Raw genomic sequence first — 137,039 nt, 5'->3', positions numbered from 1 at the left:
TACACTCCACCCCCTTGCCTATACTTACACGGGTTCTGTGCACAGCAACAATTTTCCAAAGTCTCCCTGCACTGCCCCTTTGGGGACCATGCCAACACTGAGGAGGCTATGGCTTTCCACGTGCCTTTTCCACCTGCTGCATAGCACACTACTGCCGAGGATAAATCCAGGGGGTTTATGCTGGAGTGAATATATTGAAAAAGTAACTGTAACATTGCAATGCTTTGCTATTAAGGTGAGAGGTGCCTTATAAATAACTATACTTGGTTGTGTCATGGGGAAAGTCAGAAGGCTAAAACCGCAGTGCTCTATGGACCAAATTCTCCTGTTCAAGTAAAGCCAGTGTGGAAGGCCCTGAATGTAAGCTGTAAGCAGGGGTCAGAGGGAAGGATGAAGAGAGCCTGTGAATGGGGTCTGACTCCACAGGGCCCCATTAATCCTGACACAGATGGAGGGTTTGTGAATGTACCAAGCGGATACACAATTAAGAAGATTCACCAAGCAAACTCTTCTGCATGGGGGGGGAAGAGGGACTCACCTCCATGGACTTTCCCACCAGCCCCCACAGATCCTCACTGAGTCAGGATTTGTCCCTGAGGCAGTCAGAGGAAGACAAGGCAGAGCTTGAAACACACAGATGAGTGACATCTTTTGGAATTTATGAAGAACCTCATTTCAGACTCCAGCACTTTCAGCAAAAAGATCAAACGTTTTGCTCCAATTCCTATTCACAATTGCAGTCATTTAGGGTGGGCACCTATCATTTACTCGCTTCCATTCTCTCTAGTGCTCTGCAGCATCAGCAGTGTCACTCTGACACTTGAATGCTGCATTCTGTTTGCCACAAGCCAAGACCTCAGAAAACCTTCTGGAAGATTTTGCAAAAGCTTTGACTATTCTTAGGCATTCTGCTTGTTTCTGTGTCAGTTTATTATTGTTCATCTCTTTTAAATAAACTTAGTTAAAAAACATTACGTGTGGAATTAATGTTTCTGTGCCCCAGAAAGCCCACTCTCACCCTGGTGTGTACTGGGCTGATTTTTAACACTAGTAAATGATGCACTGAAAAGATTGTGTCTGCACTCAGGTTTCCCGTGCATTTGGTCCCCGTTTAGGGTCCTTCCGATTAAGCAGCACATGGGTTTCTTTATTAATCATTTATTTTTGGTTTGGGGAAATAGTATTTGAGTGGCATGGCTATAAGATGTCCCACGGATCTGGTGAAGAATTAAGACTCTTCGGTATGCGTCTGGTATCCTGATCCTCCAGATGGACATCCACACTAGCTTGGATGGCTTTGGATCCTGGATGTTCTGTGCAATGCAAAGGCACATAGTATTCCTGCTGGACCTATATTCTAGAGTACACATGCCATTAAATGACACAACCAATCTATAATCATTAGGGGGTTAGCAAGGGTTTCTTTTGCAAATATGACTGCTGAAGGGCCTTGACCCAACATTGGTCCTTTCATGCATATGAACACAGTGAAGTAGGTTTCAGGGATAGACAGGATATTGAATAAAGAGGCTTTTCATGATGATACAGAAATTAGTATATTTAATGTAATATCCCTGAGTATTGTGGGATTTAAAAGGATGGGTCTTAGAAGGAATGTGACTTGTAATTGTTTAAAATTCAGGTGGCAGTCTTACAAGAAACATTTCACTAATTGAGAGCAAGAAAAATTATTAGGGAAGTAGGTGAGGCAAATAATCTTGGTTTCCTTTATATCTTCTAAAGGTAGAGATGTCACCATATTAATTCACAGAGGTGTTTCCTTTGTGTTATGTAGTCTACCTCAGGCCCACAGGATCAATATTTAATTGTTTAAAGGGATATTGCATTCCTTTCCTGTCACTTTTGTTAATGTCCATGCTCCCTGTAATCCCACAGGGTCTTTCTTTGTGGGTCTGATCACAGAGATTACCCCATCACTCAATAGCTGTGGGAGGAGACTCTACTTCAGTAACTGATTCAGTAATGGATAGAACCCATTCCTCTCTATCTCCTAATGAAGTGATGAAGTGTGTGCCACAAAATTTAACAGGCTTTTGTGGCAAACTGGGTTGCACTGCTGAGAGGAGGATTAAACCTTCTTCTCATTGCCCCATAAATCATGGAATCAGATACATTTATTCTGATGGATAGCCAAGACTCCACTGACAATATTTTAGCTATGGGACTGTCTGAGCACAGTGCCCTTGTGAACAATTTCTTCTTACAGCTAAGCCAAGTGAACTGTGTCTATTATGAGGATTCCCTTTCGGCTATGAAATCCTTTGCTCTGCAGATCATCTCAGAAACTATGGCACCATTGGTAATCCAGGCCCAGGGAAAATGTTGATTCTAAATGGAGATAGGAAGCACTGAGGCCTAGTCTATTGGCAAAAGTAGAAGCCTCTCTTATAATTACAAAAGGGAGCCTAGGGTACTTGACTTCAGTAGAATTGCATCAACATAAAATTAGAGTAATTTAGTGGGGTATTTCTCATACACAAAAATGTGCTGGAGGTACCTCTTAGAGCTATCCCATATCAGAACACACAGCTCCTCCCAACACTCCCTTCTGTGTTTAAATCATGATTACCTCTCACTTAATGAGGAAGATAAAAGCCTCCACCTTCCCATATTCCAACAAAATGTTACTTCTCTGAAGAAAAGTCTAGTGACTCCTTCTGAATCCATCAGGACTCTTAGTATCACCTGACAGCTGTAGGTATCTCAGCAAATCACACCTTCGCAGAAGCAAGAAGCACTAATGAAATTAAGGATATCTTGTATACCTGAAGACTTCATGGGTGGATGGGACAATAACATCAGAAGTACCACCTCTTTCTGTACGTTCCTTATTATGCCTCCCTTTTCTTGATGTCCTATGAGAATCTTATTGTTGAGGAGTGAGAGCGAGACATCGGAGACAGCTCCTCCTCCATCTCTTTTTTACTCTCCTTAATCCATCTTCACTCTCCCCTTTTCTGCCTCTTTTGTTTCTTCTTTTCTTCCCTAGGGTAGGAAGGGGCTTGATGGGATTATGACACCAGGAGTTAGTGACCCGCCTCACTTCACTTGCTTATTGAAATCTTATGACTGAAATGAATCAGCAGGTATGTAGAAAATACATGCACAAACAGATATGCTGGCAGTGACTATGTACAATAGTAAATGTACCAATGAACATAGCCCTGTAACTATTCTAGCATTTGCCAATAGGGATTCAGAAGGCTTACAGGTTTATAAGAGACTAATTTTATTTTTTCATTACATTAATTTGGTAGTATCATCATACAAGATTGTTACTCCCAGTATCCTCCCCCCACTAACTATTTTCTGAGTAATGCTGAGCTGGGGTATCTAATATTCAGCTTTACTGAACTGCTATATTACTTCACATATTAAAGGATTATGGGTAACAAAACTAGTTGGAGTATTTTTTCCTGCTGATTTCTAAAACTACATTTTTTTCTTATTTTTTTAATAGCACATGAAGTTACACTTCCTTATCGTTCTCAAAAATCTATCCTGACATTGGACTTTTGGATATTAACACTATTGCATTATATGGCTATAGAAATTCTTCATAATTCTTCCTTGGCCTAATTCACTGTGGAGCTGTAAAAAGTTTTGGACTGAGTTACTGTACTTTTACCAAGGGAACCTCAACTATTCAGTCTATCTGGACAATATTTTTTAATTCTAGTGGTTATAAAGAGAATTTTAAAGAGTTGGTGAAGCAGCCTTGTGGGGGGGGTTAATAGTAGAATATAGAAACATGAATTTCTGATTCTGTCACTTCCTATTTTTATATAAATTCACACGAGCTGTGAAGGCTCAAGGAAGGAGTCATACTGCCCCACCTTGAATCTGGAAACTCATTTACACACCGCTGAGCACTGAAAAACAAATCTCCAATCTGCATATAGCATTAAGCCCATCTTTGAAAAGATGACTTTCCTGACCTGCTGTCATGCACAATCCCCACACTATCTAGTGTCTACATTCACTCCTCTGCTTTTATTTTGACTTTTATGAACATAGAAATTAATAATAATATTATGCTGGAGGCGCGTTGGTGTCTTGATCTATAGAAAATCCCAGACTTCACTGAAGTGGATGGGTATGCCAGCCACCCTTCACTCTGGCTAAACAGGAGCAGCAATTAAACTCATTTATGGAGTAAGATAGGTTGAAATGATAGATGCCTCCGCCCAAAGCAGTGGCCACATGTAAGGCCTGTGCAAGAACTGACTCAGGGAAAATAAGAGAAAAGTTTCCCTGAGAATTGATGGCAAGGGCAAGGGCTGGGGATCAATGGATTGCATCTCTGTGTGTCTGAACCATAAAGCGAGCAGAAAGCCAAGAAAAGGAGCCACAAAGTCTGGGAAAGCCATAGAAGTGTGGCTGTTGGAGAAGGCCAAGAGAGAGAGCTTTTGGGGGCAAAGTGCCGGCTGGAAAAGCAGACTTAGAAACTGTGAGGATGGAAATTGCCTGCCATTCTTTGTCTCTACTGTGTCCAGGGAAAGAGGGCTATGTCTACATTCTTAATTAATCAACAAGACTGCACCAAAGAAATATCTGACTCCATCGTCAATTTCTCCTCCTAATGGGAACCACCCAGCAAAAGGCCCTAAATATTGGCTAACTGCTCTGGCCTAAGGGGCAACAATAAGATAACAAAGTTCAGCTCAAGCCTTCTCCCCAGGCTTGACTGCTTCCAAGGCGCCTCACTCAGGACAGCCCCACCTAAAGCCTAGACCCTCTTTTTAGAGAGCTAACCTCACCTCCCTTGTGTGTAGTTGGAGATAACAAGCCACCTGTCTCAGTGATTTAGCAGAGCCCTCTTACCATGCTAAAGAATATCCACTCTGCTAATAAGGTGGAGGTGTTTTGCCCCTTTATTGCATTCAGAATTTTGTCTGTGATGATGTGGGGGAATCTGAGTGCCACTACATTTGACTCCATAAAGTAGATGGGCTTGAACCACAGTCAGCAAAGAGAATTATTACTCTATATCCAACAGAAGACAGAAGTTGCAAATACAGTTCCTATATATATATACACAAGGACTAGTTGTAATTTTCCACTGAAACTTTTTTTGACAGAAAATTGGGTGAGTTCCACCTCTTGAGTTCTACTTCCTAGACTGAGCTATCCCATATAGACTCATAGACTGTAAGGCCAGAAGGGACCATCATGACCATCTAGGCTGACCTCCTGCACAGCGCAGGCCACAGAACCTCACCCACTCACTCCTGTAATAGTCCCGTAACATCTGGCTGAGTTACTGAAGTCCTTAAATCATGATGTAAAGACTTCAAGTTACCGAGAATCCACCACTACTCTAGTACAAACCAGTAAGTGAGAAAGGCAACCCCCCCACCCAAGTCTCTGCCAATCTGACCTGGGGGAAAATTCCTTCCTGACCCCAACTATGGCAGTCAGGTAGACCTTGAGCATGTGGACAAGAGCTACCACCCAGACACCTGGGAAAGAATTCTCTATAGTAACTCAGCCACCTCCCCATCTAGTGACCAATCTCTGGCCATTGGAGACATTTGCTACTAGCAGCCGCAGATGGGCCACATGCCATTGTTTGCAATCTCATCATGCCATCCCATCCATAAATTTATCCAGCTCAATCTTAAAACAAGTTAGAACTTTTGCCCCCATTGCTCCCTTGTGAAGGCTGCTCCAGAACGTCACTCCTCTGACCATTAGAAACCTTTGTCTAATTTCAAGCCTAAACTTCTTGATGGCCAGTTTATATCCATTTGTACTTGTGCCGGTATTGCTACTTACTGTACATAACTATGCTTCTGCCCTGGTGTTGATCCCTCTGATGTATTTATAGAGAGTAATCCTATTGCCCCTCAGCATTCATTTGGTTAGGCTAAACAAGCCAAGCTCCTCAATTCTCCTTTCATAAGGTAGGTTCTCCATTCCTCTGATCATCCTAGCAGCCCTTCTCTGCACCTCTTCCAGTTTGAATTCATCTTTCTTAAACATGAAAGACCAGGACTGCACACAGTACTCCAGATGAGATCTCACCAGTGCCTTGTTCAACTCAAACTAGATCTACTGGAAATATCTCAACTGATGCATCCTAGGACTGCATTCACCTTTTTTCACAGCCACATCACACTGGTGACTCATAATCACCATGTGACCGACCAATACGCCAGCCCTTTCTCTTTCACTTCCAGCTGAAGCCCTGAGGGAGAGAGGGCTAAGGTGGTCTAAAATCACCTTTGCACCCACCTGATTCTGGGCAACTCTGGGAGCCAAAATGGCCCCTGCTACAACTTAAGCCATTACATACTATGTGACAGGTCTGCCTCCAGCCACACACCCCAGCTCATCCCCTACTCCAAGGCTTGAGGGGACTATAGTTGTGCCTCCCCCAGAGGAATTTTCCCCTGGCCCACTATGGGCTTTTGCAGCCCCTCTGGAGTGACATAGATGCATACAGGGGCCGTAGTAGGGGTGAAAATCTCACCCCATATAAATAGCCTCAATTTGCTGATATAGTTTGAGTTGAACTCCTTTTTCTGCTGGAGAGTGTCTGACATCTCAACATCTTGTGCTGCTCTCACAATTAGAGTTAGCAATTGCATGTAGTTATCCCTTTAAATCTAATCATCTTTATTTCAGGACACTTACTAGATTCAAATTTACTTCAACATGTGAAACAGCTCATCAAGCAACTAATCCTTTCTGCAAGACATGTAGGGGTGCAGTGCTGACACTCAACTCCAGTCCTGTCATCTTGATGGCAACAGATCAGGGACATCCCGTTCTGTCACCAGCATGAATGTGTGACTGCCAGCCGGAGGTCAAAATAGGCCTTGACATGCCTTTCATGTTACTGACTGCAGTGAAGCTAATATTAATGAAACAGCTTTGAGCCTTTATAATGTCAGGTTTATAATCAGGTTTTTATCCACTCCTGATTTTTCTGCCACGTACCTTTACTGGATTAATGCTGTTAGTTTTTGTTTTAACACACACTGAACATTGTCTATGAGAACTTATGTGATCAATCCAACATCTAGAATGCATACTTGAATGCAATAAAAAAGGAAAGTCTTCGCTAACATTCTGTAGACACAGCCAACAGCTTTGATTTATACCAGTGGTTCTCATGCTGGGGAATCCTCTTCCATGCCATGAAGACAAAACTCTCTCTAAAGTCAACAGGATTTTTATTGCTTCTGCACTCTGGGATTGGCCCCATAATTTGTAAACTGTAAAATATGTTTTAAAATTATGCTGTTTCTTACTGTTTCATATTAGTACCAACAATGCTTACAGTTCTTCCTATAGGAAACCTTATTTGTCCAAATTAGTGGCATCTTTGATGTTCTGGTTGCTGTGAATTTATTTTTTTACAGTGTAGTAATTATTCTCTTCTTTTTTGTCTTCCTTATAGACATAACAATGTGCAATGAGGCTGAGGGAGATCGTTACTCCCAGTATCCTCTCCCCACGAGCTCCACACCGAGAGGGTGTCTAAGTTAATTGCTTCTCCAAATGTGGACACTCCTTTGAGGGGATTTCTTGAGTAGTGACCAGAGCCTAGCTCCACAAAGGTATTTACCTGTCTTTCAATGGGAGTTAGACCTCTAAATACCTCTGAGCCCAGATAGGGAACTCCTGATGACAGTGTGGCTAATCATCATGGATCAAACAGCAAACTCCCCCAGCTGGGAAGGTGGCTGGTGTGAGCCATTCAGAGATACTCTCAATATTCAGAGAGTGGTATGTCCAATGTAGTTTGAGTTCACCCCCTCCACAAGACCAGTGTTTACTAGACCAGAGAGCTACTTCAGGTTACTGTTAACACTAGTATCCCCCAGCTGACAGAAGGCGGTGATGCTGTCAGCAAGTTTATGCAACAAATATTTTCTGGGTTTGAACCCAAATCACAGCATGAGAGTTGACCCTTTGGGAAGTCTGGATGCAGGTGAGAATCTCATTTTGTGGATTTTCTTGAAATCTTACTGGGCTTTATGCTTTAATTCCCTCCTCTACAAATTCATTTCCCAAATAGGGTCCAGTCCTCCAGGGAGGGTTTTGTATCTTGAGTAGATTTTAAGGCACACAGAAGTGGGTCCTAAAATACCCCCTGGACCCTGATAAATTTGGCAGAGGGGTGGGGAAGCTGGTGGATTTCATATTTCTAAAACAAATTCATCCTTCTGGGGGAGGAGGGAGATTCAGCATGTCACAGAATCCCAGATGAGCTTACAGCTTGAACATTGCGCACATGCAAATTAAATTTAAGCAAGGGGAGCTGGAAGGCATTTGCTTTGTTAAATTATTATAGCGCTCTAGGGGGGAATGACTGCTTTTATCACCATGAATAAAAGGAAATACTCTAAACAAAGCTTCGCAAAACCTTCCCAGTGAGCAGTAGTTACAGTAGATTGAAAAAGAGGAGAGCAAGGAGGAGGGGGAGAGCTGCTTACACAAGCCAGGGAGAGGAACATTGCTTCTCTGATCCTCCTTTCTTCACCCCACTACATTCCTTTGTATTTTTACTGCCTACAAAGGGGTCTATGGATATCATGGTTCCACCCCACAGCTGTGATGCATCCCAGCCACAAGGTGCCCTGAAGGGAAGCTCCCAGTGTGTTTTGTGTTTGACTGAGTTGGAACCACCAGCAGATCTCAGAGTCAGCTCAGAGATGCTCTCCCAGATGAAAAGGAATCAGGTAAGATTCCTGAAGCCCAGTAAGGAGGGTTATTTACATTCAGGAGAGAGAAAGGCTTATTGATACTTAATTGTAATTTCTTTAGGACTATGTGTTTGTGAGTGCCTAGCACCCGGTCTAGGAGTGAGGCTGCTAGGGACTACTGCAACACAAAGCAATAATATCTAGAACCCAGAGCAGGATGCTCCAGAGCAGGAGAGCTAAGCTAGTTAAAGTATTTTGCACGTGTAAATGTTCCTGGATTCCTTCTGCTGTTGAAGAAATTAAGCCATGTAAAAGGAATGTGGCCAGTGAGTGAAAAATGGGGGTATTTTTAATGATCTCTTGCTGACACAAGAACCTTGATCAAATTGACCTGGCAGCTCAGAGAGGGTTTTCTGCTTAAGCTTGTTCTCTTGTGCTGTTTTCCTTCAGCTGCACAGATCTAGGCCCTACCATACCCCCACTTTGGGATGGTCTCCCAGAGTTCACTTGTTCATGTTCTCATTTCTTTAGAGAGAACATGATTGTACCCCATCAGTCCCTGTGCCAGTAGTATCATACTGAGCTACTGGGCTTTCTGAATCAATTATTGGTAACAAATAAGAACCTATCCCTGAGAGAGGAAGGCTGGTCTAGTGGGAAAGGAAGGCTAGTCCAGTGGTTAGGGTGCTAGCCTGGGACTTGGGAGACCTAGGTTTTAGTCTCTGCTCTGCCACAGACTTCCTTTGTGACCTTGAGCAAATTATTTAGTCTCTTGGCACCTCAGTTCAGGTGGGGATAATAGCACTTCCCTATCTCCCAGGGCTGTTGTGAAGATAAATGCATTAATGATTAAAGATTGTGATGCACTCAGAAAGTACAGTAATGGGGGTTGTATAAATAGCTGAGAGAGAGACACACATCCGTACGCAGCCAAAACGCCCATTGTCATCATTTAGAGATAGTCACTGGCTGGGTCAGGACTGCAAAATCATACCCATACATCTGTAATATAGGCTGCAATTATATGTATACAGGAAAAATTATTTTATATAAGATGGCCCTCCGGTCAGAAAAAGACAATTTCACTGAGCTACATGCAGGGCTTACTTGTCAGTGTTGTTTTGGTGCTAATGCTCATTTGAGATGACCTTAGAAGAGTGATTCTGATTTATAGTTAGAGTAATTTCATCCCAGAAGAATCACTGCAATGCTTACATAGAAACAAAATAATGATACAAGTGATCCATGCTGACTATTAGCACACAGCAATGCTGTTTGATTGAGGCCTGATCCTGCAAAACCTTCACCACATGAGTAGTCCTTACTCATGAAAGTAGTCCCATTGACTTCAGCAGGACTGCTTGCATGGGTGAGGGTGATTTGGATGAGAAAGGGCTTGTAAGGTTGATCCCCTCTTCAGAATAAAGAGAGGAAAAATACTTTGCTAATCTGAAAACATAGGCAGAATTTAAGATGGAGCCCTGGTCTACACTACGAGTTTAGGTCGAATTTAGCAGCATTAGATCGATTAAACCCTGCACCCGTCCACACGACAAAGCCGTTATTTTTTACTTAAAGGGCTGTTAAAATCTATTTCTGTTCTCCTCCCCCGATGAGGGGATTAGCGCTGAAATTGACCTTGCCGAGTCAAATTTGGGGTAGTGTGGTTGCAATTTGACAGTATTGGCCTTCGGGAGCTATCCCAGAGTGCTCCATTGTGACCGCTCTGTACAGAGCTCTCAACTCAGATGCACTGGCCAGGAAGACAGGAAAAGGCCCGCAAACTTTTGAATCTCATTTCCAGTGTGGCCAGTATGACGATCTGCAGGTGAGTGCAGATCTCACCAGCAGAAATGACCGTGATGGAGTCCCAGAATCACAAAAGAGCACCAGCATGGACCGAACGGGAGGTACGGGATCTTATCACTGTATGGGGAGACGAATCTGAGCTATCAGAACTCCATTCAAAAATGCAAAATGCCCAAACAGGGACCCGCAGCAGTGCCACGTGAAACTTAAGTTGCTGAGGCAAGCCTACCAAAAAAACAGAGAGGCAAATGGCCGTTCCAGGTCAGAGCCCCAGACATGCCACCTCTATGATGAGCTGCATGCCATTCTAGGTGGTGCAGCCACCACTACTCCAACCCTGTGCTTTGACTCCATCAATGGAGTAGCATGCAACAGGGATGTGGGTTTTGGGGACGAGGAAGATGATAACTCATAGCAAGGAAGCAGAGAAAACGTTTTCCCCGACAACCAGGAACTGTTTATCACCCTGGACCTGGAGTCAGTACCCCCCGAACCCACCCAAGGCTGCCTCCCGGACCCGTCAGGTGGAGAAGGGACCTCTGGTGAGTGTATCTTTTAAACCATGTATAATATTTACAAAATAAGTGTGTTTAATTATTAATTTGCCCTGGCATTCATGGCCAGTACAGCTACTGGAAAAGTCTGCTAACGTGTCTGGGGATGGAGCGGAAATCCTCCAGGGACATCTCCATAAAGCTCTCCTGGATGTACTTCCAAAGTCTTTGCAAAAGGTTTCTGGGGAGGGCAGCCTTATTCCGTCCTCCATGGTAGGACACTTTACCACGCCAGGCCAGTAGCACGTAGTCGGGAATCATTGCATAACAAAGCATGGCAGCGTATGGTCCCAGTGTTTGCTGGCATTCAAACAACATCCGTTCTTTATGTGTTATCCTCAGGAGAGTGATATCATTCCTGGTCACCTGGTTGAAATAGGGTGATTTTATTAAGGGGACATTCAGAGGTGCCCATTCCTGTTGGGCTGTTTGCCTGTGGCTGAACAGAAATGTTCCCTGCTGTTAGCCATGCGGTGGGGGAAGAGGTGAAGCTATCATCCCAGAGAATTGCGGGGGCGGGGGGTAGTTGGGATTGTGCTGCACGTTAACCCAAAAACTGCTGCCTCTCCTCCTTTTAAATGGCCAACCCATTTTAAATGGCCAACCCAACGGCTGCTTGGTATGGGAAATGAGGGTGCTGCTGCTGTTTGAAACCATTCCCACATGTTATGAAGGTTAAAGAAGCCAAAAGACTGTGTCTTACCACGGCTGCCTGCAAGCCGAATTCTGAAAGATCTCTCACACCAAACTGGCATACCGTCAATAAGAGTCAAAATGCAATTGGTACCGAAAGCACATGTGCTATGTAATGTTAAAAGCAAGGTTTACCGTGAAAGAGTCTACCCATTGTTCTCTAAAGTGTGTCTTTTTAACTACTACTCTCCCTTTTTTTTCCTCTACCAGCTGCAAATGTTTCAATGCTCACACTATCTTCTCCTTCCCAGAGGCTAGCGAAGATTAGAAGGTGAAAAAACGCACTCAGGATGAAATGTTCTCTGAGTTCATGCAGTCCTCCCACACTGAAAGAGCCCAGCAGAATGTGTGGAGGCAGACAATGTCAGAGTCCAGGAAAGCACAATATGAACACGAGGACAGTTGGCAGGCTGAAAGTAATAAGTGGCGGGCTAAAGATGATAGGTGGCGTCAGCTTGGTGACAGAAGGCAAGAGGCAATGCTGAGGCTACTGGAGGAAAAAACTGATATGCTCCGGCGTATGGTTGAGGTTCAGGAAAGGCAGCTTGAGCACAGACCGCTGCTACAGCCCCAGTGTAACCAACCGCCCTACTCTCCAAGTTCCATAGCCTCCTCACCCAGACGCTCAAGAATGCGGTGGGGGGGGCCTCTGGGCACCCAACCACTCCACCCCAGAGGACTGCCCAAGCAATAGAAAGCTGGAATTCAATAAGTTTTAAAGTGTAGTGTGGCCTTGTCCTTCCCTCCTCCCCCACCCCTCCTGGGCTACCTTGGCAGTTATCCCCCTATTTGTGTGATGAAATAATAAAGAATGCATGAATGTGAAGCAACAATGACTTTATTGCCTCTGCAAGCGGAGATCAAAGGGGGGAGGGGAGGGGAGGGGAGGGCGGTTGGCTTACAGGGAAGTAGAGTGAACCAAGGGGAGGTGGGTTCATCAAGGATAAACAAACAGAACTTTCACACCATAGCCTGGCCAGTCATGAAACTGGTTTTTAAAGCTTCTCTGACGCGCACTGCGCCCTTCTGTACTCTGCTAACCGCCCTGGTGTCTGGCTGCGCGTAATCAGTGGCCAGGCGATTTGCCTCAACCGCCCATCCTGCCATAAATGTCTCCACCTTACTCTCACAGATATTGTGGAGCGCAGAGCAAGCAATAATAACAGTGGGAATATTGGTTTCGCTGAGGTCTATCCGAGTCAGTAAACTGCGCCAGCGAGCTTTTAAACATCCAAATGCACATTTTACCACCATTCTGCACTTGCTCAGCCTATAGTTGAACAGCTCCTGACTATTGTCCAGGCTGCCTGTGTATGGCTTCATGAGCCATGGCATTAAGGGGTAGGCTGGGCCCCAAGGATAACTATAGGCATTTCAACATCCCCAATGGTTATTTTCTGGTCTGGGAAGAAAGTCCCTTCCTGCAGCTTTTGAAACAGATCAGAGTTCCTGAAGATTCGAGCGTCATGTACCTTTCCTGGCCATCCCACATTGATGTTGGTGAAATGTCCCTTGTGATCCACCAGTGCTTGCAGCACCATTGAAAAGTACCCCTTGTGGTTTATGTACTCGCTGGCTTGGTGCTCCAGTGCCAAGATAGGAATATGGGTTCCATCTATCGCTCCACCACAGTTAGGGAATCCCATTGCAGCAAAGCCATCCACTATGGCCTGCACATTTCCCAGAGCCACTACCCTTGATATCAGCAGCTCTTTGATTTCATTGGCTACTTGGATCACAGCAGCCCCCACAGTAGATTTGCCCACTCCAAATTGATGCCCGACTGACCGGTAGCTGTCTTGCGTTGCAAGCTTCCACAGAGCTATCGCCACTCGCTTGTGAACTGTGAGGGCTGCTCTCATTTTGGTATTCTGGCACTTCAAGGCAGGGGAAAGCAAGTCACAAAGTTCCATGAAAGTGCCCTTACGCATGCGAAAGTTTCACAGCCACTGGGAATCGTCCCAGACATGCAACACTATGCAGTCCCACCAGTCTGTGCTTGTTTCCCGGGCCCAGAATCAGCGTTCCACAGCATAAACCTGCCCCATTAACACCATGATGTGCACATTGTCAGGGCCCATACTTTGAGAGAAGTCTATGTCCATGTCCTCATCACTCTTGTCACCGCGCTGCCGTCGCCTCCTTGCCTGGTTTTGCTTTTGCAGGTTCTGATTCTGCATATACTGTAGGATAATGTGCGTGGTGTTTACAGTGCTCATAATTGCGGCAGTGATCTGAGTAGGATCCATGCTTGCCATGCTGTGGCGTCTGCACTGAAAAGAGATGTCTGCTGTTGCTCTGACGGAGGGAAGGGCGACTGATGACATGGCTTACAGGGTTGTCACACAGAATGGCCCCCTCAAGGATTTAACTCAAACCCCTGGGTTTAGCAGGCCAATGCTCAAACCACTGAGCTATCCCTCCCCCACTATTCATGGATGGAGCTGGGGGGGAGCAAATGAATAAAAATGAATACAAAACAAATCTGGTCTCATTGTTTTGATCCACTCCATCTCTCTTATACATCTTAGGCTGGCAGCAGACGGTGCAGTACGACTGCTAGCCATTGTCGTCTCCTGGCTGCTTGACAGAAGACGGTGCAGTACGACTGCTGGTCATCATCGTCTCCCATTTATGTTCAGGTGCCCCCGACCGACCTCACCGAGGCTGGCCAGGAGCATACATGTCTGCCCAGGCACCCCTGACCGACCTCACCGAGGTTGGCTAAAAGAGCACCCAAGAGATGACGATGATGGCTACCAGTGCACCGTCTGTTGCCAAAAGGTAATGAGCTGCTGCTGTGTAGCAATGCAGTACCACATCTGGCAGCACCCAGGAGACGTACGGTGACGGTGAGCTGAGTGGGCTCCATGCTTGTCGTGGTATGTCATCTGCACGGCTAACCCAAGAAAAAAGGCGAGAAATGATTTATTGCTGTTGCTTTCACGGGGGGGAAAGCTGACAACATTTACCCAGAACTACCTGCAACAATGCGACGCTCAGGGGGGCGGGGACTTGGGCGGCGCGACGCTCTGGGGGGCGGGGCGGCGTGACGCTCGGGGGGGGCGGCGCTCTTTGTTTTCGCTTGGGGCGGCAAAAATGTTAGAGCCGGCCCTGCCCACAGTGCAATGCTACAAAAGTCGACACTAGGCTCGGTACTGTGGACATACTCCGCCAACTTAATAGTCTTAATGGGGACACACACAATCGAGTGTATAAATCAACTTCTATAAATTCGACCTAATTTCATAGTGTAGACATACCCAGAGAGATCTGTAATTGACCAAATTGTAACTTACCCAGCAGGACACCAACCCTAACACATACAATATTGAGGGAAAATGCCACAGTGAATTGCAATGATCAAAAACAGTCAACATTTCTGTGTTTGGTCTCATTCAAAGAGGGCACCTCCAGTGCTGCAGGGACGTATAATGACCATAGCAGGGCACTGGCTTGCTACTGCCTCCAGGAGGGATGCAAACTCAATAAATTTTCTTGAAAGTCTCTCTTCAAGTACTCCCCAGTTCTGACTTCACTTAGCTCGCAAGATTAAGGTGGTAAGAACTCTGAAATGGAATTCTGTAGAGTAGTTTTTCGGTCCACCTGGAAAAACTACAATTTAATAGAAGCTTTTACATCTCTAATGTCTTTTCCTGTGTTTGATTTTTGGTATCATACTCGGGAACATGGCGGTAAGAATTTTTCCAAACATTCAACAAGCACAGTGATTTAATCAGAAATAATTAACTTAACTCCCTGTGGTCAGAACCACCAAACCCCTAGCCCAGAATGAGCCTGTTCTCAGAGTGAATTTATTGTGAATATCCCCAGTGATGCAGGGATGAGATTAGTGATTTACTCAGGTTACCTGATGCTCCCCGACAATACATGAAGGTTCAATCTTGGCATGGTGTTTAATCAAGTCAGTGACATACATCAAAGGATACTGCTTTAATCACATCGTTAGACCACAGACATTGTTTGTAACTCATTATAATGTGTTTAACACAGTTATGCACAGTCACTATCAGACATTTCTCTCCTCAAGTGGAATGTCAATATCTTAACATCTTAATGAGTTATAGTCAATATCCATTGCAATAAAGCTCGTGTTTCCCTATGCTATGATTTTGTCCACCCTTAGGGTTTTGATTTAAAATGGCAGCCTTTCCTATGTGACTGATTGAAGAGTTATAGAAATTCCATATCTGAATAAATGCACGCTGCTCCAGCAGCTGAGGGAAAACCTTACACATTCTCCTGGACCGAAGCTCTCACAGTCAAATTAAGACCTACCAATCTAAACTACTCGTCTTCTAAAGAAGATAGGCCAGATTTGTTGCTTGTAGCTTGATCGGATTGTGAAGGAGAGCAGTTGGAATAAGGCACCGGTTATGTCCAAATGATAAACACTTGGATTCTGTTTAGATTACAGCTTTTGGCTGTGTTGTAACTTGAGGTAATTGATTAACAATTACCTCAAGTTAATGAACATGCCTGTAAATGCTAGTGAAGTGCTGCTATGGGCGGAGAAGCAAGGAGAGGTAGGAGAAAGGCTATAGCCCCACTTTCCTTCACCTCATCCAGGAGAGCTGGCCAGCCAGAGGGGATGTGGAGGCTGCACCCTTTCTTAAGGTCCCTGAATCTTTGGGAGGTATTGTGGCCCCCAGGTCTCCTGAAGTGATGTGCCTCTGCACATCTCCAATGTGGGACATGGCTCTATGCCACAATCCAGGCCTCTGCTTTGAGGCAGCCAGGAGAATAAGCTGCCTGGTTCCTTGAAATGTACCACCCAGAGTTCATAAGAGAAGTCAGTTCATAGGTGCTGGCACTAGGAGTGCCTCACCCCTGGGCTTGAAATGGTTTCCATCATATACAGGGGTTACAGTTTAGTTCAATGGCTCTCAGCCCACTTCCCCCCACCCCCAACTATCCAAATTGTTCCAGCTCCCCCTGAGTCAGTTACACATTGCAAAGTGTGTTAGCACAAGCCCAGCCTCTGCTCTTAATACTATGTGCAAAGAGCAATTTGTTAGAAATATAAACTGACCACCTGACTCTGGCTGCCAGCTGGAGCCAGAGGCTGGATGCATGGAGTGGGCGCTAGGAAAAAAGGTGGAAAGGCAGAAACCAGGCAGGGGCTGGAGTGGGCTTCACAGAATCGGGAGCTTTGGAGTAGTCACTAGAAAGAGAAATAGAGAGGGGGGAAAGACACACATTGTTGGGGCAGGAACCCCCCGGAGTATAGAGGGGACATAGAATAAGGGGAGTGTAGCAAGGTGTGTAGCGGGATGGTCACCCGCTCCTAGCCTGAAAGGGTTAAAAGCTAGCCCTTGGAGAGGGCTGGGGCTGGGAGCCTTAGGCTGGGCTGATTGGGAGGCAGCCTTAGCTGTGGCCACACCCCAAACAGACTCAGCTGGCCCTATAAAGGCAGGGAAGCCAGGGGCAGACACACAGTCTCTCTCTCTCTCTCTCTCTCTCTCTCTCTCTCTCTCTCTCTCTCTCTCTCTCTCTCTCTCTCTCGCGTGCGTGCGTGATGGGCCTGGCTGCAGGGAGCTAGAGACAGGCTACCTGAGTAAAGCAGGGCTGGGGAAAGGCAGAGGAGCCAGGGAGCTCCAGCCTGGAAAGCCCCAGGCTGCGGCCTAGCATTGGGCTAATGGGTACTGGGGGTTACAGAGGGCAGTCCAGGGGTAGGCAAAGGCAGCAGGTCCAAACCCAACCTTCCCAGTGATGAGTAGGCTGATACTGCAGTCTGCCCCAGGGCCCAGGGGCTAGACAATGACTGGCAGTAGCTGTATAGTGAGGTGGGGATAGTGGGTGGGGGTTCCCTGGGGAGGGGAGGCCCTAAGACTGAGGGGTTACTGCCACGGAGTAGTGCCCCAGATAACAGGGCACAGGGTCTGGAGGGATGTGGGGGCCAGCGGTAAGGCGGATCACCAGCCTGCAGGGGGTGTTCCAGGATACTGGAAGAGCTAATTTGCTGAGATGACCAGCAGGAGGTGCCGCAGGGGTGAGTCCACTCCCTTACAGGGAGCATAGAGGAAGTGGCTATAAAGAACTAAGAGTGATGCATAGGATCCGAGTGCAGGGGACCTGGGAAGTTGTAGTGGGAACAGAAGAAGGTTGTGGGTTGTGTGTTTTTGTTTATTTTTTCCCTCTCCATTCTGATCCACCTTCTATTACCCCCATATTCCACCCAGGGTTAACTCCCCTCAGTGTGCACACCACCTATGGAATGGCTAACGCAAGTCAAGTAGTAACTCAAACCAGATTAGAAAAGGAGCGTTCCCAATCTTATTTCTACAGAAATGACCATCCTGCGGCATCTGGGATATTGCTCTGGCAATACCAAGAAGCCAAACTTGATTTATTTAATATTAAGATGAAGATAGTGCTATGGAAGGTGCCAGCTTGAAAGGCCAGGCGATAAAGGCCCTATCTCCACAGAACTGGAACACTATGGGCAGTGACAATGCAGTTTCCTGACACTACCTTGCCATTGTCTTTACTGTAGAATTAACTAGGGCTCTTTCCCTTGTTTTAGCCCAACCCCCCTGCCATCCACACACACAAACCTTTTCCCCAGATTTGAAGGTATTTTACACCCAAGGTAGTTTACCTGGCTAGGGATTGGAGCCTGAGCCTGGGCTTTGCTTTAACTCAGACTGGAACCCACCCATTTTGTGGGTGAGGCTACATCACATCCACACTACTATATTTAGAGTGCTAGCTTGAGCAGAGTTAGTGTGAATCTGTGTACATGGGCCGGGAATCACACCTCCAAGCTGCAGTATAGACATACACAGTGAGGGCACAGTAATGCTGATATGGCCTTGCAATGATGTTCTCACCTGAGCGAGGCTAACCTGGGAGCCAGATCACTCAGGCTAACTCTGCAATGAAGTCATCACTTCAGCCACATCCTTAAAGGGTCACATCTAGGCGTGAGAGCCCCCCGGCTCATTCATACCTTGATCTTTCTGCCCAGACTGCAAATAGGGTGCTAATTAGTATTAATTCCAACCACAGGGGAGGGAGGTTGCCTTCCCTAGCAAGCAATACCATTAGCCCACTTCACAGACCACCAAACAGGCAGCACATGGGAACAACTGACCTGAGCTATATATGACACCTGGTCTACACATAAAAGTTTTGCCGGCATAGCAATATTGGTTGGGGATGTGATTTTTTTCCTCCTCTTCCCCAATCCCTGACCAACATAGCTATGCCAGCAAAAGCCTAATGTAGACACAGCTTTACCATCAAAAAAGTCCTTTGGCCAATAGAGCTTACTCTGCTTAGAGAACTGATTTAAGCTGGTATAAACTGCCTCTTCGGGGGAGGGGAAGGGGGAAGAGTTGCCAGTATAGCTGTAGCAACAAACCCTTTCTAATGTAGAAAAGGCCTGAGCTTGAGGCAAAAATTTCCTAGTCTGATTACCTGAGCCATTCTGTCTCCCAACTTTATTCTTTTACAATCCTTAACCCCTCTGGCAGTGGTTAAAGTAGATTGGAACAGGAGTAGGTGCACTCCCCATAGTCAAGGGGGAGCTGTGGGGAAGGAAGCGCTGCTCCCCCAAGCTAGGGATGGAAAGGGAACTCCCCTGCCTCTACCCATAGCTCCCCTTATCTTAACCCTCACCCTCTGGGCCAAATCCAGGACCCACTGAAGTGGATGAGTTTAGTCATATGCTTCATTTGGACCAAGACCTGGCCCTCTAACTTCACATGCAAAAATCATTTAAAGGTTTGCTCCACCTATGCAGAAATGCATTCTGAAAATGTAGGAAAATTCAACAGCTTTCCTGTTTGAACAAAACACAGGAAACTAAGTTTAAAGTTCTTGACATTTTTCATATCTATAGGGACCATCTTTTTATTCTCTTTATGCACCTAACACAATGGGGTCTTGGCCCATGTTAGGACTCCTAGCGCTACAGAAATACAAAGAAATAATATTATGAATAAGGAAGACACTTGGAACTCTGTAGCCCTATTAAAAATTATATTTCCTTCTAAAAATATTTTTCATTCAGGAAACAATGGCAGAGACCTCCTTGTAGCTAATTTAATCACCGTACCATACATTTCTTTACTGTTTATAATAAACAAGGATTGTGTAGTCTAGTGGATTAATGAGGATTGGAGAAAGTTGCTCATATTCTTAGCAGTTACTGAAAATAGAAAATGAGCTCTGTGGTTCACACTGGAAAGTAATGAACATTTCCTGTTTTTGAAGCTTGAAAGCATTTAGAAATAGAGCTCCATGAAAACCAAACTTGGAAGCGCCAGTGCTACTGCAATATGTAGTTTTGCCAGCAGAGGGCAGACACAACATATCTTCAAGCAAAATAAGACAGTTCTGCCAGACCAAGTTTCATTGACAAACATAAAAGGTACACAAAGTGCAAAATTACGCTCATTATCGTGAAGACGAGCTGTCATTAACTTAGATCAGCCAATGAGAGAGGCCATTTATCTGTTTATGTACTTGTTTAAATGTTTTTTTTTAGGCTTTAAAGAAATTAGGAAAATTCTTGAAAGGATTGTGAGTTCTACAGTAACAAATAATCATTCACTATAAATATGCATTTTGGAAACCTAGCATTTTTCATGCAGTGAAGTTAGGAAATGGGTGTTTAAAGTGGAAAATATCTTGAGTTGTAGGGGTGAGACCATTTCTGTTCCCTCAAATCTTCAGTTGTTTATGGGATGCTGACCAATTCCAAACTTGAGACAATTAAAATCTTAGTATAATAAATTAGTCATTGTCAATTCTAAGCCCCATCAGTTTAACAGTAGATCTTCTATGCACAAGCAGCTGTCCTGGTCCTTAGACTGTATTGTGCGTACAAGCAGCTTCATTGTACAGTTTGATAGCCTCAGTAGTACACTGAATTAGTTCCCTTAATAAATAATTACGTGCAGTGAAGGCAGATTGTAGTTCCCCACTGAAAGTTTTGACCTGGAATCCCCACTTCAAATTTCTGTGGCTCATTAAATTTTCTCATGGCTCACAACACCCTCAATCACCTAAGAATCCTTCCCCAGAGAGTCAAGTATCAGGGGGGAGCCATGTTAATCTGTATCCACAAAAACAATAAGGAGTCCGGTAGCACCTTAAAGACTAACAGATTTATTTGGGCATAAGCTAAGTGAGGTTTTTACCCACAAAAGCGTATGCCCAAATAAATCTGTTAGTCTTTAAGGCCTAAAGTAAGAAAAGTCTCTGCTGGCTTTGTGAGATTTAAACTCTTGTCCTAAGAAGATTATGCACTTTGGAAAGGTGGTTTTGAATTACAGGCAGGACTGATTTCTCCAGTTACACAACTGCTCCAGATCACTGGAGTCCCAAAGTGAATAAACAAGATAAGAAATCTGCTCAGGACAGGAACTACGCTGGTGAAAGCCCACAGGATGAAGGATAAAAAGTTTCAGAATGTTCCATTATACAGTCAGGACAAGCAACCGTCTTTCCTCCTTGCATGCCTGTACTAGACCTCACTCTGCACTCCTTACATAGGCACAGGGAGATCTTATTTTGCATGTTCCTATTCAAAACAGAAGGTTCAGATAACACTGGAGGTGGGATCAGGGATGCCAGCTAGAAAAAAACCCAGCAAGGTTCAAGGATATTACAGGAGAGGGAGTTCACTTGTGGCCTGATCCAATGTCCATTGAAATCAATGAAAAGATTTCCATTGACCTCGATGGACTGTGAGGTCAGACCCTTGGTGCACAAGAAAAGAGAGGCCACAGGCATACAGACAGTTTAAAAACAGGCACAGGGCTCAGGTTTTACCCCAGGCTAAGTCTTTGTTGCCAGCTTTGGTGCATACAGTTAGTTTTCAAGGGAGAAGGGAATTGGGCTTTGGAATGTCCTTGGCTTCTTCAATGCCATCTTCATCTGACAGTAGGATCTTGTAAAACATTGAGGCAAGATTCAATTATTCCTCACTAGTTGTCACCTCAGCACTGACACAAACAACACTGTCATTATCTCTTAAAATTAGGTGTTTATACTCAAAATATTCCCCTAATCTGAAAAGTCTGTTTAAACCTAAATCCGTCAGATGTTTATGGCAGGGAGCCAGGGATGTTTATGGCTGGGAGCCAGGGAACGTGTACTAAAAACAGATTAAAACCCCCAGAAGAGTTATACAACTCAGCTCTTAAAAGCATTTGAGCTCAGAGGTGTGTCTGTGCCTGGAGATTGCTCTTTTTATTTATCATTCATGTCTTTCTCTTATGCCTCATCATGCAAACTGTAAATTACAAGAAGATATGTGTAACCAAAGGAAGACACAAACACATGTTAATAGTGTCATCGACATGGAAACTAGGAAAAGGAGGATGACAATATGTGTAATGCTTAGGGAGGAATCCATAATTTCCATCCAGTAATCAACATCAGCAGTCCAAGGAAAGGTGTTTCCAATTTTGCCCTTGCAGTGTTCTTCATACACTTAAACATCTGTCTCCCTTTTTTCACCATCAAAATTCATTTTGGAGTCTAGGTCTGGTCAGAAGTTGTGGTAGCTAGCCTGCACCTTTTGCTGTGTTCTCGTCATATCTTGCAAAATAAGCAGCGTCTTTGTTTTGGGTAGGCACCTCCAAAGGATACCTATGTGTTACAGGAAGTGGCGTTGTATCTCTTCTAGACTGTAAGCTTATTGGGACAGAGACTGTCCTGTATGTGCCCAGCACAACAGAGCCCTGATTTGGTAGTGGTCTCTAAGGCCTACTGTAATATGACTGTAATAATAATGTTATACTAAAGTTGGTAATGGCTGCCACCAAGCGGGTAATAGATCTAAAGACAATCACATACTTCCATTGGCTTTAGCAAGGTATCAGTCACTCTTTTCTGGTCGAAGAGAGGGAGGAAATTAAGCCTTTTCATTTAGTAAAAACAGCTGTGGACAGTGGTAGCTACTACCCTTGGCAACAGGCTACATGGCAGGCCAGAGCTAACCCAGGTAAATTAACAAAGGTTTCCCTGGTTGCAAACTGCAGGAGCTTGGATACAGCTGTAAGCAGTGTGAGTTGGATGCAGAAAGCTAGAAGAAGGAGCTGTGAGTATAACCCTGAGAGGAAGCAGAGACAGAGTTTCTTGGGCACAGAACACATTGGAGAGGCATACTTGGGAATTTATGACCAAGAAAACAACTGGCTGTTTCCATGAACACAATAGAAAAAATGAACTCTGTGTATATATATATTTTTTAAAATAATCAAGATTACACAATGAATATACCTAACTTGTATCATCATTTTCTCAGCCTAGTGGGAAAAACCTTGAGGCCCTACATTTTGGCAAACTATTTGGGCCAAAGAGGCAACAACAACAATAGTGAATATTTTCATCAGCAAGATCTAGAATGCATAGGAAATCTGCTGTTCTAATGAGCAAAAATAGATCTTGAACAACTCATTCTGAACATTTTAGTTTCAAAAGTTTATTGAATTCCCTTAGATCTACAATGGACCTTTATTAACCCTCCAGATTTTTCTTTTAATCAGAAAGTTAAATAAAAAATTAATCTACAATAATTTAATTACCGGTAGTTAAAATGCAGCCAGCCCCTGCTCCCAACACATACATAATTTTTAGGCACAGTTTTCCAAAGCAGAGGAAACTTATTCCTTTGAGTAAGAAGCATAACTGATACTTGCATTTAATTCTACTCTAAGGCTTTTAGCAGTTTTGGAGGACAGACATCAGGCCATTTGGACTTGGGATGGTTGTGGTATTCCACTCCACTAGGAGTTACCAGTGGATCTCAATGCTAAGCATTATGAGCCCTCTGAAAGTGGGGATGGTCCTAGCACTGAAGATAAAAGATATATTCCGTTAATTTTTGTGGCACCTTAGGCAGCCAAATTTGGAGGAGGAGGAGGACTAGAGAAGGGAGGTGAGCCAAGCAGAGAGTTAGAAACAACAAGCTGGAAGAGAGGCAAAAAAGAGTAGGCATCTGGACATGACAGCTGAGTGTGAGCTGTGGTAGGAAGCCCATCTTAGAACTATGATTAGTTTTAAATATAGCTGAGGAAAATTAGGAATATCCACCTAGTGGAAATTCTGACATTTCAACATTTGTTTTTGTTCCCAATCAGGGGGAAAAGTTGAAATTTCAATGTTGTTTTGTATAATGGAAATTCTGAAAAAAATCAGTTAAGAAATGTTGGAAGGCTTTATCTGGACATTTTATGAAACATTTTGGCATTGCCAAAACTATTGCCTCATGGGACTTGTAGTTCTGGGGGCCTGATACTGCCATTCTCACTTATGAGACAAGCTCTCTGGCCAGACCACAGCTCCCATGATGCAGCCAATCATGTGACATCCATGATGCAATGCAGATTTACCTCTGGCCAAGCTCTGCATAATGGATTATGGGAAATGTAGTTCAGACTCTTATTGTCATCTATGGGCTGAGCTCATTGGAGGACTACAACTTCCATAAGGCAGTTCACTTGTATGGAAATCCAGTTTAATGTTTTACTGAACTGATTCAAAACTAAAGTTTGTGGTTCAGTTCACTAAAATGACATATTCTGATTTAGGTCAAATGGACTTGAAATATTTCATTTTGATTTTTGCCTTTGGAAAATTGAAGACTTCTGACAAAACTGAGATTTTTTTTCCCTCGTGATTTTTGAGGAAACTGATTTTTCTGATGGAAAAACATTCCAATGGAAAATTCCCAACCAGCTCCAGTTCTAAAGATGAGGACACCAAATTAGTTCAAGATTTCTGCACTGAAGACATAAAGAACTGTACAGTGACAATGGAGAAAAGAAATGGATGCCAGCAATAAATGAAAAGGATGGGCTCATAAGAGTTGAAGTAAAAGGATCCGAAAGAATTCCCCGCATGCTGGAAGGAGCAAGCCAGATGTGATTGTGATTATGATTTATTACAACAATCTGTAACCCACTAATCCCCCTTTTGTCCTGTGACTGCAGAGGTATTAATGGGCCACTTCATCTTGAACGGTCACTTAGAATAAGTCTTAACTTATGCTAAACAATCTGTTCCACCTTGTGTTTAATTGTGAGGCTAGGAGTACCTTCCCGAGACCTGAAGAAGAGCTCTATGTAGTGTGAAAGCTTGTCTCCAACAAACAGAAGTTGGTCCAATAAAAGATATTACCTTACCCACCTTGTCTCTCTAACATACTGGGACCAACATGGCTACAACAACGCTGAAAACAAAAAAGACTGTTTAGAATGTTTATGCTCCACATATTCAGCATATACATTCAGACAATCTAAGTTTGAAAGGATGGGAAAATCCTTACTTTTTAAAAAACAAAACTACTGTTCGTGCCAAAACACACACACACACAGCCATCGCAAGGTAACAGGAAAAGGGCTGTTTCTGAAGCAATAAGCTTCCTTCATTTCCAATTCTTTTATAGCCTTGCTATTAATTTTTCAACTTTCCTGGCATTTCACAACCAACAAAACTGTGCTTTTTTTTTTAAAGCAAATTACTCCATACTCTCATTTCAAATTAAACTTGCCTCCTTTAAAAGATGCTGGAACCAGTCTCAGAGCCAGTGAAAGTCCAGTGAAGTCAACAGGAATGTTGCTGGAATGAGGACTGCAAGTTGATAGGAGACATTAGGATTGTGTTTATTTTGGGGAAATCAAGATTATAATTTAGTAGAACCCTCTAATCCCAATGTACTATATACACATGTTGAATGTTTTTCAGAATAGTACATTGAGCAATATCCATTCTGCTCTCTTCTAAGCCACTATGCCGGCTGGCATTAATACAAGCAACCCTCCTACAACTGAATGAGATTTTTTTATATTTTCACACACTTTCCTGATTTGTATCTAAGGACAATAACTCCAGACTGCCTACTGCCCTTTCTGATTATCAAAAATTATTGAAAAGGTATTACTTCAAATTACATTATGACAGAGGGGAAAACAAATTACTATGAAGATATTAAACTCTTTACTGCAACATGTTATGAATCATCATTTCCTGCCCTTTCCCTCCCTGCCTATATTTCTATACACAATGTTCCTGGATTTATTTATTTGACACATTATTTTCTTGTCTTCCTTACAGGACAAGTCATGCTTAAACTACTTCAGCGTAAACAGCAAGAGTCATATCTAACTTCTTTGACATGGTTAAATCCAATGTCTGATTCATATTATGAGTTTTGCTGGTTTTTTATCATGAAGACAGTTAACAGTTTTGTTAATAGTTTTAACAAACCTGGTGAGGGTTTAAAAAATGAAAAGTCATTGTTAATTATGGAAATTTGGACAATTCTTTTTTGTTGTTCATCTACATCAGTTTTGTCTGTGTCTTTAGACTGTAAGCTTTTGGGGGCAGAGACCATCTTCTATTCAGTGCCTAACATTGGGGTCCCAATACTACTTAGAGCTTGAAATGCAAATAATAATGAAAGAGTTTAGTAGGTAAATACATTTCTTCATATGTACAAAGGAAAATGCCAGTGTCCCAAATCTGGCAAATATCTTCTCCTTGGTTTCCATTCAACACCATATCTTAGCACTCACTCTGGCAATGTATAGGGGGGTTGACTCTGGCTACATCTCCCCAGCTGGGAATATTGGCAGTCCAGAGGGCATAGAACCAGCCTAATTGGATTCTACGCTACCCCTATAGTGGCTGGAACGGGGTTGTAGCCAGACTGCATTGTGCTTCTGCGATGTATGGTTGACAGAGCGTTCCTAGGTGTGATACACAATCCATTTTTGTTGTTTGTTTTTTATTTTGACATTCTCTGTCTAAATAGATCTTGTTTTACCACAGCCTGAGTAGTTTTGTAATCTTGTTTGGGAATTTCACACAGACCGTACTGGAGAGGTGAAACCACCTTCTGCCCCTAAGAAGAGGCAGTGCAGGAAGAGTGTCTGGAGCCCACCCCACTTGGGATTTTCAATCACAAAAGCACAGCACTAAGGGCCGGGGGGGCGTGTCTTCTCCCATATGGTGTATCTCTGTAGGGGCCATGCTCCTAATGATGGACAGGAAATGCCTAACACCCATGGAGAAGAGCAGAGTCTGAGGGGCCAGAGGTGGTATCACCATCTATAAATGACTGTCGCTTTTACTTTCCTGCCCATTGTTGGCAAGTTCCCCCCATATTTCCCATGTGTGTTCTTCTTTTTCCCTTGTGATCGCTGTTCAGTTTCTAGACCTTCCTCTCTTAATTAAACAATAGGAAAAAGTCCTCCCTGTGTCAGGCCAGAACATATTTCGTTAGATATCAGTTGTTTCACAGGGAAATCTTAGACTAGAATTTTTTCGTAGGCAAATCCTGTAACTTGTTCCCTGCATTCTGTGCAAGCTCAGATGTTTAACTACACAAATTTTAGATTGCTCATTTCTCAGGAAACTCATCTGAAATTGGGACTGGTTGAGTTAAAAGTTGTGGTGACCTTGGTATCTGGTTAGGGCTGGGGGAAGAGCTCTAACTTCACTTCAAACTTCATTTGCTAATTTAATTTCAAATTTTGGATAAAAATTGCCTGAATAATGGGGTGGGGTCAATTAGACAAGGCAACTCTAGTTTGCACAGCTGCACAGGCTTAATCCAAGCTAATACCATGTCAGTGTTATTGAGCTGCTGTTATATAACCACTTGGTATTGTTGCCACATATAGTCTGTAAATCCTAATCATATTCGTAGACATAGGAGGCCTCAACCAGGAGCAGGGCTCCACTGTACAAATACCTGGTAAGAGACAGGCCCTGCCCCCCCCCAGAGTTTACCATCTAAAAAGACAAGACAGATAAGAAAGTAAAATGTTTGAAGAGATGTGAGAGACCTGTCATATGCACTTGTGGAGCTCACCTTGGCTTGAATCTGGAGTAAGCTGTTCCACTAGAGCTTTCCTTATCTACACTAGATGTTTGCCCAGGTGCAACTATGTTAGTGACTGGCCACTGATGGCTGTAGTTAGGGAAATCCCCAGCAGAGCCATCCCTAGGGTACGTCAAATCGGGGTGACCGCTCTGGGCCCTGTGCTTTGGGTGACCCCATGGGCCACCGGTGCAATTGACCGGCGCCAGACGCAGTCAGTCCCGGAAGTGAAGGGTTGGACCCAGAAGTGATGGATTCATCACTCCCGCCCCAGGCCCTGCACCCCCCTAGGGACAGCCCTGGTCCCCAGTATAGATAAGGCCCCACTGACAGCTTTATAAATGCAGCATGGGGAAGGGGAAGGCAGTTCAAGGAGTTGGTAATGCTATATGAATTGAAATTCTGTTACCCCTCCTGCTGGTGCAACATAGAAGGCACAACCAAGGAAGAAGTAGTAGGAAGGTAACTTAAGCCACCTCTGCATCTTCAAGATTCTGGGCTGCTCAGGGGAGGGGAAGAGGTCAAAATGGCTTGTGGCATAAATGAGAGCAGTCCCAGGATGCTGTAATTGATGGCGGCTACCTGAGACAATTTGGAACAGCCCAGAATTTCTAGGAGTGCACTACCAGACTTTTTCCTTCTGCCTCAGCACTCTTGATCCTAGGGCTCGTGAAAAGGCCGGCATAGAACGGTTTCTGGGAGACTCTGTGCTGTGCCTTTAGCAGAGGAATTCTCTTTAGACCCTGTACAGCACAGTTTTGGCCTCTGTATCCCACTGGAGCAGCAAACAGGGGCTAGGGCCAGGAACATAATCTGTTTTCTGAAAGATTTTGCATATACACTGCCAGTCTAAATTCAACCCAAATCAGCAGTGTCAAAAATTTCTCACATTTTGGTTGGCCATGTGTTCTTGGCACAATCTCTAGTGGACCACAAACAGTCACCACTTCATCTGGTACCTTTGCTGGTAGCATGAGCAGAGATGAGGAATTAGATGGACATAGAGGTGGTCCCTCCAGCTCATTGGCAGGTTAGTGTGAGAGAACTTACATTGCTGCTACCTGGCTCCCAATCCTGCAGTTTCCTGAGCACTGTATTCATTTGAGTTTGTTTTTTTCAAATATAAAATCCTTTTAAAGCCTCTTTCAAGGGTCAGGCGAAAACGGTCTGACAGCACTGTATTTGTACAGGGACATGACTGGGTTAAATAAAGCACAGGGGTTACTTTAAACCCACCATGTGTTGTTTATTGCCACCATTTTATTGCAGACAGTTGATAACAGTTCATTATTGGCTCTAGATACTGGAAAAAGCCGTTTCAGTGACAGCAAACATACAGCAGGAAAACACTCCCTCTTTCTTAAAATGAGATCAAGGAAACAAGTGAGGTAGGCTGCTTTATCATGATTGTTTGTTTGGGACCATGTCCCTGTTCCTGCGACCTGACCCATGTGGGCAAATGCCACACAGATCAGATTCCAGGATCTGAGCATTTATTTTATGTTCCAATTGAGATGGGAAACAAATACTTTCAGCGTCGTCTTTTTAAAAAAATTAATTAAAAAAAATTTATAAACAAAGGGATGGATCTTCCTCTTACTGACATCAGTTTACACTGGTATAAGTCCATAGACCCCAGTGTAATTACGCTTGATTTGTACTGATATAAGCAAAAGGAGAATCAGGCCGTAAGTATCCGAGGAAGATAAATAGCTTTTGTTTTTCTTCAGGGAAAAATACTCAGTTAAACAACTTAAAGGAGAAAAAATTCAACCAAAAGGAAATTTCAAAAGGAGCCAAATGTGAGAGAAGCAGAGACTCCAATACACCATTCTAATTGCTTTGCTTGTTTAAAAAATATGTACCATAATTAAATAAAGATTTCTTTTGGTTAAGTGACTTGGTGAACATGTATAGGGATTTTTTTCCCTTTCAAACTTTTATTAATGACGACATCTGCAATTAAATGGTGCTGTTTTTAACTTGGATGTACTTTCAGTAATAAATTAGAGGCAGGCTCTCAGTACTTTAATACCTATTTTTGCTATAGTTGCTATTGTCCTTTCATCCTCCAGGGGATGAAACTTCTGAAAAGTTTGCCACATTAATAGGTTTGGTTGAGATGTCATAAGGTTTACCAGCGTGGTAATGTAACTGGAGGTACATAGTCACCAGTGGAATTTTGCATGCATGAGGAATGTGGAACTGGTCCCCAAATTTGTGTAAAACTATGATATACTAGACTCTGCTAATCCACTGTTACAATGGGTGAAGTGAGCCAGAGTATATCCCCCAGAGCAGATGGTGGTGTCATACGAGTCCTGAAAGTAGTTCATTAGTGGAATTTCAGGGTATGGTATCTATAAAAATAACTCTGGGTCCAGTGAAATTTGTATCTGGGTAATCTCCACATTTTACTGTTGAAACATCAGTCCAAATGGCTGGGGGTTGTGCAATCCCTCACAGGGAAGCGCCCCTTCCCCTAACCGCCTCCAGAACCGTTGGCTCTGGAACTAGACATGGGATGACTATGAGCTGAGGTCACATTCATTTGCAGTGCTATTTTAATCTAATTCTCATGTGATAACAAACAAACATTTGTACATATAGGCCATGTGGTGAGGCCCATTATTGTGTCGTTCCATTCCAGGCAGAGGGACAGTACTTATTCTATGCTATTTTGTGTGGGCAATAACCTGAGAGATCTTGTGTTAAAAGTTCTCCAGAAGAAGCCCTGCAGTTTTCAAAGTTACCCTGTCTGTCAACCAATTTTGACACCTTACCTGTTAAAGAATTCTGGGCTATGACTTCGACAATATTTGCCTAATCAGGATCCAGGGTGGTTTAAAATTATTGAAATATATTAAAAAATGTAATGAAATGATTAGTGAAAGCCTCACACAGTTCATACAGGGGTGAAAACATGTTTAAAATGCTCAAAAAACTTATATTTTAGCTTTGAATTATCCATTAAATTGTTTATAAAACCCAGAAGCCTGATCTGTCTAGTGTATATTACACACCAACATTTTCCTCATTGATCATGCAAACAAATAATGTGCAATAATCAGCCATATCTCTATTTTGGTAAAATTAGTGGGGGGAAATATTACCCCTAATTTATCTATCACCAGCAATGATTAGTATAGCTATTAATGTGTTCCATTTTAACTCCAGGCAAAGTATTTGGATGATAAATGAATAATATTTTAAATTAATTTCTTCCTAAATATTTATAGTCAAATGTGGTTTCATAGCAAATAGCATATTTTCCTTAGTGCCAGCAGTGTGGAAAAATAGCACATAAAATCTTCACATCTTACCAGGGCCGGCTCCAGGGACCAGCCAAGCAAGCACGTGCTTGGGGCAGCAGATTCTAAGGGGCGGTGTTCCGTCCAATCCTAGAGCGGCATGGCCGCCCTTTTTTTTTCTTTTCTTTTTTTTTTTTGTTCGCCGCTTTGGCTGCCCTGTAGGGGGCGGCGGTGCGGAAGAGGGGAGCGCCCTGCTGGGAGCCAGCAAGCCTGGCAGCCCGTGTCCTTCCCTCCCCGCCGACCGGAGCGGTGCGGAGCCCTCCCGGCAGGCGGCACGGCGGGAGGGGCTGAGTGGTGAGCACCATGGCTGAAGGAAGCCCTGGCCGCCCCCCTTCTCTCTCCCCCCCCACTTCCTCCCCCTCCCCCCTGCTAGCCGGGGCACGCACTCCACTGCCCGGGGCACATCTGCAGCGCAGGGAGTCCTGCTAGCTGAAAGTTTGCACCCTGGCTCCAGTCGCCCCGCAGGTTTGTTTGTTTTTTGGTTTTGTTTTTTTGCTTGGGGAGGCAAAAAAGCCAGAGCCGGCCCTACATCTTAAGGGATGTTTTGAGGTTTATTTCAAACAAAAAGATGACAGGGTAGGAACACAAAAAAGGGTGCTCGTATCTAGCACCACCACACTTTCCTAGCAACAATTAATATCTATGGGATATTGAAAGCACAGCAATGAACATTGTCAACCAACTGGATTTTCAGGAAGTGACTGCACTGTTGTCTCTTAGACTACATGTTTTTTGTTTTATAGATTCTACGTTAAATTGTTTTTTTTATCAAAAACTTAATAGTAAATGGCACTAGATAGGTTTCAAAGGCTTCAGCTAAACTGCACAACTAAAACGAGGCTGTGACAGTTGTGCAATATCTCTGGTATTCACCTAATAAACTCAGACCTATTGACTCCTTTGGTATATGGTATGCAAGTTAACTTGTAAACCAAGCACGTGGCTACTTTAAATATTGCCTTGTATTTAAGTATGTACTACTTTCCTGCCCTATTCTCTTGTAAATCTGCCTTCATAAGAGTCATGGTATGAACTTAGCTTGGGCAGGATTGTAGCTCTACCAAGGCTATCATTTTTCTCCAGAAGCGAATTATCCTTTTTTGTCTATAGATTATGTAGAAAGTTATGGCTATAATTCCCACTATGCTCAGCAGTGTAGCTACAATAATTGAGAAGCACACTGAGCACAGCACTGACTCAATTTCATTTTTGGTAAAACTCCATAATTTCAATTGAGTGTCACAGGGTGAACTGGCCCTTTGAAAGGGTCCTGAGTTCAAATTCACCTGAGACTAACTTTACCTCAGAGCAAGGGAGGGGGGAGTCACGTGATGGGATCATATGACTAAGAACAAGGCCTTCTGGGGAATATAAGTGTAGCCTGAGGTCACACTGAGAATGTTCTGGCACCTGTATGGAAGAGAGAAAAACAGCAGGGAGGAGGGGGAAGTTTCAAGTTCTTCCAGGCAGAAGGCCTGGCATACAAACTCGCAGAAGGTTGTTGAGGGACAAGTCTTGGATGAGGAGTCTGTGGTGGAAAAGAAGCCCCCACATAGAATGGCCACAAAGGATTGAGGCAGGGCTATGCATGCTGAAGCCTGTTATAAACTGAAAGAACTAATTGAGCCTGGGGAAGAGGGCTGTATGGTTTTGAGTATAATTGTGTATGGTAGTAAACCAGGCCCAGAAGGGGAGTGGTACTGTGAAAACACAGTGAAAATCACTGTGGTGATCTGATTGATGTGACATGAAAGGTGAACTGAGCTAGCAGAGGAACCTAAAGCTGGACTGGATGAGCCTGGAGCCCTGTTACATGGAGTTTCACCAAGAATAAATTTGGTGCAAAATTTGGACTAATCTGAATTTGTAAATTATTGAGAGATGTCTTTAGAACATCTGTCAAAAAATATAGGGCCCAGTCTAGTCAAATTCTGAACATCTTCTGGAAGGTGCCCTCAAATCTCACTAAAATTAATGGGAGCTGAAGGCACTCAGATCCTTGTGGGATCCAGCCCTTATCACAGGAATGGCTGAGTGTCTGATGTGAAGCTTTTGGAGATACCTGCTGGAAGGCAAATAGAGCTGAAGGGCAGGGTGACATAGATGGTGAACAGTTCTTTCCCTCTTAATTTCCAAGTTACCTTTACGAGTGGTGGGGGCATTTTATTTGTTGTTGCTTTGGGGAAATGGACTCCTCCAGCTTCTGTTCAGATAATATATAAGACATACCATTAAGTAGTGAAACTTATTTGCACCCACCATGTCATCTACTCTCTCATTCAAAAACTTGAAAGGCTTCTTCTCTTTGAACTACCTTCCTTTCATTGGACTCTATGTTGTGCTACTGAAGTCACTGAGAATTTTGCCATTGAGTTTGATAGGATCAGGATCAGAACCATTATGACAAATTCAATGTAAATGCATGAACTGGGCATGGTGGCTACCAAGGGAATGGTGTTCCCTGATACTGAAAGTCACTAGGCTTAAAACTGAGTCAAAATGGAATTGCTGCTTGATAATTAATGGCTGGTGTAGGATTTTTTCTGTGTTACTATTGAGATTATATTGACTCTAGAGCAGAAAATCCAGTTTCAATCGAGCATCCCAGTGTAAAAGGCCCATTGCCTCAAAAAGAAAATGCAAACACAACAGCTATGGATTTGTCTACATGGTGGGGCAACTCACACCAACATGTTGCACACTATGGCCTGTGTAGACCTTGCTGATGCGCACTAAAAGTTCCTTAGTGCACGTGCACTATGTTAATGTGCAGTAGGGAACTTTTAGCATATGCCATAGGACAGTGTTTCCCAAACTGTGTTCCGCGGAACACTGGTGTTCCGCACGATGTGAATAGGTGTTCCATGAAAGAATCATAATTTTTTTAAAAGGGTCTTTAAATTTTTTTTTATTTTAAATTTGGCATATTTGAAGCGTAGTTTACAACTCTTTTTGAATGACTATAATTTGACATAAAACTCTTTTTCCGGTTATTGATAGATCTCGTATTGAATATCATGGCGTAAAGAGAACGTGGCACGCATGCATGTTGATGTCTACCCCTTTCAGGCACGTTTCAGTTAGTGATCTTGTACCCCTTCCGCTCAAGGCTGTGTGAACTGCAGTGGTATGCACACACCATTCTCTTTACGCCATCTTGAATATAACATATTCACTCAACAAGTTCAAACCTGTGGGTCTTTACTGTGTGTGCGATAAGCACAACTAAACTAGCTTTGCTCAAAACAATATAAATATTTGTGACAAACAAAATTTGACAAAAATCAGTATTTCTAACTGATTAGGTTAGTAAACCTAATTATCATGTATTTGTGGCTAAAAGAAGGAACTTTGAAACGAAAAGCAAGTTCTTCTGGTACTCTAACTGTGGCTGAAATAAATGAGAAAAATATTGTGACACTTCAAAGTGAGGACTTTCACAGTCTTTTGTTGCTGAAAAATCTGTTAGTACTAGTGAGTTATCCAAAGTGAAAGAATTTCCACAGAAGTATATCAAAAAACAAGAAGAAGCAGGTGTTAAAAGACTGAAACGAAAGTATGATGAAAGTTATTTGTCTTTCGGTTTTACACGTGTTGGAAATAATGGTGTTCCAGATGCGCAGTGTGACATGTGCAGCAAAATACTAGCAAACAGTTCATTGGCTCCTGCTAAACTTCGTAGGTATTTGGAAACCAAGCATGCTGAATACAAAGACTAAGATATACGTTTTTTCAAGAGGAAGTGTGACTTACTTGGAAATTGTAAATTTTCGATGATTAAAATTGCTAAAACAGACAACAAAAGTGTAACAGAGGCATCTTATCGAGTATACCGTATACCGCTTGCCGGAGAAGCTCACACTATTGGATAAACACTTATCAAGCCTTGCGCGAAATATATTGTAACGTGCATGTTGAGCGAGCAGTCTGGTAAAAAAACTGATGCTGTACAGTTGTCAAATAATACTGTTGCACGCCATATTAAAGATCTTGCCAATGACATAGAAAAAGAGCTAGTTTGCCGACTGAAAATTTGCCATGAGTATTCATTGCAGCTAGATGAGTCCACTGACGTTTCAGGACTTGCTGTGCTACTAGTATTTGTCCGATATAGATTTAATAATATTATTGAAAAGGACCTGCTCTTATGTGAATCTTTGCAAAGCAACACGACTGGAGAAGAAATATTCAACTGCATCAACAATTTTATCAGAAAGCATGAAATTAATATGTACTGACAGTGCTTGGGCAATGATCGGGAAGATGAAGGGAGCTGTAAAGCGAATCATAAGTGTGGCACCAGAAAGCACTAAGAGCCACTGTGTTCTACACAGACAAGCACTTGCAGTTAAAAAAATACCAGCGTATCTGAAAATTGTGCCCGATGAAGCAGTACAAATTATCAATTTTGTAAAATCTCAACCACTTCAATCCAGGTTTATTTCAAATTTTATGTGAGGAAATGGGTAGTCAGCACAAAGAGCTTCTTTTACATACGGAAGTGAGGTGGCTATCCAGAGGAAAAGTGCTTGTGAGGCTTTTTGAGCTTCATAGTGAACTACTGGTATTCTTCACTTCAGATAATTCAGGACAAAAATTTAATGACTGTCTGACAAATTCCTCATGGCTAATGAGACTTGCGTATCTTGCAGATATTTTTGCAAAATTAAATTAAATTAATCTGTCGCTGCAAGGAAAGAATGTGACCATTTTTACTACAATGGATAAAATTTCTTTATTAAAAAAGAAACTGGAATTCTGGGCATCTTCTGTAGAACAGAATAACTTTGACTGCTTCCCTACAGTACATGAATTTCTGACTGAAATAAATTCTACAGTCCATGAAGAAGTTTCCAACACCATTTTACAACACTTACGTGACTTGCAGCCCTCTTTATTAGAATATTTTCCCTACAACTACTGATGACAATGCTCGGGGTTCGAAATCCATTTGTAATTACAGCCAAACCAGTCGGCTTTACTGCGCACGATTATGAAAGCCTAATTGACTTAATTTCTGACTCTGATTTGAAACAAAAGTTTAAGGATCTTCCACTGAATAATTTTTGGAGCAGCCTAATAGAAGAGTACCCTAATGTGGCTAAACGTGCAGATCGAGTGCTCCTTCCTTTTGCTACAACTTACTTGTGTGAGATGGGATTTTTATATTATACTGCAACAAAAACCAAATATAGGAATAGACTTGATGCTGCGCCGGACATGAGGATTCAACTTTTCAGCATTATTCCTAATATTAAGTGAATTTGTGATAGAAAAACGCAGAAACACCAATCCCATTAAATCCAAATTTGTATTTCTGTTTATAAAAATAGATTTTCCTAGTAAAAATCTAATTTGTTTGGTGTTTGTTTATATATAAAAACTTTTTTTTAAGTAGAACACTGTTTTTAATTTTGACTCTTGCACTTGATTTTTGTACTACTTTACTACTTTTTGCTTGGGGCAGCAAAACACCTAGAGCCAGCCTTGGCTCTGGCAGGGGTGCGGGCTCCGGGATGGGGCCAGAAATGAGGAGTTCAGAGTGTAGGAGGGGGCTCCAGGCTGAGGCAGTGGGTTGGAATGCGAGAGGGGTGTGGGCTTCGGCTGGGGGTGTGGGCACTGGTGTGGGGGTAGGGATGAGAGGTTTGGAGTGCAGGAGGGGGCTCTGGGCTGTGGGGGTAGAGCTGAGGGGTTTGGAGTATGGGAGGGGGCTCTAGGCTGGGGCAGGAGGTTGGAGTGCAGGGAGGGGGGGTGAGGGCTCCAGCTGGGGGTGCAGACTCTGGGGTGGGGCTGGGGATGAGGAGTTTGGGGTTCAGGAGGGTGCTCTGGGCTGGGATTGAGGGGTTTGGAGGGTAGGAGGGGGCCAGGGTTGGGACAGGGGGTTGGGGCGTGGATCGTAGTCTGGGGCACAGGCTCCAGGCAGTGTTTACCTCTAGCAGCTCCCAGAAGCAGTGGCATGTCCCCCATCCAGCTCCTACATGGAGATGCAGCCCGGCAGATCTGTGCACTGCCCTGTCTGCAGGTGCCACCCCTGAAGCTCCCATTGGCTGTGGTTCCTGGCCAATGGGAGCAGTGGAGTTGGCGCTTGGGATGGGGGCAGCATGCAGAGCCCCCTGGCTGCCCCTATGTGTAGGGAGCTGGAACAGGGACATGCCGCTGATTCCAGGAGCTGTGCAAAGCCACACAGGCAGGGAGCCTGCCTTAGCCCCACTGCGCTGCCAACCAGACTTTTAATGGCCCCATCAGCGGTTCTGACCAGAGCTGCCAGGCCTGGTCAAAAACTGAACACCTGGCAACCCTATAAGACAAAGCCAAGGCATGTCATATTAAAGATCTAACTTAAAATTCTCATAAGAAAAATAATAATGTAGACTGAAATTTGTTTCTTGAAGAGTAGTTGTCAAGCATACATGGCTATTTCCTTTTTCAGAACTCTCAGCCAAAACACTTATGTCCAGTTTCTGGGGGATAACACTGCCTCAATACTCTCTAATTAGAGAGGTTAAGGTAGAAAGCGTATGCTTTTCCTGCTTGCAACAACTTCCCTAAAAATAAAATAAAAATACAGCATTTCTCCCAAGACTGTACATTGCTTGCATGTTAATAAAAGAAATTGTAAGATTGTTTAACAGTGCTATCTGAATATTTATATGTTTATCATTAACATTTCCATTAACTTCAGTTCCAGGTAAATAGTGTGTAATAATGATATTCACTGATAATACCAAGCCTTGAAAAAAATAGGAGGGGGAAATTATTTCCAGTTTGGAATATAATGAAATATTAGAGCTAGAGAAAGAATGCTGTACTTCAGAGGAAGGACTTTCCCTGTTTTTCCACCTCCGGATAAATTAATTGTTTCTGATGTGTAACCTCCCTACTGTGCCACTGTGTTTGTGCAATGAAAGATTATTGCTGCTAGTTTACTGAAGAAGGATTCACGCAGAATTAAGGTGTATACAGATGACTCATCCTTTTTTTCAGGCAAGCCAAATCTTTATATACCTGTAATTGAGCTCCCGTGCAGTTCTCTGCTTCCATGAGCCTCACCCTGTGTCGTCATTCATCCGCGTTAGACTTCAATTTTCTGTTTTGAATCAGTATCCAATTATGCATGCCACCTCATCTGCGAAAATGATCCATAGAAGAGAGCATACAATGCTTCCATATGAGTTGGTCCAGAGCGAGCGGATGATGTGATTACCTTAAATTACCTTTTTGCACATGTGTATCACGTGAATTCTTGAAAAAGGAAAAATGCTAATTCCCCATGACTTCTGATATCAAGCAGCCCTGTCAGAGAGCTTGAAAGTCCATCAGTTTATCCACACTCATGCTTGATTTTAGAAGTGAGATGATAGTATAGCCTAGTGAGAACTAAAAATAGTCACAGTGCAGACTGCAGCTTCTGTCAAGCTATTGCCAAATTGTGAGTTTATGGAAATCCAGCAAGAGCACTTACTTTCAAATGGCTAAAAGAGAGTGTGATTGATATATATCTTCCTTTGTGACAGTGAAAATCAATGCTTGAAGAATAAGGGGCCTGATCAAGTGAGGGTGCTGAGCAGCCTCAGCTCTCATTGAGTTCAATGAGCATTGAAGGCATTTAGCATCATATACCTTCAGGCTCTCAGTCATGTGGCCAATGGGAATTGCAGGAGCACTTAGCACTTCAAAGGATCTGGCCTTGGGTGCACAAAAACAAACCAACCTTCTGTTCATAAACTGAGGCAAAGTGTGGAATCTAGGAAATTCTTTTTGACAAGTGATAAATTCCACTATGTTGGGGGTGCCATTACTGTATTGTAAGTTAAACCTCTCTTTAGCTTGCCAAGGCGAATTGCATCTGTCATCAGAAAGTACAAGTCAGAAAAGAAACAAATTTATGAGAGCACTTGGAATAAAAGATTCATCAGCTGCCAGTTTATTAACTCCTAGAAGTGAGTTTACGGAGGTGATAACTTGACAATAGTTATATATTTTGATTGGCTAAGGAGGGTCAAACTGCAGTAAATTTAAGTAATAAACAATTTGGTAATGATTGTATGAGAAGATAAACAGCTTGTAGATCAATACATACAAAGGTTGCATGCCAGGCCATCTATTGATTCAGCCTGGGCAGTTCCACTTACTTCCATGAAAAACATTTAACACAAATTTTATTATTTATATTTTTTTAAGAAAGAAAACAAAACCCAAGACAGGGAATGGTGGTGCCTTAGAACCTAAGCTTCCAGTCTTTTACACAGGTTCCATGCTGGTGTAACTCAATTGACTTCAGTGGAGTTACAACAGGGAAAACTGATGTAATGAATGGAGGAACAGGGCCCTAGACCAACATTTTCAAACACGGGTGCCTAAAATTAGGCTCTTAAATCCATAGTTAGGAATCACAATGGAGTGGCCTGATTTTCAGAAATGTTGAGGACCCACAAATCCCACTGAAGTCAGTGGGAATTAGAGATACTCTGAACCTTTGAAAATCAGAACAATATTCAGGTGCTTAAATATGGATTTAAAATACACCTCTACCCTGATATAACACGACCCGATATAACACGAATTCGGATATAACGCGGTAAAGCACTGCTCCGGGAGGCGGGCTGTGCACTCCGTTGGATCAAAGCAAGTTTAATATAACGCGGTTTCACCTATAATGCGGTAAGATTTTTTGGCTCCCGAGGACAACATTATATCGGGGTAGAGGTGTACTAACTTTAATTACCCAAGTTTGAAAGTATTGATTTCACCATCTGCATATATACATACATCAGAACTGTGTCTATCCAGTATGCAGAGCGATCTCATAAACAATATTTTACATCTGTGAATACAGCATGACTTTGTCACTCTTTCTGACATGGGTCTAGATTCCAGGAGGTCATGAGCTGTGCTTGTGTTAGGATCCAGGGACGAGGGGAAAGGTGGATCTAAGCTAGTTTTCCACTCCCCATGAGCCTGAGATTGACCCTCAGCATAACTGAGAGAAGCCTAAAGACTTCTACACTGTTCCCTGGGGACTGCTACCCTGGCTGGGGTTCACCAAAGAACAGTGTGCTGTGGCCTTGTTCCCAGCCATGCTCCTGAACATAGAACCTTCCCTGTGCCTTAATGGGAGGTGGAGTGAAGCAAGTGGTGGAATGCTGGCTACACTGGTTTTATACCTCTCAAAGATTTCTCTATGTCAGGGGAATCCAGTTAGGGCAACTGTCCACCCCCATTGTGCCACTGCAGTGGTGCAAATAGCACAGGATCTGGCCCATTTTGTATCATAATTTTCAAAAACAAATAACACTTGACCGGAGAGCTCTGTTCACTTTTTGTCACCTTAGAAAGACTTTCATCTGAGGTGTTATGACCACATTTAACTTCCTGTAAAGGGCCCTGTTTTGTAACTTACTCATGTGAGTAGTCCCATTAATTTCAATGGGAGAGAAATGTATAAACTGCTCTGATCAAAATTCCCATTTACTTCAGTGGGAGCAGTATTGGGCCCTTTATGGATGCATAGGTAAACTAGGACACAAACTACTTAAAATACTATTATAAATTTACTATTATCCAGAATAAATCTATCTAGGTTTATACTGTACAAAGAATTAATATAAGAATATGATGATAAATGTTTCTAAGTTAAAAACCAAATGAAAAAGACCAAAGGGATGCCAGAGATATTGAAATGTGGGATTTTCTAATAAAGTATTCCCCTAAAATAACATTTTCCCATTCCTTTCTATGAAGCAAAATGTCACGATTTTGCCATTTTCAGTAATACTATACTGATCAGCCAGCCTGTTTGCCCATCCACCGTACTATAGTGTCACTTGCAACTCCTGGAAAATGTGCTCACGTATGTTGCAAAATTTAGTAGAGCTGGTTGAAATTTTGCAGATGGGAACAAAAAACAATTTAAAAGTGCTGCTTAGAAGAAAGCAAAATGCCCCACAAAATCATATTTGCTTCTTGAAATTTCTCATTTTTTCACGCAAATTCTATTTGTCTTCAAAACTTTGATTATTTTGGGAGGTAGGCGGGAGAAGAGGAATTGTGCAGAAAAAATATTTTTTTGGTCACTCTGACACTGATGATTGATGGTCTGTAACTTGAGACTGAAAACTGAGTTTTGTCATGTTTCCATGTGATGTTTCATGACTGGATGAGGCTACCTATATATACTGGGAGAGTGTGCAATCGGTTCAGTTGAGGGGCATGTCACAGAGGATGAACCAGTGCTCTCTTTTGGGACAGGCCTTGGAGCTAGGCTACAGAATGTCTGACTGACTGCTTGTGGGATTGTCTCTTGGGCTGCTGAGCTATAAGTCTCCTGAGTTCGCTCCAATCTTTGGGTAGAGGGAATGGATGAGGGCTGATGTTTGTCTCACTGACCATTGCAAAATTTGTAGCTTCTTGGCTAGTGTTTTTGATAAAAAGGAGTTCTGCAAAGGCCTTACACATTGTGGGGCTGTCTGACAGCTACTGGAGACCCCTGTAGGATTGCCAGACTATCCTCTGCCTGTAGAATATTTGTGGGGAGGGAACAGGGATTTGAGGCTGGTATTTCTGACACTGAACATTGCAGCTACTCTCCTTCAAGAACCCCTTATCCTCTTTCAGAGCCATCCTCTTACTCCAGATGTTGAGCAACTCCACATCATGGTCCCTATGGCTGAGTCCAGGAGCAGCAATGCCTGCTCTCATTATACTGGGGCCATGTCTATATTAGATTAACTATAGCAGCATAACTATGGCACTGTAGCTATGCCGGCATAACCCCATAGTATAGACACACCTTACAGCAATGAAAGGGACTTTTCCTCCCCAAGAAATGGTAGTTAGGTTGTTGGAAGCATTCTTCAATCAGCCTTTCTGCATATACACCAATGGTTAGGTAGGCCTGGCTACAGAACTCAGGGGGGTGGATTTTTCACACCCCTGAGCCTTTAGCTATGTAACTTAAATTATAAAAGTATACCAGGCCTCTAAGTGGACCTGGAGAGGCTGATGGGAACTGAGCCTGGGAAGGGAGGAAGATGAACATATGAACAGCCATACTGGATCAGACCAAAGGTCCATCTAGCCCAGTATCCTGTCTTCTGACAGCAGCCAAAGCCAGGTGCCCCAGAGGGAATGAACAGAACAGGTAATCATCAAATGATCCATCCCCTGTCGCCCATTCCCATATTCTGGCAAACAGAGACTAGTGACACCATCGAGGCGACTGGGGAAGAGGGCTGGTAGCTCTCTGGGGACATTGCAGTACCCCTCAATCCTATGGAGGTGGCTCCACAAGGTACTGGTCCCTAATTCCTGGCCCTTCTAATATGAGTCTCTCTGCTCCTCCCCTCCCTCCCCCACACCTTTGTAGTGATTTCAGGAAGTCACATTTGGCTTCCCTGCTATCAAAGAGAAATGGTCTCAGTGGGTAGAATGCAGCCCTCTCCCTCTACTGCCCCTGGGTTATTAAGAAGATGCAGTTGCTTTTCCCACCCCATCACCACTTTCCCTCTCCCCTTGCCTTCATCTCTCCTCCTTGGGGTTTATTTTATTATTTTTGGTTTGGTTTTGTTTGAGAGTTTTATGCCTATCAGAGGACCTTTTCTTTCTTTCCCCTGCCAACCAACACACTGAGGAATCAACTGCAAAACGGCCACTCTGGGACTTTCTGTTCTAAGTTGAAATGATGAAATTTCATTCAAGTTGAACCTAAAATGTTGCACTTTTCCCTTTTGAAAGTCTTCTCTTTGCAACCATGAGAATTTTTTATTTTGCACAAAATTATGAAGTCTCGACACTTCCATTTCAGAATAAAAATTATTTCAAATTTTTGAAATTTTTCACACACTTGATATTCTGCTCCTCAACACGCTCGAGTCATCACAGAAGAGCGTAGCATGGAAGAAGATTGCTAGCAATCTAGCTCAACACATATATCTTGCAAAGCCTTGAACTAACAAGGGATGGGTAATAATCAGTGCCCAGAAATATACTTGTCTTTTGAATGTGTATTACTCTGATACTACTCCGCAATATCTGGAGTAGAAAAAAATGTGTAATGGAGATAATAGGGCTGAAATGTGAATTGTAAAATGCTAGGGAATAAGGCCAACAATAGTACCACAAGTATCCACACGTAGCAGTGGAAAGACAAGGCTTATTTTCTTTTTTAAATTATTTTATTATAGTGACAGGTGTCCACACCCTTTCATGAGAGAGTCATAGCAGACAAAGCAGCAAAGAGTCCTGTGGCATCTTATAGACTAACAGACGTATTGGAGCATGAGCTTTCGTGGGTGAATACCCACTTGGTGGGATGTATTCACCCACGAAAGCACATGCTCCAATCCCTCTGTTAGTCTATAAGGTGCCACAGGACTCTTTGCTGCTTTTACAGATCCAGACTAACACGGCTACCCCTCTGATACATAGCAGACAAAGTGCTTCCATTAAATTAGTCACATTTGTTATTTATAGGTATCAAGGAATTCAAAATACCCTATAGCTATAAGCCCCTCAAACCTACACAGTCAGAATATGTTGTTGCTCTAAGTTTATTGAGTCATAATTCATTTGATCTGATAAACTAACAGCTAGCTCCTGAATTCTGATAGACTCATAGGTTTCTACAAACATATTGCAATGCTCACTCTTGTTTAACGCTTTTTCTAAAATTGATCAGTACTACAGCTGATTAAATTATAGCAGATTTGTACAGTGTGCTAGAAAACACATTTCCTCAATAGTTTGTTTTTCCTATTCTCTTATATTTAAGTTGTCATACCATGCCTATTGCTGTGATTTTTGAGTACCTTACGGAAGTCTTATAGCACATTACCAGCTATCCCAATGTAGTAGTGCCACCTCACTTTGGAATTACAGGAATCTTGATCTGCAGCATCAGACGTCATTTCCTTGCACATGCCCTGATAAATACAGACTAATGGACATCCTTGGGGTAAATATTAAGATTGCAGAGACTGTCCTGATGGCAAGAGTCCTGAAAGTAAATACAGCTATGCATTCACCCCAAGGACATGTGATTATTATTTTTGTTATATTTGTACTGTGTAGTGCTAAAATAGCTAAAATTCTGCTAGCATTTTCAAACAAATTCTGCTTTTGTGAGATTTGTAACTCAGCCATAAAAACTTGAATTAGGATGTTTTAACCCCATTTATGTTTTCTCAAATCAGAAACAAATTTTATTAATGGTATTGTATTAGCAAAAGTCCCAGATACCTTAATATGCATCTGCCTTCTTCCCCTTAAACAAGTTTGTGCCAAGGGGCTTTCAACACGCTCTATCTATCGAGGCATTCATACAGTGCTCATCATTTGGTATGTGATTGTCCAGGGCAGATGGATCATCGCCATTCTTTAGCCATCTTTATATTATACCAAGTGAGACTATCCTACTGGTATGAGGTCTTCACCTGTCTCTTACTTCTAAACAGGCTTTTCTTCATTTAATCTCTTTCTTGCTTATCTCGAATGAAAGTAAATGTGGGTCTCAATTCGGGATTGTTGGGCTGTCCTGTTCTACCACCTTCATTGCTAAAACTGCTAAATCCTGAAATTGAAGCTACTGAAATATATTATTTTTATTTTAAAAAGTGTCTCAAATCATTATATGTTTCCTGCCATAGTACTTCCTGGTCTGTGTCTCACATCCACCATAAAAAGCAAAACACTCAGCCTTTCTTCTCTTTCCTCTTCCCTGAACCAGGGCTCAGTGGTATGCCTCCCAAGTGCACCCAGCCCCTGCTGAGCCGAGGAATGAGACTAGGAGGACAAGAAGCTGACTCGCCTAGATCTCCTGCATGGTGTTTTACAGCTTTGCACAGAGCAGGCCTAGCTTGCTATTCTCTTCTTCTTTTGGCCTTTCTCCTCCTCTTTGTCTTCATTATGACATTTGTTCAGGTTTTCTACATTTGTTAAGGCTCCTCATAGTACTTCCTGCCTGTGGCAGAAGGTGGGGGCTGTTGCTGGATGTGTAGATTTTCTCTATCTTTGCATGCGTGTCTTTCTCTCCCTCATGTTTAATCCTTTGCTATTTCTTGTTTTCTTTTCCTCAGTTTTCTCCTCTCCCTTCCTCCAATATTTTCTTCTCATTCTCATTCTCATCTCCATTCTCTTTCCTCTGTTTGTATCCTTAACCTCTCCTTTTCCTTCTGCCCTCATGCCTCTCCCAGTCTCCCATATCTCCATCTCCTTTTTCCCAATTTTCACAATTCTTCTTGCCCTGTTTTTCCATTCATGTCTTTCCCTGCAGCCTCAGTTAGTTCCTCTCCCTCATCTTCAGCCTGCAGGGATTAAGTTATCAGAATTAGGTCTCAAATGCTATGAGGTGCAAAATACTCACCGTCACCATTGGCTTCAAATCCTAAGAAGTGCCATGATAACTGAAAACAATGGGGGCTGTGCGTGCACAGCATTTGGCCCATTAATCAAGAAGAACTTATTGTCATAAATAAAACATGTTTGAAGATAGAGTTTTAAATTCCTGTGAGCCACGTGCTAGTAGCAGGCAGTCTTTCTGAAAAGTAACATCCCTTGTAAAAAACTCCAAGATCCGAGCACTCTCACACTTTGGGAAAGTTTGGCTCTGGGTCTGAACTTTAAGGGTTAGGTCCATTTGTTGTAAAAAGACTTTAAAAGTCTTAATCCCACTTTCATACTGAGTTAACAATCATTAAAAGAAGTTTACTATTTTAAAAGTTATGGTTTAATGTAAACGATAGTTAAAGATTTTAATTTGGTTGTAAAACCAGTATTAGAGCAGAAAGATCTGCAGTATCTTATATACAGTGACAAAAATGATGTGAATTTTCATTAAGTTGGCTACCATAAGTAGAAGGATCAGAAACGTGGCTGAGTCATACTTTATGCAGTCATGATGAACTCCACATATCTGTACGTCTCCAATCCTTTTATATTGCAAAATTAACACCTTTGCAATTATTCTACATCCGGTAAAGAGCTTTGAGATCTGTAATTACCAAGCAAGTCTAAGGGAGTCGCACACAATGTGAGTGTGACGCTTCCCCAATTATTTATGAGTCTAAATATCAAAGCTCTGCTTGTAACACTCTCTCATTCACCTATGTATCCTGGGCTATGAGTAAAATGAGGCAAGGATGTTTGTCAGGCAATTTACTCTCTGTAGTTGTGGCAGGATATAGAAGTGCCTCCGTCAATATTTGAGAGAGGAAAATAGGTACAGTTTATGTAGGACAAATAGCACAAGACTGAGTTGCTCTGGGATTTTGAGTACCTTGCAGTAGCTGGGCTGCCACGCTGTAAGGAGGAAGTTGGGGAGAGAAGTTGTATGAGGCAAAACTAGGGACCCCCCCTCATTTGGCAGACAAAGGGAACTTGGAATCCATCATATTTACTAATGTACTTGGTGCCAGTTCTTGAAAATCTGGTACTGAATCTGCAGAATAGGTACTGTATACAGAAGAGGTAGAACTACCTTCTGTAACAAATCCAAAGGTCCTGGCCATAGTAGGGGGGTTGTGTCTGCCTATATTTGGCTGTAGCGTGGAAGGGGACATCTACATAGGTCCTAACTCTGTGTGTGTCTGCATTAATCCTGGCCACAGTTGGAAGGGTTGTCTGCATTGTGTGTGTGTGTGTGTGTGTGTAAATTCATAGTAGGGATGGGGTGTCCACACAAGACTGAGTCCTAAAGGGGATAGGAGTGTCTATATACACGTTCTAACCACAGTGGGAGGAGGTTGTCTCCATAAGTAGAGCCTTGCAAATCCACGGATATCCACTTCATATACGCGGATGTCCACATCCATGTGGATGCAGATATCCGCGGACCATTTTTGTGGATAGTGGATCGGATGTGGATACAATTGTGCAGGGCTCTACTCACCCATTGCACCTGGCCCACAGCATCTGGCTTGGGTAGCCTGGGGGGCACAGCACACTCGGGGCCGGCGGCCAGCACCCAGCGGCTGGGGCTGGGTGACAGGATGGAGTCGGGGCTGTCCAGCACCCATTCGCTTCGCCACTTCCTGTCCAGCAGCTCGGGCCCCTTGGGCAGTGCCAGCATCTCCACCATGGCCCTGCCTGCTGGCTCCTGGGCACTGGTGCCACCCCCGGCGATTGAGGTGGATGGGGCTCTGGCGCCCCACCCTTCAGTCCCACTGTGATGCAACACGCACTGCTACTGCTGTCCATTGTGAGCCCCCAGAAGCAGCACACAATGTGATTCCGCTTCCCCCCAGCCCCTGGCCCCACACAGCTCCTTTTCCTCGAGACCCCACCCCTGCACCGCCCCTTCTCCTCAAGAACCCACCCCCGCGCTGCCTCTTAACCCCAGACCCTGGCCTTGCACCGCCTCTTCCCTACAAGACTCCGCCCCACTGCTTGCTCAGCTCAGCCCCAACTGCCCCCTGCTAGACTTGTGAGACGGCTTGCTGCTGCGGCTGCAGTGCAGATGCGCATACATATAAAAGAAAGCTAGCAGATTGTGGGTCGGATCACGTTGATTCTGGCGGATGTATCTATTTTTGTATCTGTGCAGGGATCTGTGCCCATCATGAAGGAGGGAGTTGTCTATAAATCCTAGCTGCACCTGCAGGGCCAGATTAAGGCAATTTGGGGACCAAAGTACATGCTCACATGAAGTTCCCAGTGGCCCTGCCTCCATGCAATGGCCAAGTTTTGTAAAAGGTATTAGAAGCAGAGGCCACCTACACAAGAGCTGTCTGCTGAACTATCCATGGAGTCCGCTCATTGGGCCAGGCTGGAACTTCTCTCTTCACCTGATCGCTGCTCCCTGTCTTCATGGGTCTGTCTCAGAGGAGGAAAGATTCAGCTTCTCCTACCTTAGCAGAGGACTCTGATTGTGATTCAGTGTTTCCACGCCCTGATCGTGGGAGCCCTGGGCTCGTGGGACCCCACAACGAGCTGGTACTGAGAGTGTGCGGAGTTGGTCGATGCTACGCCCGGCTCATGAGACAGCTCATGGTGTCCGGGAACACCATCAGGTGGTCCAGAGTCATCTATACGGAACACATCACGGGACACCGTCAATACCAGGTTGAGAAATCGAGACCGCCAATCAGGGAAATAACCCACTTCCTTCCCTGATGAACCAAGGGACGCACCCCACTCATGTACTTATTTGCTACTGATACTGACTTGGACTCTTAATACATTCCATGGGTGGCGTACCTGAGCCCACTTATCCACTACCACTTAAAAAACTCCCGCACCCCAATCTGGGTCTATGCTGGTTATGTGATATGTATATCACATGATCCTTGTAACCTTGATCATGATCATGATCCTTGTAACCTGTAATCCCTCATAACTCAAGTCTGACCCCAGATGTACAGTATCTTCCCTCTTAACTTGTGTATATTTAATTTTAAACATTAACTTTAATAATATTTACAGCAGTGCAAAGTAAATGCAAAGCAGGCACCAAATGCTACCATTCTGATGGGATAGCCTTTAACACTCACTTTGCACTGATGTAAATAGCTTCACTAGGTGCAGGACAATGGAAAATCAGGATGTGTGTATGTGTGGGTATGTCTACTCCTGCAATAAAAGATCTGTGACACAGCTGTGGCTGGCCTGGATCAGCTGACTTGGACTCCTGGGCTCAGGCTGCAGAGCTATAAAATTATAGTGTAGATGTTCGGGCTTGGGCTGGGAGAACATCTTTGTATAAATCCTGACTATAATGAGTGTACTTGTGTCAGAGAGTCAGGGTAATGGTTGCATATAACCTGCCCAAGTGGGGAGAGGATCAGGCATATGTCTTGACTGTATCATGATCTTGCTAATGAAACATTGACTGTGTGTGTTTAAATCCTGCTCATACTGGGAAGGGTGTGTCTGTATAAATTCTGATCTGGGACAGAGGAAGAAGGGGATAGTTTCCTGCATGAATCCTGCCCACCGTGGGGAAGGACTATCTGTACAAACTGTAACTATAGTGGGGACATGGTATAATCTACCTAAATCCTGGTGCTAATGAGGAAATGACATCTGCATAAGTGCTGACTACAGTAGTAGGAGTGGGTGTCTGCATCACGGCCGTTCATAGTGGCAGGGGGTGTCCGCAGAAACCCTGATCATAGGGTTTTTTGTTGTTGTCCTGGCCTATGCTAACTATATTTACACTAAGCTGGGCAGCCTGTCAGTCAAGCCAGCTGCAGCTCCCTTCCCCACCTGTGGTGGTGGGATTTGGGGGAGGGGAGAGGAGTCACCCTTACGCAGCAATCAGGCCTAAGTTGTTCTTGGGCTTTGTTGCTATAACAACGGAGTTCCTTCCCGGGCTCGGGGCCAAGGAGGAAGTGACGAGAGGGGATTGGTTGTTGTTGGGACATGTGACCCTGGCAGCGTTTTGACAGGGCAAACAGAGCCGGGAGGCGGGGAAGCGGGGCAGGCTGGGGGATGAGTGTGCGGAGGGGACGCAGGAAGGGGTTTAGCGGGGTCCTAGCGCTGCTCAGCTGCCGGGACACACTTGTCCCCGCCGGGGCCCTCCTCCCTTCCCCCTTCTGGCCTTAGGTGAAGCCGCCGAGCTTAGCACACGCCCCCTCCCCCCGGCCCTGCTCCAGCGCTTGGCAACGCCTGGGGTGGGTGTGATGCGTGCGGCCCGTGCGGCCGGAGGCAGAGAGGTGCCAGGCGGCGAGGAGGGGAGTTAGTCAGCAGCGCGGAGAGGCGGCGGAGCCATGGAAAACAGCCCTCTGCGGCAGCAGCGAGAGGGAGCGGAGGGGGCCGTGGCGGGGGGGAGGCAGAAGTGAGGCGGGCGAGCGGAGGGCAGGGGCGGTGCCGTGTCGGGGGGGTGTCGTGGCGCTGCCGGGGCAGGTATCCGCTCCCCTCAGCCGCCGCCGCACACTTCCCCGGCCTCGGCCTGGGAGATGAGCCTGTGACATCCCGGGAGGGAGGGAGAGAGAGGGGCACGGGGCACGGCAGGCGAGCAGCGGCTGTGGCCGGGCGCGGAGGGGGCGATGAGGGCGGCATGCGGCCGCCCCCGGCGCTAGCCAGGTGCCGGTGCAGGGCTAGCCCGCCCCGCAGGGGGCGGTGATCGGAGGGGGTGTCTGTGTGACAGGCGGAGCGGGCTGCGCAAGCCCTGTCAGACGCGGGCAGGTGGGGGGCACTGACAGGGAGCTGGTAGGGCGGAACGGCTGTGCCGGCTGCTACGAGTCCCCTCCTCCCCCATCGCAGTATGCTAGGAGCGGGGCTAGGCGGGCAGGCGGAGCGGGGTCGCTCGTGAGCGGAGGGTGTGAGAGAGACGAGTCCCAAATCCAGGTCAGCCCTGGCTGGCTGAGGGGGCAGCGAGATCAGCCGGGGCACTGACTGCGCTAGGGGGCGCGGGGAGGGGGCTGCCCTCTCTTCCAGCCCCTATCGCGATCGATAGTGTGAGGGGCTGCTGCTAGCCAGGAGCATTTGTGTAGAGGAGGGGGAGGGCAGTTGGAGGGGTCTGGCGTCTTCCCCCTCCTGGAGCAGGTAAAAAGGAGTGGACTCCAGGCAGCCTGAGCTGACATTGCCTGTGGCGGCTGTGACTCAGAGGCTCTTTCTGCTGGGGGGTGAGTTTAGGTGGCAGTGGTGTGGGATTTTACCCCGGCAGGTTATAAATAGACCTGCTCAGACGCTGTGTCAAGGAAGGACACATTGGCAAGTTCCAGAGAGAGAGAGAGAGAGAGAGAGACTGGCTGTGTTTAGCTTTTCTCCGCAGACAGCTGCTGCCACCACAATGAATGCAAGGAGGAGGCCTAGCTGTTAGCAGCAGGATCTTGTAAGCACTAAGGAGTGGAGTGCTGGGTTTTATTTTATTGTTTTACACATAAATAAAACTAGCCAGAGAGAGCATCAGAGAGTCTTCGGAAGAAGAACGACGAAAAACCTTATAAGCTCATTTCAGAGATCTGGGAAGAAACAGACTGGGAGTGAAAATGAAGCCAGAAAGAGGTAAATGATTTATTAAGAGTTTATTTTTTTTTCTAATTTTAGAAACAGCCTGTTTTTTAAGGCCTTCCTATATTATCACTGATTCTGGTTGAGGGGAAAGGAAAGAATACAGCTGCTGCTTTGGTTCAGTCCAGAAAATACTGAGAAAGGTATAACATAAGGTAAGGTGTAGTCTGAAATTAATTAGACAGAACTGGATATTGTTAGTGGGTTGTTTTTTTTTTTAATTCTGCTGTTTAAATGGATTAATTTTACCAGTAGAGCTCAGGGAAAGGAAGCAGAAACTCATTGTAGTAAACACCTTTTGCCCTGGGAGATAGTATCAGTTAAACATCAGAGTTGTATTCAGACTATTATCAAAGAGTTGCAACATTTTAAACAAAGAAATCAGTCACAGATACAGTCAGCCATCATCGGGCAATCCTGGCATAAATCAGGGATATGTAAATGCAGGTAAGTGCAGCCCAGAAACACATTTAAAACAACTATAACAGTTAAATAATATTTATTTAGGTTTGATACAAGAGATTTTTTTAGTCAGGTAAACAGTAAGCAGCAGGTTGAAATAGTCATACTGTTTGATCATATTTTTGTATGACTAATCCATAGGCAAAATAAGGTGCACTGAGAATGTATCTGTTTCTATCACTTCAGCTCTTGTATACAGTATAACAACAGCTGCTGATGCCCCTAGAGTTAAAAATATGTCATGGCTTCTCTTCTAAACCATATTATTGGGGTATATTGCTGTAAAAATTTGCCTCACTTAGCCAACAAGCAGGCTGTGAGAAAATTTTATTTTTTGTCATACTAAAGAATTTTCAAAAAATCTTGCATAGCTGCTTGTATAAATTACTTTTATTTTTTTTCTGTTTTTCCTGCTGCTATTTTTTGTTTAACTTAACTTCTTTTTAGTTTTAAAAACATATGTCTCTATTTGCCTGTACTATGAATAACTTTTTTGGTATTTGAGAAGTGCTTTAAAATAGTCTAGATATTGAGTGTTAAACATTAATATGCATGTGCAGTAACTATTTCCATTAAGCTTTTTATGATACAGTTGTTAATATGGACCTTGCACAGATGCCTATTATTATTTTCCACACTCTGTAACATTCTTCGTAGACATCATATTACAATCTGCGATTGTATATTAAAAATGTACAGCACAGGTTGATTAGTAATGTGTAAATTCACAGTTTAAAAACAATTGCTTGTACTTTAAAGCAGGTAGGTGCTACTAAGAAGCAAAGGAGTATTATTATTATTATTGAAATCTGACTGTTCCAAGCAAGCTGTTTGTAGTGTGCATCTTTAGACTTCAGATCACATGACCGAAGTTTGAAAGCTTAGCTGTCTACCACCAAGGTGAACTCAACATTTCAAAATAAATAATCAGATAAAACCAGAGAGTCAATATTTGCAGTTTTAAACTATTCTAAAAGCTCTAATTGACCTTTGTCTATGCTTTTGTAACTCAGATAGGAAAATGCAGTTGTCTAGTTCATATTTTAAGATGCTTGTGGAATGGTTAATGTCTTTTAATCAATATGATGTGGAGATGAGTGGATTTGTTGAGAAACAAAAAAAAAGTGGTAAGATTTTTTCATGGAAACTGGCATTTAGTAGAGTGAGATTACATTTAATTATCTCTAAGAATCTTCAGACAGTATAGAATGTTCAGTAATGTGTTTAAACTGCTTTCAGATCAACAGCAAATGAAAGTAAGTTGGGGTTTTTAAAACAGTCATAGCTGTTTTCACAACAAATAGAGAATGTGAATAGCCATTTTAGTAAATGAATATCTCTAGCTTAAATGTGTGCTGTTTGTTAATGTACTTGAGTAATACTATATACAAAGGGGGTTATGAAAGTGCTGCCTAAATGCCACATGCAGCCCACAGATGCTCTTACAGAGGCACGAATCATGCAAATGTTTACATGTGCTGCCTTCTGCATAGCAGCTGCACCACAGTAGAGCAAGCAGTCAAGTGTGCAATCACCTGCTCCCATTTGTTGCAAATTAATAGTGAAGGACACAAGACAAGCATTATTGTCAGTTTGTCAAGACCTAAATTGTGGTACAGAACTCCAGCATGTTGGACAAAGACCCATAATGAGCACACAATCGCTAATCAGAAAGAAGGAAATTTAAAAGATATGGAATAAACTTATTTAGCATAATTGTTGATAACTCCAGTTTAACTGTTGAGAAATTTTGAAATCTGTATTTTCAAGGTGGTTAGTAGTCTGTATGTTTGAGCCCTTGTATCTGTGCACAGAAGAATACTGTACTTCTGCATTTCTGAATTGGATGAATGGGGCAGGTCATTTGAACTGGATTTTTTTTTCTATAGATGTATATGCCTTCAAAAACCAAGTGGAGAAAAGATTTGTTTTTTTAATTAAGGTAATGCTTAACTAAGACTTTACCCAAAAGGATTGAAAGATACAAATGTTTGAGGGGGAAAGAAGGAGGATGATTGTTTGACGTACCTTTATCACAGTACCTAATTATGAGCTTTTCACAGAGACCAGGTCTACACAACAAAGTTTTGTCAGCATAGCTGTGTCAGTCAGGGATGTGAAAAAAACCACACCCTCTAGCCAACATAGGTATGCTGGCAAACGCCCCAGAGTAGACGCACCTATGTCAATGGAAGACTGCTTGCATCAGCATAATTAATGTCATTCAGGGAGGTGGTATACTGGCTGACAAACTGTTGGTTTATGCTGTGCCTACATGGGAGCTTTGCCAGTATAACTGTACTACTGTAGCTATGCTGGCAAAACATTTTAGTGTAGATAAGTTACAGAGTCACCAGTAGAGAGGAATGGCAGACAGGGAAGGAAAGAAGAGGGGAACTAATTCTGATGCCCCGCTCTTACTAACAGGGGGGAAGGTTTATGTGGGATAGAAGTTTATATGGGATAGAGGATCTAAAATACATAGTATGCCTTATAATGAGAGAAGATTGAAAATTGCAAAGGATAAAGACAAGAAATGTTTCTGGGAAAGCATGAGTATAGACCTCCAAAAGACAAGCTCATGGAGCAATCTTGGAAGCTAGGGAAATTGTTCATAGATCTGAAGTGTGAGGAAAGATGTAGCCTCATCACAGTTAAATGTGAGCCTTAATTGGCTGTCTTCACTAGACTTTTTCACTTAAACTTCACTGGAGCTCCACCACTGGGAGCATTAATGTAGATAGGCAGCTGGCCTCTTAACTGCTGTCACCTAACTGTGCTCTCAGCAGATCTAGATGACATGGTAGTTAAAGCTTGATGGTCACTTGTCTGTACCATGTCTGCATTAGCATTATTATTTGGTACGTTGTTGCCAAGTCTCACAATTCTATCACAAGTCTTGCAATATTTGGTGTTTTTCCTGGAGTCGTAATTAAGTAAGAATCTCAGATTTCATTACCAGTCACAGAAGCTACAGTGTGCAATTTTAAGAGAAAACAAATTCCAGTGTTGACAAAACCATGTCTGTGTAATGTCCTGTCTGCAAGTACAGAAATTTGCTTGCACAGATATACTGTTCTTTTGCAGTGATGGTGTTCGGCCTCTTTTACTCTCAGTAGGTACCTGCCTATTGCATTCCATAAACTAGTTATTTTATATATAATTTGATGGAACCAAGTTCCAACAAGATGTGTACATATACACTGAGTAGCTGTTTAGTCTTACTAATGTATTAACCCTTCTCTTTCCTTACTCCTTCTCCACTGTTTGTTAAGCTTTTGTGGCTCGGTCATTTGTGACCCATCTAGAATTAGACTGTAAGTTCTCTAGGAAGGAATCATCTGTACTTTTAAGTGTTAATTCCTTCCCACACCATCCTGCTTCAGGGAAAGGGGAAGATTTCCTGGATGACTCGCTTCTATCCTGTCATCCAAGCAAAAAAAGAAGAAACCATCAGGCTGAAGATTATGCTCCTCTCTCCTTCCTCCTTTCCAGAGAAATCAAGATTGGAGGTGCTCAGTGGTCTGTTCCTAGCAGTTGGGTTGAGACCCCCTTATGTCTCTTTCCAGTGATCAGTGAGAGGAAAGCCGATAATTCAGCCTTAATAGAAATTTGGCCAGCCTTGTCACGTTGAGGCTGTACATGAAAGACTTTCCAGTGGGTGTAGGGAAAGGGGATGAAGACAGGGATTTACAGGAAGTTGGGAGAAGTTTGGGCCACAAAACGAGAATTTAGTGTTGTGAAAAATTTTGAGGTTTTAAAATTTTTCATTTACATTAGAATGAAACTGAGACCTTTTGGGGGAAGAAACAAAACAGAATAGCAGATGAGAAACCTTTCCAGATGAAAGTTTTGTTGAAACAGATATATTTTGCTTTTAATTGACATTTTCAGAAGAGAAAAGTTTTGCTGAAAAATTCCCAAGCAATTCCAGTTGGGAGCCTGTTTGCATGAGCACTTCTTCCCCTGGCCAACTTATACTGAGTGCATTTTTTTTTTCAAGGAGACATTAAGGGGGAAACTTTTGTTTCAGGCATAATTTGTGTGTTTAACTTCACAGGGGCATCCTTGGCAAGTATTTTAACAAGTGGTGAATAGTACAGCAAATAGATCAAGTAATGAACAGACCTTTTTAAAAAAAGTGTCCCATACATAAGCCTCTTCATTTTCAGTTTAAACCGATTTTTACTGAAAAAATTCCTGGGCTTTACAAAGTATTATTCAGTTATGATTTTCATCCTACTTTTGTATCATTCAAACATATATATGTATGTGTGTTTATGGTCTGGTCTACACTACACGTTTAAACCAAATTTAGCAGTGTTAAACCGATTTAACTCTGCACCTGTCCACACAATGAGGCCCTTTATATCGATATAAAGGGCTCTTTAAACCGATTTCTGTACTCCTCCCCGACGAGAGGAGTAGCGCTGAAATCGGTATTGCCATGTCGGATTACGGTTAGTGTGGCCGCAAATTGACGGTATTGGCCTCCGGATGGTATCCCACAGTGCACCATTGTGACTGCTCTGGAAAGCAATCTGAACTTGGATGCACTGGCCAGGTAGACAGGAAAAGCCCCGCGAACCTTTGAATTTCATTTCCTGTTTGCCCAGCGTGGAGCTGTGATCAGCACGGGTGGCGATGCAGTGCCAAATCCAAAAAGAGCTCCAGCATGGACCGTACAGGAGATACTGGATCTGATCGCTTTATGGGGGGACAAATCTGTTCTATCAGAGCTCCGTTACAGAAGACGAAATGACAAAGCATTTGAAAAAATCTCCAGGCTATGATAGACAAAGGCCACAGCACAGTGCTGTGTGACAAGTGTAACGGAAAGCCAAAGAATCAAATGGACGTTCAGGGACGGAGGGAGGAGGTACTGAGGACTCCAGCTATCCCGCAGTCTCCGAAAAGCATTTGCATTCTTGGCTGAGCTCCCAATCCAGGGAAAAAGGGCGCGAAATGATTGTCTGCCGTTGCTTTCACGGAGGAAGGATTGAGTGACGACATTTACCCAGAATCACCCGCGACACTGTTTTTGCATTGGGATCTCAACCCAGAATTCCAATGGGCGGGGGAGACTGCGGGAACTATGGGATAGCTACGGGATAGCTACCCACAGTGCAACGCTCCGGAAATCGACGCTAGCCTCGGTACATGGACGCACACCGCCAAATTAATGTGCTTAGTGTGGCCGCGTGCACTCGACTTTATACAATCTGTTTTACAAAACCGGTTTATGTAAAATCGGAATAATCCCGTAGTGTAGACATACCCTATATGTATGTTTTATTAGGAAAATACAATACATTGCATGAGATATTGTATATGTATTACGATAATATATTTGTTTGTGTGTATATGCAAAGCTGCCTGTTGAAGTAAGGCTATGAATTAGTCTAGAACAATGTTTCCCAAACTTGAGATGCCGCTTATCTAGGGAAAGCCCCTGGCGGGCTGGGCCAGTTTGTTTGCCTGCCGATCGTGGCTCCCACTGACCACAGTTTGCTGCTCCAGGCCAATGGGAGCTGCGGATGCGGCAGGTAAACGAACCGGCCCAGCCTGCCAGGGGCTTTCCCTACACAAGCGGTGTCCCAAGTTTGGGAAACACTGGTCTAGAAGGTACACACAACAAACAAACAGGCACACATGCAAGCTATGAAGTGCGTGTGCATCTGAATGTACTGATAAGTCTCACGCCCACCACGTACACATTTCAAGCTGTTAGCAGATAACTGTTTAAAGATTTTACACACTAAAATGGGAAGAAAACGGAAATCTGTATCAGAATACACTTCAGAACACAAGGAAGTATTCGAAAGTTTTAAACAAAAACAGGAGAAAAGGATAATGTTGAGTGTATGTGCTGCAAATGATGTGGTCCAGTTATTAAATGTAAATATTTATAGGCTAATAGTTCCAAGTCTACAAGAGTAAACTGTTTATTCAAATGAAAACATTTATTTGGAGATTAGAGAGAGAGTGTTTTCTTAAACTCAGAAGTGGCATTATGTTTTGAGTTCTGTTTTATAGTTCTGCAGCAAACCACATTGATGAAAGGAATTCAAAGCATTAATCTACTGAATACTTTTTTTCTTCTGTCTTTCCATCCACCAAAATAAACTGCTATATTTACCCAGAAAAATTATTAATAGTTTTTTGCACTGATTTTCACCTGTTTTTGTTGTTGTGGTAATAAACACTGATAAATTCCTGGGAAAAATTAAGTAAAATAAAAACTGAAAACGAAGAGCCCTACCCATACAACATTGTAATACAGACCCCTTAATTTTATAATATCTGCTCCCCCAATAAAATGGTGTCTTAAATACTCATTTTTGTTATTGTTACATTTTGGAAGCTTACCGCAGTTTAAAATGAATAATACAAGTTATGTAGACAATGTAAACAAAAAGTGGAGATGATGTTACTTCCTGTTTAATAAGGAAACTATCATTCTAAATATGTTTCAATTATGCGTCTGGCTGTAGGTGCCACAGGTAAATAAATGCAGGGAAGGGGAGATTGAACTGAAGCGGGTGCTGCTTCCTGTTTAGTGGAGAAATTATTTTGAAAATGATCAGTTGTGGCTCTGGTGCCATGGTTAAATGCAGAGAGGGTGAGAATAAGATGGTTGGAGAGAGGAGGAGGCATGGGTGTGCTTTTCCTAATCTTAAAATTACTTTTATAGCGTAATCTTTAAAAAAAAAAAAAAAAAAAAATTATTCGGATGAAAAACGCATTGATGGGCAGTCAGAATATTACACTGAAATTCCATTTATAAGGCATGAAGCTGTCTAGCCTTAATCTGTGGGGAAAACAGATTTGTTCTTGTAGTATGCAGTGTACATATGCATCCATGGTGTTAGAAATCAAGGTCTTTTTTCTTTTTGTTGAGGAGTTGGGTTCTGGTTTCTTTTATTTTTCTCTTTAATATCCACCCCCTTGCTGCCAAAACAAGACTGTACATTCTAGTAGCAATAGATTACTATAAAAGCTTGGTTTAAGTAAAATTTTAACCATGAGATGATGGTTTTCTTTGTATTAATAATGAGACTTTTAAGAAGAAAACACTAGTTATTTATAAATGGACTTAATTGAAATGGTTCCTATTGTGAAAACTTACATTTATTGCCTAAAATTGAATAATTTTAATAGTACTGAAAGGCAAACTGCTAAAGGCAATTGGATAATTTCATCTGTGAGGTGGAAGATCTTAAGAATTTAGAATTTCCCTCTTCACCAGAGCCCTGGAGAGAGCTGCTCTGGTGTGGTTTCACTTTATATGTCTAGGGATGGAGTTGAGCTCATGCTATCTTGGAAGAGAGCATGGGGATGGTGGGTCTGATGGTACTGCAACTACATGGGTTCTGGCTATCCACCTCATCCCCCATGTTGGAAGAAGTGCAGTGACTGGTGCAAAGGCAATAAGTCTCCACATCAAAGTGTCTTCCCCTGCACTGTTAGGCCTAGTCTACACTAGGTATACCTGCAGACCCACCTAACTGTAGATGCAGCTTTTGCAGTATAAGAGTGCTTTTGCCAGTCTAGCTTAGAAGCTAGGCTGGCAAATGTATGTTTTTTCTGGTATAACTGTGTCTACTCTAGGGCTTTTGCCAATATAAAAAATTGGCAAAAGTTTCTAGTATAGCCTTGATCTTACAGAAACCCTGTTGTGTGGACTGAGCTGTACATCGGTCTGTGGATTTGGCCCTTATGACTTGATCTAGCACTCACTGAAGTCAAGTAGGGCTTTTCACCAGGTCAGATCCTTAGGGTTCAACATATATGGAATCTTAGGGCATTGCTATCCTGCTCTTGATTTTAGAGGTCACATTTAAGTCATTAGAAGAGCTGAGTGCCTGCCAGGCCCAAATTACTTGCCTTACAACTTTTGCTGATTGACTTCAGTTTAAAGTACACTGTAGAATAAAATTTCACTTCCTAAAATCAGCAGTATTCTCTGGAATAGGAATAGTGTCACCTGACTGTCACTTTGTGTTGTCACTTTTTACTACAGTACCTCTGTAAAAAGAATTTGCCCCTTCAGCACTTCATGCTGGCAAACTGTGTTTCTCTGGTAGTTTTGATAAAGACTACCTCAGTACCTCTGTTAGGTTCTGAAAACGGACTTATTCTCTGATTGCACGATCAACACACATTTGTTGCACATCTATCTAGCAATGCAATAATTAGTCAATAGAACAATGTACTTTCATTGCAATTTACTTTTTAGTAACTGTTTCCTCCATCTTGATGCAGTAACTACTAGCTAAAGTCTTTCAAATTTTGAAAAACAATGACTTGAAATAGCTTTTAAGGTAGGATAGAAAGTGTTCTTTCTTAGCTTTACTTCCTTCACATAACTTACTGCTTGTTTTTAAGGGCTCCCCCCCCCCCCAACTTATATATTAAGGCCAAATTAGGTCTTCAAACATGTAGTGTAGTGGTCTCAGAAGTGCACATATAGTTCCATGGTCACTTTTGCACTTGTAATTTCTCAAGTAAATCGGACTTCATGCATAAATAGGCAGTTAATCACATAAACAATTTGTGTGAATGCAAATGGAGCAATATGGGGCTTTGTGTGTGTGTGTACAATCTCACTTCTAGTTCCTGAAAATTCTCTATTCATAGCATATCCCCACCCCCTCTCTTTGGCCTTTTCATTCTTCCTTTGGTATATATGCAGTTATACACAGTAGACAATGTACACTCATACTTGGATTATATATACAATTTGCTGATACTAAAATTTTAAGCGACTTTTTAAAAGGCTGCCTGTAAACAAACAGTAATTTAATTAAATGATATGACCATCACAAATGTTCTCCAACCACTTTTATGTAATTATACTAGTTATTTTGACCAAATCAAAATTCTGACACTTACGATTTTGCTCATCATATAGTATATATGTATAGAATTTGTTTTAATTTATTATGGTAGATTTTGTAGCAATGAATATTGGTCTAACTTTTAATGTTAGCAGCTTTAAAAAATTTTAAAGAAAAAAAACCTGTTGGACACTGTGCCAGAGAACCTTCTAAAATTATGTAGACCTAAAAAATGAAACCGTACTAATGGTGAATAGAGGGGCTGTTTCTAGGGCTTGGGGAATGTAGAGAGAATAACTATGTATGCAGTCAGGGAAGTGAATAAAGCACTTCAGGTAGCAAAACTGGGGGAAAACCTAATTTATGTTCTGAACATGATCACAGTCTCATTGCAAATAAATCCAAAATCATTGGTGTGTGTATAGTTTTATCTGCAATGATTCTGAAAAGAACAAATTCAAAATAATGCAGCTTATTTCCATAACACTGTTTCCATCTGAGCTATTTAACTGCACCACTGGGTGCATAATATTTTTGGTTACATGCTCTGGAATATTTTAATAGCATGCAATCTTTCAAGATTTTCCGTGCTACATAACAAATCTCTCATGGGTGAAGAAGAAATAGTTTGCACTACTAATCAGTGCTCTGTTTCCTAATTTGTTATTTCTGTAGAGTTCTAACATCCTAAACCTAATATGCGTGTGATACTAGCTGCGGAAAGCTGCATTAATGCAAAGTTAATGCTGCATTGTTAAAATCAGGACACAAAAAAGTTAGGGACCTGACAGCAGTGTTAACTAATTTGTTGGTAACTGTCTATTTAATAGTGCAATTTTTTTTTTTTAAGTTTCAGTGAGAATGTCCAAGAGGAGGGGTGGGAAAACCTTAGGGTTACACTTGGACAGAAGGAAGAGGTAAGATATTTAGAGATTTCTAGTTATAGAAATATAATTTGACTTACAATTTAATACCATTAGTATAGCAAAAAGATTCAGATTTATAGTCACTTTAAAACAAAGTCAAAGATTGCTAATTTCTGGTAAGAATAAGGAAAAGTTGGAATGTGTTGGTTGGTGAGGAAAAGCACAGATGATTTACTCACTCATATTAGAAAATCAAAAAGGTATAGAAACATGGTCTAGTGCAGTGTTTCCCAAACTTGGGATGCCACTCGTGTAGGGAAAGCCCCATGCGGGCTGGGCCGGTTTGTTTACCTGCCAGGTCCGCAGGTCCGGCTGATCGTGGCTCCCACTGGCCACGGTTCGCTGCTCCAGGCCAATGGGAGCTGCTGGAAGCGGCGGCGGCCAGTACATCTCTTGGTCCACGCCGCTTCCAGCAGCTCCCATTGGCCTGGAGCAGCGAACCGCGGCCAGTGGGAGCTGCGATCGGCCAGACCTGCGGATGCGGCAGGTAAACAAACCGGCTGGGACCAGGGGCTTTCCCTACACAAGCGGCGTCCCAAGTTTGGGAAACACTGGTGTAGTGGATAGGGCATAATGCTGTGAATTAAGAGACCTGGGTTTCTGTTCCTGGCTTTGCCACTGACCTGCTGTGTGACCTTGAGCAAGTTCCTTCACCCCTCTCTGCCTCTATTTTTTTCTTCCTACCCTTTGTCTGTTTGATAAATTAACTGTAAGGCCTTCATAGCAAGGACTGTATGTGTCTGTTTGTTTGCACAAGACCTCATTCATGGGGTCCCAATCTCCGATGGAGCTTCTTGGGACTATCATAATACAAATGATAAATATAATGGTGGCTTGGAGGCATCAACAGATCTATATTTCTGTTACTGTGCTTTCAGAAGTCCTTCTGTAAATACTTGAGGGGCAAGAGGCATGCATGTTTTAGACCTTAGAATTATTTTAAATATTTAAATTCTTCCAGGAAATATTGTATTAACCATTCTGCCTCAATATTACATTAGCATTTTAAAAATTAATCTCCTTAATAGTTTGTACATAATGTCATTTAAGGCCCTGATGTGCTTCCACCGAGGTCAGTGGATTTTGCCATTATCTTCAGTGGCAGCAGGATTAGGACCATAGTGATCCCATTTAGTCTTTGAAGTTCACATCTGAGAATATATCTTCACTGTAGAGTTAGCTTGGGTGATTGGCACTCAGCTTAGCCTGGGTGTGAGCATCCACACTTCAAAGCCATACCCAAGATACTGGGTCCTTACTGGCACTACACTCACTCTTGTGTGTTACTAGACTTCTGGGGGCATATCCCATGGCTCTTTATGCTGAGACACTCTGATTTTTCCCAATGAATTGTGGGAAAACTTGTCTGTCCTTTTAAACACATGGGGAATTGTGGGAAGGCATTGGAGGACTATCAGCACTTGAGTGGTTTAGCTTGCATCCTTCCTGCAAAATGGACAGGCTAGCAGCTCTAGTGAAAGTAGAACCTAGGCTGTAGCTCAGACCACCAACTGTGCCACTTCTCCTGGGTTGAAAGTGCCACTAAACTCAGGCAAGGGGATTTTGTGTGTGGATGGAAGGGATGTTAGGGAAAACACTTGAGTTACTTTTCCATTGAAGATGTGAAATGTATGGGCAAGGGAAAAGGGGTTAGTATTCACCATGTCTACTTCTAGTTGTTTTGTCTGAGCATTTTTTATAAGTCTAGATAAACAGGGCAGCAGTACGTTTACTTGTCTGTGTCATCTAAATTTTCAAAATGCATCCACAACTGAAGAGAAACCCCTGACCTCACCCCTAAGTCTGCTTTGTCTTTCTGCTGGAGTTGTCTGATGGCAAGGCTCTGTGTGTCCTTTTTTTTTTACTGTGTTTCCATAGGGAAGGGAATTTCACACCATTAGTCACTGAGTAGGGACTAGACTATCGGGATCAGCCTGAACAGAAAATGCGTAGTGAGATCACAAAGGATGATAAGATACCTACTGAGCCTGAAAATCTTCCTCTCTGCCCCCCAATGATTTTAACTTTAATTTGCACTTTTCTTCTCCCAAACCTAATAAAGTACACAGATTTTATTAAGGATATTATTCATGCCAGGTTTCAAACTTCAGATGTTATTTTTCAATAAAAACATGATTGGGGAGGGGTTTTGTTTTTTTTAAACATTGAAGGGAAACATGTTATTCCCTCGCCTCTCCATTGCAGTACTTATAACTCGAAAAGGGTCAAAGGGATTCTATTCAAATTTCATCATTGAGCAGAGACCAAACATGGAAAATTGAAGCCCAAAAGGAATACATCTGGAAAGTTAGGAGTATGAAGAGAGGGGTGAATAACAACGGTTGCTGCCATAGCTACAGTAATAACTATTCTCATGCAGTACTTGGAATGTTCAGATATAACAACTGCAGATGGGCCAAAGAGGTAGGAAGAGTACTGAAGACTTTAGTTTCAAAGGAAAATTTAATTCTAATTCCTTTAGGGGTGTTTGGATTTTTTTAAAATGTAATTTGAAAACCACTGTTATGTTCTAATGCTGCAAAAAATGTATAATTGTTGAAGGCTCATGCCTGTGCCATGAAATGAGCTTTGTTTAGAAGCTCACACACACTGTATTCATGATGCCTTGTTACGTAACCTGTATCTCTCGTACAGCATTGAACCATACTTATTTCACCTGCAAATAATTTAATAAAACTTATTTTCTATCAACAAAATACAATATAGTAATTCAAGGAGGCCAACGACTGAGGAGAGGCCCATGTCTGACTAAGAAATTGTCATTAATGACCTTTGTAGAGAGAGGTTTTGCTGAAGTGTAGAGGTAAAAGACAGATTACAATAATTCAAGAATAGAGTAAGGGCTTGTCTACACTTAAAGCGCTATAATAGCACCAGGGTTGCCAGGTGTCTGGTTTTCGACTGGAACACCTGGTCGAAAAGGGACCCTGGTGGCGCCGACTGAGCTGGTAAGTCTGATTGGTGGTACAATGCGGGCCTGGAGCTGAGGCAGGCTCCCTGCCTGTCCTGGCTCTGTGCGGGTTGTGGAAGTGGCTGCCAGGTCCCTGCGGCCCCTAGGCACATGGGCGGCCATGGAGGTTTCACTCGCTGCCCCCGGTCCAAGTGCTGGCTCCACAGCTCCCATTGGCCAGGAACTGCGACCAATGGGAGCTGTGGGGGAGGCACCTGCAGGCGCAAGAACAGTACGTGGAGCTTCCCTGGCTGCCCATACACCTAGGGACTGGACATGCTGGCCGCTTCCTGGGAGCCACAGTAAGTGCCACCAGGACCCTGCACTGCTCATCCCAACCCCCTCTCCTGCACCCCAAACCCCTCATCCCCGGACCCACACCAGAGCCCACACCTCCAGTGGGAGCCATCACCCCCTCCTGCACCCTGGTCCAGCCTGGAGGCCTCTCCTGCACCCTGAACCCCTCATTTCTGGCCCCATCCAGAGGCTGCCCCCCAGATCCCATACCCCCCGCACTCTCTACCCTAGCCCGGAGCCCTCTTCTGCACCCCAAACCCCTCATCCCTGGCCCCACCCCAGAGCCTGCACCCCCAGCTGGAGCCCTCACCCACCCTTACCCCAACCCCCAGCCCAGTGTAAGTGAGAGAGGGTGGGGGAGAGCGAGCGACAGAGGGAGGGGGTATGGAGCAATCGGGGGCAGGGCCTCAGAAGGGGCAGGGCAGGCGTGTTCGGTTTTCTGTGATTAGAAAGTTGGCAACCCTAAGTAGCACAGCTGCCCTGCTGTAGTGCTTCAGTGTAAACACTACCTATGCTGATGGGAGGGGCTCTCCTGTTGGTATAGGTAATCCATCTCCCTGAGATGTGGTAGCTATGTAGATGGGAAAATTCTTCTGTCGACCTAGCACTGTCAACACAGGGACTTAGTTCAGCTTAACTACACTGCTCAGGGGTGTGGATTTTTCACATCCCTGACAGACGTAGTTAAACTGACCTAATTTTCTAGAGTGGACCAGGCCTAACTGGTTATGAAGTTGAAACAGCAGGAGTGGATTACAATGCCCAAGGAATTTGGAAGTGAAGAGCAGGAGGTTTGTTATAGGACAGGGATCGGCAACCTTTGGCAGGCGGCCCATTACCCTGGCGGGCTGGGCCGGTTTGTTTACCTGCCGTGTCCGCAGGTTCGGCCGATCACAGCTCCCACTGGCCGCAGTTTGCCTCTCCAGGCCAATGGAGGCTGCAGGAAGTGGCAGCCAGCACATCCCTCGGCCCACAACACTTTCTGCAGCCCTCATTGGCCTGAAACGAGGTACTGTGGCAAGTGGAAGCCGCAGTCGGCCGAACCCGCAGACGCGGCAGGTAAACAAACTGGCCCAGCCCACCGGGGGCTTACCCTGGTGGGCCGCGTGCCAAAGGTTGCCGATCCCTGTTATAGGATAAGGGAGGCAGTCGTGTATTTAAAGGTAGAGGGCAAGGAGCTTGATGAAAGAAAGAATAGGGAAGAGGGAACTGGATTTCAGTCTAATATTAATCTAACACTTCAAGGTTAAACATTTCAGTTTCATTTTAATAGCCTTGTGTTGGTATCTGTCAATTATTGTTCCATAATGTTCAGTTTTTGTGTGTCTTTTTCTTTTTTTGGAAAATGCTTGTGCTGAGTGGTTAAAATTCACTAAGCTTAGCATGGCTGACTGTCATTGTACTACTTTTGTTTGGGTATACTTTCAGGCATTGAGACATGTCAGTAGCTGTGTTATGAGATATATTTTGGATGCGTTGGAAGGCACCGTTAAAGTATGCTGCCTGATGTGCAGTTACGGACATGATGCACACAATGAGGCCTGGTCTACATTGACTACTAAGTTATGGCCAGTATCATGGCAGCTAATTTTAGTTTTTCATCATTGTTTTGCAACACAGTAAAATTTAGTAACATAGCAAAGTTGCTATTGAGACTGCATCTAGACTACCGCATGCATTATTGGGCTCTACAACATTAGAAATATCATAACAAATTGGATTTCTACGAAGAGCAACAAATGATTAAAGGGCCGAATAGAATAACCTGTGAGGAAAGATTAAAATTAAAATATTTATAGCATGGCCAGATAGCTACTAAGACAGCCATTCTTTAAAGAATGTAAATACCAAATAGGTCTAAGAATTAGAGTACGTAGTGCAAAGAGGTATGAGAATGAATAATGGGATGAAAATTTTCCTCACCCAGTGTGTGTGTTCTAATGGTGAGAACTATTAGACTGTAATTGTCTTCCACTTGAGTCATTTTAAAACTGGACTAGATAAAGAACTAGAACATGTTTTAGGAAGTAAGTTTGCATTGGCTGGGATGTAGACTTTGGGATTTCTGTACTGCAAAGGAAAACAAGTCTCAGAGACTGGGTCAATTGACTTGGGTTCTCTGAGCCTGGGCTCCTGGGCTAAAAATAGCAGTGTAGACATTTGGGCTTGGGCTGGAGCCCAGGCTCTGAAACCCAGGGAGGGTCTCAGAACCTGGGTTCCAGTCCAAGCCCAAAAGTCTATGCTGCTTTTTTTTTTTTTAGCTCTACAGCCCAAAATCAGTGAGCCAGAGTCAGTTAATCTGGGTCCTGACACTTGGTGCCCCAGGTTTTTCTTTGTGGCGTGGTTGTACCCTAGGTAATTTTTTCCAGTGTTTAACTATCCTTTCAGTTAGGAAGTTTTTCCTAATGTCTAAACTAAATTTCTCTTGCTGCAATGCGAGCCCATTACCCTTTGTCCTGTCCTCAGTTGATAAGGAGAACAATTTATCACCCTGCTCTTTATAACAATCTTTTACCTACTTGAAAACTGTTGTCATGTCCCTCCTCAGTCTTCTCTTCTCTAAACTAAACAAACACAGTTTTTTCAGTCTTTCCTCATAGGTTATGTTTTTTAGATTTTTAATCATTTTTGTTGTTCTCCACATGGACAAATTGGAGAAAGTCCAATCTTTCCCAAAGTGTGGTGCCCAGAACTGGACACAGTACTCCAGTTGAGGCATTATCAGTGCTGAGTAGAGTGGAAGAATTACTTCTCACGTCTTGCTCACAAAACTCCTGCTAATACATCTCAGAATGATGTTCGTTCTTTTAGCAACAGTATTCTATTGTTGACTCATATTTAGTTTGTGATCGACTATAAATGCCAGATTATTTTCTGCAGTACTCCTTCCTAGGCAGTCATTTCCCATGTTGTATTTGTGCAGTTGATTATTCCTTCCTAAGTGTAGTACACTGCATTTATCCTTATTGAATTTCATCCTATTGATATCAGACTATTTCTTCAGTTTGTCAAGCTCATTTTGAATTCTAGTCCTGTTCTCCAGCGTGCTTACAGCCCCTCCCAGCTTGGTATCATCTGCACACTTTATAAATGTACTCTCTGTCATTATCCAAATTATTTATAAAGACGTTGAATAGAATTGGACCCAAGATCCCTGCAGGACATCACTCGATATGCCATTCTAGCTAGACTGTGAACCATTGATAACTACTCTCTGAGTATGGTTTTTCCAATCAGTTGTGCACCCACCTTAAAGGAGGTTAGTCTAGGCTATATTTCCCTAGTTTGTTTATGAGAAGGTCACGTGAGCCAGTATCAAAAGCCTTACTAAAATTGAGATGTATCACATATAGTGCTTGTCCCCTATCCATAAGTCTTTTTACTCTATCAAAGAAGGATATTAGGTTGGTTTGTTCTTGAAAAATCCATGTTGACTGTTACTTATCACCTTATTATCTTGTGCTCACAAATTGTTGATTATTTGCTCCATTTTTTTTCTGGGTACTGAAGTTAAGCTGAGTAGTCTATAATTCCCTAGGCTGTCCTTATTCCTCTTTTATAGATAGGTGCTATATGTGCCATTTTCCAGTACTCTGGGATTGCTTCTGTCCTCCATCATTGCTAATGGCTCAGAGATCTGTTGATATGTAAAAATTGGGTAACTTTTCCTACACGCACTCTGAATACATAGTTAATTGGTACACATGGTAAAATGTCCATATATATACTTGGCTAAACCACAGGGGGTTTTATGTAAGAGTGTGTATATGTTTTTCCCATTGCACAGCATTTTGTAAATTTGCCTATCTAGTATTCAGTTTACTGTGATCTAGTATGTGTCCTTATTGTCAATTGATATTCTTATTTGGTAGGGTTATTTTTAATTGTGAATGATTTCCTTGCACTAGGAGTTCCTCTGTGTAAATCTGATTATGCACTAAGTATTCCTCTGTGTAAATGTAATACTGTGAAATCTTTATACAGTGTAACAAATGAATTCCCTGACACTTCACCCTTCATACAATGCGGTATGTCTGTGTGTAAGTAAATAATTAGGTCAGTTTATATATTTTTATTTTTAATAGCACTTTAGTACCATTTTTAGTAGCTTCTAATACTTTGTACTGGTCTTTCTGCTGTTCTTTCCTCTCCGTTTGCCCAAACACAGCTGAGTTCACAAGAGGAGAAAAGAAAACAAGATACTGCTGCCAAACAGACAGGAAACTGTAGTAGACCTTACGAGCAGTAAAGGGTTTAAGCACGCCTTCCACCCAATCAGCTGTGAGTGCTGTTGCTATGTGCACTCTTACTCTGCCTTCTTTGTGAAAAAATGTCTTGCACGGAGAGGCTAAATATGCACCCAAAGCTGAACATTTTGTTTTAACCACTGCAGACATCTGGATCTCTCAGATACTGCCAGTGTAGCCCATTTGCAGCTAGGAGGCAACTTCCTTTACACAAGGATTCCAGTATGGTTTACAGTGGAAACAAAGGGCTGCATAGAGAAGGTGTGTAAATTGAAGGAAGTAATTTTAAATGCTTAATTTTTTTTCCAGTTTTGACTAAATGTTTATGAAGGTGGGTTCTCCTTTCAAATGGACATAGAATTTTTACACACTTGTGATTAACAGTGTCAGCTTGAAAATATTAAACTCACATGATTTACATTGAACATTTTTGTAGTTCTTTTTCTTCAAATCACACTACCAATATAACTTTGATTATATTGTTAATCTGAACAAAAAAGGGGGTGGGGGCAGGCAGGATGCAAGAAAGGAAAGAAAGGCCTGTCTAACACCGTGGTGCTCCTTTAACGCAATAAGGTTTTAAAGATAGTGAGATGGGGCTAAGGAGAGGGACTGGAACAAATAAATTCTTCCTATTATAGCACAAACTTGTTTCTCAATGATTTTAGACTTTTTTCAGAGACTCCATTGGTACTAAATTTGACAAGGTGACAAAAGTAAGCTTATTGAAAATTTTGCTTCCCAAGTTATGAGCTTGAGAATTAAACTTTGAACTTAAAAGTTTCAAAATATTGTTTTAAAAAATATTAAATATATACTTTACTGAAGATATGTTCTCCCTTTCACTTTATACCTGGATCCAATGATACATCCATCCGGAGAAAATGAAGGTGAGAGGGTTTTTTAAAAATTAATTTACCGTATATATCTCTGAGGAGTAGGAAGGGAAATTACTACTTGTGGCATTTTAAAGTGGACATCTGATATGTCATGTGTACTAATAGCCCTGGAATAGTTTTTATAGCCATATGTAGCTGCTCTGTTTTTTTTGGATTTGGAGTGAAAATACAAGACTTAGCTGAATGTGTGTTTCTTTTGTGTCCTTTTTTTTTTTTTTTAATGTAGGTCAAGTTCCTTTAACAACACAGGGAAATTATTACAGTGCTTTCATTTGTGCTACTAGTTGAGTGTATCCCAGTATTGTCAGTCTTTTGTAATGATTTGCTTACCCTAGGCAAATAAAGTTTATGCAGATAAGTCTCCACTTGGGCAGTTAGAGAAGCAGACTTTAATATTTGACAAAGCAGTAGCTTGTCATCATTGGCTGTTCAGCTATAGCTATGCTGTGTGTTTAAACTACTGTTTAATAATATAACTGATCTAGCTCAAGTGCCGAATAGAGGATGTTGATGTCTTTCACTCTGTTTAGTAAAACAGTGGTTTTCTAACTTTTTTTTTCTTTCTGGCAACCCAGTTGAAGAAAATTGTTGATGCCCATGACCCAACGGAGTTGGGGATGAAGGGATTGGGGTGTGAGGGGTTCAGGGCTGGGGCAGGGGATTGGTGTGCAGGAGGGGATCATGACTCTGGGCTGGGGGTATGGGCTCTGGGGTGGGGCTGGGTATGAGGGGTTTGGGGTGCAGGAAGGGGCTCTGGGTTTGGCGGGGGGCTCAGGGCTGGTGCAGGGGATTGGTGTGTGGGGTTAGGGTGCAGACTTACCTCGAGTGGCTCCCGGTCAGTGGCACAACAGGGGTGCTAAGGCAGGCTTCCTGTCTGTCTTGGCACCACAGACTGCGCTGCGCCCCAGAAGCAGCCAGCAGCAGGTCTTGCTCCTAGGCGGAGGCGCGCAAGCACCACCCCCCCAATGGGAGTGCGGAGCTGGTGCTCAGGGCGGAGGCAGTGTGTGGAGCGCTGTGGGCCCCCCTCCGGCCCTAGGAGCTGGACCTGCTGCTGGCTGCAGCGCAGTGTTTGAACAGATAGGGAGTAACCTGCCTTAGCCGGGCAGCACCGCCAGCAGGACTTTTAACGGTGCAGTTGGCGGTGCTGACCAGAGCTGCCGCGTCCCTGTGCCTTATGTTCCACGACCCAGTACTGAGTCGCGACCCACAGTTTGAAAACCCCCATAGTAAAAGATTCTCCAAAATATTGGCAATAGCATAAAGATTACATAATTACATGTATTCTTGTTCTGTATGTCGGACTTATTGATGTTTTAGAATGAGCCAGAACTCTGATTTTAAGCAAGATTTTTGAATTAAATGTTCATCTACTGCTTAGGAATGAGGAGGAATAGTCCCACTAGTGTAATCTTGTGGCTTGTGTAAGGATATCTGTTGTGATTCACTGAGAAGTATTGTTCTAGGAAAGAGTATTAGAGAAAATTAGAGAAGCCTCAATGAACCTTGCCATCCTTTTAATTTACCTAACTAATATCTGTATTTACAAATATTTACCATAATAGTGTTTTGGGTATCTTGTGAATACTGCACAAATTTGATCGGTGTGTAGCATAAAAAGAAACTGCATGCTGTTAATATCCTTAAAATTCTGTCTCCTGACCATTTTTAAATTAAATCATATATGTATATAAAAATAAAATATAGATTAAATTGAGTGGGAATTTAGGGGAGGGGACATTGGTACAGAGAAAAAGAAACTCAAATGAGGTTTTACTGAAGTCAAAAACTCATTATCCATAAAGGGTGTCTGACAGTGAAAAAGAGGACAGAATATAAAGTACTGGGGAACTAACTACAAGTGGAATGTTTACTTGGCTTAGACATGTTATTGAGATGTAATAAAAATGAATTTAACCAAGGCAGGAGACAATGGCTACCCCTCAGGTAAGCAGAGCCAATTTAATTTAGTTTTTTCCCAATAATACATAAATCACGTTGTCATATAAGAGTTAATATATTATATAAAACTACTCAAAATCATTCTGTAAATGCACTGTATTTAAAAATGACCTTTATTAACCTAATATCCACTGTTTTGCACATATATAACAACTTAGGATAAGGAAAATATGGTAAAATAGAATCTTTAAAACCCGTATTTGGTTTAAGCAGTAGAAATTTTTGATCTTATGTAATTTTAGTCCTCTTGACTACTAAAAAAAAAATTCCTGATGGGCTAATAATATGTCCTACAACGTCCTTTTGCCTGTGGTTTTCCCAAGATGGAGTAAACTACAAATATTTAAATAAAACTTACTGAAGCTGAATGTAGTCTGAAAGTATTGTCTACAGTGCAGTTAAACACCTGCAGCTAGCCTGTGTCAGCTGACTTGGACTTGGGCTAAGGGGCTGTTTAATTGGGGTGTAGACATTCAGGCTGGAGCCTGGGCTCTGGGACCCTCCCCCCCCCCTTGCAGGATCCTAGAACCTGGGCTCCAGCCCAAGCACAAATGTCTACACCGCAGTTAAACATTCCCTTAGCCTGAGCTCTGCGAGCCCAAGTTAGGTGACATGAGTCAACTGCGGGTGTTTAATTGTATTATAGACATTACCTGGGTGGCTAGTGAGAGGATTTTTTTTTTGTGAAGTCTGTTCTGAGAAGACTGCTGTCCAGAAGGATGCCACAAGATCAGTTACAGACCGAAACAAGTTAGGAATAGGTTGTAACACTAGAGAAGGTTTTGGGGGTGGGGCGATGATGGAGAGCCAGGATGAAGGGAAGTTGAAAGATGAAAGTAGAAAGTAAGATGAAATTCAGAAAGATGAAAGTAGCTCTCTTCTCTAAAAATGAGTATTGCAGCAAACAATGGGGACCATGGTCTACCTAGCTAATTCTCTGTGACCTAGTTAATTCTCTGTACTCATTGCCCCTGGTGACTTCAGTGCCTCTTGTTGCTAGTTCTTTTCTAACAGCTGACAGTGAAGGAGCTCTCTGTGCAACTGTTATTCTGACCATGCCACGATGGCTGCCTCGGTATAGCTCAAGGAATTTGAGTCTCTTATCTCATACTTAACCTGAATACTATCTGTCTGCTAAGTGTCCTTTCTCTAATGCATTGTTTCCCAAACTTGGGACACTGCTTGTGTAGGGAAAGCCGTTTGTTTACCTGCTGCATCCGCAGGTCCGGCCGATTGAGGCTCCCACTGGCCGTGGTTTGCTGCTCCGGGCCAATGGGAGCTGCAGGAAGTGGCGCGGGCCGAGGGGCATACTGGCTGCCATTTCCAGCAGCTCCCATTGGCCTGGAGCAGTGAACCACGGCCAGTGGGAGCCTCGATCGGCCGGACCTGCGGATGCAGCAGATAAACAAACCGGCCTGGCCCGCCAGGGGCTTTCCTTACACAGGCGGTGTCCCAAGTTTGGGAAACACTGCTCTAATAAGTTGTCTGTTGGAGAAAAAAAACTTGCTTTTTTTGGTGACAGAGACATTCTGAAGCACAAATGTCCTCTTTTCTTCTCCTATAAAGAACTTCCTTTTAACAGTTTTTAAAAGGTTTTTATAAACAGTGCTACTGCACTGTCATCTTGTTTCCCTCCCTCTATTTTTATCTTGCAAGTATTTTGAGAGAAAGGAGCTTTAGTAAGTCCCTGATGAAGTAACACAATGCCCGGTGCCCCTAATAGACAAATATAACAATGCTGGGAAAGAACTATGGGCTTGGTACTGCATCAGTGCCAAGATTACTTTTTTGAAGTGAGCATCAAGGAACTCTGAAGGTATCTGTTGATTAGGGGGTGGTCAATACACAGTTGACTTGAAGGACATTAAAGAGCAATTCTTCAAATGTACCAAGATATGATTCCTGTGGTGGATGCCTTGCTGCATATGTGGCAAGAATAATCCGAATGGTGTGCTTGGACATCTTTAAAGCATTTAGCTGTATCCTCTTTGTTAGAACTAATGGAAAGCATCAAGCTATCTTGTCTTATTGTGACCAGAGGGGAAAGCACCACATCACATTACCTCAGCTGCATCCTAAATGTACATGTCGCATCTTACTGACTGAGGCATTATCTCAGCAGAACCTGCTCAAGGTCACAGGTATCGTGTGTCACACGTATACGGCATCAGTCCCAGCATCCTAGTTACTGGTGCCTCAAGCACTAATGATGTTATCCACATTGGTCATCTCAGTGCAGTTGGAGTTAGCATACTTGTCATCCTGATTCCCACCTGAAACAAAAGGGATGATGGGGGTAAGAACTTCTAGTCACTTGTATGTGTGAGTCGCAAGTCTTCTGACACACACAAGAACTTTCTGGGGAGTGTGGTCAGCAATAAACTAAATTCTCTCAGTGGGATCTGAGCTTGATTTTGTCACTGTCATGACTGAGGACTTGTTTACTTTGTAGACCCCCAAATGTCCTGCATTGAAATCCTAGTTTACATTGAGTTGCAGGAGATTAAAGAGGAAACCTAACACTCCTCGAGTCTGGTGCATGAGATAGCTATAGGCTATCAAGACTCAGAGCTGAGCATCTCTGCACTGTGATCCATACCCTGGAATGGAAAATGTATTAACCCTCCATTCTTGCTGCCCACATAAGGAGTTACCAGTTCAAGTGAATAGGTACCAGACCACCCTTTAGAGAGTGGCTAATTTATGCTTGGATTTATCTTCTTCCCCAAAACTATAAAGTGATAAATTACAAAAGCCTTTTGGTGATGGCCTAGTAAGACAATGCCTTTGACATGATGTAGCTGCCTCCAAAATAGGTGATTGTTGCAAGTCTTTGGTCTTCAACAGGAGCTACTGTGAAAACTTATGACAAAATAAACTTGTTTTGTGGAGTAAGTGAAGGCTAATCTTATGAAGACTAAAAAGAATAAAGGGCACATTCTGTTATCTTTGTTCCATGGTCTATCCTCTGGCTCCATCCTATCATGGTGAGGAGAGAGGGAAAAACACAACTTGGCCCACCCTTCCAGGACCAGATTCAAGGACACTTGGTGCTTAAAGACTCAGGACATTTGGCATTGAGTATAACTGAGACAGAAGGGTTTCATCTCCAAAATTCTAAGCTTTGAAAACCTCAGCTTTTATGTTCATACAGCCAGTAGGCCAGCATACCTTGGATCTTGTAGGAGGAATGTAAAGGGTTATGTTCCTGGGTTTATCATACATAGGTCTGAGCATTTTGTGTTGTCAAGCAAGGCTACAAAATTTCCTTCAGAGAAGTATCTCCAAATTGCCCATATGAAGATGCTCTCCATATCTGTTATCCAGAAGAAACTGCCAAAAAAAATCAATAAATGTCATAAAACTCAGATGTTTTGTTTTAGGTATTTCCTCATATCTAGAAACACAGAAGGGCTGAGGTCCATCATGGACTTCAGCTATCTCAACTGCCACAATATTCAAAATGATGTCTTTGTGAGCAACTCCACTTCTTTGAAAAGATGACAACTGATTAAGTTTATGTGCACTGAAACTTGAGTTCAGTTTGCTTGGTGGAAAAGGAAAATTCTATTGGACACAATAAGTCATAGCCCAGTTTCTTTTGAGTAGAGTGACTACCCGCCCACAGAAATGCATTTTCACACTTGTCTTTCCCTCTAACAGCAAAGGTCCTTACTAAGTTGGAGAGACAAGTTCTACAAAATTAATAGCTCTTTAATGGCAGAGGCAAATGAGGGTGTAGCGGGGTGGCTACCCGCTCCTGCCCTTTGGGGCTTTAAAGCAGCCCTGGGAAGGGGCTTTTTGGCTGGGCTGATTGGGGAAGTGGCTGCAACTGGAGGCCATGCCCCAAACTGAACAGGGCTTATAAGAAGGCAGGGAAGCCAGGAGCAGTCAGTCTCTCTCTGCTTCCAGAGAGAGATGGGCCTGGCTGCTTAGAGGTTGAAAGGTACCTATGGTGAAGCAGGGCTGGGGAAGGGCTGAGGAGCTAGGGAAGCTCCAGCCTGGAAAGCCCCAGGCTGCGGCCTAGAAAAGGGCAAGAGGTACTGGGGGTTGCAAGGGACAACCCAGGAGTAGGTAAAGCAGCAGGTCCAAACCCCTTTTGCCTGTGATGAGTGGGCCGATGCTGCAGTCTGCCCCAGGGTGTGGGGCTAGACCATGACTGTCAGTGGCCACTACTGAGGCAAGGTGGGGATAGTAGGGTGGGGGTTCCCCTGGGAGGAGGAGACCCCGTTATAGTTAAAAGGGGCACCGGGTCCAGGGAGGGACACGGGGCCGAGAGTAAAACAGGTGGATCACCAGCCTGCAGGGGGCGCTCCGGACTGGAAGAAGAGCTAATTCCCGGAGTAACCAGTAGGAGGCGCCGCAGGGGTGAGTACCGCCCTGTTACAGAGGGTCACACTCATGCTAGTATTGGTGGTATCCAGTCCCATCATCATCTTATGTATGATCAAACAGAACCAGAGAACCTCTCTGCATGCTGACCTAGGATCCCCTTTCCCTATCACAATGGCAACTGAAAGCATGCATTGTTTCAGTGAGGTCTATTGAACTGAGTTTGGGTGTTTAAAGGCAAAGGAAACAGCTGGAAGAGAAAACGATAAAGAAACTTCAAGAGGGCATGGATATACCGTAGGTTTCTAGAGCCCTTACAGGTTTTCTTTCCTTAAAGGTCTTTCTCCAGTGAAGTCCTATCTTACCAGTAGATAACTACCAATTTCATTGGAAAATGTTTGTAGACCGTCATGAGAAGGCCCATAGGAATTCATATTACTTACCCACATAAAAACTACTTGCTTATCAATTCTCTGTCAATCTGGGTAAAAGGAATTCTCCCTTAAGATTTATCTGGCTACTATTTTTGGCACTGTATAAGTACATTAAAGTTCCTCTATAGCCTCTAGTCTAATGATCAGATGGGAATTTGAAGAAACCCCATTAAAATACCTTTTTCTTGTGGGATAGTAATGCCATCCTTACTAAGCCACTTTACCACCCAGAAGTGTGAATTTCTTAAATGGAAACTAATGCTCCTAGTGATAGTGTCTTCAATATGCAGAGTTAATAAGATTCAGGTCTTAGTTACTAATTTACCTTGTGCTTTGTCATAAGAATAAGGTGGTGGTGTACACTTGATCCTAAATTCCTTCCAAAGATGGTGGTTTAATCTGACTTAAGTAGCCACCCTGCAAGTGTTCTTTCCACATGCCTGTCCAGAAAGGCTGTTCTCTGTAAGCTTAAAATGAAAAGGTCCCAGAGCCGTTATTTGAAAGGGAGCAAAGCCTTTAATGTCTATCTTGCTCTCCCCCCCCCCCCTTTTTCCCCTTGTTTTCTTTTGCCCTTGTATTACTAGTTATTGTATCCAAGAGAACCATGTCTAAATAGCTGTCTGATGGCGTTGTTTGTTGTTCCTTATGAGATCTGCAACTTCAAGGTTATGTTAAGGAACATTTATTTGGAGGAATGTCTGCTTTTGTAGCTGAGTTCAGATTAGCTCCCAGGAAGAGATTTGAAGGGCACCAATGTGGACTGACTAAATTTTATTAGAAGTGATTGAGTTCAGTATTCTGTTGTGATTCTAGCTTGTCTTATCAATGTTCCCAAATTGAAAGAGGAAATTCTTTTCACATCTGTTATTTTTAGGGATATTTTTATGCTCTTTTACACCTTTTGCTCTTGTTTTGGTGATCTAATTACACTATTCACATGTTGTCAATGTGGTTTCTCCTTCTGAGGAGCCTGAAACTAAAGGTATCCCCAGGCTGCAGGTGCAGAATACATCAAATGCATGATGGTCTATGGAGATTTCAGGAACCTCCAAGACTAAGGTTATGCTGTGAACTCGAGCCTTATGGGGCAGAAGAGGGAGAAGGAATTTCCGGGAATTCTTGTTATCAGATGATGTGCAGTTACAGCAGATCCTTGTCTACCTTCCCCACAAACTTGAGAGGGGAATAAGTAGAATAAAAAATCTTTTATTCTACTTCTGTTTCACACTCTGATATTGGAATTAACCATTGGAGATGCCGTGGTCACCAGAGCTTCTTACAGAGCAGGCACATATATTGTCTGTTAGCCAAAGACTTTACTCTCTCTGGTCATGTTAATGGAGTATGGACCTAGAGTGTGGGTCTGCTGTGAATATACTTGAAGAGAAATAGAATTACAAGTAAAGTAATTTTTTTACACTAATCCAGGTTTCCCCACTTTCACAATTTACACTCTTGACAACAAACAATTTGCACCTTGAAATCTTGGAATACTATTCTAATCGTGACCCAGTTCAAATCAATCATGATTTTGTAACCAGGTAGAGACAGTCAGTTCAACTGATTATAAAAGATACTGTTTATTTTGTGTGTATACAACAGCTTTCTGCTATCACAGCTAGTTGATACGTTGCTTAACTATATTGATATCAGTGCTGTTTGAGGAAAATGTGGATGGCTATTCAATGGTGTATCTGTAGGGGATGGAGTATCCAAAGGATATGGATCAGTACTGCAGCATATGGAGAAGTGCTCTCTGAGAATATCCTACCACACACAAAGCATGAGGAGAAAGGAGGACTGACAGTGGTTACACAAACAGGTATAAACATAGTGTGTTCTGTCTACACTTTTAAAAAAATATCTATGCCAAACTGGATACAGGAAGATAACTGTGCGCCAGTGTAGACCTGGCATGGGCCGAAATTAGCTGACCTAGTTACTGTCAGAATCTTAACCATGGAGTGTGCAGATACAAACACAACTTAAAGCCATTTATGCTAGTAATCAGTTGCAAACTCTGTAAGATGTAGGTGAACATGGCCCAAGAGTTTGATCCTTAGAGGTACTGCTCAATACGAGAATTCTTTGGTGCTCTGCAGCTTCTTTGTGCTATCTACACCAGCTCAGAGGGGCAACAAAATCACTGCAAGGCCCTGCAGGAATATCCCAGACACAGGGCCCCCCCTTGCTGGTGCTGAGATGGCTTTGGGTCCTTCTTGCAAAAGCTACCAGTGCAAGGGGCTTCTTGGAATGGGCAGCAGATGTCCAAAGGATAGGAATATGTGTGGCTAGAACGATACCGTGCTTGAGCTATTTCCTGAATGTGCAAGATCTGTGGGGCAAGGAGCATCTAGGTGCAAGTTAAGGCAGCCTTAGGCTGTGCCAGACTATGCTGGGAAGTGAACCAGCCTCAGATTACCTGAGGATAGAGGAAGCAATTTCTTTCCTTCTTAGTCCTTGCAATCAGGCTTTGTTTCTTTCAGGACTGATTCATACAAAAGACATTCTAACAGTTTTTCTAGCTAAATACTAATGTGTTGTGTTTATAAGTTTGTCTTTCCACCCTTGTCCTCAATTATATCAGCTTGCATCAGCTGGTTGGTCTGTGGGTAGGAACAATTACCATACTCTTCAGTGTCTATAGTCTTGTCTTTTTAATAAAGCCATTAAAAGTTCTTATGTACTAAGGAAATCAAATGGCACTAAAGAAATCAATGTGCCAAACCCATTCTAATATAAAATGAAGATATTTATCACAAACTGCTTTATTTTTTTTAAAGAATGTCTCTAAAACATAAGATCAAATATGTCTGCAATCTGTCACATTACATTAAGAGTACAATATAACAATTTGCCCTTTCTTTTTATGCTTTTTTCATTAAAAGGGTAGTATTTAATGCAGCTATTTTAGTGTTTGCACTTGTATTAAAAGAATATAATGGTTGTCTTTTGACTTTATGCAGTTTCAATACTGAAGTGGCACAATGTTGTTGTAATTACAGGTAATGCAAATACTATGTATCCAGCCATTTGTGTTTCCCTATTACTCCTCACCTCCTACTTAACTGTGATGGGTGTGAAATCTTAAATAGGTGGAGTAGAAAGAGAGGCAAAATATGGCAACTTTTTTAATAGTCTGTATTGGCAAAGTCTTGAGAGTTCTAGATTTATTTTAAGAAATAGTGTTTAAAAGGATTTGAACGTAAAGCGTTCCTTAACCAGATCTTTATAAAACTTTGCGTACAGTAATTATGTGGAACTTCATATGCCTGTGTATGCATAGGAGATGTTTCTTTCCCCTTTCACTTCTCCACTAAGTATTAAAGTTCAGTTTATTTGCCTTTTAAAATAAAACATACTATAGGTAGATGTTAGGAATAGTTGAATGCTTATACTCTTCATTGCCAATAATGTTTTAAAATATCTTAGGGCTTGGCTACACTTGAAAGTTGCAGCGCTGGGAGTTACAGCGCTGGTCATGCAGCTGTGCACGAACAGCGCTGGTGTGTGGCCACACTCACAGCTACCAGCGCTGGTGTGTGGCCACATTTGCAGCGCTGTTGGGAGTGCTGCATTATGGGCAGCTATCCCAGCATTCAAGTGGCAACAACGTGCTTTTCAAAAGAGGGGGGGTGGAGGGTGGTGTACTGTGACAGGGAGCGGGGAAGAGAGAGAGAGTGGATTTTTGGAGCCAACACTGTGTGTTAGCTTCCTGGATTGAAAAATCACAAAATGTTCGCGAACCCTTAGTCTTAACTCTTAATTGCAAACAGCCTGCCTCCAACACGGACTCCCCGCTGTTTCACTCACTCCCTGTGGTGTACTGTGACAGGGAGCAGGGAAGAGAGAGAGAGTGGATTTTTGGAGCCAACACGGTGTGTTAGCTTCCTGGATTGAAAAATCACAAAATGTTCGCGAACCCTTAGTCTTAATTGCAAACAGCCTGCATCCAACGCTGTTTCTCTGTCAAGCAAACATTCACTCCCTGCCTATCATTTGATCGTTCACAGCCAGGAACAGATAGCTCCTGTTTGCTGTGATCAGTGTTTGTTTTTTTAGATAAGCAGTTCAACGGAGCTCCGATCGGAGTTCACAACAAAACAAAGAGAGGCTGCATAACAAAACAAAGAGAATAATTTAGTTAAAAGCATTCTGGGATATCTCCTTATTCCCTGGAGGCCAATAAAAGCGCTGGTGTGTGTCCACACTTGATGAGCAGCGCTGGATCACCAGCGCTGCAATCGCTACACCCCAACCTGACCAGATGTACAGCCAGCGCTGCAGCCAGGGAGTTGCAGCGCTGGATGTGCCTTGCAGGTGTGGACGGTTACTAATTGCAGCGCTGGAAAGCCTCTACCAGCGCTGCAACTTGCAAGTGTAGCCAAGCCCTTAGACTTAATACTTATTCTGTTAAGATCAATACATATTTTAAAGAAACCTCTGATAATATCACTTAGGGAGTCTGGATTTTGATTTCCAAAAATCCAGACCCAGATTTTCAGACCCAGATTTTCAGACCCAGTTTCTTTGTTTTACTCACTGCTTTGGTCTCACACTTGGATGTGTTCACACTATATGTGGTTCATTTTATCAGTTTATACTATAGCATGAAACCACACTAGTATTAAAGATTGTAAAATACTTTCTGAGCACTCAGTTTTTATAGCTTTTAATGCCAGAACAGGGATCATTATGATCCTGTAGTGTGATGTTCTGTGTAACACAGGCCCTAGAATTCACTCGGTAATTAGTGCATCAAGCCTGATAGTTTATAGTTGAACTAGACTAGAGCATGTGTGTTTAGAAAGACATCCGATCTTAAAAGGTCAAGTGAGAGAGTCTACCATCTCCTCCAGTAAGCTGTTATAGTGATTAATAAGGCACACAGTCTTAACAGTGAGAGTAGTTTCCAGTCTGAATGTTTCCAGCCTCAGCTTTCAGCCATTGGATCTTATTTTTTCTGCTATAATAAATTGCCCATGGTATCAGAGATGTTCTTCCTGTGTAGGTACTTGTAGATCACTATCAGGGCACCTCTTAATCGTCTCTTCAAGAGTTGATGTACTGTAGATCTTTAGGTCTCTCATTTTAAGGTAGGTTTTCCAGATTTTGAATCATTCTTGTAGTGTTTCTCCAAGTTGTCAACCTCTTTTTTGAAGTATGGATGCCAAAATTGGAAATAGTATTCCAGTAGTGACTTCACTGGTGCCATATACATTGGTGATATTGCTTCACCCCTCTTTGTGCATGCAAGGTTTGTGATTGCCCTTTTAGCCACAGCATCGTACTGGGGAATCACTTTTTATTTACCTATCATGACATCTGTGACAGGGTCTCTGTTTTCAAGTCATAATCCCCCATCCTGTAAGTATGACTTACATCCTTTGATTATGTATGTATGACCTTGCATTTGATTGAATCAAATGCATGTTGTTGAATGTGCCCAGTTTACTAAACAATCCAGGTCACTTGATGTAAGTAACCTGTTCTCATTATTTACTACTCCACTAATCTTTTTCGTTTGCAGATTTTATCAGCAAATTTTTAACATCTTCTGACTGATAAAAGACCACTTGCTGATATTACATGCATACCATGCTCTGTTCCTTTCATTCATGGGCAAAAAATGCATGTGCAAAAAGTGTAGTGGCATAATAGTCTGGACAAAAGCACACTTAGAAGGAGCTAGTTATATATACTTATCCAGTCTGCACATGCTGTTTGTAGTAATTGCACATGTAAGCATGGGTGTTTGACGATTTCTCCTTGGTTGTTGAACTTTCATGATCATGCTATTTGCCAAATGCTTATGGTGCTGAGGAATGATAAGAATAATTATCTCATGACTAGTACTCCTTCTCAGAACACAATTTGACCAATACAAACAATAGAATAGTGGCACTCTGGGCATACTGTACAAAGCAAGTATGAATAGAATATTCATTTCATCTTTATGGGTAACTGTTTTGTGGACTTCATAAAATGTAGAAAATTTCAATTAGAATTGTAAAGTGCACTGTAGTGTTCCTGTTTTCTCCCATACAATAAAAAATAATACATCTTTGTTATGATTCCTATTTCTCTCCTGCATCTGAAGTAGACTTCTGAAGTGAACTTACTTTTACTTTCTAGCGGGGAGAGGATTTTGTCCTCTTCTGTAACTAAACCATTTTAATACCTAAAGATGTATTGAATTTTTCTTACAATAGGAATATTTGGACCTAGTTAGACTGAAGCTATATGTAAATAATGCATGAAACGTTCCACAATAAGAGTTATGTGATAGAAGCACAAAACAAGGGAATTTATTACATTTATGAAGAGCACTGGCAGCTGCTGCTTTACTGAGGATTGTTGAATTTTAATTCTTTGTACTAGTTTAGACTGGACGTTGTAGAGTAACAATATTCTGCATGTTCCTCAATATTCTGCAATGTTAACTATTTAAAAACTAAACTCTTAACTGACTCCTCTTTTGGGCAGCAGGAATTCACAATAAAAATTTCTAAAAGAACATTGTGTTCCATTTTCTAAGTAGTGATATTTAACTCTTTTCCTATTCAAAGTGTTTTGGAGGTTATTTTACTATGTATTCTGGCCTCTTTCTGGCCTTTATCCCATGCCATAAATGACACCAAGCCAGAGTGCCCCTGAAACTTCCTGCATTAGAACCAAGTCAATGTATTATTCTAGTGATGGTAGGATTCAACAGTGGTTCCCCTCTCAGAACTCCTCCTTCTTCTTTTAGAGACAATAATTTCAGAGCACCCCTGACAATCTGGCAAATTGAGTGATAACTACAGTTGTTTGTTGTTACTGACACTTTATGCATTTGAACTACAATACTTCATACTCAGTTTATATTTGTAGTAACAAAGTTGGGGGAAGAGGAAATATGTAATATATAAAAATCTTAAGGTGGTACAATGATTTGGGTATGATAGGGAGGACAATCAATTTAATTGACATTACTTTTTTATATAGCTTTTTTATATTTTTTTAATATATAATGAAAGCAGACATTGAAATAAAATAAAAAGCTATCGGGTAGGGATCTCAAATGTATAAACATTTGGAAATGTTGTTTTATACATAATTACTTTCTGAGAAATCTATCACAAAAGGCTACATTATTTACCCTGCACAAATCCTCATAAGTAGTTGAGTTTGTGTTTCCATTTTCATCATAAGTAGCATACATTTTTATTTCCAGCCACTGAAAGCTCTTGCTAATTCTCTAAAATTGCTACTTGGATTTAGTTCCTCGTCTGCACCTACAACAGAGTGTTATTAGCCTGCCAAGATTGGGTCAGCACCCATGACTTTGAGGCTAGACAATAAAGAATAGATTATTTCAGTTTTGTATGTTTCTGACAATCACCATATTTTCTGTATTCTTTTCCCCACCTGATGGGGCACAGCCTTGGCTTTCCAGCAGAAGTTTCTTTTTAATCATGTCCTCCATGGAGTCCTGGTAAGCCAAGAACAGAAAACAGAAACTTTATTTATACTCTTGCAGAGCTCTTGTTTCTGAAATAATTTTTTTCATATATCAGCTGCCTTTTTAGTTTGTGGCACACCACCCAGAAATGTTCTTACATACTTCATGTAATGAAAGACAGAAAATGACACTGGGCCTACGCATTGGTAGTCAATCTTCGACTACTGCTTGCTTGAAGCAATAAAGGTTGCTTAGAGTAGGCAGACCAGGCATTGTCTGCTCCGTTTGATACGGTACAATTTTTACTTGCTGTTGTAAGATACTAACTTCTACATGCTAGTTCTGCATACACATTTGCAGCTGTCTCATCTTCTGGAACAAGGGAGTTGCAAGGTCTCATCAGGGCTGCCCAGAGGATTCAGGGGGCCTGAGGCAAAGCAATTTCAGGGGCCCCTTCCATAAAAAAAAAAAGTTGCGATACTATAGAATACTATATTTTCGGGGCCTGGGGCAAATTACCCCACTTGCCCGCCTCCCCCCCCCCCCCCAGGTGGCCCTGGGAAAAATAAACATTTAAAAACCTTCTGCATCTCGGACAAACCCAGTTTTGAGAAAACTTCTTTTCAAGTCACCTTTACAAGGTATCACTGGTTCTCAGCATCAGCTAGTGCTAAAAGGCACTAAAACTCATTAAAAGGGTTGGACAAATATTTTCAGTCAAAACTTTTTTTGGATTGAAAACTAGGGGGTTTTAAAAAGCAGAAAAAATCACGGACAATGTCTGCTTTCCTTCAAAATTTGTTGTGGTTTTTTTAATTGAGAAGCTGAAATTAGTCTGCCAAAACCTGAACATGATTCGGGGTTTCAGAAGTGTGTGGCCAGATATTTGCTGCTTGCTGTGTTTGATTGTTTAAAGAAACAATAAAAAAAATTCTGCTTTAAAAAAAAAAATCCAAAACTTTTGAACCACCTCAGCTTGTGACCAAACGCCTGAGCCCATCCAGAGATTTTTCCAGGTTTCTGTTATGCTGCTGGCTTCCTTGACTCATATCTGTGTCCATAACTTTAGGTTCATTTAGGTTAGAACATAAGAACGGTCATACTGGATCAGACCAAAGGTCCATCCAGCCCAGTATCCTGTCTACCGACAGTGGCCTATGCTAAGTGCCCCAGAGGGAGTGAACCTAACAGGTAATGATCAAGTGATCTCTCTCCTGCCATCCATCTCCACTCTCTGACAAATAGAGGCTAGGGACACCATTCCTTACCCATCCTGGCTAATAGCTATTAATGGACTTAACCTCCATGAATTTATCTGTTTCCTAGAGACTGGCTCCATGGAGTCCCTCACAAACTGGAGACGGTTACTGTGGGTTTGTAATAAAGGTAATAATTGGAGATATACCAATCTCCTAGAACTGGAAGGGACCTTGAAAGGTCATGGAGTCCAGCCCCCTGCCTTCACTAGCAGGACCAATTTTTGCCCCAGATCCCTAAGTGGCCTTCTCAAGGATTGAACTCACAACCCTGGGTTTAGCAGGCCAATGCTCAAACCACTGAGCTATCCCTCCCCTATCTTTAGTATAGTTTATGTACATACTCCATGAACTGAGCATTTGAGCTTGTTCCAGAATCTGGGATGAGTCTATGTTGTGAAAACTGAAATGCTCAAAATAGCACATGCACGTGAAAGGACACAGGGTGCTAAAATTAAATTAACACAAGGGGGTCTCAAACTGGGGGTCAGGACCCCTCAGAGGTCACAAGGTTATTACTGGGGGTTGCGAGCTGTCAGCCTCCACCTCAAACCCTGCTTTGCCTCCAGCATTTATAATAGTGTTAAATATATAAAAAGGTGACCCCCCCCTTAATTTATAAGGGGGGGGGTCACACTCAGAAGTTTGTTATGTGAAACTGGTCACCAGTACAAAAGTTTGAGAACCACTGAATTAACCCCTCTGGAGCCTCGGGGAATGCAGGGATGGGGGATCTCCCTTGGTAGGGTTGGGAAGGAGGTAGATGGTGTAGGATATTGCTCTTCTCATGTGATCCCTCCCCCATGACTCTCTTGGCTCTATCACTGTTAATCTAAAGTGGCTAATTTTAAATGAAGCTACCCTCCCCTGACATGAATCTCCCTATGGCACTGAAATTAAATGTAGACTATAATTTGGCATTTGAGACTGGGATGGTAGCCCTAAGGGAAAAGATAACAGCTTGGCTCTTTGTGTTAAATAGCTGTCTGCAAGCTTCAAACTGCTGAATGAGCTTTAGGGTAGGGAAGGCTGTGCCTCCCCAAACAGCCTGGCCCTGCCCCCTATCTGACCCCCACCCACTTCCTGCCCCCCTCAGAATCCCTGACCCATCCTGCTCCTTGTCCCCTGACTGCCCGACCCCTATCCACCCTCCCCCACCGAGTCCTGACAGGCTCCCGGAACACCCACGATCCAACCCACTGTTCCCCGTCCCCTGACCGCCTCTCCTCCTGAACCTCTGCCCCCTCCCTGTCCCCTGACTGTCCCCGGGACTCCCTGCCCCTTATCTAACCTCCCCCTCCCCGAGTCCCTTACCATGCCGCTTACCCCCACCTCCCCCCTCTCCCAGAGTCTCAGCGCGCCGCATCCAGGAGCAGCCCTGGACAGCGCTGCAGCAGCGTGGCTCCACGTGACCTGAGCTCCCGCCACTTGGCCCGGAGCCCCACCCTCTTACCACGTGGCTCTGAGTGGGAGGAGCTCAGCCCTGCCCCTTTATCATGCGGCTCTGAGCGGGAAGAGCTCAGGCCCCGCCTGAGCCACGCTGCTTTAGCTCTGACCAGGGCTGCTCCTGGACGCGGCGTGCTGAGGCGCTGGTGGGGGATAGGGGAAGGCGGAAACGGGGGGGAGCCTCCGACATTCTTGTGGGAGGCTTATGTATGTATGTTCGTCCATCGTTTTCGAAGAAGACCTTGACATCTAGCAGGTTGTGAGCTGTCCACAGTGCGTCCGCAGGTGGCTGATAAGGCCAATACGGGCAAGAAATGTTCTGCCACATGTCGGGCAGACATGTGTGGGCACCACTGTTACAACATTTACAGCTCTGGCTTTACGGAGTGTTCACTTCTCTTGTGCTATAGTTATCCTTCTGGCTTCAGATGTCTGGCAGCCTTGGTGGATCAGCGTACGCCATGTCGATCGGTCTTGTGCCAGAGTTTCCCAGGAGGTGATGTCAATATCCAGGGACTTAAGAGAGGCTTTCAGCGTGTCTTTGTATCGCTTCTTTTGTCCCCCGTGTGATCGCTTTCCTTGAGACAGTTCACCATAAAAGAGCTGTTTGGGGATGCGGTGGTCTGGCATCCTTACAACATGGCCTGCCCAGCGTGTCTGGGCTTTCATAAGCAGAGTGTAAACTGACAGCAGGCCTGCTCTGGAGAGGACTTCTGTATCTGGCACCTTATCCTGCCACCGGATCCTCAGAAGTCTGCGGAGGCAAGTCATGTGGAAGTGGTTCAGTTGCCTAGCATGCCTCCTGTATACAGTCCAAGTCTCACTGGCATACATCAGGGTAGTTAGCACTACTGCTCGGTAGACTTTAAGCTTTGTAGCAAGGCTTATTCCACGGCGGTCCCACACGTTGGTCAACAGTCTGCCAAATGCAGAACTTGCTTTAGCGATTCTGCAGTTGACCTCGATGTCAATTGTCACTGTGCGAGAAAGGGTGCTGCCAAGGTATGTAAATTGGTCCACTGCTTGCAGCTTTTGTCCCTTCACTATGATGGTGGGCTCTTGGTGTTGGGCTTTCGGAGCTGGCTGGTGCATCACTTCGGTTTTCTTTATGTTGATGAGGAGGCCGAAGTTATCGCATGCTGCTGCGAATTTATCCATGCTAGCTTGCATTTCCTGCTCTAATCCAGCATTCAGGGCACAATCGTCAGCAAAAAGAAGGTCTCTTAGCACAGTCTCCTTTATTTTGGTGACAGCCTGGAGTCTTCTCAGGTTGAACAGTTTCCCATCAGTCCTGTATCTCAGGCTGATTCCCAAGGAACTGTTCTGAAAGGCATCTGACAGCATAGCTGAAAACATTATGCTGAACAGGGTCGGTGCCAAAACACACCCCTGCTTGACGCCGTTTGTGACGGGAAAGGCCTCTGAAGCTTCTCCGTCGTCCAGAACACGAGCCGTCATGCCGTCGTGGAACTGACGTACCATCAGGATGAATCTGTCAGGGCACCCAAACTTCGACATGATGCGCCACAGACCTTCGCGACTGACAGTGTCAAAAGCCTTGGTAAGATCCACGAAGATGGTATACTGTTCACGATTCTGCTCTTGACACTTCTCTTGGAGCTGCCGAACTGCGAAGATCATGTCCACAGTGCCACGCTCTTTGCGGAAGCCGCACTGTGTCTCGGGTAGTAAACCCTGTTCCAGGTGGTCAATCAGGCGATTCAGCAACACTCGTGCAAGGATCTTACCTGCGCTAGAAAGCAGTGATATTCCTCTATGATTATCACAGACTTTTCAATTGCCTTTCCTCTTGTAGAGGTGTACGATGGACGCATCTTTCAATTCCTGAGGAATGGACCCTTGATTCCAGAAGGACTGGAACAGCTGAGTGAGTTTGTCAACAAGCATTGCACCACCATCCTTATAGATTTCCGCTGGAATCGCATCAGATCCTGAGACCTTGCCACTAGACAGCTGACTGATGGCCTGTAGGGTTTCAGTCTCTGATGGTGGAACGTCCAGGCTGTAATTAATATCCGCCTGGGGCATTCTGTCAGTCGCCTCATTATTGATGGAAGATGGGCGGTTCAGTACGGATTGGAAATGCTCAGCCCAACGCTGTAGAATCAGAGTCTTCTCAGTAATGAGAGTTACACCATCTAAGTCCAGTAGAGGGGAACTCTCTGAAGGCCGAGGTCCGTACAAGGATCTAAGGGCTTCGTAGAACGTTTGGCATCGTTTCTATCAGCAAACTTCTGGATTTCATCTGCTTTGGCACTCAACCAGGAGTCCTGCATCTTACGAAGCTTGCTCTGTACAGTCCTGCGAATGTTGTTGAAGGCATTTTTCTTAGCTGTTGACGACGGGTCGTTCTGATGAGCACGGTGAAGGCGGTGCTTTTCAGCAAGTAAAGCCTTGATCTCTTTGTCGTTTTCATCAAACCAGTCCTGCTGTTTCCTGTGTGAGGGTCCAAGAACCTTTAGTGCAGAAAAGTGCACAATATTTCGGAAGTGTTCCCAGTTCCTCTCAACGTTTTCCTCTAATTGCAGCTCTGAGAGTTGGTTGTCGAGATCTTCTACTAGTGAAGCTGCTGTGTTGGGGTTCCTCAGTTTACTGACGTTGATCTTTTTCATCACAGCTTTATTTCCCTGCGGACGTCTCTTTGGCTTGATGTGAAGGCTTAATTTAGAGATAAGTCTTTGATCAGTCCAACAGTCAGCACTCGGCATGGCCTTAGTCACCCTTACATCCTGTCTGTCTTTCCTCCGCACGATGACATAATCAATGAGATGCCAGTGCTTGGAACGTGGGTGCATCCAGGACGTCTTTTTGCGAGTGGGCAGGCGGAAGATGGTATTGGTGATGATCAGATCATGAGCCGCACATGTCTTCAATAGTAGTAGGCCATTGCTGTTGCATTTGCCGATTCCATTTTTTCCAATGACACCATCCCAGGCAGAATGATCGGATCCTACTCTCGCGTTAAAATCGCCAAGTAGAATCAGCCTGTCGGTGCGCTTCACGGATGAAAGTAGGGCATCAAGATCTTCATAAAACTTGTCCTTTACTTCATCCGGATTCGTCATTGTGGGTGCGTAAGCGCTGATTAGTATAACTCGCTTTCCTCTCGGTAGTGGAAGATGCAGTGTCATGAGTCGATCGTTCACGCCCTTGGGAAGACTGGCAAGTTTGCAGACAAGATGATTCTTAACCGCAAAGCCAACTCCAGATTCACGACGTTCGTCACTGCTACGTCCACACCAGAAGAATGTGTAACCACCTCCTGTTTCTGTGAGCTGACCTTCGTTGGCTAGACGAGTTTCACACAGGGCCGCAATATCGATGTTAAATCTTGTGAGCTCTCTGGCGACCAGAGCTGCTGTTCTTTCTGGTCGATCTGCTGAGAGGTTGTCTTGAAGCGTGCGTACATTCCATGTACCAATAATGAGTGGTATCATCTTGCGTTTTGTTGTTTGAAATTTTGTTATTCGACCGCATAAGATGGGATCCCCTCCAGCCGCGGCAAGCTGGCCACTGTTCTATGAAGCAAACAATGTTTAGGGCACCTTTTCTAGCCCCTTCCTCTTACTACAGAGGTGAGCAGTGCAGTCCTAAAGAGGGCTGCTCAGTCACTCAGGTAGTCGCCGAATCCAGCTGTTGCTTCGGTCAGCAAGAAGATGACCATTAGACCTGAGCCGCCTGTGTGCAGGTCCGCGGCTACAGCTCCCAGTGTATCCACACCTGCTGCTTCGTCGCTCGCCCATTGCCACAGGACTTTAAAGTTTTTACGGGAATTGGAGGGATGTCAAGACTTGCGCGTGAATTGGATTAAAGTGAGGGAGAGGTGCGCATAGTCAGCCTCACTCTCTCTTCCCAGATTCCATCTTGCTCCAATGGCAGGACAAAAGTCGAGACGGTTGGAGATGGGCTGGGTGCAGTGGTTGACCAGGGCGTCTTTTGCGTCTTGCCGTGCTCTTAGCGTACCACGTCGCTTGCAGAAACCGCCTTCATGACCGTTGGTCCTATTCCAAAAGGTCTCATCCGCTCAATCCGCCGGAGTCTGTCGTCACATGCTCGGGATAGACAAGGCCCTAGCTCACCGAAGGTCTATGCCCGACGGCTACCCTCAACCTGGTTTAGCCAGCCTGTCGAAGCTGTTGCCCGGGGTGTGGCCGCTGCGCATGCTACAGCTACTAGGAGCCACAGGTGAGAGCTGAGTGACAGGTGGGGACCAAAGGTGGACGAGCTGCCCTGAAGGGACACGACATGCCCCTACACCAGAGGTGCTACCCCTCCCTGAACACCCCATACACCCCAGGGAGGCTTATGTACATACTCCACGAATGTACACTTGTCCCCCGTCCCTGGGCGTCCCTGGGTCTCATATCTCGCAAAATGCTAGAGCTGTAAATGCTTTAATAGAACAGTAAAGACACATTTGAAACCAGTGTTTTTCTCGGAAAGAGAATGTTTTGATTTTTGTAATACCCGTGTACACAAGAAGTAAGATGTTTAGAGTCTCAGGATTTCTCTCACCTTTACTAGAGATACCTTAGTCCCATAAAATCCCTTGGCACTGAGCATAGGGTAATTTTAAGGTTTAAGATTGTCCATATACTCTGACAAATTTTAAACATTTCTACATTTGTGATGGATGGATTGGTGAGGGTAATGGACTAAATGAGCAGCATGTAGAAATCCAGCAGATTAGAGGCAACAAAATATTTACCATGTAACTTCATACTGAATATTGTAGCTGAAACTGGGTGATTCTTTCATTTAAACAACTTAGAGGCATAACACTCTTCATTGTGATGTGTTTTTTTTTTACAAATCTGTCTTTAACTTGTACTAATGAAGTTTTTTTTTCTCTTGTGGATTGACAGATACTTTAGATGAATACTTTGAATATGAAGCTGAGGAATTCCTGGTCTCCTTGGCCTTATTGATTACTGAAGGTCGAACACCAGAATTTTCTGTAAAGGGTAGAACAGAGGGTTTCCATTGCCCTCCAGCACAGTCAAGTCAGCCATTAACATCTAAGCATGAGTGCACCGACAAATTGGCCCAGGTATGACTATATCAGTACACGATAAATACCATGTGGGTATTAATGGGGAATCCATAGAATCTTCAACTTGTGCGAACTGTCATGGCTCCATTGTCGGTTGAGCTATGACAATTTAAATCAGCTGACGATCTGCCCCGTAGCTTTCTAGTTAAGCACTAGTGACAGTCACTCACTCTCTATATAAATTATTTTTTCCCTTAAACAAATATGTAATTGAAAATAGTACTGACAGCATAATTCTGTCCTTAACAAACATCTTATTATATAGTCTATATAAGGCATTTTGCTAATGAACATAACATGTACTTGTGTTCTTATACTGTTGTTGTTGTTGTTTGTTGTTGTTCTTCATCGTAGTCGTAGTCTAGTCGTAGAAAAAATCACGTTTTTTATTTTCTAGGTGTATAGAACCATAATTTGCATTAGTGGGATTTTTGAGAAAATTTAGACTTTTCCCTAATTTTTGTTACATTTCTAGATAATCTTGGACATTTATTTTTCAGTTTTGATCATTGGTGTGTGGATGGGGGAGTTGGTGCAGAAAGGTTGGGGGGAGTTGGTGCAGAAAGGTTGGGACTCTTCAGTCTCTAAGTAAGAGATCCAGAACTCAGTAAACCTACACCCCTGGCCATGCAGGAGAATTGCTCCGGCCCAAAGATTCTAACAACTCCAACAGGGCGACATCCCAGCCAGGGCTTTGTCAAGCCTGACCTTAAAAACCTCTAAGGAAGGAGATTCCACCACCTCCCTAGGTAACCCATTCCAGTTCTTCACCCTTTTCACTAGTAGGGTGGTGAAGAACTGGAATGGGTTACCTAGGGAGGTGGTGGAATCTCCTTCCGTAGAGGTTTTTAAGGTCAGGCTTGACAAAGCCCTGGCTGGGATGATTTAGTTGGGTTTGGTCCTGCTTTGAGCAGGGGGTTGGACTAGATGACCTCCTGAGGTCCCTTCCAACCCTGAGATTCTATGATTCTATGATTAATTCCGTGCGCTGCTTGGGGGCAAAACAACAGGGACTGCCGCCCCTTGTAGATTGCCGCCCCAAGCACCAGCTTGGAATGCTGGTGCCTGGAGCCGGCCCTGATTGGACCCCAGAAGTGGGGACTTACAGAGAGTGAGAAAAGTACAAGTAGCAGAGTACAGTTGATGGGAAGCTCCTCTATATGATCTCTCTTTTCCCCACAAATTCTCTAAATTGCCACCTTAGAGCTTTATTACATCTTGCATTGGTAATGGCTCTGCAGCCTTTGTGATTTGAAAAACTCAGATGTATTTTCCTGGATCGGGCCCTTAGTGCTTTTACATTTTTTGAGTGTGCTCTTAAAGCTGATTTTAAATCTAACTAGCATTGTGGTGCTTTTTTGTTGTTGTTTGTTTGTTTGTTTTTAAGTGTCGTCAAGCCAGACGAACCAGGTCTGAGGTTATGCTGCTGTGGAAAAATAATATTCCTATCATGATAGAAGTGATGCTACTTCCAGACTGTTGCTATAGTGATGAAGGGCCCACCACAGAAGGGAGTGATTTAAATGATCCTGCAATCAAACAAGATGCATTGCTGTTAGAAAGGTGGATTTTGGAGCCAGTTCCCCGACAGTAAGTTTGGGTGTGGAGGTTAGTTAATAATTTAAGGCGACTGGATTTTTGCAGGGCAACTGTCTGGTTTAGTAACTTGGATTTGAATCCCAGATTATTATTGCTGTTCTTAGAAAATAATTGTATTCTAGTACAAAATTTGGGCTTGATTTTCCACAGCCTAGCACTTTGTGTAATCACCTGAGTAAGGTGGGTGTAAAGTTTAACTAACTTAGAATTGTAGCATTTTGCACTCACTTTGAAGAGGTATAGATAACTACATACGGTGCAAGTTAGTGGAGAATCAGGCCCTGAGACTATTTTAGCATGCTAGATGTATTTCATTAAGAACATAAGTCTCCTTTTATCACAAAGTTCACCACAAATAATACTGTTTTGCTTCTGGCATTTAGAAAGGAAATTTATTTTCAGTCATTTTAATGCAGGTTGTTTTGATGATGCATAGCGTCTTTGTGTATCTTTTTATAAATTGTGCATTGAACCATAATTTCCTGCAGGATGTTTAGAAAATGTGTGACTTAAAAGTTCAGGAGTAGTGGAAGGAAATTTTGCAGCAACGGATCTTGTTTTGAAAAAAATATTGGTTTCTAAGATCTTAACAAGATTAAAGCAAAGCTGCTCCAACTGTTTAATTATTTTGCTGTTTTTGTAATGGCTCTTACCAATACCTGCTTATTTCTTTTAATACATTTTAGAAGTGGAGATCGCTTTATTGAAGAGAAGACCCTCTTATTGGCTGTCCGCTCTTTTGTTTTCTTTTCTCAGTTGAGCGCTTGGCTGAGTGTTTCACATGGTGCTGTTCCTCGTAATATTCTGTACAGGTAGGTCTGAGGTAGAAAAGAGCCATTTGTTTGTTCTTAGTGGGTAATTGCTGAATAGAAAGTAGCCTTAGAACAATTGATTCCCCTCCCCCTTTGGATGGGCTTTGCTCGTTGTTTGTTGTAGCATTTGGTTTGGGGATTTTGCAAAGTATGACAGTTGCCAGTTTCCTTAATTAATTGTATTTGCCTTTTTTTTAAAATATAATTATGTCTTTAGAAAAATCTGCATATAATGTAAATTTATACAGAGGCTTTTCTGTATTATTTCAGAGTAAGTGCTGCAGATGTGGACCTGCAATGGACTTTTTCCCAGACACCAACTGAACATGTGTTTCCTGTTCCTAATGTTTCTCACAATGTGGCCTTGAAAGTCAGTGTCCAGTCCTTGCCTAGACAATCTAACTATCCGGTTTTGACCTGTAGTATTCACACCAGCCTGGGCTTTTATGAAAAGGGAATACAAGAACATAATGTACATCAGCACTGTGATTCCATTGAGAGAGAGCAGTGCAGTGTGTCCAGTTCACAGCGTTCATGTGGAAAACAAACATGGACATTGATTCCTGAGGGCTTGCTTAATGCAAAAATATCCCCTGAATTTTCTACATCGGTGAGAAACATAAAACTTTATCCAGCAACTGGTCTTGGGTCTGCCTTTGGGACATCACAGTCTAAAGTTCAGTGCTATAATGCTATGGGGGACAATAAGACACAGCCACATGAAACATCAGTCAGAACTTTTAAATCCTTTTCTTTGGTTGATCCCCAAGTTCCAAATAGTCACTGTTCCCATCAGCGCATAGGAGAGACTAGTCCTTTGATAGGTTCTTTACTTCAGGAGCGACAGGAAGTTATAGCAAGAATTGCTCAGCACTTGATTCACTGTGATCCATCTACTTCACTTGTTACTGGATGTCCATTCAACATGCATGAAACCAGTTCAGTTACTTCAAAAGTTTTTTGGAATACTTATGAAGATGAAAGCTTGCTGAAAAAAGGCAAGGAAACATCCTCTGTTTCTACTGCTAACACAGATATTACGTTATCAGAAGACTGCAGTGAAGACAAGACAAGAGCAATACCAGAGAACCCATTGGTTGATTCCCATGTTCCTATGAGCCACTGTTCTCGTCAGTCCATAGGAGAGACTAATCCTTTAATAAGTTCTTTACTTCTGGAGCGACAGGAAGCTATAGCAAGGATTGCCCAACACTTGATTCACTGTGATCCAGCTACTTCACACATTACCGGGCGTCCATTCAATGTACATGAAAGCAGTTCAATCACTTCAAAAGTTTTTCAAAGTTCATATGAAGATGAAAACTTGTTGAAGAAAGGCAAGGAAACATCCTCTATTTCATTCTCTAAGTCTGACGTTACCATAAAAGACAGCAGTAAAGTAAAGACCAGAACACCTGATACCCCTCTGACATCTTATAGACTTGATGGTGAATCGAAGGCTTCTCCAAAGCCCCAAGCAAGAAGAAAATTGATTCTAGCAAAACCCAGTGAAGGTGTCCAAAACACATTTCAGCAGACTCCAAATAAAACTACCAATTCGTTTATTAGCATAAGTATATCATGTAGCAAAGAAAATAAATCTGAACTGCCAGATAAACGGGAAACAGTACTTTCTGGTTGTCTACATAAAGACCAAATGACCAACAAAGACATTGGTAAACAGTGTTCAAATTTCAACACCACTGATGAACAGATTTGCAAAAATAAACTTAAAGAAAGAATAATCACGAGTGAGAATAGTAATGGAGACTGTTTAATCAATCCACAGTTAGATAAATCCAAAATACTTGAAGGTACAAAAAAAGCAACACTAATGCAGGCATCTAATATTTTGCACAAAAATGAGCTTAAGTGTTTAGATAAAGATTCAAAAAAACCAAATATATGTGAGCAAAATACCCAACTTGTTAGTATTGAAAATTATTTAAATAAAGACCATGACAGTTTCAAATGCAAAAATAAGCAAGATAAACTGAAAACTGCACATGATGAGAATGAAGACCCAACCGACTATGAATTTCAAAGTAATTCCCAGAAGAAATCTGTAGAAGACTATTTGGCTAGGTGTGAACAACTGAAGAATGCAGATGTGCTGGTAAGTACCTACCTGACAAGAGGGGAGTAGGTATTTAAATAACTTGGAGTATATTCTAGATCAACTCAGAAAGAATCTCTAGATGTATAGATTTAATCATGCTCTTTTATATGAAACACTGTAGTTAAAATCTCTGCTTTCAGGACTGAAGATTGGTCTTGTGCTTTTTTTTTTCCTCCTGTTTATATTTAATATTTAGAGGAAAACTGCCAGGACTCTCACATCAGAACAGAGCTGTTAATGAATATTCCCACAGTCCTACTTCATTTGTCAGACTTCATGGTTTTATAAGTAGAAAAATATTTAACTATGCAATATGATGAGTAACAAGCAAGCTAGTCCATAGTGGCTGTAAGTTGGTGCTAAAAGGAAACTCTTCTTTAGAGGATGCATGAATCTGTTGTACTTTGTTTCCTAAAATAGTAATACCATAGATCTAATTTCTCTGAACCAAGGTATAATCTTAAAATTTGCTGCAGGGAAACTGGAAAAAACTTTTCAATTTTTGAAGACAAGTGAGAAACAAATTCAGAACCTAATTTTAACTTGATAGGCCACCTGAAGCATCCTATTATAGCTTGAGTAAATGTCTTTTACTTACAGAGAATACCACCACTCAAGCATTCAAGTATATGGCGGAAACACAATTTTCACTCTATGGATGGGACTGTAACCAAGGCTTTCCATCCTCGAACTGGATTGCCTCTACTTTCAAGCCCTGTATGTTACTACTGTGATATTTTTAAGCTATTTTTCTGAAGAAAGATTAAATAATTTTATATTTTAATGTCTAGGTATTCTAGAAAATCTGATAAAAGCTCATAGATATTTTTCAGTTTAAGTTATTATGGCAAATTTGAGGTAAAACTTGAAATAGAATGATAATTTGGAAAAAGAAAATGTGTCTGGGAGCTGATGATATAGCATCTTAATCACAAAGGATTAACTTTATAGCAATTTGTAGCATAGACAAGGCCCTTCATTTCCAGTTTTTATTTCCCAAGGATTTATCAATATTTAGTTCAAAAATTCACTCTTAACTGTAGAATGTAAAAAGTTTAAGATCACATATATTTCTGCATTGTTTTTGTAATTTATTATGTCAGAATTGTCACAGACCACAGAATTTGAGATGGCAGTCTTCAAAGTAATAAAATATTATTTTTCCTTAGGTTCCTCAGAGAAAAACACAATCTGGGTGCTTTGATCTAGACTCATCTTTGCTGCAATTGAAATGTTTGTCTACAAGAAGGTATTCATCCTTTTCGACTTACAAGAAAGTGTGGGAGTGTATTCAGTGGAATAATTACATATATAATTGTGTGTATATATATATAAACTGTGTCTGTAAGCAAGTGAATATGTAAGCAATAACCCACGAAGTGGGTGAGGCAAACTGAACCAAGCCAAAACGTGGGTGTCATTCATAGGAACCCTTCTTTAGGAGTACTCTGTCTTCTAAATAGTTGTAACAATTGGGATGAGTTCCTATGCAGTAACACTACATTGATGTACATTTGAAATGTGCTGAAATCAGTTAGAGATTTTATACCATAATTCTTCCTTTTATAATAAATAATTAGTTCATAGTTCATAATGTAAAACAGAGGGCACTTTAAGTAAGAAAAGAGTTTCACTTCCATTTTGGAGATTATAAATAATTGTAACAGCTGGCTCAGATGGGTTTACGGCTCCGTTGCATTGCTGGAGACTTGCAAAGCTGCCAGAGAAACCTGGCGAATCTATCCCATATTATAGTGTTTCCCAAACTTGGGACGCTGCTTGTGTAAGGAAAGCCCCTGGCAGGCTGGGCCGGTTTGTTTACCTGCCGCGTCCGCAGGTCTGGCCGATCACGGCTCCCACTGGCCGCGGTTTGCCACTCCAGGCCAATGGGAGCTGCTGGAAGTGGCGCGGGCCAAGGGACGTACTGGCCGCCGCTTCCAGCAGCCCCTATTGGCCTGGAGCAGCAAACTGTGGCCAGTGGGAGCCACTATCAGCCGGACCTGTGGACGCGGCAGGTAAACAAACCGGACCAGCCTGCCAGGAATTTCCTTACACAAGCGGCGTCCCAAGTTTGGGAAACACTGCCATAGTAGTTTAGATTGATAATCCAACAATATCCCACTCAAGCAAAGGAAGTTAGTTGCTGGACTCCTTTTATCTCTGAAACATTTTTTTCTTACATTCTGTCATGTATATTTTCAAATTTCTGCAAAGGCATGCGGGATCAGATTTGGATTATTTTGGTGAAATCTTTGCCCCCTTGACTTCAGCGGGGCCAGTATGTTACTCTTTTAATTCCTCTGTAGAAGTTAAGGGGCTTGTTATGATTTCTCATGCATTAGTATGCATAACTTGAAAATCTGTTATTGTGGAAGCTAGTTAATGGAGATTTCAAGACATGTCAAAATAAAACACCTGCATACAAGAGAAAAGAATGTTGTCACTTTGTTCAATTACTACTGGTAGAATGAATGGACAACATAAATTCTTGTGTTTTAATCTATTTTAGCATAGAAATTATGAAAGCATTGTCCAGTGCAGGTTATTAGAAAATGGCTATATTAAGACTTCATCAGTATAATTGTTTAGTCATTATTTGTTTGGGACCATATTTTGTGATGCATCAAAACAAAAAAAGATTTTTCCTCCACAGCTGTCTGTATGCATAACAGAAATCAAGGAACAAATAGTATTAATGCCATTAAATTATTGTGCCTTTTTTTGAATAGTCCACAACAATGTATAAACACTGACAGTGACCCAGAAGGCCATGGGAAACCGTTTCTGAGTTCCAGTGCTCCACCCATAACAAGTCTTAGCCTTCTAGGAAACTTTGAGGTATTGTATGTGCTCCAAAAGTCTCCTACTTATAATACTTATTTAGTGTGTTATAAAGGGTTAATCATACTTGTGTGAATAACTCCTAAATAATTCACTATGTTCATTATTAAACTGAGCAAAAACCCCTTTGTTCTGATCTCTATTTACAAAAGCTCCCCAGCCCATCTTCACAAGCATGAACATCGAGCAAGTGGTGGGAATGCTGTTATCCTTTATTCCGGCTTTAAGGGATCAGACCCTTTTATTGTTAATGCTTATACTAAGATCCTGTGGAAGTAATTAAAAAAACTAGTTTCTCACAATTTGACACTTAAAGTATCATACAAGCTAATGTAAATGGAATGAGTGAAAATGGTGTAGGGCAGATGTTAAGGCGCTAGCCTTTCATTTCAGGAAACTTGTGTTTCTAAATTTAACTTAAGTGGCCAGATAGTGTCCTATTTATAGAATGCTAGTTCTAGCTGTGAAATGTTGGTATGGGATTATTTCACTTAAAAGGGATAAATTGATTTTTATTTTTTGTAGATTTTATACGCCAAAGAAAATTATTGCATACACCCATTGGGGTGTTTCAGGGGTTTTGTCACATACTTCAATGGGAGCAGGATTGGGGTTCATGTGTTGTTTACTCTTGAACTAATCCCACTCCACTACATGTTTAAAAGTTGGAGGTATGTTTATGGTTTGGTTATGATTTTTGGCCAAGTCCCCTCACAGTAGCCCAAACAATGAAGTTCTTATGCTCACAGATTTCCCATTTGAAGTTACTGGAAGTTTTGCCTGAGCAAGGATTACAGGATTTGGCCCATTATGGGCTATATTATGTCTTTTACAGTACACCCTGCACTGGGTGTCCTTGTGCCTGAAGCAGGTACAATGCCTCCCTGTGCCCTGAGGAGTGCAGAGAGAGCACAGTCACTGCACTGCCCTTGCCAGAAGTACAGTGTCCACTCCTTGCTACACTATAGTAGCTCTTCTATGCATGTGCAGAGTTGGGGCTCTCGTGAGAGACGCTAGTGCAGGCAGCACTACTAGCCTTGTGGAGTCCTCAAGTGCTGTAAGTGCAGTGGCTGCTATTGCGCCCAAGCCCAGCACACAGCAGAAGAATGGGACAAAGGAGGTCTCTGCACCATGTTCTGTCTCTTTACTTACACATCTATGCAGGGGAAAGTCACTCTTGCTACCCCTGATTTTAAAAAGAATGAGGAAGATGACTATGAAAGCTGTGTATGATAGCTAGCAATAATTTAATTACAAATTAAAGTTTTCAGAAAAGTTCGGCAATAACTTTTTGCTCTGTTTTCTATGCTGTATACCTAACCAGAGGCGTATGTGCATTTTGATCTTTCAGGAGTCTGTCTTGAACTATCGTTTAGATCCTCTAGGCATTGTTGATGGCTTCACTGCTGAGGTGGGAGCAAGTGGAGTCTTCTGCCCCACGCACATGACTCTTCCAGTCGAAGTGTCATTCTACAGTGTTTCAGATGATAATGCACCCTCTCCCTATATGGTATGTGTGTGTTTGGTTTTTTTTTCTACTTTCTTCTGCAAAAATCTAATGGAAATGTCTGAACATATTAGAGAATTTGACTAGCTCTTTTTTAGAATCTGTTCTGTTTAAAGCAGCTTGAAGTCTGGCTTGAGGGCCAAATATAACGCTTTATAGCCACTTTATTCCTATAACTGTGGGATGAGGACAAAGCTGATCAACTGTAGGCTTTTGTTCTTGGTAAACTTGCATAATTTATTTCTCTAGTAAAAATATGCACCTTCAAACAAATATTAGGGCTGTGCACTTCATTATACAAGTGTGTCAATATATGCATGTGGCCCTCATGCTTCTAGCCAGTTGCAGGTACACCCTTTGGAGTAAAAAAGTTGATTGAGCTGTGGTTTAAAAAGAATACTGTACTACCAAAGCTGGGAAACTAAAACGACCCCTATCAGCCATGGTTTAATTTGTGGATATGAACAACAAAGTTCCACTGTGCCTCTGCCCTGCATTTCTACTATGACAGCAATATTTTTGTACACTTCAAAACCCTATATGCTAAAAAGCACAAGAGCCTAACATATGCCAATGTTTTGTGGAGAAATATAGTAGCCTGTCTCAGTTTGTTATAGGCTCCTTGGTAGGAAAAGTTGAAATTATGTGAGTAACAGATCGAATTTTGAGATTCAGATTTTAGTGTGCATATGGTAAGTAAGATCTTTAAGGGTTTATGTAAATTATTTAGCAATTTAGGAGCCCTTCTGAAAATCCCATTCTTAAACTAAGTCCTAGCTAATGTGTATTTTCAAGAACAAGATGTTGAAAAATATGAAAAGGCTTTAGAAAATGAGAGAGAGGAATCTTTTTGTTTTTTCTGTTTTAAGCTTGAGGGAAGTAGTTACATTTTTTTTTTGCTTGTTTTCCCCCCCCCCCCTTTCATCTCACTGAAAACAAACACCTCTCCTTTGCTTTCATCTCCCTAGGATTATTTCATATAGTGGTTTTCAGGTCATGCAGTGGATTCTGGTGTCCCATGGATATCTAGAGCACCCTTGCTTGTTTTATTAGCTGGACTTCATTGTTCTGATTCTTCTCCACATGCTGTAAATAATCATGTAATGTTATGGTTGTGCATCACAGAACTAGCACAACATTTATCTAATGCAGTGGTTCCCAAACTGGGGTTCGTAAACCCCTGGAGGTTTGCGAAATGTTACAGGGGTTCTCGGGGGGGGGGAACATTCCCTAATGGCAGACAGAGCTGTCCCTAGGGACCCCAGACAGCAGGGGGCCAGCAGCCTGGAGTCCTGGACTTCCAAGAGCTAAGCAGATCAAAGCAAGCATATCTATCACACTGAGGAGATTTAAACTTCAAGACTCCTTATAAGAAATGAAAAAGGAGGTGATATTTTTTGCTGTTTTTAAAATTAAATAGGCAGCTAGTGGTGTTCTTAAAATTATTATGAAGAACATATTTAAGCTTTGTTGTAACATACGTTGTTTGCCTGGACTGCTCAACACCTGAATGATTGTGTAGGAAGAACTCTTTTTGAGTTGGCTTCTTAAATAACTTCATGCTGTTTCACATCTGATACTCCTTGATGAAATATAGGAGCCTTGTCTTACAGGCTCAAAGTGATACAAGCTATGAAAGTGATATCTTGGAAGAGTGTTGCTGTTTTCACAATGTAATAAAAATACTGTAATGATCAATAATTAATAATAAATAGTGTGTAATAAGCATGTTATAAAAACAAATTTTATATTTCCCAGATCATTGCTTTTATATTTCATATTCAGGTAAAGGAGAAAATCCCTGGAAACATTCATTTTTAGGAGGGGGTTCACGAGACTTGACTTTTTAGTGAAAGGAGTTCACAGGTTGTTAAAGTTTGGGAACCACTGATCTAATGCCTCCACTATCTGTTTTTATGGCCAGTTTTTCTGTGCTGCTCTGCTATTTTGCATGCCCACTTTTGTGCACACAAAACATCGCGTACTGCAACATTATCAAATTTGCACTTTAATGCAAAACCTTAACGGTGATCTCAACAGAACAACTTCCCAAATGCATGGAGTGAGAGCTGGTCAGATGTACTGTTCTGTTGGTATAATTGATAAGATTTTGCACTGGAATGCAAGCTTGATGAAATTGGGGAATATTTTTGATCTCTGTTAAAGAGGGAAGTGAAAGTCATATGGAGTGTTGGAGTTTGTTATTGGTAGTGTTGTAGACAATAAGAAGCTGGAAAGAAATGCACAATTTTCCATTCTTTCAAAGTTTTGGGCCAATAGTTTGTATCCTACCATAACTTACACTGACATTAAACATAGCTTTTGTTTGCTAGTAGAAGATGGCCAATCCATGGCTCCTTTTAGTAAATACAGTATCTCTGACAACCAGAGATGGGATGCTTGATGGGGAGGGCTCTGAGTTACTACAGGGAATTCTTTCCCAGGTGTCTGACTGGTGGGTCTTACTGATTGCCATATTTGGGGTCAGGAAGGAATTTCCCCCCAAGTTGGATGGCAGATACCCTGGGGGCGGAGGGAAGGGGATTGCTTCCCCTGCAGTGTGAGGCACAGGTCACTTGCTGGGTTGAACTACAGTAAATGGTGGGTTCTCTGTAACTAGAAGTCTTTAGAATCAAGATTTGAGGATTTCATTAACTCAGTCAGAGGTTATGGGTGAGGTTCTGTAGCCTGCAATGTGCAAGAAGTCAGACTAGATGATCATGATCTCTTCTGGCCTTGAAGTCTATGAGTATGATTTGAAAAATCAGTTTGGCTTAAACTGAAAATGTGGGCCTGTCATACTGATTATAATCTTCTAGTTTACAGCCGTAAGATCCATGGTGCAGATTGTAATAGCATCTTGTGGATGGAGTGGCCTCCCCACTCATTAGTTCAGTTTAAAAAATAACTGTAAATATATTTAATGTCTGTAGTTACATGGATAAAGCATTCTCATACGCTAACATTTTACAGGTGTTTATATCCTAAACTTGTCATCTATTTTTTTCCTTAAGGGTGTGATTACTTTAGAATCCCTTGGTAAAAGGGGTTATCGGGTACCTCCTTCAGGAACCATACAAGTGGTATGTATTTTATAGCATACAATTGCATTACAGTTCTCTCCCAAACATACACAACTAAGCATTTGCTGCTGCTGCTGTAGCATTGGTAAGTAACGGACTGCATTTCTGCTAGAAGATTCCCTGTTTTTCCACAGTAAGCTCTCGAAGAGGAAAAGCACTAAAGTTAATTTCTCAGACTGGTGGTTATATGTTAATTACTGCCAGGAAAAATGCCTCTTAAAGATAAACATGGTTGGGCAGTAATGCTTATGTTTTGTTGTGAAGTTCTGAATTTCCTTAGTACTCAACACAGATTACAAAAGGAGATTTTTGGAGACATTTGGTGGGGAGCTTATACATGTGTGTTACATTAAACAAGTGTGAAATGTATGACTTGTGTGGGTGTGTTATATATGCCAGGTGTGTATACAGCATGAGTACATACTAGTGTCTATGTACTCATAGAAACAAAAAAGGAGAACACAGTGCATGATGCTACAGTATATAGTCACGTGGCTAAAACCTGGTGTTTTTACATCTCTTAGGTATGTTAAGAGGATCTCATGAGAGATCAGTGGATTTTTGCTATGGGTTTTTTTTTTTTGTGGGATGGAGGGCCTTGGATGGTGGGATTAATCTTTATATATTTTAATCATTTCTCACTGTGACTTAAATTTTTCTGGAGCAATATCAGATGCCACCTGTGGACACCACAAAACCACTGGCACCAAGGAGCTCCCTGGTGGAAAAAAAAATAGGTTATTTGGTTAAAGAGATGTCCACCAGATTGGGACTTGGGTTGCTGAATATGAAGCTGTGTAGGTACTATAATATTGTGATTTTTTTTCAATGCATAAGTGTGTGCATGCTAGTAACTCATGGCAAATTCACTATACATTTTAAACATACCCCATGAGAGAGTCTGAGGTAAGTTATCCAAGATTCAGGCCCCTAATTTGTAACAGCTTTCTTAGTGGCCTTTAATTAAAAAAAAAAAAGGGGGGGGGCACAAAAAAATCTAGCCCATTATCTGAATTTTAACATATTTCTAATTACTTCTGATTTTCATTATTTGTATCAAATCCGTATTTGTGCCTAAGCATAATATCATACCTCAATATTTCAACAAGCCCTAGTTTTCTATAAATGTTAAAAATTGGAAATTATTAGAACTATACTCCAGAAATTGGTAAGCAAACCAAACAGCATAATCTAAAACCAACACTGTGCATCTCCTTGATGAATCCAGTGCAGGATCACAACATGTGAATTCAGAATTCTTTAAATCTGTAGCAGACCATTGTAATTACTGGAAACACAGCATTAAGGTCAGAAAATAATCTAAACAGAAAGCTGACACAAGGAGCAAACAAAAGTTTGTGTTGATTACCAAAGTAGTAAGAGTCTGCCTCTTACGTGAAGAACTAGTTTGTGCTAATGACCTCCTTTAATTATGTTAATGTGAAGGAAAAAAATTGACAGTTCAGTTACCAGTAGCTGAAGTGTAGAAATACAGGCTAAACAGTAATCTTTAAATTAACTTCCTATATAAAACAAGAACACAGCACACAGAAGCCATCCAGTGAATCTGAACCATGATTATTCGTTGGCACACTGAATTCTCATATCTTGTCACCCTTTATTATTCAGCGACTCTATGAATCAGCTTTATTTTCTAAAATAACTCTTTGTCTTTTTCAGACCTTATTTAACCCTAATAAGACTGTGGTGAAAATGTTTGTGGTGATCTATGACTTACGAGAGATGCCAGCCAATCATCAAACATTCCTACGGCAAAGGACTTTTTCTATTCCTGTGAGACGAGAAGTAAAGAGAAGCATCAATAAAGAAAACATTAGGCAGACTGAAGAAAGGCTACTACGCTACCTCATACATCTGAGGTAAGATCCTCAGCGTAAAACAAAATAATTCACTTACTTCAGTCCTGAACTCATAACTGCCATGCAAACAATACAGCCTTATTAAAAATAGAATACTTTTAACTTTGTCTTCAACAAGAATTTGTAGTTAACAGTAGAGACTGTGAGGAAAAATGATAGTAAATAATTGGGACTTTGAGGAGACACTTGGTTAAATTTAAGACTGTTTCTTGGCATTCCAGCCATTGGTGCAGTCTTGCATATTACTAATTCCTTTACATACTGATCCAGACACAGTCTTCGCTGGATAAATGTATCTTTTTCTAAGGTGTCTAACAGTAGGGTCCTGTGTGTGGTAGTTGTCCAAGTAGAAGCTAGGAATCCTATGTGGCTCTTTTTGAATAGAGTATGGGATAACCCCAGTATCCTGACCCATGCCGCCTTCTCAGTAAAATGGGTTCTTACATAAAAGGCACTCTCTAACCTATTGATAAAAACAAAATAACTGTTTCATTTGTTTACACGCTTACTACACTCTGACTTATACATTCTTAACTTTGTGAAGAATTTTGGGACGATTGTGTGAATACTTTAAAGGCTGCTTGAATCCAAACACTATCTTCTTGTTACTCTGGCTGTAATGAAAGTTGCTATATAAAGCCAAAGGGAGGAATATTTGTGTATCCTGTCAATGAGATGGATGCCAGCTCTGATGCACCTTGTCCTTATGCTATTTGCAGTCTTGTACCTGCAGCACTGTGGTAAAAAAGAACACCTAGAAATGCAAAGATGATCTCATTGGAGCTCTTCAAACTTGATAATAGTTGACACTTTTTAAGATTAATTAGTATAACAAAATGAAGAATGTCAAAAGGAGGTATAATGTCCATTATAATTTCAGGTTTAAGCACCACAGGAGTTAAAAATAAGGAATGTTAGGGCCTAATTAAGAAATATTTTTCCATTGCTTTGCATCTTTAACAAAGGTTACCCTTACTCATATCGCAAACTTTTATTTTAGCTATCCTCCCATTATTTTGTAATTAATTAATGTAATGCTCATGAATGCCCCTGCTTAGTAGCACCAGCCTTTTCCCAAGCCAGTTTTCTTACACAGCTTTGTTTGTGCATCTTAAGTCTGTGGAAGCTAGTCTAGCCCTGGGATTCCCATAAGCAGAAGTTGACAAACATTTGATAAATTGTATATTGGTTTCCTGAAGTGGACAAATACAGATCATAATGAGGTCACCAAATTTTTATAGGTTTGAATTGTAGTCTGGATTGGCATTCAGTCCACCAGAGCTCACTAACTCACAGCGCATCACTTAGCCTTTCTCCAAAAATAAACTTCCATGTGGAACCAGACCTGAAAAAGTGAGCTGAGCCCAGGTAAAAGGACTCTGCTTACATGAGTTACTGAATTGATTCAAAGGAACTGGGACATAAAATTCTAAGGTGACCAAGTCATTTTGGGGTGTGGAAGTAGAGGAATAGCAGATATGGGCCACTTCTTGGTTCCTCTTCCAATTTAATTCATAGATTTGTGCTTTGCTTGTTCAGTAAGTAAAATGCCCTTTTTTCCCTTCTCCATGGTCTTGTCCAGGTAGCTGCTGGGTAGATCATACTTATGTCATACATGGAGATATACAGTCTTCCTTCATGGACTTCCCCACTACTTAGCCTATCAGAAGGGCAGCATTTCTACTGTATTTGGCCCTAGAATACGCATGTAATTGGGCTTAGCATTTGGATCTATGGTAGGGAAGAAGTTATGGATTTGCAATCAGTGTACTGCAAAAAAAACACTAAAATGAGTAGTCAATTGGCTGTATAATCTCATCTATAATGGTTAGATGTTCAACTTGCTGGTGAGCATCTGCTGGCTATATCCCCAGTCTTTTCTGCTTGAGATTCAGACCCAAGCAATAGGCAATTCTAATAAGAGAAATATATGGAGTTTTTCGAAATATTAACTTTAATTAATTTCCAACAATGTTGAACTATTAGAAGGTATAAAAGAGGATATTCTAAATTTTACAGTAGATCATATTTCATGTTGTCTGATATGTAAAGATTTGTTAGAGATGCAAAAATAAGCATTTTTACTAATGTATCATTTATATAAAAATAGATAAGTTATTTTAATGATTTGTTTAAAACAATGTGCCTCCCTTTAAACTGGTTCTACCAAAAACATCTATATAAAAAAAGAAAGCACGTTAATTTTGTTTTCATAGTTGAAGTTGGCCTGGAAATGTTTGGCTTCTTTATAGTAATAATAGGTTGAAAACAAGTAACTTAATTTTACTTGCTGAAACTATATATGTATTTTGCTCAAAAACAAATCAAGTCACAGAACTGTAAACTGCATTGTGGCAGCATCTGTTTGTGAGGCACTAATTAAGGTTGTGTCAGCACTTCTATTATAATAGGTTCTTTTCAAGTGATTGTAACTCAGCAAAAACATTTGCCCAAGGCTGAAACTTGACACACAGTCAAATTTTTAAAAGCATCCTTTAAAACTTCAGGTTTAGTTTTGCTTATGCAGTTTTTCACGCTCATGTTATTTTGTGTTCAGAAACTCTTGGGTACTCTTATGGAGTGTATTTGTACTTGCAGATATAGTATCTAGGAAGGTCCAAAATGCAGTCTGAAGAGAAAAGTAAAACTGCTTTCCTATGCAAAATCTCAGTTGTACCTGCAGTTTTAGAAGCCTTTGAAAATATTTGCCTGCCAAGTCTCAAGACATAAAGACTTACAGGGATTGCAAGTCCAGATCAGACCTAGGGTCCATCTAATCCAGTATCCTGTCTTTGACAGTGGCCAGTACCAGAAGCTTCAGAGGCTTCTATAATTGTCAATTAAAGAGTAACCTGTCCACAGCATATCTTTTATTGATACATTTTTTAATGTACTATTTTTAATCCACCCTTTCTTAAGGGTGCCACAGTGCTATATATTGGAACATGCCTCCCCTTTGCGAATGGAACTTAATTTAGGTTATGAGTACTATATTACTTAGTGGCTAAGCTGTAGTTATTTCTTGGAACTGTATGTTAATTAAAACTAAGTTGAATAGCCTCTCATCTTGTGTGCCCAAGAACTAGTTGCTCAAAGAAGCAATTGTTGAAAGTGTTGAGAAATTTCTTCTCTAAATATTGTCCTGATTTGACATATGATATGACATGTTTAAAGGTGGGGAGCTGAAGTCACAAATTATTACTGCTTTATTAGACTTAGTTGTCTCGTTGATCTTCTTCAGCATTGCACTCTCAGGATTTTTCCAGATCTGGAGGCTGGTAGTATAGTCCTACTAGGATATTTGTATTTCTCTGATACGGGATTTGTGCTTATATTCTACTGTAGATCCTTAGAAATTTTACCACACTAGATTTTTTTTATAATCTTACAGATACAGTACTATATCCCCCTTCTGCAACCTAATCTTTCTGTATTTTGAGTTTTGCAAGTAATACAGTGTCCTCTGTGTATCATTCTTCCATGGTCTAGGAATGATTTTCATTTAAGGTCCTCTTTTGCTGCCAGACATTCTAGTTTACCTGTTTTGCTGTTAAACTTCCTGTATATTGATATTTCTACAAAGATACCATCTGCCAGAATTTCTGCTGGCTTTAACTTGGTTCCTTATCATGACACATTCCTTATAATGGAACTTCCACAGCTCTTCAAGAATTTTACCTAAGGACATAGTGTAAGGTAGGCCCCATCCTGGACATTACACAGTACCCCTGCATGGGGTATAAAAGCTGCCTTCCTAAAGTTTCAGTCGGTTTCTTTGCTTATGTGGGAAGCAAAGTTCCCATGATAAGGCTATTCAAAACTTTTCTTTCTGATTAATGTTCCCCAAAGACAATGAAGAAATTAGAGTCTCCCTACTGAAGAGCAAGAAGCTTGAGAAGTGAAAAAGTGCTTCCATTTCCCCATCTGTAAAACAGGGATAATACTTCATAGGGACATTTCAAGACATAAACAATTTGCAGCTGATGCATCTACATAGTCAACCCACCATTTCCACAATATCTCAAACGAAGTTCCTTCAGTTCCCTCTTTAATATAAATCCTAATTCAAATTAGGCACTAACATTCTGCACTGCACAGTGAACTACTGAGACAATCTCATTACCTTTTTCTTTACCCACCATGGAAAGGACTCATGGCAATATGTTTGTGTGTTCAAATAAACAATGATAATAATGGATCATGACTTTACAGCAGCCAGGAGCTACGACCTGCAGCTCCACTGTGGTTGAGGGGGAGGGATAGCTCAGTGGTTTGAGCATTGGTCTGCTAAACCCAGGGTTATGAGTTCAGCCCTTGAGGGGGCCACTTAGGGATCTGGGGCAAAATCAGTACTTGGTCCTGCTAGTGAAAGCAGGAGGCTGGACTCGATGACCCTTCGGGGTCCCTTCCAGTTCTAGGAGATAGGTAAATCTCCATTATTATATATTATGTTAAGGCCTCTGCAGCCTCAGATGGGGAAGCAGCTTTATTCTCTTAAGTACAATTGTGTGTGTGAATTATATTATGCCCATTATCCCCAGGCAAATATCGGATAGAGTCTGTTTCTACATCCTGACTGCCCCCATGCAGTTAAACTGGTGGTTCTGCTACATTAAGAGCCTTCAGCTTTTTTTATACCTCTAGGATTTCACTTTCTTGGTTAAGGCATGTCTATCTGTTTTGTCTTTATTCCTTGTTTAAATGGGCACAGTACTTTTATTTCAATGTGGTCACATAGTTAAGGGTTTTACATGCACAAGCAGCAGGAAGTTCAGTTATTGCTCCCACAGTAGCTGCAATTGTGTGTTGGGTAATACCTTTTTTGTTTGTATGGTATGGGAAATAGCATTACATTCAGCTGCTGTAAGAATGGTAATTCTGCATTTCCTGTATGAAGCAGAGTGGGGCCTGGGTATCTCTGGAGGGGAATAGGAAAATGAATTTTCCTGCAGAGGCCACTGAGCTGCTCTGTGGAAATTAATTCACCCACCCTTTTACTGAAGCGGCTCAGCAGCAGCTCCTTTGTCCTCATCCCACTCACCAGCTAAAAGGCCCAAATTCAAATTTCAGGCGCAATAGAAATGGTCAGTTCCGGTTTATGAGGAACTTCCACAGTTAGAGGAGGAGGAGGCTGGATTTTCCTCTTAGAAAATTTCACTCTACTGTCTTCATTTGGCAAAAGTTACCATTTCGTGACTACCATTGCTGGGTATAGGCCAAGTATTGACAATGAGCTGTTGCGACCCCATGTGTGTGTGTGGGCTACTGGTTTTGAGCTGTTCCTGGACTCATTAGTTGCTCCTGGATGTGCTCTTACTAAATCGTCTTCCTTTATGTGTCTCTAGAGTGGGCTAATGCAGGATTTGGTACATGGGGTTGCAGAGAACTCTGTGTGGCGCTTTGGTATCCCACATTAATATCTCTCCCCTATGTAACTAAGCAATGTTGGGTCTGCTATGTCATAGGCCTTTGTTCTCTCTGCTGCCCTATGCTTTTTGCTCAGAGAGCAAAAGAGCTGAATTAAGATTGCGTGGCCTTAAACTTTAATTTCCTGCACTCTTTCATTTTGCCACATTACTCAGCTAATGCATACTTTTGTGTGTTCAAACACTGTGGCCCTGATTCCTTAACTATACACACTTTTTTAGAAGTATCATGTAAAGGTGAATCTGTTTTGATGTTTAGAAGTTACAGATAGTAAATTTTTAAAAAACTATTTACTATATATATTGTCTTCTTAGGTTCCAGAGTTCCAAATCTGGAAAGATCTACCTCCACAGAGATGTAAGGCTCCTGTTCTCTCGGAAATCAATGGAAGTTGATAGTGGTGCTGCGTATGAACTCAAATCTTACACTGAATCTCCAACAAACCCTCAGTTTTCACCAAGATGTTAGCAAGCAGTGAAAATCAGAGTATTAATTGAATTACCAGATTACTGTTTACAAGCAAAACTTTGGCATGGAATACAGTGTAAAATTAAATATATAAAGAAATGAAAGTAGTGCTCAAGTGAGAGTCAATACTCTTCTGTGATCCTGGACCAGTTTTTGTAAAAGGTTTCTGGAATGAGCTTTGTGTATTCCAAATAGACTGGAAACAAATACTTAAATCTAATCTTTTTGTACTGTTTAAAACCACTTCATTGGATGTGTTGCAATAGCAAATTCCCAAGTTAGTTTAGTGTTTACACCTTTTATTTTATTTTTCAGTTATTTAATATTTAATGTTTCATTTAATACTCAAGTGATGTTTGTCTTTAGTGTTCTAATGTAGCACAAATCCTATGTAAAATCATATTATGTATTTTTGACATTAATAATATTGAAATCTGAAATATATACAGAAGTCTTTAATTCTGCGTGATGTGTTTTTAAGTGATATTCATTTAAGTTATTGAAAATTAGGATAAAATTTTGAACTTCCATAACATTATCATACTATGCAAGCATGTGGTTTTCCTCGTTTTCTCTCTCTAATTTTAGCGACGCCCCATTCTCATTGCTTCCCACACACAAGTCCTTTTATAGCACATGTGGCCATAATGCAGAATGTGTTTCTTTAGCTACTCACTAGTTCAAATCACTGACCCAATTCATATTTTGCTCCTTTAATTTCTTTTCTTTTTTTCCCCCGAGTGGATGCTCTACTAAGAACATTTCTGGTTCTGTTCTAGTTAGTATAAAAATGTCATACAAAATTATTATCCTATACCTGATTTTCTCAATTGTTTAAAAATGTACTGTGAAAACAAATTAGTACTTATATCTTAAATATATGCAAAAGCTATTAAACTTGTAGTTTGGTTTTATTTTTAGATGAGGATTTTCATGTAAGCTTAAAAGTATATTTGATAGATTTTTCCATTTAGGCCACTAGGTGGCTACATAAACTTGTATATTGTACTGCATTAGCAAATGCTTGTAAACAGTCAACCAATCACATGAAATACTCTCCAGTACATGTGTATTCCTGAAACAAAATACTTTCCCAGATTACAGTCGTCGTTTTATTTGTTTTCATGAAAATAAGCTTTCAGTGTCTCAAAATAATATTTACATAACAGAAGTACAGCAAGTGTTAGGTAGACTGATGTGTAGCTGAGCTAGTGAGAAGCTATCGTTTTTCCCTTGCTTGCCTTGACCTTGAAGTTGTATAACTAAATGTTCTTGTTTTTATTAATGTTGAATACTAATCCTTCCAGTATTTGGCAAAAGCTTTTAGATGTTAATTGCTCAATGAATCTGATCATCACTGTACCACACAGCTTCTTTGACATCAATGTATCTCTTAGTGGTAGAAAAAGGACATTTTAGAGAGGGGTGAAAACATTATCTAAGTTGTATTTGTTAGGAGCATGTTACAATGCACAATAAACACTTGAGAGAAAGGAAGTCTTTATTAAACTTCCATCCCCTTCAATTAAGGTAAGAACTCAATACACCTTGCCTGAGACCCTGTAGAAGCCCTCCAGTAAAACCAAGGGAGACTATACTTTCCTGATATTTCACACATTTTCAGTTGTCTTAGAGCTACCGTGGTTGCTTACAGAATCTAATTTATAACCTTGGCAGGATTTTTTTTTCTGTTATAATAGTGTCTTGAAGATTAAAACTAAACTTCTTTCTAGAGATGTGAGAGAAGCTGTACAAAATCACATTCTAGCTACAACTTCCAGTCATGCAAATAGTGTAAAGGAAGTTGTGGAAAGGTTCCCTGTTAGTAGCAAAAACTTCAGGTCTGGCGCTGTACTGTGTACATAACTACTTTCTGGGATAGTAATGAGAATGTTTCCTATTTTCTCTGTATCTGCTGTTCAGGTATAGAGCATGTTTCAGAGGAGTTAGTGTACGACATGTCATGAAGCATAAATTCCACCACAATAATTCTGTGCATACCTAATGAAATGATGGAAAAACTCTCATCTAATTTCCGCATTGAAACAAGGGACACTGTAGATGGAACTCTTTTTAATAAAAAGAGGCCAAAGAGTCTCTAGTTATGGTAGATTAATCTTTAATTGTCCATTAGCAATTATCATGCAACATTATTTGCACCTCAGTGTTGGTATGTTACAGTAGTTTAAACGGCTTCGTTCAATCCATCTTTTACATTTTCCTGAGAAATTTTGTTTTCTCTTTTTCAAACTAACAGACCTAATTATTTGAGATGAACAGAGAGATGTGGATCTTTGTTCCATGCTGGTTAAATTGTGAAGTTAGTCTTGTAGAGTAGTCTTTAAATTGAACTAAATTTCACACAGGATTCTAAATGTAGATATAGCAATTTTTCATTTAATACCAAAATCATTACCTTATCCATTTAATATTGAAATGATTGGCATGCTTGTTTACTACTCTTTATTTGTATTACAGTTGTGCAAACAGGACCTAGTTAGATTCAGGCTCTAGCATGCTGGGAAATGTACAAACAGAATAAGACAGCCACTGCCCTGAAGAGTTTAGAGTCCAACAATTCTGCTTGTGCGTACAATATTTTATTTTTTATACTTGTGTAATTTTTTGTTTATGCTGCAAAGTGTAGAACTGAAATTCACCAACTATGCTTGCTTCACTACATGTAGCAATAGCATAGTAAAAATGCCAGAGTCCAACTCACATTAGCTTCCACCATTGCATTTTCAGAAATGGTGAATTATATCTCTTAAAGTTTGCTAACGTAATCAAGGCATCAGTCATTAAATGTCTTTTTCCCATTGTCTCCCTCTGGAAGTAAAAGATCACAGGTAGTGTAGGGTCTTTTTCAAAAATGGAAAACTGTCTACTGCTTCAAGCTCTTTTACATAATTTACAATAAAGGCTGCATGCTTATAATAGCATCTTTCAGCCTGAGGGTACTGTAATGCTCTGTAAAAAGGAATCATTTCACTCAGCGTATGAATGCTACTATTTATTTGGTAAAAACACAACAGTGCTAAAATTATCTACTACACTAAAGTTTAGAACAATAAGTGAGGGTGGGTGTGTGTGAGAGAGAGAGAGGCCCTTTTTATTTGAGGAGTCTGGTGGCACCTAAAAGACTTAACAGATTTATTTGGGCATAAGCTTTCGTGGGTAAAAATCCTACTTCTTCAGATGCAAGGAGTGAAAATTACAGATGCAGGCATGAAGAGAAGGGAATTACATTACAAGTGGAGAACCAATGTTGAAGGCCAATTTAGTCAGGGTGGATGGGGTCCACTCCCAATAATTGATGAAGAGATGTCAATACCAAGAGAGGGAAAATTGCTTTTGTAGTGATCCAGCCACTCCCAGTCCCCATTCAAGCCCAAATTGATGGTGTTAAGTTTGCAAATGAATTGTAGTTCTGCAGTTTCTCTTTGAAGTCTGTTTTTGAAGTTTTTGTTGTTGTTGTTGAAGAATGGCTACTTTTAAATCTGTTATTGATTGTTCAGGGAGATTGAAGGTATCTCTTACTGGTTTTTGTATGTTACCATTCCTGATGTCTGATTTGTGTCCATTTATCCTTTTACATAGAGACGGTCCAGTTTGGCAAATGTACATGGCAGACGGGCATTGCTGGCACATGATGGCATATATCACATTGGTAGATGTGCAGGTGAATGAGCCTCTGATGGTGTGGTTGGGTCCTATGATGGTGTTGCTAGAGTAGATAAGGGGACAGAGAAGGCAACGGGGTTTGTTACAGGGATTGGTTCCTGGGTTAGTGTTTCTGTGGTTGAAACTGCAAGAGGATTTTAAAGGTGAACAAAGGGAAACAAATTGGGCTTATTCTCTTAGGATGAAGGCTTCGGTATCATTTTACATTGTTTTTACATCAAATTCTGATACTGTCTAGCTTGAAACATTCTGATGATTGACAGAACTATGAAATTATTACTTCAAGAACGAAGACAATGAAAGTAGAGTCGGAACAGGCATTTTAGTCAGATTGTTACAATGTTCTGGAGAAAGAAAGACTTTTAAGTCTGCCCAGTCAGCTGAAGTGTAAGACACATCCAGAGGCCTCTCAGCAAAAACAGGAATGACCAAATCTGAGATGCCTGGTTTTTTGCTGGTAAAAAAACCAAGCAGAACAAAAACTAACCAAACATCTCAGAACTTCCAGGCCTTCTTTAAAATGCCATACCTTGCCCACTGATGATAATCCTAACAGAGCTGGAAACACTGTAGAGGGCATGTCCATTCTCCCATCAAGCCTGTGTGGCTAGAGGGTGGAAGATCCATACTATATAAGCTCCAAAAACTTTTATTTCTGGAAATATAAATTAGTTTTCCAGAAAGCAGATTCACTCTCAAAGGTATTACGTTAATGCTTACAGGGGCCTGGCTACCATTGGCTGTTGCTAATGAGCTATACAGCTTTTCACTTGCAAGATTCCAGTTTGTATCCTACCCAGCTCAGCAGGGATTAAAAACTGATCCTCCTATCTAATACAGTCGATATCTCATAAAGGAGGTGATGAGTTTGGTTAATCTCAGTTCCAGCTCCCGCATCACAAACTCACACTGCACTGTGGGACTGTTCTTACTCTTACTTTAATGGCAGTGCCCAGCACAATATAGCTCTGATCTTAGTTGGGTCCTTCAGCAAGACCTCTTATCCTAGCAACTCACTATAAATTTGTCAGAGGTGGCAAGGGAAGTTGGGGGAAAACACCAAAAAGATGATTGAATCTTTTAAAATCTCACTATTTTAATAAAAGTTCTTCTTTCAGCCTCAGTTTTTCCCTATTCTCAAGATGTATGCAATGCTCTCTGTGCCACAGCGCACACACATCCTAGCTCACTCCATGTGCTCTATCCTAATCAGTAGCATATCTGTTAGCAGAAATACAAATACACCAATAATCAACCATGGTCCAGGGAAAGTATGTGTTTACAGTATAATCACTGTAACAGCAGCATTTACTGTGGTGTTCTCTCTTTGGTAGTCCATCCTCATTTTTAGAACAAGGCTGTGACCTGTAGAAATTGAACCACCCCAATTAACCTGAGCAGAGGCCGCCTCTCATTCTTAGACCTGTTGTCACTGCAGGCAAAGTGCTAGGATTAAGGTGAACATATATCCCATTTTGGCCAAGACAGTCCCATTTTTAGCCTGTCCTGGCCGTCCTGACTTTTTTGGCAAAAGTGGGGGGCAGGCAGGGCTCGGGGAGCAGCAACGCCAGCCATGTTGGCGGGGGAGTGGGAGAGGCAGGGCTCCGGTGAGAGGCAAGGCCAGTCCCACAGGGGAGCAGGCAGAGCTTCAATGAGAGCCCTGTGTGGGGGAGACAGGGCTCAGGCCAGCAACTTGGGTTAGCCCCATGTGCGGTGGAGGGCGGGGGGGCAAGGCTTGGGCAAGCAGTAGGGTTCCTGACCAATGGGAGCTGCAGAACTGACACTCAGAGCTTCCCTGAATGCCTATGTGCCTAGAGGCCTTAGTCCCGGGGCCCTGCTGCACTACCAACCGGACTTTTAACAGCCTGGTCAGTAATGCCGACCAGAGCCACCAGGGTCTCTTTTCAACCGGCTGTTCCGGTCGAAAACCAGATGCCTGGCAACCCTAGCAAGTGGCTGGGGCCAGCCCCATGCAGTGTCCCATTTTCCCTTTGGGAAATGCGGTCACCCTAGTTAGTATGCAGTTTTAATGCAGGTCCACCTTGCTCTCTCCTCTTGAAATGGTATAATCAGGGACAGGAAGTAGCAGCCACCCTAAAGGTTAGACTAGGCCAAGACAAAAGCTTATACTACAACTCCCACTATACATCTGCAGAGGGGGGGCGGATATGACGTTAAAGGCGGAAGTCGAGTAGAGAGATGCGGAAGTTGGAAAGTTCTTTTCTGCTTATTCGCTCTCCCTTGTCGTTGGATTGAGCAGCGGGTTGGCTGAGTTGCTGGGGAGCGTGAGAGTGGAGGAAGTCTGATCCCACCGGCTCGCCGTCGAAAGCGTGGCGGCCATCTTGTGCGGGAGGCGATCGGTAGCGAAGGACGGAGGCGGCTGCGCTTTCCCACTTCCTGCCGTCTCCTTCTCTAGCCGCTGCTGCTGGGGGTGCTATGTCCGCCGAGAGCCCGGAGCCCGCCTCGGCCGAGGAGCAGAAGGTGGGTGGCCGGGTCGGGCCTCCTCAGGGCACGTGGGGGAGGGCGGCCACTCTCTCCGGAGCTGTGTCGGTTCCGGCCGCCCTCGGGGCCCGGGGCCGGGTCAACTGCGGCCCGGCTGGCTCAGCAGCGTGCTCCGTCTCTGGCGGCTGACGCTCCCCTTTCCCGGCCTGCGGGGGCCACTGATTCCATCGGGGCGCGGTGCCCCGGGCCTGAGCTGCCCTTCGGCTCTGCCCGCGCCGAGGCCCCGCTTTGCTCCTGGCCAGGGACTGAGGGGAGCCCCCTAAGCGCGGGGGCCGCTGCCGAGCAGCAGGCCGGGTTCCTTGCGGGACGGGGATTGTCTCGGTCGGGGCGCGTTGCCGCCGCCGAGCCTGGCTGGGGGGGCGCCTCGGGAGCGGGTGTACGCGAGCTCTTAGCTCGGGGGCTGCTTCCCCGCAGGAAGGGTGGCGTGGCGTGGCGCGCAGCCCCCTGCCCCGGCCCCTGCACTGAAGCGCCCACTGCAGGACCAGGGCTTACCCGTGCTGAGCTCTGTCCCGGGGGGTGTTGCTGGCTGCGGGCACTTGGGATGTGTGACTGTAAGCGGAGCAGGGTGTTGTAGGCCCCCGGCTCCATAGCTTAACATGGCTGAGAGGTGAAAAACGCTAAGATATTGACCCTTGCACATTGTTTCACAAGGAAGAATTTTATTTTTCTGATAAATAAACCATTAATTTGCCTGGGGCTGCGGGGAATGATCACTTTCCCTCTCCTCATTACTTCCAGGGCCTTTCCCTCTCCCCCAGCTAGTCTCTGTAGTCGTCTATGTTCTAGGGGTCTGAGGTCTTCATGTGCAGCCTTGGTGGAAGGAAACTATCCACCATTTTACCAGCATCTTAATTGCTGAGTGGCTTGAGGAGCAGCAGGCAACTTGAGCGTCTTTCTCAGCTTTTCCTAGAGGCCATAAAGAATGGAGAGCATCCAAAACAAAACTGCTGTACCATACTTATGACCTGTCATAATTGAAAATGGCCATTTAAAAAGAAATCATTGGCCAACTTTAAAACATTACATCTGTTACTTATAGCATCTTGGAGTTTGAAAACTGGAATCTAGCTTCCCTAGTTTTATGCTGTCTTTGCTTTTTTTCCCCTTGATTTGGACTACAAAAAGTCTCTCTTCTTTTTAGGCTTGTATTATCGCTATATGGTCTTGCGTTGCAAACGTTATGTGGTTTTGGGGGGGGGCGGGGTTGGTCAAGTTTTCGTAATTGGACTTAAGTTATGGAATCACTTGCATCCGAAGAAGTGGGTATTCACCCACGAAAGCTCATGCTGCAAAACGTCTGTTAGTCTATAAGGTGCCACAGGATTCTTTGCTGCTTCTACAGAACCAGACTAACACGGCTACCCCTCTGATACTCGGAATCACTTCTGTTGTGCTGAAGTGCTGTAACTTTTTATCCCAAACAGTCTAAATTTAGGTGATAGCCTTAAGAGAGCAAATATATGTCTACATTAGCACTTTTGTAGGTATAACTTATGTCGCTTAGGGGTGTGAAAAAAGCACACCCCTGAACAACATTAGTTACGCTGACAGAAGTGTCAGTGTGGACACCCCTATGTCAGCAAGGAACATTCTCCCACCAATATAGCTGCTGCTGCTCATTGGGGGTGGTTTAATTATGCAAATGGGAAAGCTCTCTCTCTCATTGGTATTGAGCAGCTACATGGAAGACCTTTCAGTGGCACAGCTGCATCGGTACAGCTTTGCCACTGTAAGCTCTCAAGTGTAGACAAAGCTCTGCCGTTATCCACCTATTTTCTTGTGTCTGACCTGAACCAGCTGAACTAGGTAGAAAGGGTTTGGGGCTAATGTTGACTGATTGAAATGTCTTAATGAAGACCTTAACCAGTTCAAACTTCCTAAAACAAGTACAATTTTCTGTGTTCAATAGCTTAATGTTCTTAAGGTTGGAAAACATTTGTGGAAAAACTGTTGACGGGACAGTGTTGCTATCCAGAATGTAGTAGAACACACATTTCAGACTATGCATCGCTATCAGAATAGCTCTGTATATGTGAGTATTCTTAATACTAAATTATGCAACAATATAGCTTATATCTTTTTTAGAGTTCTAGTTCAAGCAATTGACACAGGCTGAAAACTTTACGATATTAACCAAATATCAATATGAAATCTTTAAAGTTTAAACACTTAATGGAGATTGTTTTGGAACCAAACCCTGGATCACTGTTCTGGTGCTGTAGTTCCACTGTGAAATTGATTTGAAATAGACCCAATCTAGTTTAATAGTCTAAGAAATTTAAAAGAACAAACTTTGAATTATAAAAACTGAACTCAGATTTGATTTACATCCTGTTAGAATGTTGTATGTGTAATTGTTACAAAGTTGTATTAATGGAATTAAAACCATTTAATAAACTGCATACTAGATTTTATTGACTAGTAGTTTAATTTGTGCACCCTCAAGTTGTTTCATTTGGGAGTTGGGAACATCTTGCCCTGCCCTCTTCCCAATTGTCAACTAATAGTAAATTAACAACTCTTTCAGGGTTACTTGCTTTAAAATCTGTGCATATTGTCACATCTTTGATGTTCAGTCTTGGCACATAAAATCAGTGTTGTTTTATGTGCCAAGAACAAATGCAGGAACCCTGTGACAAGACAGGAAAGCAGTTTGCACAGTCATCACCAGTATTTCCACAGGGCAAATCAAATGCTGTCTTTTGGAGCAGGAAATGAGAAATATTGCCTGAAAGATTTAGCAATGTTTTGTCTGGGAAAATGTCACTGTTCTAATACAATAACATTTTGATTATTGCCTGAAAGATTTAGCAATGTTTTGTCTGGGAAAATGTCACTGTTCTAATACAATAACATTTTGATAATCCAGTCTAGAACTGTAGTATCTCTGTATCACTAAAGTTATGCACCCAGAGAAAAAAATCCTACAAAGCTCTGGAAGCACAGAAATAAACCCTGATTCAGTAAACACTTAGAACTGAAACTCGGACAATTCTTTAGATTATAAACTTTTTATTTTGCAACACTATCTTCTGTGAAAATCTGACTTTGAAATAACTCTTGTATTTGGATATAGCCCGATAATCTGAACTGGGCAGGGGTTATTAAATCATCAGAAGTTTTTCTAGTTGAAAGAGTTACATTTTAGAAACCTTTACTGTATGCTTGTTCGAGTAGAGGAATACAAAATGTTAAATAAGGGCTAAAAATAACTTGAAACTTCACATACACCCAACCAGTTTCTTGTCTTTGGTGTAAAATTTGTGGGTGGGAAGGGGGTGCTCTATCACAAAATACCTATCATTTGCCAAAGAATGATAATGGGCTTTGTCAGTTCATTTTGTCTAGCCTTAGAGCAGTGGTCCCCAACCTTTTCATCTGGCGGGCGCCAGATGAAGGACTATGGTGGCGGTGGAGCATCCACTGAATTTCTGCGGCATTTCGGCGGTGACGCCTCTCAGTGACGTCACTTGTCGACGGCAAGCGGTGTCATCGAGAGGCGTTGCGGGCACCATGTTGGGGACCCCTACCTTAGAGCTTCATATGTCCAAGAAGCCTCTCCTGAGAAGCTGCATCGAGAGGTGTCGCCCCCGAAATGCCGCAGAAATTCGGCGGCATTTCGGCGGATGTTCCACTGCCGGCCAGGACGTGGGCGCATTTAGATGCCCCCGCAGGCACCGCGTTGGGGACCCCTACCTTAGAGCTTAATGTGTCCAAGAAGCCTCTCCTGAGAAGCTGCAGTTTACTCCTGCTTGAATATCTGTTTTTGCCACAGCAGTTTATCTTGAATTCAATTTATTGGTCTTCAGGTTTTTATTTTTGTAAAATCTCCCTTTGGAGTACTCTCGATGCTTTGTTCTGGTATTCCCATTGAGCAGACTATAGTTTGAGAAGAACTGATAGTCACTTCTTTGAGTCATATAATTAGAAGAAACTGTACATCTACATATTTAGATTTTTTTTGTCCTGATAGGGAAAAGGAAGCTGTGCATTCTGATCTCTGCTCCAAAATTTCATTGAGGCCTTGGCTAAACTATAGGGAAAAATCGATCTAAGCTACGTCGACTTCAGTTACGCTATTCACGTAACTCAAGTTGCATAGCTTAGATCTACTTACCGCGGGGTCCACAATACGCGATGTTGACAGGAGATGCTCTCTTGTTGACTCCCTTTACTCTTCTCGATCTGGGGGAGTACAGGAGTCAATGGGAGAGCGGTCTGTGGTCGATTGAGCAGGTCTTCATAAGACCTGCTTAATTGACCGCTGATGCATCGCTTGTGTATCCCTGGGTAAGGGTAGACAAGCCCTGACAGTGCATTGTATGTCAGACATCTTGGTTTATCCTACTTAATAAAGAGTTGCAGAATTAATTCCTTTAGAGAGTTTGCATGCTTCCTTATGGCTGCCTAATACAGAAACATGTCAATTGTACATGGCCTTCCTCCAAATAAGTTGTCAAAGATCTGTCTAGATTTTGCTTTATGTAACATGTCTAGAGAATGTATCCTTTTCCGGAATTCACTAATGCCATTGATTTATGGGTCTCCACTGTTCTAATCAGTAGTAGACAACCATATTCTGCATCCTGTTCAGGTATTAATACACTTAATTAGTTTTGCTACAATAGCATAAATGCAAATTCTATGTTTTTTGACTTCATGGTAATATGCTAGCTTGTCAACACGTAAACTAGCACAAGCTGAGTTTCCTTTAAGAGACAGCAACACAGTGTATTTATGTAAGATGTTGGATGTTGGCCCTCATTTATTAATGCCACTATATGGAGATATTTGTGTCTCTATTGTCTTAAATGTCATATTTGTCTTAAAGCCAGAAAAGACAGAATATTTAAGTTGAGTAAAGGTGCTGTGTGAGGGTCACATTTACCGAACATCAACAATCTATAGCTATAATAAGTAGGACTCACAAGCTATTAGCTGTCAGAGCTTGTCAGAACTTGCATGGAAGACTTCCTGGGAAAACGCATGGTTTTGTACAAAGTGATGGTATTGTGTTCAATTGGGTATCACACTTCTGTCCACACACACACACACACACTGTGATAGAAGGCACCTGTCATGCTGTCTGGAGTGGCTCACAACTACTAGTTCCAATCTTAGGTCAGACTGTCAGAAAACAGGGCTGGCACTCCAACCTGGTATATTCTATAATTAGATTTCACCAAGCCTGTAACAAATGTGAACTCCTGAATCACTATATCAGTACTACACTATATCAGTACTACTTCTCCAGCCCATGTTGCCACCAAGACAAACTGAACTTTGTGATAATGGTCTCACAAACCAAAAATCACACATCAGGTTTCTCCCAGTACCAAACGACCAGTCACTTGCCCTCAGATCAGTTCGTACTCTAGATCTGACATCAAAGACAATGCTGTCAGCCAATTCTCTAATAAACTAACTAAAGGTTTATTAGCTAAGAAAAATAAATGAGTTTTTGAGAGGTTAAAGCAGGTAAAATACATTAACCTGTGAGTCAAAGTTTGTAAATCCAAAATGATAGCAGAGATGTAGTAATCTGCCAGTGTCCCAAAGTCTTTTCAGGGCTACCTAGAATAACTCTAGGGATCTCCATCTTTTTGTTCAGTTGTTCTGCCTTGTTAAAATCGAAACAGTCCAGAGGTAAGGATCTTCCGTTGAATTCTTCTCCGTACAACAATTTGATAATTGTTTTTACTCACATAATGGCCAATTGCTTTGAATTAGCATTTCCACCTACAGGGATATTACTCCTGGGAGAATTCTGTGCCAAAAAAAAAAATTTTTTTTTCCCACACAATATTTTAAAATTCTGCAAATTTTATTTGTCAAAAATAACACTACATAATCACATCAGTTTCAATTATTTTGGTAATTTATTTAAAAATACCTTTCAGCAAGTATGTCTGTGACAATACAGACACACAAAGAATTTCCCCAGGAGTAGAGTTAAAGAAACTGCTGTGACAACCCAGTTCCTGTTTCTCTGCCTCCTCTTCCCCTCTCTCTCCCTCCCTCCTCTCCCAACCCCCCCGCCGAGGCCAGATAGCCACAACCCCTCCCCTCAGAGACCAGCTGTGGGGCCTTCTTGGCCCAGATACCCGCAACCCCTTCACATGGCTCCTAGAGCCCAGCTGCAGGGGGTCCCCCCCTTGCCCAGACACCCACCCCTCTCCCCCAGAGCCCAGCTGCAGGGGGTCCCCCTTGCCCAGATACCTGCCTTCCCCTCCACACACACATCTCAGCTGCAGGCTCTCCCCAGCCCAGACACTCACCCCCATACCCCTCAGAGTTCAGGGATCCAGAGGGAGAAACAGCCTGATGCTCAGTCCCAGGCTTGTGTGGAGTTTCCTATGCACCACCACCTCCTTCCCTCCAGGCATGCTGGGAACTGCAGCTGCTGGGAACCCTGTAGGTCCCTCCCCAGCAGTGTCTTCTGTGTGAAGTGGACTCTGCCGGGTCAAGTGGTCACTAGTGGTGGCCAGCAGCACTGCAGCCCATTTCTGTGGGGGGGAAAGGAAATTCTGCGCACACAGCATTAATTTCTGCAGTGTGCAGTGGTGCAGAATTCCCCCAGGAGTAGGATATGCATAATGTGAATGCCTGCTATTACATTATAATAGGAATAGATAAGTGCAAACAATACAAGTAACATTCCATTAGTTTTCATGAAGTTCTAACACCTGAATATACTTCATTAACACATACTTTGATCTAGGGTTATTTAATTACCAGGCCTGTATAATGTAAATGTAATAGTAAGCAACAGGATATAGACAGGCGAAAACAATACAATTAACATCTCCTTTGAGCTCTGTTAATTCACAAGTGAATTGCCTTGAATATATGCTACTACATTTAACTCCTTTTGATATTCACACACAAGTGAATTGGCCTATGGCTCTGGCCTGAGCTGATCTGTCAGCATCACAGCACTGTTGTTGGAAGTGATCTTTATTTGTGAAAAGATATCTTGATTAGTACAACCTCCAAATGAGATGCCATTTACTGTTCAATGCAACTTCATGGGACTGTTAAAACTAGGCAAAACAAAAAAATGTACTGGAGGGTACAACATTGCCTTGGCAGAGAGGTGGGTTAGATGACTTGATAGGTCTTCCATATCTGTTTACCAGCTGGCTGCTTTCTTGTTCATTAATGCATTGCAATAGACTGGTTCAAGTGCTCCTGCATGGTGTGCCTATACTGTCATTGAATTTTCTGTGAAGATTCCAAAGTTCTTCCTCATAAGATCCTGCAAATTCGGAGCCCATCAGTATTTGAGGAAGTTCAGTCTTTTTGCACAATCTTAACAAACTGAATTTAATGTAATTGTGTAATCTAATTCTCCAGTATATTTAAGTTGGGAGTGTCTCTCAATTCTCCACTGTTGAGTTGTGTCTGGACAGAAAAATATTGCATGTGGTAAATCCTCTGGCTTTCCAAAGAGGTAACAAGGGGAAGGATGATACCAGAGAGAGGCTTTAATTATGGTAACATTTAAAGATGAGCTGGATGCAGTTGGGTGATAATCTCAGTGAGAGTTCTCATCCCTTTACTTCTTGTCCAAAAGTCTTGCTGTGTCTTCATTTTCACAAGAGGAGCATTTAGCCAGCCTTACAGATTAAAAGCAGCAGCAACCAGCCTAAATCAAAATCTTGCCATGGTTGAGTATCAGAAGTAGTCTAAGCTTGGCCTCTGCATTGGAAAGTAACATCAACAAAACAGTATTGAATAGAAGAAAATACTTTGTTTCTGAAAATGGTTGGTCTGATGATGATTTCATGCATATGGAAGATATGCATGTGCTCTTTCATATATTCATATAATACGAGCAAATAAGCAAAGTAGAGGGTGATGTTGAAAAACAAGAGGCCACAAATTCTTGTCTGTAGAGTAGACATCTTTAAAATGTTGAATCACTTGATCTGTTGTATGCATCGGTCTGTTCCATTGGTGCGATGGACATTACTCAATCTTAAACTTGTACTTTATCAGCCTGTGGAAATCTGTTAGAATGTATATCAGACTACTTAGAGATTCATTAGTATTCCATAAAAGCCCAGTATCTACAAATGTGCTATAATTTCCTGACTATGATGGTAGGTAAGGTTTCAGAGCTGTACTATTCTGATATTTGTATGCAGTGTGGGATGATGCTAATACTCCATAGCTATAGTACAGTCATGAAAGAGGAGTCTCGTCACAAACTAACATCTACACAGATCTTTTCTTGTGCAGCCTTAAGTAGGATGCAGCAGGGATACTTGGAAAAGGTCCCGCTGGCACTTATATAGAATTCAAAAGCTTTTGAACCACCAATTTTAGATTGAGAAATTACGCTTGCTCTATGAAATTGGATATATTGGCTGATATAGTGTTATCAGCTATTTGTAAAATTGGAGTCCTGCGAGATACAGCAGGAATCTTTTTTGCCTTGTATATTTAATTTTAAGATGGGGGGGGCACTCTATAGTTGCTGCGATCAAAGCTCTTGGAAAAATGCTGAACAGTGTCTAGTCAAATCATCTCTAATAGTTTGTGGCATCAGATGGCTAACATGGATCAGTGTGCTATTGAATTGCGTAGTGGGGGAGTTCTGGCATAGGTGTTTACAGAAATAATTTTTTTAATTGCATATGTTTCAGGAAATGGAAGATAAGGTGATCAGTCCAGAAAAAGTTGAAGAAGCAAAATTGAAAGCAAGATACCCTCATCTAGGCCAAAAGCCTGGGGGTTCAGATTTCTTGAGGAAGAGGCTTCAGAAAGGAGTGAGTTCTGTTTTGTAAATTGATACAAGTCTCATAGCATGGAAAAGTAAATGTGGAATGCTTCTTGCTGTGACTTTCCTCCCCCATACTTATGCAGATAATGCGTACATGCTGCTAAGGTTTTTTGTTGAGCCAGAGAGTAATGCTCTGTACTCTTGCCCTAGACTAAAGCCATGCAGTGTTCAAAATCCTTTAATGTTATTTTTTGAAGTCAGTAACTTGTACACTATAGCAGTGTAACCGTGCCTAAGTGGGTCACAAATGAGGATGCCAAATTCAGGATGAACTGCTGAGAAAATAGGGCAGATATACCCTAAGATTAATGGCTAATCTCCTATGGGTTATACCAGACCAGCAACAAAAGTAAACTTCTGTTTCACCACACTGGCTAACAAGAAGTCATAAAAGCAGTTTCCTTGGGCATCCCAGTCCTTGTATTACCACCAAAAACACTGGATTTAGAGATGAATGGTTTTTTACAACCAGTCTCATCAAATAAAAGGTTCTTCTGATCCCAAAGGACCAGCCACACACCCAGGTCAAAATATAACTCAGATCTTACCCAAAAATCATGCTGATGCCAATCCTTTAGTATCTAAAGGTTTATTTATAGAAAGAAAGAAAGGTGAGAGTTAAAATTGGTTAAAGGAATCACATGCATACAGTAATTACAAAGTTCTTGGTTCAGGCTTGTAGCAGTGGTGGAATAAACTGCTGGCTTAAGTCAAGTCTCTGGCTGCTTCCAAATCATGGTGAGTTCCTCAGTCCATTGGTTAGAATACTCCAATTAGGATAAGTTCATAGTCCAGAGGCTTGGGCATGATAGAGGCAAAATGGAGGGGTTTCCAGGGCCTTTTATATTTTCTGCCATGTGGTGGGAAACCCATTGTTTCAAAAAAGGAAAAACTCTCAGCACAGCTAGTGGAAAATTACAGGTAAAAGATGGGAGTTTGGAATCACATGGGCAGGTCACATGTCCCTGCCCAGTTTCACTCTGTCCTTGCAGGAAGCCATTACCTGTACTCCGGACAGCATGTTTACAGGACAGTACACTCAGTGTAGGTGGGTCCATTGTAAGTTAAGTGTCCTTTCGATGGGCCACTCAATTTGAACAGTCCCTCCAAGATGTGTTGGCTAACTACCTTGTTGTTTACCCCAGGAGCAAACATTTGAAATACAGGTATAGAGCCAATACTCATAACTTCAAATACAAAAACGATACATGCATACAGATAGCATGAGCATAACCAGCAACTCATAACCTTTTCATAGACCCCTCACTTGACAACCTTTGTACAAGATTTGTTGCAAATGTATAACAGTGGTTGCAACAATGATCTATATCAGTGGTTTTCAAACTGTGGGTCGCGATCCAGAACTGGGTCGCAGAAGCTCTGGTCAGCACCACCGACTGGGCCTTCAGAAGTCCTATCGGCAGTGCGGCACAGTAAAGCAGGCTAGTCCCTACCTTTTCCGACACTGCGCTGCGTCCCAGAAGCGGCCAGCAGCAGGTCCGGCTCCTAGGCGGGGGGGCCACAAGGCACCGGCTCTGCACTCCCGTTGGCCAGGATGGTGCCTGCGGGCAAGAGCCACTTGCGTGCCTCTGCCTAGGAGCTGGACTTGCTACTGGCATCTTCCGGGGTGCAGCGCGGTCCATGGTGCCAGGACAAGCAGGAAGCCTGCCTCTGCACCCTGGCTGCGCTGCTGACTGGGAGCTGCTGGAGGTAACCCTGCACCCCAAACCCCTCCTCCCAGCCCAGAGCCATGACCCCCTCCTGCACCCCAACCCCCTGCCACAGCCCGGAGCCCCCCAAACCCCTCATCCCAGGCCCCACCTCAGAGCCTGCACCCCAGCCCGGAGCCCCTCATTCCTGGCCTCACCCCACAGCCCTCACTCCCCGCACCTCAACCGTCTGCCCCAGCCCTGAGCCCCTCCCACACCCCAAACCGTTCATCCCCAGCTCCGTTAGCTCACAGTCATCAACAGTTTTCTTCAACTGGGTTGCCAGGAAAAAAGTTTGAAAACCACTGGTCTGTATGGGCCTATTTTAATCAGATAACGTCTCAAGCAGGAAAAGCCATGGGAAATGTCTGTTCATCCCTCCTGGTTTAGGATTGCCAAAAGTAGTGGCCACTCTTAAAAAATATTCACCCAAATTCTGAGTAACTACATGAAGACCATAATGGTTCATTGAAAGGTGTGCCAATGTACTGTGGACATCACAGGTATTGTAGTCATAAATGTATCCCCCAGCCTGTAGAGAACGGATCTAATGGGTAGAATAGTATGGAATGAGTCAGCACTTTTGTTCTGTTCCAAACTCAGCCAGTGGTTTGTTTTGTTTTTTACACTGGGCAAGTGTCTCATCTATTTTATGCTTTCATTCACCTATCTGTAAACTGTTCAATATGTTTGCGTGAAAGGCACCATGTAAAGTGTCCTCTGTGATTAGATGAGCAGTCATGGTATGCCAGGTGTTGTGCAAGCTTCTGCAACCCATGCCAGTCCATACACCTTCAGATCTATAGCATCCTAGCTTTTATTGTTTATTGTGCAGCTCAACTGGGAGGGGCATATGAAAGTGACTTCAAGCCATCTTTAATCCCCCACCTACCAGCCAATGCATAGTTGTGTTGGCAGTTAATGAGCCCCCAAAATTGGTGGGAGGTAGCAGCTGTGACATAGTGGGGATTTTCCCTTGTTATGTTGTATGTGAGCCTGTGTGAGTCTTATTGTTTTGCATGAATGCTGTGTGTGCCTCAGTTTCCCTGTATATTGCACCAATGTCCAGGTGGTGGGAATAAGGGTGTGAGACTTTTGTGGGGGCTATTCTAGCTGCCTGCACAGATGCTATGGCCACCCCTGGTTCTATGATACAGTGGTTCTCTAGTACACTTGCCTATATTCTAGGCAGGACTGATTCTATTTTTAGATACCAAAAAGGAGGGATTGACTCAGGGAGTCATTCCCAATTTTGGCTTTTGCGCCCCTGGCTAAGAGCAGCCAGGGGCACTTATGACAGCAGCAAATGGTACAAAAGGACTGGTAGCCATGATCATCTTAGTTCCAATTTATGAAAGGGTTTGGATGGTGCAATATGGCTGGTAACCATCTCTGCTGTCATGCAAAAGCAAAAGCATGCTTCTGTGTAGCGCTGCTGAATCGCCTCTGTGAGCGGCATCTAGTACACATATGGTGAGAGTCACAAAAGGCAAAACAAGCTCCATGATTGCCATGCTATGGCATCTGCCAGGGCAATCCAGGGGAAAAAGGCGCGAAATGCTTGTCTGCCGTTGCTTTCCCAGAGGAAGGAGTGACTAACGACATTTACCCAGAACCACCCGCGACAATGATTTTTGCCCCATCAGGCACTGGGATCTCAACCCGGAAGTTCCAAGGGGCGGCGGGGGAGGCTGCGGGAACTATGGGATAGCTAGGGAATAGCTACCCACAGTGCAATGCTCCAGAAGCCGACGCTAGCCTCGGACCACGGACGCACACCACCGAATTAATGTGCTTAGTGTGGCCGCGCGCAATCGATTTTATAAAATCTGTTTTACAAATCCGGTTTACGCAAATTCGGAATAGTCCCGTAGTGTAGACGTACCCTTAGGGAACTGGTGTATGTTATAATGGCAAAAAGGCTGCATTAGCAGGGTTTTCCAGTTAACTTCAAAGTATAGACCTGGCCTAAGACTCTCAGGAGGAAAACAGATTTGGGGACTGTAATGCATTGGCAATCCAAGGTTGGGATGCAAATTCCAGAGTCCCCTATCACCAGCCCTTCCCAGTTAATTGAGGGGCTGTTAGCTCAGGCACTGTATATTGCAGCTGCTATCATACTTAATGGAGAGGCAGTCAGGGCTCAAGCTGTTCAGGGCTTCACAATTGAAACCAGTACCTTAAACTTCTCCTAGAAATGAATTAGTAGTTAATACAGAACACTGAGAATGGGTGTAATGTGCCCTCTGTATTAAACACTTAACTAGTGAGTTACATGTTCTACAGTATTTAACTTCCAACTGACTTGAATTTATAAACCTATAAATAGGGTAATCCGTTCCAGAGGTGATACGGATTATTGAGGAATACTTTCTCCATTACTAGAAGCTTAATTTTAAGTCTGATTTTTGGCCTCCTTGTATAACCTAAAAATAGTCACATAAGCCTCAAAACTGGCAAATCTGGGACTGAAGTAGAGAATCTCCTTTACAATATATGTAGTGAATGGGACAGCAGGTTCCTGGATTATGTTTGATACTTTGCAGCAAAAAATAAAGCCAGAAAAAGATGAAAAGTTTAGTTTACTAAACACCATTAGCTGAGACCTAATGGGTAGCAGTAAAATTTAGTTTGCCTGCTCCAGCCACTATAAAATTAGGTCTCAAATTGTGGTTTAAATATCAAAGTTGTAAATCTCTAGCCTTTTCTTTGCAGAGTCGTCAAAATGTAACCAGACTGAGAAAAGGGGTTGACATTGCAGATTCTCTCCACTCCCAACTGTCTGATTTATAAGTAAAACAAAGACCATCCTTATACAGCCAATTAATATTTGGGAAGAACAGTCTTGTTATGTATTGACACTTCTGGTAGACTTGAACCATCTACGTGTCTCACTTTTAAAGGGACACTAACAACTTAAATCACACTTCTGAATTTTAATTGTCCGATTTTGTTTTATTTACTGTTTTATTTTACTGGCTTTTTTCAATATTCTCTGCATTAGACAGTGTTCTATGTGTAGCGGGTTCACTGTATAATCACTTCCCTTCTTTGTTCATTGGTTCTTTTAATATGCAGTGTGGGAAGACACTTAAATTGAATTGTCTTTGGAAATAAAGCAAAATTTTTGTTAGTAATTAGATTTTGGAGGATGGGGCACATGTTTGCATTTCCATAATCATTGTTAGCCCATTGATACAGGGGGGTCAAATATGGCACTGCATATTATGACTTCTGTTCATGTGGCACAGTGGCTCAGTTTTGAAGCAATTGTTTCTACAGTCTGCCACAAGTCTTCAGGAGGCAGTTTTCTTCTATGTCCATTTTGCTTCGTGTCTGACACCACTTTCGTTTGGCCAAAGACAAAGAGCACTGTCCCTTCCATAAATGTAGTAAACTCTACACTGTCCTTTTCTGTTACAGAAATGTCAGAGCGAAAACTAGTATTATGGGGGGAATCACAAAGACACTCAGGGCTAGATTTACAAAGGGATTTAGGTGCCCTAGTGGAATTTACAGCCCTGAGTTAAATGCTCGGACTCCCTACAATGGATCGGGAGAGTTAGGTTTCTAAGAACAGGACTAGTACAAACCACCACACTGAGTGGGGAGCTGCCTAAGCCAGTCAGTAGGAAATGCCAGTAGGAAATGCCAATGCCTAAGCTCCACTCCTCAAAGAGAGTTAGGTTCGTAAGTCTGGGCTGGAGGGAGGCAGCCAGCTCCACTTGGGATGTGCAGCCATGATCTCTCTCCTCGAATTAGGTACTGAAGCTGCTGTGTGTGGTGGGGTGGGGTTTTTTTTGTAAGAAATGCAGTAGCAAGAGGCAGCATCCCTGTTATCACCTTTGGTTAGGGCATGTTGGAGACCTGGGCTCAATTTCCCCCGCTGCCTGACGTGGCGAAGGGATTTGAACTTGGGTCTCTTACTTCTCAGGTGAGTGCCCTAACCACGGGGCCATGGGATATTCTGGTGTGGGGGTGTCTCAGTGTGTCCTCAGTAGTTTTTTGTTTTGTTTTTTTGTTTTTCCTAAGACCATAATTAAGGCTATGATTTAATCACGGCAGTCACGGATTCTGTGATTGTTACGAGACCTCCGTGACTTCTTCCCCTTCAGCAGCCAGCTCTGGAGCCAGGGCTGCATGCCTCCCCTGTGGCTACAGCTGCTGGAGGCCGGGCTGTGTCCCCCCTTCCTCCTCTTCCCCATGGGGATGGGGCTCAGCCTGTCAGTCCCTCCCATGGAACTCCAGCTGTCATTCCTCCTGCCTAGCTCCGCCCCCCCATTATTTTTAGTAAAGTCACAGACAAGTCACCAGCTCCCATGAATTTTTGTTTGTTGCCCGTGTATCTATCTGTGACTTCTACTAAAAATAACCGTGACAAAATCTTAACTTTAACCATAGTACATGCAGCTCAGGAAGGATTTTCTGTGAATGTGGCTGTAACTAATTTAGCTGTATAATGTGAAGTCTAGTTAAATATGTTGGGTGCACTGTTTTTTAAGGAAACAGAGCTCTTGGATTCCTGGAGCAGACTCTCTATCCTTTGGACGTTCTAAGATAGTTTGGTTGTCGAGGTATGTGATTCTGAGTTATGGAGTTCACTTAGCGCACCATGCTTTTCAGGTCGGGGGTTGAAGTCCTTGAGAGTGAATGAAGCCTCCTGTTCTTTTGAGAAATATGGTCAGTAGCAAAGTGCTTATGCAACAGGACAGACCTGTGGTTACATGTGCAATCTTATCAGCGTTTCTTCACCTGCCATGCTTAACTCTGCCATCTTAATGTTCTCAACATACTGTTTTACTTTGGAGTGTTTAATAAAGCAAAGCTACTGTGCCCCAAATGGGGTAGAAAATAGTTTTGTTTTTTAACTCTTCATTCTTCTTCTTTCTAAGAGCACTGCTTTAATCTTCCCACTCAGTTATCTGTTTCTGAAGTTTGAAATGGTCTTTGGTTCAATAACTGATGTAATTTCATTCATGTATTTCAATTCTTAAATATTTTTGTCTTCTAGCAAAAATACTTTGATTCTGGGGATTACAACATGGCTAAAGCAAAAATGAAGAACAAGCAACTCCCTACCGCAGCTCCTGACAAGACAGAAGTGACTGGTGATCACATTCCCACTCCACAGGACCTTCCTCAGCGGAAACCATCTCTTGTTGCTAGCAAGCTGGCTGGCTGACTAGAATGGCTGAACTGCATGAATCTTCTCATTCCCGTTTTCTCCTGAATAGTTATTCCTCACTTTTTTTTTTCTTCCCCCTCCCCCTTACACTAAGTCATTGAGACTGACAGCTTTGCAGGTAGTGGTAGCGTGTGCTGCTATTGTAAGGGAGTACTGTTGAGAGTAAAATGTGTAGTACTTGGACTAGTTGAGAACAATGCACTGATAAAAAGGACAGGTTTGGTTAGAGCAATGTAAAGTAATTTACTTGAAAATGTACATATTGCCTATTTCCTAGTGTAGGACTGGTTTCAGCAAGTGACAATAGCAAGTTTTTACAATTTTTAATGTTTCTGCTTTCCTTATTTCACCTTAATTGCAACATAGTATGTTTGTATTTAATATAACTACCTGTTGTGTTGCTTTTTCTTCTGTGTTTGATTTCTGTTTTGTTCTCTAAAATAGAGGTTTAGACCACAAGTTGCTAGAAGGTAAAGCATGTATAAAAACAATACCGGGGCGCTGAATGAATTTGTGCATCTGCTCTTGAACTTGAATGGCCTTAAACCTGTTTCAGCTTTAACAATAGACTTTTACTTGGGCAATATTTGCCCATTCTCATGTAACTCTTGTGAACCTAGTGCTTATTTACAACTGCCTGTTGAAGCTGGTATTCTTTTCAGTTCTGTAGTGTAGAACACACTTTTGTTGAAGATGTGAATGAAGTGTGCATGTGCATAGACTGTTGAATTCACTCTTGTGCCATTTTTGTAAATACAATAGTTTTGCACAACCTTTTGCAATTGTCTATTAATTTTACGTTTTATAAAGCAGAATGTGCCAGCCAGAAGCACAAATGATTCTGTACCTTTGAAAGTCTCAGCCTGAAACTGTGCGCTCAGAATCTTGCTGCTGAACGTAATAAACTTGTATACCCAGGATTCATGAAACACTTAATATAGACACTTGATTGAGTTGGTCTTAACCTTATGCTTTTGCAGCTGTATTTTTTTGTGTGTGTAACAACCTCCAATGTTCATATATGGTAATCTGAATTATGTACCTATGGGCATTTGAAGGCAGGTGTCCATTCTGTTCAGTATCTTTTAAATCTATAGTTTTTAAAGTTGAAATGCTTTGTGGGATATTTGGAATTAGAGAAATAAATGTATGAAAACTTATACTGTCCTTAAGGGGTTCCCCTGATGACAGCCTTCAGAACTACTAGGGGTTACTAAGAAATTAGACAGGCATTAATGCATTTGGAATATTTAACATTTTTAATTGAAAGGATTTGAAATTTTGTTTTGCTGAACTCTTAAGGTGGCGATATAATATATAGACTTATTGATGGGACATCTTAGTTCTTTGTGTTGCTCAACAAACCCTAACTGGTTTTGATCAACACCAAGAATGGAAACTTGTATTACACATGTGATCTGTTGATTATCTATTGATAGATAATATTGTAGTTAGACATTTCAGTAAATAAGGATAAATTTCACTTTCTATGTAGACAATGCAGGTCATATGGGGACCTAAATTGCTAGATACAGCAGGTAACACTTAGAAGCTACCAAAATATAAATGTAATTACATATCAGAAAACTAACTGAGCATGGGAACAATATGAATCAGAACTTGCTCTTTTAGCTGGATCAGGTATTAGTTAATGAAGTGCTTGCTCTATAATGCTTACTAAAAACCAATTAACAACAAGGCTATAAGTTCCTCTTTTGAAAGGAGAAGTTCAGAATTGTTCCTCCCCTCCCTCCAAAAAAATCACCTCTCCAAGAAGACAAGAGTCTTGGATAGCTTGCTTTTGTCATTCACTTTTTAAAGGAAAACTGCAACACAATTCCTTTGTGTAAACCCAGCCCCATCATAAGCATTCATGAAAGACTATTCTAATTACAATGTGCATTTAAAAAATCTTCTGTATTGTAATCATCCCCAAAAAAAAGCTTGTGGGGGAAATGACCATTGAAGAAAAATTAGACTAATCTTTCTTCTTTTCAATGCCCCATCCCAAAGACAACTAAAAGGTCAGAAAACAAGGAAAAACTTAGTTAAGCTTAACTCAGACCTATTTGACCATGCACTATGGCCAAAGGGTCTGATCGTTTCCATAGGCACCGAGCACTTGCAGCTCTCATTGACTTCACCCATTTTGAAAATTCTGGTGTCTCCTCATAAAAGATGTAGCGGTAGATATGTTAATTATGTGTATGGTAGGTTTAGATAACTGTAAGGGTATTGGTGCAGGTTTAATTTGCATAATCTTGTCAGTTTATTTGACCTTCCCCCATTGTGGTCAAAGGAGGACACTCATCCCAGAGAATTTCCAAATCACAAAGAAATCTGTTCCTTCTTACGTGTCTTTTATAGGTCTTTTTGCTAGTAATTCATAAAGGATATGCTAATTACAGTCCACTTTTTCCTTATCTTCCATTAAGATTATAACAGATTTGTGAATATTTTTCATGGGAACAGACTGAATAAACAGTAAAATTGATACCCTGTTTCCATAAGTAAAAAGTTAATCTGGGAAAGGAGAACAGTCTTATCATATCATAAGTGTATACCACAATAGCAAGGAAATATATCTATCTATATATAGAAGTAAACTGCTTTTTATAGATGTCTGTCCTAATGTTAAAATCCTTCCTTATTTTTGTATGTATGACTGAAAGCAAATGAAAAATTAGACCTACTGATAGGATTTAAGATTTGGTCTGAAACAAGATTCTAACAATTGAAAGTGACTCAATGTGCATTGTCAGTGACGCTACACAGTAATTCACTGGGTGAGTTGTCTTGACGTTTAGGGAGGTAAAAATGGCTTAAATTTAACATTCCATTCAGTCAGCTATAATTCACTATTTTGTACCATTGATTAGACACCAAATGCTTCTTGTCCATTCAGTGGCTTGCAGTTCTTAAAGTTGTAACAAATGCCATTGTAGATGATCCATGAGAAATACATATTTGAAGTACTGTTTTACTAACCAGGGAATGACTGATTTGTGAGCCTTAACCTCTTCTGATAAACCTCAGCAGCAGGCACAGCTAGTTTGATTATATACATTATTGATCATTAATTTAAGACTTAATGATGAAGCCCAATAATCGCTTCACAGTAGATCAAACTTGACTGCTAATCTACACCTACCTTCATCTTACTCTAGCAAGATAACTAAGCTATCCAAACTTGTGTACATAATGTATAATATGAGTTTTGCCATTTGATAAATAACCTTTTTCAGAGATCTATCTGCACTGTAGCCTGGTAGTCCCTTTCCTATCTTGCCTTTAAGGATAGGCAGTGATTAGCTAGTAGTACTCATGTAGGTTTATTATACATTAGCAAGTAGAACCAACATTTTATTCAAAATAGTTGCAAGTGGATTAATTAACAGCTTCAAAGATATGTCCCCAAACCTATAGCACTGAAGGCTTCCCTCATTGTTCATGGTTCTGTAAGACAGTGTTTGTGCAAAGGCTCCAGGAGTGCTGTTTTGTTGGACATATTCTTTATACCCACTCAAGAAGTTAAGGTGATAAAATGTCAATTGCTTCTTACAAACATACACATTGTATAGTATACATAATAAATTGATCTACTTAGTTTTTATTGTGCTGTGCAAATTTGTCTTGTCTTTACCATGGTCTCCTAAACCATTTTACATATCTTAATCTTTTTGAAGAATTTCTAGAACCCAAATCTTGCTCTTCTGTATCACTAAAAGTATGACTGGGCCTCAGTTTCTAGCGCTTATTTGTCTAACATAGGCAATTAAAACTTACTGTTTGAAAATTTTAACTCCTTAACAAATGCTTGTTTCAGTGCCTTGCATTTTCGAGCGAAGGTGATTTCTGTGGGAATTAACTTTGCATCTAGAAGACAGCACTGCGATAGTAGTCTTACCTCAACTTGGCCCTTAACGCCCAAATTTTGATGTCCAAAGTTTTACTAGTAACTTTAAATAGGAAAAGACCAATTCCGTAAGAT

General features: G+C 42.2%; 2 protein-coding genes and 1 long non-coding RNA gene across 6 annotated transcripts; all 3 read left to right on the top strand.

Moving 5' to 3' along the window:
• The first annotated feature begins 7,814 nt into the window (after positions 1-7,814).
• LOC123343638 lies at positions 7,815-20,127 on the top strand. Its single transcript, XR_006572299.1, has 3 exons — positions 7,815-7,963; positions 8,553-8,714; positions 19,976-20,127. It is a non-coding gene; the product is annotated as an uncharacterized LOC123343638 (long non-coding RNA).
• A 29,845-nt stretch (positions 20,128-49,972) lies between these two features.
• On the top strand, positions 49,973-112,077 carry FAM214A (family with sequence similarity 214 member A). 3 transcript variants are annotated; one of them, XM_044979649.1, is made up of 12 exons: positions 49,973-50,851; positions 91,257-91,441; positions 92,832-93,034; positions 93,730-93,855; positions 94,126-95,971; positions 96,575-96,691; positions 97,144-97,223; positions 98,704-98,812; positions 100,167-100,325; positions 103,337-103,405; positions 105,086-105,285; positions 111,027-112,077. In XM_044979649.1, exons 1-12 carry the CDS (start codon positions 50,836-50,838, stop codon positions 111,178-111,180), a joined length of 3,264 nt encoding a protein of 1,087 aa, XP_044835584.1. In that variant the 5' UTR covers positions 49,973-50,835; the 3' UTR covers positions 111,181-112,077. The 3 variants fall into 3 exon arrangements, with proteins under 3 accessions (XP_044835584.1, XP_044835585.1, XP_044835586.1); XM_044979650.1 differs by lacking the exon at positions 49,973-50,851 and adding an exon at positions 50,917-51,012; XM_044979651.1 differs by lacking the exons at positions 49,973-50,851; positions 105,086-105,285; positions 111,027-112,077 and adding an exon at positions 68,778-68,861 and having other exon boundaries at positions 103,337-103,420.
• Positions 112,078-117,054: 4,977 nt separating this feature from the next.
• On the top strand, positions 117,055-136,661 carry ARPP19 (cAMP regulated phosphoprotein 19). Of its 2 annotated transcripts, none has more exons than XM_044980145.1 (3): positions 117,055-117,345; positions 126,018-126,140; positions 132,875-136,661. In XM_044980145.1, exons 1-3 carry the CDS (start codon positions 117,301-117,303, stop codon positions 133,043-133,045), a joined length of 339 nt encoding a protein of 112 aa, XP_044836080.1. In that variant the 5' UTR covers positions 117,055-117,300; the 3' UTR covers positions 133,046-136,661. The 2 variants fall into 2 exon arrangements, with proteins under 2 accessions (XP_044836080.1, XP_044836081.1); XM_044980146.1 differs by lacking the exon at positions 117,055-117,345 and adding an exon at positions 119,281-119,398.
• The last annotated feature ends 378 nt before the right edge of the window (positions 136,662-137,039 follow it).

This window comes from Mauremys mutica, chromosome 11, assembly GCF_020497125.1.
Source record: "Mauremys mutica isolate MM-2020 ecotype Southern chromosome 11, ASM2049712v1, whole genome shotgun sequence".
Taxonomy (NCBI): Eukaryota; Metazoa; Chordata; order Testudines; family Geoemydidae; genus Mauremys; species Mauremys mutica.
Note: the sequence above shows the minus strand (reverse complement) of the source record. Positions and strands in the feature narration are given on the sequence as shown.

What these genes read in the sequence shown, in the direction of transcription:
- FAM214A (XM_044979649.1), top strand. An exon ending in GCACCGACAAATTGGCCCAG is followed by an intron (nt 91,442 to 92,831) that starts GTATGACTATAT and finishes TTTGTTTTTAAG; the next exon opens with TGTCGTCAAGCCAGACGAAC. An exon ending in TTGGAGCCAGTTCCCCGACA is followed by an intron (nt 93,035 to 93,729) that starts GTAAGTTTGGGT and finishes AATACATTTTAG; the next exon opens with AAGTGGAGATCGCTTTATTG.
- ARPP19 (XM_044980145.1), top strand. Translation starts at nt 117,301, where the DNA reads ATGTCCGCCGAGAGCCCGGAGCCCGCCTCGGCCGAGGAGCAGAAG. An exon ending in CCTCGGCCGAGGAGCAGAAG is followed by an intron (nt 117,346 to 126,017) that starts GTGGGTGGCCGG and finishes CATATGTTTCAG; the next exon opens with GAAATGGAAGATAAGGTGAT. An exon ending in GGAAGAGGCTTCAGAAAGGA is followed by an intron (nt 126,141 to 132,874) that starts GTGAGTTCTGTT and finishes TTTGTCTTCTAG; the next exon opens with CAAAAATACTTTGATTCTGG.